This window comes from Mobula birostris, chromosome X (assembly GCF_030028105.1).
Source record: "Mobula birostris isolate sMobBir1 chromosome X, sMobBir1.hap1, whole genome shotgun sequence".
Lineage (NCBI taxonomy): Eukaryota > Metazoa > Chordata > Chondrichthyes > Myliobatiformes > Myliobatidae > Mobula > Mobula birostris.
The window spans coordinates 30,181,479-30,325,657 of NC_092402.1; the positions used below are offsets into that span (position 1 = coordinate 30,181,479).

At 40.3% G+C, this 144,179-nt stretch overlaps 3 protein-coding genes across 6 annotated transcripts in view; 1 reads left to right on the forward strand and 2 right to left on the reverse strand.

Moving 5' to 3' along the window:
* The first annotated feature begins 1,965 nt into the window (after nt 1–1,965).
* smarcd2 (SWI/SNF related BAF chromatin remodeling complex subunit D2) lies at nt 1,966–48,816 on the forward strand. 2 transcript variants are annotated; one of them, XM_072249015.1, is made up of 13 exons: nt 1,967–2,493; nt 6,641–6,825; nt 11,145–11,187; nt 12,470–12,592; nt 13,486–13,605; nt 17,922–18,017; nt 21,094–21,195; nt 22,174–22,335; nt 23,201–23,298; nt 24,409–24,544; nt 30,781–30,903; nt 37,575–37,676; nt 44,526–48,816. In XM_072249015.1, the coding sequence occupies exons 1-13, from the start codon at nt 2,323–2,325 to the stop codon at nt 44,577–44,579; spliced, it is 1,515 nt and encodes a 504-aa protein (XP_072105116.1). In that variant the 5' UTR covers nt 1,967–2,322; the 3' UTR covers nt 44,580–48,816. The 2 variants fall into 2 exon arrangements, with proteins under 2 accessions (XP_072105118.1, XP_072105116.1); XM_072249017.1 differs by lacking the exons at nt 23,201–23,298; nt 24,409–24,544 and having other exon boundaries at nt 1,966–2,493.
* Nucleotides 48,817–49,668: 852 nt separating this feature from the next.
* Nucleotides 49,669–86,987, reverse strand: psmc5 (proteasome 26S subunit, ATPase 5). Of its 2 annotated transcripts, none has more exons than XM_072249018.1 (13): nt 86,864–86,987; nt 80,221–80,303; nt 79,079–79,150; nt 77,654–77,723; nt 76,551–76,648; nt 74,910–74,966; nt 64,762–64,992; nt 60,414–60,540; nt 56,254–56,444; nt 55,478–55,576; nt 53,331–53,441; nt 51,074–51,160; nt 49,669–49,817 (listed from the first exon to the last, which is right to left on the reverse strand). In XM_072249018.1, the coding sequence occupies exons 2-13, from the start codon at nt 80,224–80,226 to the stop codon at nt 49,764–49,766; spliced, it is 1,203 nt and encodes a 400-aa protein (XP_072105119.1). In that variant the 5' UTR covers nt 80,227–80,303; nt 86,864–86,987; the 3' UTR covers nt 49,669–49,763. The 2 variants fall into 2 exon arrangements, with proteins under 2 accessions (XP_072105119.1, XP_072105120.1); XM_072249019.1 differs by lacking the exon at nt 86,864–86,987 and adding an exon at nt 83,778–83,856.
* Nucleotides 86,988–106,513: 19,526 nt separating this feature from the next.
* LOC140191546 (glucocorticoid-induced transcript 1 protein-like) overlaps nt 106,514–144,179 on the reverse strand; it is a 45,524-nt gene continuing 7,858 nt past the window's right edge. Inside the window, exons 2-8 of one of the 2 annotated variants that reach the window (XM_072249013.1) lie at nt 142,740–142,888; nt 125,325–125,414; nt 117,600–117,716; nt 116,669–116,812; nt 115,237–115,456; nt 112,453–112,573; nt 106,514–110,996 (exon numbers count right to left, since the gene is read on the reverse strand). In XM_072249013.1, the coding sequence (XP_072105114.1) occupies nt 110,636–110,996; nt 112,453–112,573; nt 115,237–115,456; nt 116,669–116,812; nt 117,600–117,716; nt 125,325–125,414; nt 142,740–142,888 (1,202 nt within the window). In that variant the 3' untranslated portion in view covers nt 106,514–110,635. The remainder of the gene's footprint in view (nt 110,997–112,452; nt 112,574–115,236; nt 115,457–116,668; nt 116,813–117,599; nt 117,717–125,324; nt 125,415–142,739; nt 142,889–144,179) is intronic. The other variant, XM_072249014.1, reaches the window with a different exon arrangement.

The following is a 144,179-nucleotide window of genomic DNA, read 5'->3' on the forward strand; positions in this document are numbered from 1 at the left end:
AATGACAGTGTTGCTCGCTGCACTGTTTGCAACAGTGACTTTTCTATTGCCCGTGGTGGGTTAAGACTGTAAAGACATGCTGAGGTGAGTTTAACAGGTGTCATTCGTTCATTAGCATAGCGAACGTTATTTAAACTAGCTGGCTAGCTGCTAAGGAGCTACTCTATTGCAGGCATCCCACCTCTCACAGAAGGGTGGGATGTCTGATTCATGCTCAAAACCTTTGCAAATGTTTATACCCAAGTTCTAATACTGGAGCATCACACTTCCAAAATGCAAAGAAACTTCAATTTTTCCCCATCAAAACACCTTTGTGTGATAATGGAATGTTTGTGTTTTTTCTTACAAAGACAATAGTCTAATTCCCTGACACAAGTCTGAGGAGGATTTATTTTACTCAAACTTAAAAGGCACAGTCAAAATTAAAAAGTACAAACAGAAATGTTTCGTTAGCCAAGTTTGTCAAATGGACTTTTTGTATCATAAAATAACAGGTTTGTGCAAATCTTTTGCAAGGAAGTTGTAGACAGTATCGACATTCACATGGGAACTGACTTACTGCAACACGTTATGTTCAAAGTCATCTGACTACATGAGAGTAATACTTAAAATTAAATGGCAGCTTGCAAGGAAACTGCAAACTGATAGAAAGGTACCTTCACTATTAGCTTGTTCCGGATGCTCACCAAGATTTGGTTTGTCACCTAAACCACCATAGATGTAGAGTGGAGAGCATCCCGATAGGCTGCATCACTGTCTGGTATGGCGGGGGGTGGGGGGGCTACTATACAGAACTGAAAGCAGCTACAGAAAGTTGAAAATTAGTCAGCTCCATCTTGGGTACTAGCCTCCACAGTATCCAAGATATCTTCAAGGAGCAGTGTCTCAAGAAAGGCAGCGTCCATTATTAAGGATCCTCAGCACCCAGGCATGCCCTTTTCTCACTGTTACCATCAGGTAGGAGATACAGAAGCCTGAAGGCACACACTCAGCGATTCAGGAACAGCGTCTTCCCCTCTGCCATTCAATTCCCAAATGGATATTGAGCCAATAAACATTAACTCACTTCTTCTTTGTATATTATTTGTTTGCACTATTTTTAATCTATTTTAAAAAATATAAATATACTCTAACTGAAATTGATTTACTTATTTATTTATTTCTATATTATCATGTATTGCATTGTGCTGCTGCTGCTAAGTTAACAAATTTCACGACATATGCTGGTGATAATAAACCTGATTCTAATCCACTCTGTGTGAAAAATATACACTTCAGATCTCCTTTAAATTTCTCTGCTCTCACATTAAACCTATTTCCTCTAGTTTTAAACTCCCCTACCGAAGGAATAAAAGAACAAAAACTTAAATTCACACAATGTATACACAACTTTCATGCGTGAAAAAAGTTAAGGACACCAGTATAAGATTGTAAATTGCCCCATGATTAGGCTGGAATTAAATCGGGGTATTGCTGGGCAGTGCAGTTGGAAGGGCCAGAAGGGACTATTCTCCGCTGTATCTTGATCAATCAATAAATTAATCAATTACTTGAAAGAGCCCCTCACATCTTAAAGCCACGGACAAGATCAAGATAAAAATGGTACAAACAAGCGAAAAGGTTGTGTCAATCGGGTGGACTTGTTGCATTATAAAATAACTGGGGTTCAGGGCATGGAAAGGTCTCTCTGTATCTTCTTAAATGCAAAAGACATTGCATAAAATTGTAAATGTATTGTTAGGCTTGGTGGCTTCCAAGGCAGAGCGTTCGGTCTGACAGCTGCAAAGCGCTTTTACCTGACGCAACGGGAGGGGGGATGTCTGTCGGCGGATCAGCACAGCCTTGACATCTGCTGGCTGAGTGCTCCTGCTCGCTAGAGACAGAGGGCGTACAGGCTGAGAGTTGCCTGTTAACCTGTTTGTGCAATCCCCACCCATCTGCCAAAACCACAAGAGTGGGCGGGGAGGCGGAGCACTTCGTAAACAAGTCTGGCAAAAACATTCTGATCTTTATCTTGAGACGCTGTTGGGTTGAGAAAATGTGTCAGTGCCAGTAGAACGAGGCTTATTGCTCTCCAGCAGATTCATGGGTAATGATGACACCAAACATTACCACCTTTGTGCCTGTTGCTGAATGTTGATTTTTTTTACCCCCCTTCTCCAAAGGGTAATATAGCCAACAGGATACTTGTGGAGCGAAATAAATTCTGAGACCCGGAGGCTTGTGGATATTGGTGGAGTGAAATGACAGCTGGACCAGAGGCAGTTAACAGATCTAAGTGAGATTAAGTCTTTTGTTTTATCTACATATACTTTGAAAAAAATGGCGACAAGAGTAGGCGGAGGATACCCCATGAACCCAGACAGCCCCATGAATCCAGCCCTCGGGGTGAACCCAATGAATTCCGTGGCGGGCCAAGGTGGTAGGATGCCACTTAATCTTCAGCAGCCATCTCCAGCCTTCCGCACGATGGGTCCCGGCGGCGCTTATCCCGTGAGTATCCCCCACCCCCTCCTACTTCAACTTCTGTAACTTTCCAACTTCTCTGTGTTCCTGTAATTTTTTATGCATTGATCGACTGGAAAATCGTCCCGACCCCAATACCCTGACGACAAAAGTATTAGAATTGACGATGTTAAGATATTTAATTAATTTGTATCCGAATGACGGCTGATTTAATGTTATAAGTTGTTTAAAATTAATACAGTATCATTTGCATCGTGTTTGAATTTGCATCTAACAGCTTTATTTTCGTTTTGGGAGGGGGTCTATTTGCTTTGCGCACGTGCAAGAAAAATGGGACGTATCCTAAAGTTGTTTTATTTTGGAAGTGTGTGTAGTCTCGCCCTCTCTCCCTGGGATTGACACAGGAGCCGAGCCCAGGGGAGGTCTCTCTGTGTTTATCGCTAGAATTAACCGAAACTCGGCCTAAAAGCCGCCCTCCGGTCCTGGTTACAGTGTGTGCCTTTCTTTTCCGCCTTTCTCCTTACTTCCGCGTTTGAGCGTCGCGTGTGAGGCTGGTTGACACTGCGAGCCCGGGCCAGTGTGGAGCTGCCGACCGCTGGCCCGCAAACTCTGGCGAGAGAGCAGAGACGCTCAGACTGCATTCCCAGCGCCCGACCTCTGCACCCACCGCCCGCGGGGGTCGTTAAAGCCGAAAGCCTCGGCTCCCCACGTGTCCTGCGTTACTGTATCCGGGAGAGGAGCACATGAGCGCTATCACATGCTTCATATTACTGGGTGGGAGTGATTCCAGTGGGGGTGGTTTATAGTGAGGTAGGATAAGACGGAAGTGGGTATAGGGGACATGGTCAGAGGGTGTGAGGGGGTTACGAGGCTGACTCATAGGGTCAGAATTTGGAGAAGAATTATGAGGTCAGAGGGTGAGATAATAATTGACTTAAAGTAGATGCTTTAGGGGCCAGAATTACACGGATAGAGGTTTTGGAGAAGAGATTAATTATATGAAAGGGGCAAGTTATAACAGCTGAATTATACCACACTGGGTTATAGGGGAGTGGAGTTGAAGCAGGTTTTCAGTGAGGAGTTAAATTTTAGGGATGGGGGAATTTATAGACGGGCATCCACAAATAAGCCCACCAAGTAACTATAGTTGAAGATGGATAGGTGACTTTAAAGGATCCCTGAACAGGGGGCCATGTAATGAAATTAACATTTAGGAGGCAGAAACTTATCTTGATTTCACATACAGGTCCCAACAAATGAAAATATTGCCCAATCCACAAACAATGGGAAAGCATTTGGTGAGGACAACTACCAGAGCTGTTCACACTTGTTCCTGAGTTAGCTGGATATATTCCTGTACCTTTTGGAAAAGGAATGATAACAGCTGAAATGGCCAGTAAAGATTGCAATTGTTGTGGTGTTAGGCTATTTGTTCTAAACACAATGTTGTGTAAAATTATGGTACGGTGTATATTGGAAACTCATTAACAACATTCTCAGAAAAGAGTGCAGATGCACAGACTAGATTTTTACTCTCCGAAACACAAAACAATATCCTAATAATAATAATGGAAAATGTAGAGTTTGAGAGGGCTTTTGACAGTATTGATTGGGCCTGCCTGTGGCACATTCTACAGGAATATAAAATTCCTGTCACAGTAAACAACATAATGAAAAGTTTCTGTCATATCTTTGTGTGTAAAGTTGATCACAGCTTTGAAAGTCAACAGGAGTGTCAGAATGTTCCTTGTCCGCAGCCCACTTCAATGTACCACTGACTGAGTAGTGCTCTGTAGGAACCCTTCTTGTCCATCAAAGACTAACTTTACAGATAAATGAGAATCATCGGGTTTATTATCACTGACACATGTCATGAAATTGTTTTGTGGCAACAGTACAGTGCGAGATATGAAAAATTACTATGTTACAATCAAATAGTGCAAATGAGGAATAGAGAGGTAGTGTTCATAGACTGTTCAGAAATCTGATGGCAGAGGGGGAAAAGTTGTTTCTCAAACATTGAGTGTGGGTCTTCAAGCTCCTGTACCTCCTCCCTGATTATAGTAATGAGAAAAGGTGTGACCCAGGTGGTCAGGGTCCTTAATGATTGATGCTGCCTTCCTGAGGCTCCGTCTTTTGAAGGTGTCTTCGTTAGCCGTTACATTGTAATTGTGTCACTGTGTTTGTGACTGTCAAACTAGTTAAATATTTCCAAGTCTACCCATCAAGCCTCCTTAAGACCTTATGTTTTTTGTATAAATTCTACTTCTTTTAAACTCCAAGGAGGACAAGCCTAAGCTGTTTAGTCTGTCTTGGTAAGACAGCTGTCCCATCCCAGGAATTAGCCTGGTGAGTCATTTGTGGACTGCTTTCAATGCTGCTATTTTTTTTGTAAGTGACAAAATCTGTGTAAAGTGTTCCAAGTATGGCCTGTCCAGCACTCTGTGCAACTACAACAGCACCTTAGTGTAAAGCAAAAAAAAGTGATGCTGGAATTCTAAAATAAAAAAAATAAGATGCTGGAAATACTGAACAGGTTAGGCTGCATCAATGAGAAGAGAAACCGATCTGAAACTTTAACTCTGTTTCTCTTCCCACAGATGCACCCTGACCTGCTGAGTATTTCCAGCATTTTCTGTTTTTGTTTAACAAAACCTCTGAACTCCTTTACATTATAGGCCAAAGTGCCTTTGTCGGAGTTGCCTGCTAACTTTGCGTATCAATGCAACCTTTGGGCCTTTTGAGGAAAATGTTTATAGATCAAGACCTCAGATCTGGAACAAAACTCATTGTTTATCTGGTAGCAGTGATTCTTGCCCTCCTATTTACAGTACTTCTGAGGCCAGCATTTTAATGCACTGAAAAAATATCAATGACTACTATGTAAAACATTCCAAACTGGTTATGTGCTTTCTTTGGGAATTGTTTCCATCACGGGACTAACAATAAGATGGAGCATTGAAAACGAGCAAAAATAAGGCAGCATGATGTGGATTGTGCTACAGATGCTGAGTTGAATTCTGGAGGGCATCTGGGGGAACCATTGAAACGGTGGAGGAACATCATCCCTATCCTAAAGAATAGATCAGCAACAGCTAGGAGCTGAATTAGGGAAGTTTAGGAAAATAGGGAAAGTAAAATACACCTACAAGGGAAGTGCATTATTGGGATAACGGAGTTATTAGAGAGTTAAGTTATCGGGATATGGGAACTATAAAGGAGTTGGGTTCAAGCAATAGAGGGTTTATAGGAGAGCTGAATTAGAAGGAGAGTGGAGTTTCAGAAGAAGTGAATTATAGGGAGGGAGAGGAGGCAACAGGAGATCAATTACAGGGATGGGAGTGGGGTGTCTACAGGAGAGAAGAATTAAAAGGGTAGGGGGTTTAGAATAGAGATGGATTTATAGAACTGATTATAGGGCACAAAGAGTTCTCTCTGTGTATGTGTGCTTTAGTTCTCTAAAATGTGTCCTTTATATCCCTCTATAGAAATTCTGATTGGGTATCAAACCAATGCCCTTTTTAATTCGGCTCTTGTAGCTACAATTTAAACTTGTATATAACTAGTGCCATAATTCTCATTTGGCAGTTGCTCAGTGACACAATAAATTTGCTGTAATATGTTCAATGTTCCTATCAAAGAGATTTCTTTTTTCTCAAAACTTTGGCTGGGGTATCAGAACTGGAGGTTATGGCTGGCTGCTGCTTTGGAGAACTGCACAGACTCAGTGAGATTCAAATTAAATGGATCTGTCCACTGCAGATGTAAGCATTTGGATGTCTTCAAGCTTCTTGCTTTTAAGCCTCGAGACTATTAATTAAGCATAGTTCACAATTGTAAGTAATGTGGAACTGCTGGGTGGCTGCCAGGAACTAAAACCAGGAAAAAGTATCAAAGGTACATTGTTGACCCTTAATAAAAACTTAATGTAAACCTACCCACATGGATCGGGTTTGATGCTCCAAATTTCCAGAGCTTGTTGATAATAGTTCTGACAGTGGTTTGTAAAGCCACTAGTTGATTAATTGTCAGAATAGGAAGAGTGTGAAGAGAGAAAGCTTTGCTTTCACTTTTATTAAACACATTGGTAAAGAAGCATTCTACTGGAGTTGGTATTTATTAATTTTTGACAGCTCATGTGTAGTTTCACTATTCCTTTCTCCTGCACCCTCAGCGCCCAGGGATGCCACTAGGATCTCGCATGGGAATGCCAGGAATGCAGATGGGCATGCCCTCTGGCCCATCCTTCATGGGGAGCACGGCCGTGCGACCAGGAATTCCGCAGCCGATGATGGACCCGTTTCGTAAGCGTATGCTCGCACAGCAGCCTCCACAGATGATGCAGAACCGAGGGAGAGGGTAAGATGCTGGCACAGGGGCATGGTCCCCACGTATGGAACACTAAACCTTTATTCAGTCCTTGCAGAGAAGGCTGCCAGATTTTCCAGTTGCCTTTTGAATTTACCTAGTGCCTCGATGAATCACACCTACCAAGAAGGTTTTAACTTCATTGCCATGTCTCTGCTAAGGTCTCTGATCTCAGAATTGGCTGCCACAATTGGCCTCAGCATTTATGAGTGAGGGAAGAGAAAACTGGCAACGATGTACATCCCTGACTTGTGTCCAGCAGTCCTTGCAGGATATACACATGTGGCATGAAGCCCTCTGGATCTACGTATCCTGCTGATACATAGTGTTAAGACTTGTATTCATTTAAACTACATATACTAGCACACAGTTAACTGAGGGAGCAACCCAGATACTTGAAACTCTGCTCATGGGAAGGGTCAGTGCCCGCAGAGGGAAAGGACAAAATTAATTTTTTTAAAAATGGTCAAGACAAAGAAAGCCTAAGCACTGAATAAGCGCCCCACCAAATCTAGAAGCAAAGGAGCAAGTTACTGTGATTTCCTTGGTGGGGGGGGGGGGGGGGTGTTTGCCAAACTTTTTCTCTGCCCAATGCACAAAGCTGACCATGTTCTTTTGCTGCATGCCTTGCCCTGCTAAGGGGGCTGTGCTGATGCTGAGTGAAAGGGTGAAAGGTGGACCATCACTGGTGATGATATTTGCTTGACTTAAAAAAAATTGTGGCCACAGGAAAAATGAAGGAGGTGTTTCCAGGACCATAAATAGCAAATCTACTATATATATATATACACTGGCATTTTGCTCGCTGTTATACATAGGAGTGGTACCCTAATCACCTTGTAAGAATTGTCCTAATGCAACTCTGTTGGAACCATTGTTTCTTCCACCAACTCCACCCCCCCCCCCCCAAATTTTGGGATTCTGCCATTCTGTGAGTGCTGTCTTCGTCAAGCAGTAGAAGATCTGCCATTGATGCAACTTGTAACTTGCTACTTGGTGAACCCAATGCTTCATCTTTGGAGAAGCTATCTACTGTGAGATCAATTTATGATGCCATTTTTCAGCAAATGTAGTGACGTAAGAAGTAAACGTCGATCTTGCAGGTTGGTTAATATGACCAATAGCCCACAATGTTATGCTAAATTAATTAAGCTAGAAAGTAAATGCTTAGATAAACTAATCCCTTCTACTATACAATGTCCATAGCCCTCCATTCTCCACACATTTATGTGCCTGTTTGAGAGACTCTTAAATGATTATCATATTTGTCTTTTCTATCATCCCCAGCTCGGCATTTCAGGTCCCTAAATTCTGCTTTTAAAAAGAAAACTTGCCCACACATGTACTTTGAACTTGTTCTCTTTAGTATATTATGACCCCGGTGAGAAAGATAGCAGCCATCTACTCTATCCATGCTTTTCCTAATCTTATAAACTTGTCCGGTCTCCTCATGGCTTCTGCAACAACAAAAACAACCCAGCGTCTCTGCTTAGCATATGCCCTCTTATCCAGGTAACGTTCTGGTGAACCTGTTCTGCACTCTTCCCAAAGCCTCCACATCTTTGATATAATAGAGTCATCGAAATTGAATGCTATTAATTCATTACTTAAGCCCATCGGTCCTAATGGGGCATAAGCTGCTGTTGGAAGCTAGCCAGAGTCCTCTGTGCTGAGCCAGTCTTTCAAGTCATCCCCACGTATAGCCATTCTTCTTGGTGTCAGCTTCAAGGTCGCATTGCCATGTGTTCACTTTCGTATATGGTCCCTACATTCCATGTTCCACTGGTTGTGGTCCTGGATGATAGAAGGATGATCAGACTTGTGGCTTCCATGGACTTGCAGCTTTCACCACACGACTTCATACGTCTTTTTGACGAAGAATCCTTCCTCACCCACGGATGAGGTCATTGGAGCTTCTGTTGGTGTTTCTGTAGCGCTGGGTGTTTATGGGATGGGGTTGCTAGACCCATGCCCAACCCTCCTCTTTTCGCAGCCAGGCTTGGAACCATCCTTGGCAGATAAAACCTATCTGCCATGGAATAAGTTACCAGCATTTTTTTATATACTATGATCAACTGAAGTATTTCTTTTATTTGTGTGGTTTCATATTTTTAAACAACCAGTTAACTCACAGCTTTCTTATTGTGCCTCTGTTCATTTTGCTATGAGATTGATCCCATTAGAATGTGCTATACCATACCCTGACATTGCAGGTTTGGAACTATTTTATTTATTGAGAAACAGTGTGAGCAGACCCTTCTGGTCTTTTGAGCCACGCCGCTCAGCAACCCCCAATTTAACCCTAGCCCAACCATAGGACTATTCACAATGACTATTTACCTATCAACCGGTACGTCTTTGGACTGTGGGAGGAAAGCGGAGCACTCGGAGGAAACCCACGCAGTCACTACTCACAGCCCTTTCTTGTGCTCAAAATTAGTCAGTAGATCTTTCTATGACTCTACGTAGAAATTGGAATCACCATTAAACTAGTGTATAAGTGGATTTTCAGTATAATTTTAAGGACTGAAAATAGAGGATAAGGAACCACATAACATAGGTGTGGCTAATACCATAAATTCTATCAAGCCTCTCCTTGTTAACCATAGAAACTACAGCACAGAAACAGGCCTTTTGGCCCTTCTTGGCTGTGCCGAACCATTTTCTGCCTAGTCCCACTGACCTGCACACAGACCATATCCCTCCATACACCTCCCATCCATGTATCTGTCCAATTTATTCTTAAATGTTAAAAAAGAACCCGCATTTACCACCTCGCCTGGCAGCTCATTCCACACTCCCACCACTCTCTGTGTGAAGAAGCCCCCCCCCCAATGTTCCCTTTAAACTTTTCCCCCCTCACCCTTAACCCATGTCCTCTGGTTTTTTTTCTCCCCTTGCCTCAGTGGAAAAAGCCTGCTTGCATTCACTCTATCTGTACCCATCATAATTTTATATACCTCTATCAAATCTCCCCTCATTCTTCTACGCTCCAGGGAATAAAGTCCTAACCTATTCAACCTTTCTCTGTAACTGAGTTTCTCAAGTCCCGGCAACATCCTTGTAAACCTTCTCTGCACTCTTTCAACCTTATTTATATCCTTCCTGCAATTTGGTGACCAAAACTGAACACAATACTCCAGATTCGGCCTCACCAATGCCTTATACAACCTCATCATAACATTCCAGCTCTTATACTCAAAACTTTGATTAATAAAGGCCAATGTACCAAAAGCTCTCTTTACGACCCTATCAACCCTATTAACATTAATATTTCATGTATGTTCAAATTACTAAAACAAAATTATAAAACGTGACACAGGGCATTAGTCTTGGAATGATTTTAAAGCTTGATTTTTTTTTTAAACGATCAATTCAGAGCTTGCTGGAAAGAAGCTAAATGTATTTTGCTAAATTGAAGTCCCCAACTGAGTATGAGTTGAACATAAACTTGTCCATTGGTTTTTATGGTAGTTGAACAGAGCTCCAGGTCAGTGGAGCCAAAAGCCTTACTGTGCAGGATATAAAGTGACCGATTACTTATAGAAAACCAAATCCATTGCTTTTGATGTGCTTCAAGTTAAAAGGGCCATTTCCAAATGGCCTAAATGGAAAAGGAAAATAGTTCTCTGGGTGGAAGCGAAGGGCTTCAGAAGCCACTGGTTGGAGCTTGGGCCAGTGCTGAATGCAGTTGGAGGACTAATTTTAAAGAGAAATTTAAAGATGGGGCTGTGGCGGTGGGGTGGGGGGTGAGGCAGATGAAGAGATTAGTGAATAAAATGCTCAAAGAGCTCCAGTAGGTTAGTGGGCTGACTGTTCTGTACTGGACTAGACTAGCATGGATGGGACACGTAACTGGTAAGGTTCTTGATTGCAGTCGATTGACTCTTGACAGAAAGCATAAAAGAAAACAAGGTATCATGATGTCCACCATGTCAAGCATCATGTTAACATGTAGGTTTGGATTTTCCATTTATGATTAACTATTGTTTCAGCAATAGGAAATGGGTAGAGAATGTTTCAACAAAATCTCCACCCACTTTTTAAACAGGACATAGTTTCCATGGGCAGAGCAGAGGAGTTGCTTGATAGTTCAAAGAATAGTGAGTTTTGCAACTGATCATAAAAATAAGCAAGAATAGCAGGTCCCTAATCTAAATTAATTATTTATGAACACACAAAAGTTTACGCAAATAAGGGCCCAGCATTACTTATAACCAACATGTGTTCATGTTAAGTTGATGTTTAAAGAGCATGCAGTTAATCTTCAATTAGTGTTGACATCTAACAACGTCCTTTATTACCTGCAGTGTGAAGAGACGAAAGATGGCTGACAAAATTCTACCACAAAGGGCAAGTGTTGATTTTTGTTGGCTTTTTTAGATTTGCTTCGTTATTGATAAGGGTGCAAAATGTTTAACCAGAAGAATGTTCTGTGCACCCCACAATCCCCAGCTTACAAATAGACTAACTGATCTCACTGCAAAGCATGTTCCAGCTTTCCAATTATTTCAGTGCCGACTGCTTGACAGTAATCCAACTGGGTCGTTCCGCATCCTGTATCATAATGGCCATGGGCTTGTACCACATTGGTTAATATTATGTATGCGCAGAGCAAAAATGGCAACGGAGTAGTATCATTAAACAGTTTTACTGAATCGTGTTAACCACGGTATACGCTGGCCAATTTACAGTGAGGGAGCAACGATCCGGGCTGCCAAGACACAAAAAATGAGCACTCAAAAGCCTGCGCAAAAAGAGAGGGCCTTCTGCACGTTGGAGGCCCAGTTGACTCACCGCGCAATCAATCGGCCGGATGCGCACTTGACATATTCTTGCAATTAATATTCCGTTAATATGCCTGGTGTCATTTACCTACCTAGGATTTTCTACTTTAAATTTTGAGAAATTAAATCTAAGTATGAAGTGCTTTATAGTTCTGCCTGTTTTTTTTTTCACTAAAGTTAACAAATGTCCCATAGTGATTGTGAAACTTAACTACCTATGGAAGCGATTTATACGGCCATTTGCCTTTTATAAACAGATACCTTTCCTAAAGAAAACAAGCCTGGGTTTTCTTCTGTATTTTCACCTCTCCTTCATCAACCAAAGGAAGTGCTCTTTCTGTATTCACCGCATCAAAGCCCTTTACAAATTTTAATTGTCTTTACTAAATCTACTCTTCATCTAATGTGTTTGAGTTGAAATAGTCTTCAGTATCTCATCCCCAGTCTCTGAATCTGCATTTTACATTGACTTTAGCATCTTTTCAATATGGAGCATGCTGATGTGATGTGATCTAATAGTTTTGTTCTATCATTACCTTTGTGTCTTTATTCAGAAATCTAAAATGCTATTGCTATTTGAAAGAATTATGGTTATGATCCCTACCTGAAGGTTGGAAGAAATGCAGTAAGATCATCAAGAAGTGTTTTAAGGATATCAAGTGAATATTGTAGAAAGTTTTCATGCATTCGCTTTTACATCTTGCTGAAATCAGACGTGACAGTGTAGTGTTGTGTGACTACAGCAAACTAAATGCTTCATGGACAACACAACAGAGGTTACTGTAGTAGAGTTCCTCCTTAGTAAGTCCAGAGCTGACTTGATGTTTTGTTACCTTTTTAATTTTCAGATCAGAGAGCTTGTTCCTGAATCCCAAGCTTATATGGATCTCTTAGCTTTTGAGCGCAAATTGGATCAAACTATTATGAGGAAACGCCTGGAGATTCAGGAGTCCATGAAAAAGCCCTTAATGGTACAACTTTCAGAAAGCACAATTAATGTATACCAGGGACTGGTGGGTTGGGGGTAGGGTTTGCATTTAAGCTATTTTCTTGTTATTTCATAGTCTGCAAAATGTCATTCTCTTTTCTAAAACCTCACTTTCCTTCATCAGTGTCCCTCAGTCATTCAATACCATTCAGTGAAACAGGCTACAAATCAAAGCCACAATCTTTCTGCTGGTCATTTTAACGCATTTAAGTGATGCTGGGTGGAAATCTTTCCACAAAATACAGTCTTTAAGACCAGTCTCCTTTCCATTGGGATTTGAACTTGGATAACCATTAAGGTTGAGGTTTGATGTTTGCCTCTTTTCTCCATGGTGTAAGAGGTTAGGTCTGCAGAGCTGCTCCTTGGATGGTGGATAGAAGGCCATCAAGTGGTTGCAACATCTTGCCTGGAAGTATTTAGCCAAAAGCATCCTGGTGTTTTGCAATTAATAATCAATCATGCCTAACATTTTCAGGAACATACGAATTAAATATCTCATACGAATTAATATTCAGATGACAAAGAACCTGATCCTGTTTTGAATTTAGTAATCAAAAATGAAGGTATAATTTATCATAAGATCTGACCTTATTCTGTTGTCAATTTTGTTAAAGGAACAAGCTTCTGTTTTAGAGGGGCATGTTATCTCCTGACTTGTGTGGCTCAGGTCATCTGGCAGTTCTGGATGACCTTTCAGCTGTATAGTGCATTCTTTTGGTCTCTGACTTGAAGGGTTAAGCAGTAACCTGCAAATGGAGGAGATTGAAAGAAAATATTTGAAGGCTGCACACTGGGATTAACTGATGAATGGATGCTGATACACAGGCGTCCCTGTATGGAAAGCCTATGAACTACTTGATATTTTCTTCATTTCAGCAAAAGCGCAAACTAAGGATCTACATCTCGAACACTTTCACCCCGGCCAAGTCTGAAGGTGAAGAGGGAGAAACAGTTGCATCGTGGGAGCTTCGTGTGGAAGGAAAACTACTTGATGATGTAAGTTGGATTTGGCATACCTTGTGTCCCTTTTATTTTATCTTTGGCAAAGGCAAACACAAGGCAGTGACAAAACAAATAAACTTGCTTCCGAAAAATATGAGGAATGATTACTTGAGAAGAGAGTTAGTGGAGAGAGTTGTACTATAGTACTCTTTTGTATCTAGGCATTCAAGGTTAATTAATATTTATAATGTTATTTGACGTACATAAATTAAAAACATAATGTGGCATGGTAGTGTAACACTTTGCAGTGGTTAATGCAACACTTTACAGTGTTGCTCACCCGCGTTCAGTTCCCATTGCTGTCTGTAAGGAGTTTGTACATTCTCCCCGTAATGACGTGGGCTTTCTCCGGGTGCTCCAGTTTCCTCCCACAGTCCAGAAATGTACAGGTTAGTAGGTTAATTGGTCACATGGGTGTAATTGTGTCTCATTGGGCCAGAAGGACCTGTTACTATGCTGTAACTCTGAATAATAATAAACCATAATATATGATCCAAGTGACACAAGTTAATGTGTCACAGAGATGGTATCAACAGTCTTATCAGAGGGAAGATAGATCTGCTGAGAGAATGTAAGGGATTATGCAGAATTTACAAACAGAAGTTGTTCTGGCCATTATTGTCTGTGCTGATCAAAATAACAGTACACACCCTTCTTCCACCTTCCTGCTCTGGGTCGCTGTTCTCAAATACACAGCCAAGGAATAATTAAGTGTGAGGGCTTTTGCCTCTCTTGTCTTTGCAAGCCATAAGCTCCAGACCCCATCCACCCTCTTGGTGAAAAAGTTATTCCACTAGCTGTTCAACCATTTACATTAACTCTGTCTTGTTTTTGATTCCACAACTTAGGAAAATTAGTTCTCTTTCCACAAACTGGGCCCCTCATAATTTTGTAAGTTGTCAGTAAAGACTCTTTGACAAAAAACAGCTATAGCTTAGATAAGCACATGAGAATGGAGGGATATTGACTATGTGCAGGCAGAAGGGGTGAGGCAGTATTAGCTTAAGTAGTTTGGCATGACATTGTGAGCCAACAGCCCAGTTTCTGTGCCGTACTGTTCTACATTTATCTGACTTTCTCTCACAGCTATAATTCTCAGTTTTGACCTTACAATTTATGGCCATTAGCAAATCTTCAAAAATCATACAATTAAATATGCAGTTTACTTGCGAAAAATGAGGGAAGTGCAAGACAGATATATCCCAAATAAGAAGTAATTTTCGAATGGAAGGAGGACACTACCATGGCTGACAAATCAAGTCAGAGCCAAAGTAAAAGCAAAAGAGGGCATACAAGGAAGCCAAAGCTAGTGGGAAGATAGAGGATTGGGAAGCTTTTAAAAACTTGCAGAAGGAAACCAGGAAGGTCATTAGGAAGGTAAGGAAAGTGCTCAGGAAGCTTAATGGTCTGAGTGTAGATAAATCTCCTGGAGCTGATGGAATGCACCCTCGGGTTCTGAAGGAAGTAGCTGGAGAGATTGCGGAGGCATTAACGATGATTTTCAAGAATCGATAGATTCTGGCATTGTACCGGATGACTGGAAAATTGCAAATGTTACACCACTATTTAAGAAGGGTGGGAGGCAGCAGAAAGGAAACTATAGACCTGCTAGCCTGACATCAATGGTTGGGAAGTTGTTGGAATCAATTGTTAGGGATGGGATTACAGAGTACCTGGAGGCACATGACAAGATAGGCATGGTTTCCTGAAAGGAAAATCCTACCTGACAAACCTACAGCAATTCTTTGAGGAAATTACAAGCAGGTAGACAAAGGAGATGCAGTAGACGTGGTGTATTTGGATTTTCAGAAGGCTTTTGACAAGGTGCCGCACGTGAGGCTGATTAGCAAGATAAGAGCCTATGAAATCACAGGGAAGTTACTAGCATGGGTGGAGCGTTGGCTGTTTGGCAGAAAACAGAGTGGGAATAAAGGGATCCTATTCTGGCTGGCTGCCAGTTACCAGTGGAGTCCCACAGGGGTTCGTGTTGGGACCGCTGCTTTTTACGATGTATGTCAATGATTTGGACTATGGAATTAATGGATTTGTGGCTAAATTTGCCGATGATACAAAGATAGGTGGAGGAGCAGGTAGTGCTGAGGAAACAGAGAGCCTGCAGAGGGACTTAGATAGTTTAGGGGAATGGGCAAAGAAGTGACAAATGAAATACAATGTTGGAAATTGTGTGGTCATGCACTTTGGTGGTAGAAATAAACGGGTAGACTACTATTTAGATGGAGAGAGAATTCAAAATGCAGAGATGCAAAGGGACTTGGGAGTCCTTGTGCAAGATATCCTAAAGGTTAATCTCCAGGTTGAGTCTGTTGTGAAGAAGGTGAATGCGATGTTGGCGTTCATTTCTAGAGGTATAGAATATAAGAGCAGGGATGTGATGTCGAGGCTCTGTAAGGCACTCGTGAGACCACGCTTGGAGTATTGTGTACAGTTTTGGGCTCCTTATTTTAGAAAGGATATACTGACATTGGAGAGTGTTCAGAGAAGATTCACGAGAATGATTCCAGGAATGAAAGGGTTACCATATGAAGAACATCTAGCAGCTCTTGGACTGTATTCCCTGGAGTTCAGGAGAATGAGGGGGGGATCTCATAGTAACATTCCGAATGTTAAAAGGCCTGAACTGATTAGATATGGCAAAGTTATTTCCCATGGTAGGGGATTCTCGGACAAGAGGGCATGACTTCAGGATTGAAGGACGTCCATTTAGAACTGAGATGGAGAGAAATTACTTTAGTCAGAGGATGGTAAATCTGTGGAATTTGTTGCCATGAGTGGCTCTGGAAGCCAAGTCATTGGGTGTATTTGAGGCAGAGATAGATAGGTTCTTGATTAGCCAGGGCATCAAAGGGTATGGGGAGAAGGCAGGGGAGTGTGGATGACTGGAAGAATTGGATCAGCCCATGATTGAATGGTGGAGCAGACTTGATGGGCCAATTAGCCTACTTCAGCTCTTATATCTTATGGTCTTTTTTAATGAGTTCTATTGGATTTTTTTTGTTTTTTGGCGCCTGTTGGGAGATGAATCTCAGGTCATATATAATATACATACTTTGATAATAAATGTACTTTGACCTTAGAGCATTTTAAAGAAATGCATAGAAATTTTAGCTTGGGTTGGTGGCTGGGGTCTGCACTGGCATTGTTGGAAGTGAGGCATATGGCCAAATAGATTGGCAGGTGTATGACTGGGATTTTTTTTTTCAGTGGAGGAGACAAATGACAGGACATGTGGGAATCTGGGCAGGGTTGGGGGCACAGTTAGCTGAGGATGAAGGCATCTGCTTATCTGGCAGGCATCCTTATCTGGGACTGCCCTGCTACAGCTATTCTGTTCCAGGTCTGTCCAAACACAGGTGTCCTCAAGACAACTTGATCCAAGTTCCCCAACAGTTCTCCAAAAGGAGTGCAACCCAGGAAATGACATCATCCGGTAGGTCCCTGATGCATATGTGTATGATGCCAAAGAATGTCTCTTCAATTTGTAGAGTGATGCAAAATGACCTGGAAGTGGAAAGTGTTCATTTGTACTTGAGTGATATGGCAGCAGAAACCACAATTTGCAATCAAGTGTCCTAAGAACATAATAAGAAATTAGAGGGAGAGTTCTACCTGGCCTGTTGATCTTGCTCAAACATTCAATAACAAAGTGCCTGATCTGGTCATGGACTCGGCTCCATCTACTTGCCTTGTCCCCATAACCTTTAATTCCCCTGCTATGCAAAATTCTATTAAACTGTGTTGAAAAATATGTTTACAGCTTCCCTGGGCAGCAGAGAATTCCATAGATTCACTATGCTCTAGGAAAAGCAGTTTTTCCTCATCTCCATTCTAAGTCTATTCCCCCGAATCATGAGGTTATGTCCCCTAGTTCTCGTCTCACTTACTAATGGAAACAACTTTCCTGCCTCTAGCTTAATCTACCCTTTTCATGATTTTGTTTTTCTATAAGATTCCCTGTCATTTTTCTGAATTTCACTGTGATGGACCTCCTCTGTACTGCCTTCAAAGCCACTATATCTTCCCTGCTCCTAAGCTCAATCCATCTAGCAATGAAGGTCGTCATTCCATTCGCCGCCTTGATAAACTGTTGCACCTATAAACCAACATCCTAGATATCTGGTGCAGTGCCAGGCAAGGTGCAAAAACAAGCAAAGTACCTGAATCCAATTAGTGCTGGTTCATCAAGAACGGTCTGTTGAAGCTTAGTAGCAGGTTTCATCACCTCCTGAGTAGTGGGCCCATTTATGAGGGGGAGTGCCTTTCACTGATTCTGCAATTACCTTTCTTTCCAGCCTGGAAAAGTGAAGAGGAAGTTTTCATCCTTTTTCAAGAGTTTAGTCATCGAATTGGATAAAGACCTTTACGGTCCAGACAATCACTTGGTGGAGGTAAGATGTGCTCAGTGATTATTGGGTTAAATTAAGAGGTCACTTTTATCCTTTTCAGTCACACAATAGGTTCCAATCCTATCAATTGGAAATTGTGTGCTGTCAAACAACAGTGAGCTATTTATGACCAACTAACTTCAAACTTAAACTTGCCCCTTGAGCAAGTAATAAGCTGAGGCATTCATCATAGCAATCAACATCAAAATAGGAAACCTGATACACCACATTGCCAGATAAACCATTTGTACACCAGGAATTATTTTTAATTCATCAGCAACTGCCTGTCTATTGTTCTGACATCTGCTGCATGTATTTTTTTTATATGCCCGCTTAACTTGACATATTTTTGAAAGTCCTGTTTGGTGACTTGCACCATATAGTTTTGCTCTGGTGATGCCAATCTGATTGCTGTGCACAGCCTGCAAAAGTGTTTTGAAGGCTTCTGCCTTAAGATGGTGGTTCTGAACTGCTGTGGGTTTTGGGAACTGCTGCAGGCTGCTGCTACCGTCCTGCTTTCTTTTGCCCCCATCAAAAGATCAAATATTCTTAAATTATTGTTGCACAGAAATACTGGCAGCCCCAGGCTCTGTAAAACCTATCTTAACACAGAGGATGTGGATCTGCTTTATGTTCCAACTGTAGCAGGGATTATAATAGCTACCCTGCAGTTTCCTGTATGACTAATACCAGTTCATTAGCAGGATGTTTTGGATTTTGGACTGTTGGATATCCTGTGTAGGCAAAATCTGCAGTATAAATTATAGTGTAGGAAAAAGACTATCAAATGCCACCAGCTCTGAAACCATTAACAGACTCCTGAGGTGATTTTTCTTTTGCAATGTCTTTTCAGGGGTAAATTCTGCCTTATCTACATACAGAAATAATCATTAGATGATGCATAACACTATTCCAGTGCTGTAACATCATTATATGTACACCATTCATTTGTTTCACTGCAGTAAGCTGTGCAGTGCAGATTGGTCCTACTGTGCCTCCAGTTCAGTGATCTTGTAGTTGTGCATAAACCCACCTGTGGTCTTGCCGGTCTCTTTTACTGTAACCTATTTCGGTGTAGGAATCCACCAGACCTCTTCCAAGGTCCTCACACCCTGTGAAATTATTAATCCTGTAGGTCACAGCTGTGATTTCAGCTAATTAAATCTTCTCCTTTGTGATTCTGAGTCACTTGTCTATCTGCCTTAATATGGAATTCAGGGGAGCAGAGGAGATATGTGAATCGTACATGAAAGTGAACAGACTTGAGAGTAAATGAAAATCAGAACAACTGCAGATGCAAAATAGAAATGCTAGGAATACTCATTAGGTCAGGAAGTATCTGTGGAAATTGGAATATTTAAATGTTCCCAGTCTAGGACCTTCCGTCAGTTGAGATCAGCCATTTTTTTCCTCAACAAATGGAATGAGCTCCAGGAGCTATGTGACAACTTCTGTTTCTTAGCTTTTTGCAAACCCCTCTTCAAGTTCCAATTTACTGACATGTTTGTTCTTTGCAATCATGGCTTTCTTGGCTCATAGCTGATTATAATTCCCTGTTATCTGGGCACTTTTTGTCTTAATGGGACCATAAAACAGTGCCTGTTATGCATGTTACAGGATAGTTAAAGTTAGTTTGTTACATTGAGTAACAGTTGCAAGAAAAAGTTTGTGAACTGTTTGCAATTACATGGTTTTCTGCATTACTCATAAAATGGGGTCTGATCTTCATCTAAGTCACAATAATAGACAAACGCAATCTGCCTAAACTAATAACACACAAACAATTGTACTACTTGTCAATAATGACTACACCATTTAAACAATCACAGTCCAGGTTCAAAAAAAAAAGTATGTGAACCTCTGGGTTAAGCCTTAGAAAAAGAGTTGTGGAGATGCATGAAGCTGGAAAAGGCTACGAAAGCATTTCTAAAAACCTGAGAGTTCATCAGTCCACAGTAAGAGAAATTGTCTGCAAATGGAGGAAATTCAGTACTGTTGGTACTCTTCCCTGGGAGTATACAAAGATCACACCAAAAGCACAACGTGCAATGCTGAAGGAGGTGAAAAAGAACCCAAGGATAACAGCAAACGACCTGCAGAAATCTCTAGAACTTGCTGAAGTTGAACTTTTTGGCAGAAATGCATATAGCTATGTTTGGAGAAAAAAGGGCACTGCACACCAACACCAAAATCTCATCCTAACTGTGAAGCATGGTGGGAAGAGCATCATGGTTTGGTGCTGCTTTGCTGCCTCAGGACCCGGACAGTTTGCATTTGTTGAGGGAACAATGAATTCAAAATTGTATCAAGACATTTTACAGGAGAATGTCAGGGTAGTGGTCCATCACCTGAAGCTTAATAGAAATTGGATGATGCAACAAGACAATGACCTGAAACACAAGTAAATCAACAATAGAATGGTTTAAAAAGAAGGAAATTTGTGTTTTGGAATGGCCAAGTCAGAGCCCAGACCTTACCCCAATGGAGATGCTGTGGCATGAACTGAAGAGGGCTGTTCATGCAAGGTATCCCAGAAATATTGATGAACTGAAACAGTTTCGTATGGAGGAATGGTCTAAAATTCCTCCTTGCTGTTGTGCAAGTCTAATCAGCAGCTAAAGGAAATGTTTGGTGGAGGTTATTGCTGCTAAAAAGAGGTTCTACTAGTTATTAAATACAAGGGTTCACATACTCTTTCCAGCCTGGACTGTAAATAAACGATGTGTTCAATAAAGAAATGAAAAGTACAACAGTTTGTGTGTTATTAGTTTAGGCAGATTGCATACGTCTATTATTATGACTTAGATTAAGATCAGATCACATTTTGAGTAATTGATGCAGAAAATCTTGTAAGTTCAAACTGTTCACAAACTTATTGCAACTGTAGCTCCGTCCCAGCCTTTGATCACATTGATCAGATTAGCTATAGGTAAGCTGGTGTGATTGAAGAGCTGGTATCTTGACCACACTCATGTCGCTAGTAACAGATCTGAAACAGTAGGAAATAGAGGGGAGAAGGTCATTTTATAAAACAATCTTTAGCATGAACATCTTGTAACATCAACTTCGTGGATTATAGTGGCACAGAATGCCCACCACCCAGGAGACGGATGGCTTTCAGGTGAAGAGACCAGGAGATGTGAATGTGAAGTGCACCCTGCTATTGATGCTGGATCACCAGGTAGGACTGGAACTGTTCAATAATGAATTGGGAATAAAGAGGCTTGTAGCAGCTTGTGATAATGCCACTGGTTTCTTTAGCAGATCATCTGTAATATTCTGTCTGGGGTGGGCATTGCTCACAAGGCCACACTTGTTACCTCTTAGTATTTTCTCTGAGGAAAATGGTGGTGAGTCTTGAACTGCTTCTGTGCATGGTTGCAGTTGTCAATGGCAAAATTGAGTAGCTTCATGTCATTTCAAGGAGCTAGTTAAGCAACCATGCTGCTGTGGTCTGAAGTCCAATGGAGGCTGGACCAGGTAAGGCCAGTATATTTCCCAGAGGGTCAGTCCAACATTGTGCCATTGTATTGGTTATTTTCTTGTTTTACCAATATCTAAATCTGAAATCATATTCTCATTATGTTGGGTTTAGTAGTCATTTGCTCTCACGAAATCAGTACAGTGCCGTATCCAAATTAATCAAAGTGCTAGTGGCGACTATAAAAGTAAAAGTTCTTTGCACCTGATATTCACTGAAAGCACTAATATAATTCCCAAATATGTAAAGAATTAGTTTTTAATCACATTAGGTAAACTGTTCGCTCCCTATCTGAACAAAAGTAGATATCGCACTAGAATTGAATCACACTTGGGAATTAGAGACAAAGAATTCAGTCACTTTAATATGAAGGATAAGGAATTTAAATTTTAAAAAAACAACATTGTGTTACCTGGATACAGAGAAATTGAAGAAACCTGAGAGCAACATTCCAACTGTCAAAACAGCTTTGGATTGTGTTACAGTTTGTAGTTCATAAGGCCCAGCTGCTGTAGTGTGTGGCATCCGTTTTGTCTTATGGACTATCCTGTACCTGAGATGAGAGGCTTTTCTAGGTGGCAGAAATTGTCTGCTACAACAGGCAAAAGTACCAATTACAGAATTGCATGTGTGAAACTGAACTTAATCAGTAACCTGTGACCGTATTTCCCACTTCAGCCCCCACAGTATAAGCTGGATGTCAGGTTGGCTCGTTTGTTGGGGGTCCACACTCAGACCCGGGCCAACATCATGCAGGCACTGTGGCTCTACATCAAGAAGAACAGGCTTCAGGATAACCACGAAAAGGAATACATCAACTGCAACCGCTACTTCAAGCAGGTAAAAGGCACTTCTGTCCCACAAAGTTGGAGTTCCTGTTTCTATAACGTTCAATAAAACTCCAATAAAGACACACTTGAGACTTCAGTTGGGCTGGACTAGCAGCTTTGCATTGGGTGTTCCTCATGTTTACCCAACATAATTTATTTTCACTTTTTTTGTAACATGTTACAGTGGTATAACTTTTCCAGTAAAGACAGTGTTTGAAGGGAATGGCAGATATCATCTGTGAATGTAAAGGGAGCACAGGAAGCAGAACTTGAAGTCAAGTTTCAGCTTGTTAAGTTGTGAAACATCCAAGATCTCTGACCACACCGGTTCTAGCCATAAACATTGTTCACGCACCCGACTCTGGCTCTAGTTGGAGTTTTTTTTTTCCTAAGTCCTGATACATTATTAAAACCAGAGCACCTGGAGGAAATCCAGGTGGTCACAGGGAGAATGTAAAAACTCCTTGCAGACTGTGGTGGAATTGGATGTGGGGCACTGGCGCTGTAATGCTGTTACCCCTAACTGCTCCGCCACCATGCCACTGCATGGTGATGTAGTGTTGTATTAGGTTAAATTAGACAGTTAGTTAATATAAAATAATTCTGAAATGTAGTTGTTAAATAGAAATTAATATAGGAGTCTGTTTCTGTTCCAACTGGAATCCCAGCTCAGTAATAATATGAGTAATTCGGATTAGTTTGTTGTCATAGCACCCGGGTGCAATGAAATTCCTGATCACATAAGGCTGATACAGTATTATCACAGTGCCTCAGTAGCTCAGTATTTTAAAAACCCTGAGATTAGCTAGGTGATCATCATGTAGTTGATGTCTCTTTATCATTATCTCCTCTGTTAACAGTGAATTTTCTCGTAGATATTTAACTGCATGCGGATGAAATTCACTGAAATTCCAATAAAACTGGCTAGTCTCCTACAGCATCCAGACCCCATCATTATCAACCACATGATTAGGTAAGAACTGTTGCCGTTCTGACTTTCAAAGCTGGGGTCTTGTGGAATACTTGGTTCATCAGTGAAGTGGTGATTTGAATATTTACGTCAGCAATGGAGTGTGCCTTCATTCATCAGTTGTTAACTGTGTTTCATTGACTTCTGAGATATATTTGCCAATTTGGTAAGAACTAGTTCCTAACACAGCAAAGAGACAGCTAGAGTAATACACTGCTGTTCCTGTCCTGGTCATATTAAAACTCTTCACAGCCAGTGAGTGCGTGACTGTAACTACTGGGAATGTGAAAGTTAACATTGGTTAGAGGAATTCACACGGGGGTGTGATAACAGCCAGACAGCAGGAATAAGGTTGATAACTTTAGCCTGGACACTGTGGATGACTGTGATGCTCCTCCTGAGAGTGGACAGATGGGGTTTAATGCCTTATTCAAAAAGACAGCTTTGGCAGTGTACAGTTCTCAGTACTGCACTGGTTATGCCAGCCAGAATGTGCAGCTCAAATGTCTGGAAGGGGTCTTGTACCAACAACCTAATGACACGAAGGGGAGAGGGGAATGGAACCGTCTCACTTGCAAGGATAAGAGACCTGTAAAGGATCAGTGACTGAACCTTGCCACAGGATGGGGGAATGTACTGATTGGCCAATTATGGTGGGGTTGAGGAATAAGTGTGTGAATGATTGGTGAATCACTGCAAGTTTTCTAGTTCTAGCTCCTTCACAATGGATGTGCTTGATTTTGCTTCAAACAATTCTTCATGAATATAATTCAGCTTTCCCACTGAATTGGATTAGAGCATTCTGCTACTGATGTGATTGCATACTGCTGGTACTGAAAGAGTGGCAACTATTTCCAATGGAAATCCACTTGGGGGACACATGTCAAACTTGCATGTGTAGCATAATCTACAGTTGGTGACTGGGTTGGTTAAGGCACACTCATCGACTGAGTACTGCAGTGAAATCTCTGTTTGGTACAAGGTAGTGACAGTGTAGGAAGTGAACAGGGATAACATGATGGGCTGTTCTCTGAGAGTAACTGGTTAAAATAGTGCAGGAACTGTATTAGTGACAAGGTGAAGTAATACAGTTCTATCTTACATAAACTACAGTGTGGATCCCAGTGATCAGAAGAAAACTGCTTGTTATGACATTGATGTTGAGGTTGATGACCCTCTGAAGAGTCAAATGAGCAACTTTCTTCTGTCAACAACCAATCAGCAGGAGATTGCAGTCTTGGATGTTAAGGTAAGCCACTGGGGCCAAAAAACGTCAGTCACTTGATTGACTGAGGTAAAGCTGCAGTTTCCTCCAAATACATCAAATGCTAATAAATCTGCAAGATGGAGTCTTGAGCATCATTGGCGATTGTGCTTGCATTTGGTACAAGAACCATTCTGGGACAAAAACACATTAGAAATCACTGGGTAAATTGACAATTAAGTTGTATAATTAAAGAGGCTGCAAGACCACCAGCATTTTAAGTCAGTGAATCTAGTGAAACAATGCAGGGATCTAGCAGTGATATTTCCATCTTAGATTTTAGCTGACCATGGCTATTAATTCTGTCACAGCACATAGGAGGATTACAAGCCAGCTTCACCCATTCTAAGTTGCCACTAGCTGGTGCTACCAATTAGTCACTTTGCCTGAAGGTGGATGATCCAGGGAACAGCCAAGCCTTTCAATTATGTTCAAAGACGCCAGTAGGAGTACCTATTGAAAACATTCTCTGATATACAAAATAATTTTTTTAAAAAGCTGGAAATGCATTAGCTGTGAGAAGAGAACAAGAATGTATGATTAATAACCTTCCAACAGAATCAGAAAAGTTGCCTTCAGTATGTAGTAAGTGGGGAGTAATTAAAAGGAAAAATCTGTACTAGAATAGATTTTTAACTGACTAAAGGTGAAAAGTAGTGACAAGACTGGCAAAGATTCAAGATTGAGAAAAACTATTGAACAGTTTGTATATCTAACTTCAGTAGGGCAAAAATGTTTGAGTGAATTTAACAATCCAAGACTAATTTGTCCAAAGTATCAGGATTTGGAAGTACTAGATAGTGCTTCAGAAATGTAATATTTTCTTAGCAAGGTTATTAGTATTACTAAAATAGGTTAGCACATGGAGAGAGCTCAATGGAATTTCAGAAACTATATAGCAAGTTTCAAAATGTTTTTTGGCATAGTGACAACAGGGATTTGTATTGCAGCTTTAATGTGGCTACCTGCCCTGATGCACTGCACAGGGACATTATCAAACGTTATGTAATTTGATACTAGGCTACATAGGGAAATAATCGGGGTAACTGGTCTATGAAGTAGAGAAGATAATTGTTGGGGCTTGTAGCTAACATTTCACAGCAACGTGGGTCATCTTGCTTACAGAAATTAGTAATGATTTTGAGAAATATGTAATAATGAATACTATATCCAAGGTGTGAAGCTATTAAAAGTGCAGTCACATGTACTGCTGAAGAAATTAGTCTCACTGTGATTATGGACACGATATGTTAAACGACAAAATAAACTTCACGAGGAAATCTGCAGATGCTGGAAATTCAAGCAACACACATCAAAGTTGCTGGTGAACGCAGCAGGCCAGGCAGCATCTCTAGGAAGAGGTACAGTCGACGTTTCGGGCCGAGACCCTTTGTCAGGACTAACTGAAGGAAGAGCTAGTAAGAGATTTGAGAGGGGGAGGGGGAGATCCAAAATGATAGGAGAAGACAGGAGGGGGAGGGATGGAGCCAAGAGCTGGACAGGTGATTGGCAAAAGGGATATGAGAGGATCATGGGACAGGAGGTCCGGGGAGAAGGAAAAGGGGGAGGGGGGGAACCCAGAGGATGGGCAAGGGGTATATTCAGAGGGACAGAGGGAGAAAAAGGAGAGAGAGAAAGAATGTGTGTATATAAATAAGTAACGGATGGGGTACGAGGGGAAGGTGGGACATTAGCGGAAGTTAGAGAAGTCAATGTTCATGCCATCAGGTTGGAGTCTACCCAGACGGAATTTAAGGTGTTGTTCCGCCAACCTGAGTGTGGCTTCATCTTTACAGTAGAGGAGGCCGTGGCCAGACATATCAGAATGGGACATGGAATTAAAATGTGTGGCCACTGGGAGATCCTGCTTTCTCTGGCGAACAGAGCTTTCTCAGAACTTTGAGTTCTCTCTCCATTTAAATAATAGTCTGCCCGTTTATTTCTTCTGCCAAAGTGCATAACCATACACTTTCCAACATTGTATTTCATTTGCCACTTCTTTGCCCATTCTTCCAATCTATCCAAGTCTCTCTGCAGACGCAAACACGAGGAATTCTGCAGATGCTGGAAATTCAAGCAACACACATCAAAGTTGCTGGTGAACGCAGCAGGCCAGGCAGCATCTCTAGGAAGAGGTACAGTCCACGTTTCAGGCCGAGACCCTTCATCAGGACTGACGAAGGGTCTCGGCCTGAAACGTGGACAGTACCTCTTCCTAGAGACTTTCTCTGCAGACCCTCTGTTTCCTCAGCACTACTGGCCCCTCCACCTATCTTCGTCTCGTCAGCAAACTTAGCCACAAAGCCATCTATTTCATAATCCAAATCGTTGATGTACAATGTAAAAAGAAGCAGCCCCAACACGGACCCCTGTGGAACACCACTGGTAACCAGCAGCCAACCAGAATAGGATCCCTTTATTCGCACTCTTTGTTTCCTGCCAATCAGCCAATGCTCTATCCACGTATGTAACTTCCCCGTTATTCCATGGGCTCTTATCTTGTTAAGTAGCCTCATGTGTGGCACCTTGTCAAAGGCCTTCTGAAAATCCAAATATACAACATCCACTGCATCTCCCTTATCTAGCCTACTGGTAATTTCCTCAAAAAAATTGTAATAGGTTTGTCAGGCAGGATTTTCCATGCTTTAAGGAATCCATGCGGAGTTCTGCCTATCTTGTCATATGCCTCCAGGTACTCCGTAACCTCATTCTTGACAATCGGCTCCAACAACTTCCCAACCACTGATGTCAAGCTAACAGGTCTATAATTCCCTTTTTGCTTCCTTGCCCCCTTCTTAAATAGCAGAGTGACATTTGCAATCTTCCACTCCCCCAGAACCATGCCAGAATCTATCGACTTTTGAAAGATCATCGTTAATGCCTCCACAATCTCCACAGCTACTTCCTTCAGAACACAAGGGTGCATTCCATCTGGTCCAGGTGATTTATCTACCTTTAGACTATTCAGCTTCCTGAGTACTTTCTCTGTCGTAATTGTGACTGCACACACTTCTCTTCCCTGCCACCCTTGAGTGTCCGGTATACTGCTGATGTCTTCCTCAGTGAAGACTGATGCAAAATACTCGTTCAGTTCCTCCACCATCTCCTTATCTCCCATTACAATTTCTCCAGCATCATTTTCTATTGGTCCAATATCTACTCTCACCTGTCTTTTACTCTTTATATACTTGAAAAAGCTTTTAGAATCCCAGCTTCCAACTCTTGATCTGCACCCCAGTAGGTCATGGCTCTTCAGAGTAGACATCCATATAACGTTTAAAATGTGTTGAGTTTTCCCGCTCTCAGTCAGTGTGTTCTAGGCTTCTGGCCTCTGGGTGACTAAACTATCCCCATCTACCTTCTGATTCTTCAAACAGTTACTTTAAATATATCCTTCCTGGTTTTTGACACCTCTGCCAACGGGAAAAGACTCCTTTCAGTTGACAATGTATGTAAAAGAAAATGAGGGATTTTTCTTTCTTTTTTTACAGCACAGGAATAGGCCCTTCAGTCTACAATGTTGTGCCAAACCAAATAAATTAGTAATCAAATGACCAACTAAACCAATTCCTTCCACCTACACAATGTCCATATCCTTCCATTTTCCTCACATTGATGTGCTTATCTAAATGTCTCTTAAAAGTCCCTAATGTATCTGCCTCTACCACCATACCAGGCTTGAAGTGCTGTTTCTCAATCAATCAATCATTCCTTATTAAATGGTTGTTCATTAATTTCTAATTTACTGGTGTCAGCAGGGGGAGTCTGTTGTGGCATATTAGTGTTTACATGTTCTTCAATATTTACCTCTTGATGTGCAATGATTGTCTTAAGGAATTAGTGCCAAATTTGATTCAGTAGATTTGAGGAGAATGTTTATAGAGACTAGAACCATCTCACATTAACATATTTTAATTGATTTATCAACAGCTATTTCAGTAGGTCTTTTTCTGCTACCAACAAATTGTCATTGTTATTTATTGGAAAATTAACCTGAAGTTTGGTATGTAGGGGCAGTTGTATGATGGGGAAAAGAGCTCAGTGTGGATTATTTTTCTTGAGATTTGCATTATTTTCATGTCAGGGGATTATGACAACCACGAGTTCACTGCGAGGTAGTGGCTGTGATTATCCCAGACTGTGCTGAGCCTGCTGTGAGAGGCTGAGTAATCTCTGTGATAAAAGCAGCAAATGATGGAATTAAACAGAAATAGGCATCAGCATCGACTAATGAAAAGATAAGCCGACATTTCCAGTGCAGACTTGCAAAACTCCCTCAAGGCTATATTTATTTTATTTAGAGATACAGTACAGTAACAGGCCCTTCCAAGCAAACGAGCCCTCATTGCTCAGTTACACTCGTGTCCAATTAACCTACTAACCTGTACATCTTTGAAATGTGGGAGGAAATCAGTAGCACCCAGAGTAAACTCACGCAGTCAGTGGGAGAAAATGCAAACTTACAGCAGCAGGAATTGAACACTGGTTGCTGGGGTCTGTAAACTGTTATTCTAATCGCTGCCTTCATTATCATTTTTCTTTCTATATAAATAAAGAATTCATACCCACTTGGAACTGCTCTTTACAAATAAGCACATTAGACTCTCATTAAATGGGCACGCACGTATCACTTAATGGTTAAATATAAAAGGCTTTTTCAAGAAAACTATTGTGTTTTTATATTATTGCTAGGTTTCCAGATAGGAAAATAATGACTCATAACCTCAGAATATTCTCCAATAGTTCTGGTTTTCCTACCCTATTGAGGGTTTGTTGAAGGAAGGGGGGGTCTGAATGTGTTTAGCTGTTAAACTTGAAGTGATAGCAGTTTGCAACACCTGCTGAAAGCAGAATCACTATTGCTGTTGCCTTTGCATGTCTCACCCTATATATCAAAGAGTGCCTGTCAGGAGCAGGAGGGCTGAACTTTGAAATAACATGTTGAAATGGATTAGAGAATCTAGTCATATCACCATCAAGAATTGAAGGCTGAAAACAAGTTTCATCTTTTGTACTTAAATGTTATTCCCAGTTCAGAGCTTAGCCAGAGGAAGATGGTAATGAGATAGATCAAGAAACAATGACTCAAATGAAAATTCTAAGCACAAGTAGAGTCACCCATCTTAAATTAACACATTGCACATGTATTATCGTGCTTCTAAGAATTACATTCTAAAGCCAATCACCTGGGTATGTTTGTTAATTACAAGGTGATACAAAAGAAATGTCGTGAACATACTTGCTAAGTCTTTTACAGAAAGCTTTTATATTGAAGGTTGTAAAAGTATGATATGCCATAATTATACTTTGCAACCTCCTCTACTCCCAATTATACCTCTTGCAGTACAGAAAAACAATTTGAGAAGTAAATGCGATAGTGATATTGGCATTTTGTAAAGTAAAGGCATCCATTAGTCTTGCGAGACCATGGATCTGCGCCTGGAAAGTCTTCACTCTCCAGGGTGCAGGCCTGGGCAAGGTTGTATGGAAGACCAGCAGTTGCCCATGCTGCAAGTCTCCCCTCTCCACGAGACCAGTGTTGTCCAGGGGAAGGGCATTAGGACCCATACAGCTTGTCACCAGTGTCGTCACAGAGCAATGTGTGATTAAGTGCCTTGCTCAAGGACACAACATGCTGCCTCGGCTGGGGCTCGAACTCACGACCTTCAGGTCACTAGTCCAATGCTTTAACCACTTGGCCACGTGCCCACACATTTGTACCTTACAGAATAATGATAAAGGTTTTACAATTCAGTGTTTATACTTGCACTTAACTTTGGCAACCATGTCATGGATGAATGATCTCTTGTCAATGGTGTTCTAAATGAAGGTCTTGTCCTGCCTGTGATACAAAGACCTGGGAAATAAAGTACAGCTTCACTCCTTTGCCGTGATCACTGCTCCATGATAATATAAATGTGCTCCAACACATTTGAAAGAATGAAAATTAGTGCTCTAAACCAACCAACCAACCAGTCTCTACAAGTACAGAAGGAGATTAATCGGAACTTTATGTAGAGATACCTATGCTCTGAGAAATATTTGGTTATTGCTATTTTAATGATCTTGTGCTGTAGCATGAGAAAAGCAAAATTAAAAATTACTGACCAGCACGCACACATTCTAAAATATTTCACTAATGTGTGATCAAATGTCTTAATGGATTCTGAAGATTCTGGACATTATTTGAAATGATAATTAGCCGATGTGTTACTTTCTAGATTCATGACACAATTGAATCTATCAATCAGTTGAAGATCCAACGTGACTTCATGCTAAGCTTCAGTAACCACCCACAGGAGTTTATTCAAGACTGGTTAAAGTCACAGTGTCGTGATTACAAGGTAATAATGCCAAGGGCAAGAATTATTTTCATTTTATACGTTGAGCTGTGACTTGTTAGGAGTCTGTGAAGAGATGACAACAGATAAGGCCAGTAGCTAAAACAATTACCAGAGTTTGCTGTTTCATTTCTGGCCATTTTTATGAACCCAGATTGCAAATTATGCGCAATTTGAAGACACAGGAAAAGTGACCAAAAAATGGGAAACAAAATAATCTATACTATACTAAGATTTAAATTGCATTATAATTCTTCTCTGTAAGAAACTACTGGCATAATTGACATATTACTATTTAACTATTTATGGTTCTATTACTATTTATTATTTATGGTGCAACTGTAATGAAAACCAATTTCCCCCTGGGATCAATAAAGTATGACTACGACTACTACTACTGCAACAACTACTACAGATACAGGAATCGCAAACAAAAAGACAAAACTGCTGGAGTAAAACAGCAGGTCAAGCAGCATCTGTGGAGACAGATGTTTGATGCTTTGGGTTGAGATGCTGCATCAAGGCAGTGCAGGGTCTTGACCAGAAATGTTGACTCCACAGATGTTTCCTGACACTGAGTTCAACTACACTTTGTTTTTCATAATAATTCTTCCAAGCATTACTGTACCTGAAGGATAGATTTTTGGGGTTAGATCATCTAAAGAATCAAAGTTTATAAGCATCATAGAGAAGTACAGCACTGAAAAGGGCTCTCTGGCCCATTTAGTCCATGCCGAACCATTTAAGCTGCCTACTCCCATTGTCCTGCACCGGGACCATAGCCCTCCATACCCCTCCCAACCAAACTTCTCAAATGTTGAACTTGAGCTGGTATGCACCACTTGTGCTGGCAGCTCATTCCACACTCTCACCACCCTCTGAGTGAAGAAGTTTCCCCTCCTGTTCCCCTTAAACTTCTCACCTTTCACTTTTAACCCATGACAGCTAGTTGCAATCCCACACAACCTCAGTGGAAAAAGCCTGCTTGCATTTACCCTATCTATACCTTCATAATTCTGTACGCCTCTGTCAAATCTCCCCTCAGCCTTCTACATTCCAAGGAATAAAGTCCTAACCTATTCAAAGGAATAAAGTCCTAACTTATTGAATCTTATAACTTGGGTCCTCCAGTCCAAGCAACATCCTTGTAAATTTTCTTTGTACTCTTTCAACCTTATTTAAATCTTTTCTGTAGGTAGGTGACCAAAACTGCACACAATACTCCAAATTAGGCTTCACCAACATCTTGTACAACATCAATATAACATCCCATTTTCTGTACACAATTTATGAAGGCCAATATGCCAAAAACTTTCTTTATGACCCTATCTACCTGTGCTGTCTCTTTCAATGAATTATGAACCTGAATTCCCAGAATAACTTAGTTCTACTGCACTCCTCAGTGCCCTACCATTCACTGTGCAAGACCTACCCTTGTTGGTCCTACCAAAGTACAACACCTTGCACTTGCCTGCATTAAACTCAATATGCCATTTTTCCAGCTGGTCCAGATCCCTCTGCAAGCAATGACAGTCTTCCTTGCAGTCCACAACAGCCCTAATCTTGGTATCATCCACAAATTTCCTGATCCAGTTAATCATATTATCATTTAGATCATTGATATAGATGGCAAACAACAATGGACCCAGTGCCAAACTCTGCGGCACACCATTAGTGACAGGCCTCCAGTCAGAGGGGCAACCATTTACTAGAATGCTCTGGCTTTTCCCACAAAGCCAATGTCTAATCCAGTCTATCTCATTTTGAATGCCAAGCGACTGAACCACCTTGATCAACCTCCCATGCTAGACTTTGTCTATTGCCTTGCTAAAGTCCATGTAGACAACATCCACTGCCTTAAAACTTTCCTGGTAACTTCCTCAAAAAACTCTTAAGATTGGTAGGGCATGTCTAACCACACACAAAGCCATGCTGACTATTCCTAATCAGTCGCTGTCTGTCCAAATATTCATATATCTGATCCCTTAGAATACCTTCCAATAACCTTCCTACTACTGATGTCAGGCTCACCAGTCTATAATTTCCTAGTTTATTTATAGAGCCTTTCTTAAACAGTGGAACAACATCAACTATCCCACAGTCCCCTGGTACCTCTCCTGTCACTAAGAATGATTTAAATATCTCTGCTACGGCCTCTGCAATTTCTGTAATTGCCTCCCACAGGGTCCAAGGGAACACCTCGTCAGGCCTAATCAACCTAATTTGCTTCAAGACAGCAAACATGCCCTCTTCTGTAATGTGTATAGGGCCCATGACCTTCCTGCTGCTTTGCCTCATTTCTATAGACTCTGTGTCTGTCTCCTGAGTACATACAGTCGCAAAAAAATCATCTGTTCACGGTTTTCCCCCATCTGTTTTGGCTCCACACATGGATTACTATTCTGATCTTCTAGAGGACCAATTTTGTCCCTTACAGTCCTTTTGCTCTTAACATATCTGTAGAATTCCTTAGGATTCTCCTTCACCTAGTCTGGTAGGGCAATCTCATGCTGTCTTTTAGCCCTCCTAATTTCTTTAGGTGTTCTCTTGCATTTCTTGTATTCCATAAGCACCTCATTTGCTATGCACCTTGATTTTTTTTTTCTTAACCAGGGTCTCAGTATTGCTTGAAAACCTGTGTTCCCTAAACCTGTTAGCTTTACCATTTATTCTGACAGGCACATACAAGTTTTGTACTCTCAAAATTTCACTTTTGAAGGCCTCCCACTTACCAAGTACACCTTTGTCAAAAAACAGTCTGTCCCAGTCCATACTTGCCAGATCTTTTCTGATCCCATCAAAATCGGCCTTTCTCCAATTTAGAATCTTAACCTGCAGATCAAACCTATCTTTTTGCATATTTACTTTGAAACTAATGGCATTATGACCACAAGATGCAAAGTGTTCCCCTACATATGTCTTTCACCTGCCCTGTCTCATTCCCTAATAGGAGATCCAGTATTGCACACTGTCACGTTGGGACTTCTGTGTACTGATTAAGGAAACTTTACTGAACACATTTGACAAACACTATCCCTTCTAGTCAGTATAGGAGTCCCAGTCAATATGTGGAAAGTTAAAATCACCTACTATAGAACCTTGTGTTTCTTGCAACAGTCTGCAATCTCTTTACAAATCTGTTCATCTAAATCACTTAAACTGCTGGTTGGTCTGTAATATAGCTCCATTAACGTAATCGTACCTTTCTTATTCCTTAGTTCCACCCATAAAGACTCAGTAGATGAGTTCTCCCATCTGTCCTGGCTGAGCACTGCCGTGACTAGTAACACCACCCCTTCCCCTTTAATCTGTCTACGACAACGGAATCTCAGAATATTGAGCTGCCAGTCTTGTCCATATATAACATATAACCATATAACAATTACAGCACGGAACCAAGACTCATTAATGACTACAATATCATTATTCATGTCTTGATTCATGCCCTGAGCTCATCCGCCTTTCATGCAATACTTGCATTGAAATACATGCAGCTCAGAACACTAGTTGCAATATGCTCACCCATTTGAGTCCTAACTTTGTCTAAGGTCTTAAGAACATCTTTCTCCACAACCTCTCCACCATCTGTTCTGGCACTCTGGTTCCCATCCCCTTGTAACTCTTAGTTTAAACCCCACTGTGCAGCATTAACAAACCTTCCCACTAGGATACTTGTCCCCCCTCCAGTTCAGATGCAAACCGTCCCTTTAGTACAGGTCCCACTTTCCCTGGAAGAGAGCCCAATGAACCAAAAATGTGAAGCCCTCCCTCCTACACCAACTCCTTAGCCATGTGCTAAACTATATAATCTTCTTAATTCTGGCCTCACCAGCACATGGCATGGGAAACAATCCTGAGATCACAACCCTGGAAGTCCTGCCCTTTAACTTGGCACCTAACTCCCTGAACTCCCTTTGCAGAACCTCGTCACTCATCCTACCCATGTCATTGGTACCTACATGGACCACAACCTCTTGCTGTTCATCCTCCCACTTAAGAATGCTGAGTACTCGATTCAAGATGTCCTAGACCCTGGCACCCAGGAGGCAACATGCCACATGGAAATCTCATTCTCGTCCACAGGACTTCTTTTATGTTCCTCTAACAAATTCCCTAACACCACAGCTTTTTTTTCCTCCTCCCCCCCCTCTCCTCCTCCCCCCCTCTCCTCCTCCCCCCCTCTCCTCCTCCCCCCCTCTCCTCCTCCCCCCCTCTCCTCCTCCCCCCCTCTCCTCCTCCCCCCCTCTCCTCCTCCCCCCCTCTCCTCCTCCCCCCCCTCTCCTCCTCCCCCCCCTCTCCTCCCCCGTCACAGAGCCAGAGACCTGACTGCTGTGACTTTCTCTGCTAGGTCATTCTCCTCCCACCACTGCCCCCCCTCCCAAAAACAATATCCAAAGTTGTTGAGGGGGGTGACCACAGGAGTATTCTGCACTGGCTCTTTAACCCCTTTCTGACTGTCATCCTGTTTCCTGTGTCCTGCATCTTGGGTGTCAGTTGCATGCTATATGTCCTGTCTGTCACTGCCTCAGGCTCTCAAATGATCCGGAGTTCATTCGGTTCCAGCTCCAACTTCTTAATGTGGAGTGTTAGAAGCTGCAGATGGATGCACTTCTTGCAGGTGAAGTTCTCTGGAACACTGGAGGATGCCTTCCCACATCCTACAAGAGGACCATTCAACTATCCTGCCCGGCATCCCTACTGTTCTAATTGTCCATATATAAAGAAGGAAACAATAATTAAACTGGGGAGAAAAAGTCTACCTACAGCTTTTTTGCCTTCTCTCACTCAAGCTTCTCCTCGCTGAAGCCTCAAAGCTAAAACCTCAAATAACCACTCTAGTGCTGTCTTCAACAATGGTTTCCCCTCAAATGTCTTTGACACTGAATTAGTTTAGATAATCTTGAAATACAAACATTTCAAATAACCTTGGAATGATTTTAAACTTGATCCAAACATTTCAACTTCTGCAGCTTTTTTATCTAAATGGTCTATTGAAACTTCCTCCTCTAGTACATACCTGTAGTGTTTCATTGCTATATTTTCCCAGAACTTTAAATCACTTTTACGTGCAAAAACTACTCACTTCATTTTGTATCTTTGAACATAATAAAACATCCCCAGGCATTTCACAAGCACTATCAAACAAAATGGCAAGCTGCAGAAGATATTGAGGGCTGATGACACAAGCACTGAGGCAGATTTTAAGACTTTCTTTGAAAAAAGGAACGAGGGAGACAGGGGAAGCGGTTCAGAAGGTATAGTTCAAAGTTGAGTTTATTGTCATATGACCAAGTGCAATGAAAAACTTGCAGCAGCATCACAGGCATGCTGTATTCTCAAGAAAAAAAACTAAGCAAATTATATACTTATTACAAAAATAACAGAAAATCCGAATTTGTAGTGCAGAGTGGTCATAGTGTTGCAATATGATGTGATTAGAGTTGTTCAGGTTGGGCCATGAACTGAATGATTAAAGGGAAGTAGCTGTTCTTGAACTTGGTGGTGTGGGACTTCAGGCTTCTGTACCTCCTGCCTAATGGTGGCTGTGAGAAGATAGTGTGGCTTGGATGATGGGGTTTGATGATAGATGTTGCTTTCATGAGGCAGCAGCAGCACCTGTGGATCCCGCAGGAGAGGGGTGGGAAGTGTGCTTCCCATGATGTATTGGGTTGAGTCCAGTATTCTGTAGCTTCTAGCATTCAAATTGCCATACCAGAGAGTGATGCAATCAGCCAGGATACTTTCAAGAGTACATCTCTAGAAGTGTTCGGTGACATGTTGAACCCTTTAACCTTCTGAGGAAGTAGTTTTGTACCTTCCTTGGGATTGCATCTATGTGCTGGGACCAGGACAGGTCATCTGGTATGTAAATGTCCAGGACTTTATAGCTGATGGTTTTATCCACTGCCAATCCCTCAGTGTAAACTGCCACATGTTCACCCTCCCTCTCCCTTCCTGAAGTCAACAATGAACTCTCCAGGTTTACTGATATAGAGTGAGTGATTGTTGTTGTGGCACTTCTCAAACAGGCATCCTGGTTGTGTTGGCAACAATGGGGCATATGTATGCAGCACTATTTTAGCAGAGGAATTAACCCCGTGTGTTTTGAACATCACCGTTACATCATGGAGCTAATATTATGGATGGAGTATTAACTAATTCAAGGTTTCCTTCCCAATAGGAACCTTGCACTTCAGTGAGGAATTTTGAAGCTGTTATCAAAAACTTCTTGGGCTTTTCTTTCTCCACAGGAGTTAGTTGTCCGTTTAATTCAATTTATTTTCAACATTATCTAGGTTGGAATTTTGGGAAGGAACTCCCATGTTCTCAGTAAACATACCTCAAAGTTGGAAAAAAAAAACAAAACAACCAGTCGCTTCTCATAATTCCTGCTCTGAGCAGATTATGGTACAAACTGGAAGACATTGAAAAACCTGTACACCATAAATTTCAAATATGGTGTATGTAAACTGGATTTGGGACTTGGGTTTGGGCCCACCAGAGGGAAGGGCACTTCAGTCCAGAACCTTGTTCAAATCTGAGAGGGCAAAAACAATATTTTAAGTATTGTATTTGCCCTCATAAACACAATTCCAGCTCAATCACACAGTAATAGTTTAAAATTTACGCTTGATCTATTAGTATTCTTTAATGTTCCTCTGTACCAAATGCAGATTATGACTGATGTCATTGGGAACCCAGAGGAAGAGAGAAGGGCTGAGTTTTACTATCAACCTTGGACACAGGAAGGAGTTGGAAGATTCATCTTTTCAAAGGTACAGCCAATAATTTTTGTACAACTGTCATTGCCTTTTTTTCTTCGTGGCACACAGTGAGGTTTAATACTTTTATGGTTACATTCGCTTTCCATTCCTTTCCATACATGGTACCTTAACTCATGGGTTCTGGTTTAATAGTAACTTTACAGTTCCATGAGTAAGATTTTACAAGCACTCAGGATCGCCAAAAAAAAAAAAGGCAAAAATAGACAATGGAGAGGAGAAAAGGTGAATATTGCTGTTGCAAATCTGAGATGACAGTGAAAGAAATTAGGACATTTTGCAGTTAGGCAGTTACTGAAGGATGAGAAAATGTATTAACATGATGGGACAAATATCTTTCTTCGTGAGAGGTCATCATAGATAGGAACCAAGCTCACTTGGCTCCTGTGAGGACCAGAATGCTAAATCTCCGGTCATGGTTCAGGTAGTCTTGAAAGTTAGGGAACAGCAATATTATAAAGAAAAAATGAGACCATGTAGCATGGGAACAGGCTTTTCGGCCCACAATGTTGTGCTGAACCAAATAAATTACTAATCAAATGGCCAACTAAACTAATCCCCTCTCTCTACACAATGTCCATATCTCTCTAAGCACATGAATGTGAGGAAAATATCTAAATGTCTCTTTAAAATTCCTAATGTACAGTATCTGCCTCTACCACCACCCCAAGCAGTGCATTCCAGGCACTCATCACTTTTTTTTAAATCAACAAACTTGCCTCTCACATCTCATTTGAAATTACTCCCCTCGCCTTCAATGCATGCCCTCTGGTATTAGACATTTCAACCCTGGGGGAAAGATACTCCCTGTCTACTCTATCTATGCCTCTCATAATCTTATAAACCTCAATCAGCTCTCCCCTCAGTCTCCACTGCTCCAGAGCAAACAACCCAGGTTTGTCCAACATATCATTATAGCACATCCTGGTAAACCTCTTCTGCACCTTCTTCAAAGCCTTGACATCCTTCCTACAATAGGGTGACCAGAATTGTATGCAATACTCCAGATGCAGCCTAATTAGTTTTATGAAGCTGCAACGTAACTTCCTGACTTTTGAACTCAATGTCTCAACTAATAAAGACTAATATATGCCATATGCCTTCTTAATCACCCTATCAACTTGTGTAGTCACTTTCAGCAAGCTATGAAATTGGACCCCAAGATCCCCCTCCTCATCAACACTGTTAGGGTCTTGCCCTTGACAGTGAATTGTCTGTTTACATTTGACCTACTTAGGTGCAATACTTCACATTTGGACGAGTTTAAACTCCATCTGCCACTTCTCTGCCCATATCTGCAACTGATCTATGTTGTCCGCAATCCACCAATCTTGATATCATCTGCAAATTTACTAACCCCCCCCCCATCTACATTTAATCCAGGTTATTGAAATACATCACAAACAACAGAGGTTACCACTAATCACAGTCCTCCAGCTAGAATTAGTCCCATTGACCACCAGCCTCTGTTTTCTATGTACATGCCATTTCTGAATCCAAATGGCCAATTCAGCATTGATCCCATGCATCTTAATTTGCATGAACCTCCCATGAGGAACCTTGTCAAACGCCTTACTAAAATTCATGTAATGACAGCCACATATTTACCTTCATTAATCGTCAAAAAACTCACTCAAGTTAGTAAGACACGACTTTCCTGCACAAAGCCATGCTGGCTGTCCCTAATTAGGCCATAGTTCTTAAAATGTTCATAAATCCTATCCCTAAAACTTCTGTCCAGAAACTTCCCTACCAGATGTGAGACTCACCAGTCTGTAGTTTCCAGGATTATCCCTGGTACCCTTCTTGAACAATGGAACAACATTAACTACTCATCACTCTTCCGGGACCTCGCCTATGGCTAGAGAGGAGACAGATATTAGTCAAGGCCCTTTGCATCCAAGCAAATGTTCCCTCTTTATCCTTGAGTGGTCCCACCCTCTTCAATAATCCAAGTCAGTTTCCTTGTCACACAAATACAATTGATATGTGGAAGGTGCCACCAGAGGGAGGTGGTGGAATTGGATATAATAACTATATTTAAAGATATCTAGACAAGGCATAACAGAATACAAAACTAATGCGGGCAAACAATGGTGTTAATGGGCAAGTATGATAAGGGCCGGCTTCTTTGCTGTACAACTCAATGACTTTGATTTATCATTTGCTTCTAATTTACCTGATTGGTTGCTCAAGCTAGAAATGCCCTGCTTACCCCATTCATAGCACTTGTATACCTGCCCCGATCTGAGTACAGTTACAATGATTATAGCATAAAATGAGATCCAAATATCATTGTCTATGTCTCACTTCCAAGCGCTCCCATGTACAGATCCAGCTTGCAAAGATGAGAAAGCCAGCTTTAAATACTACTCTGCATAATGCTTTTGTCCCTTTCCTTATTTCAAACGTAATGCTTCACTTTCTTTCTGAGGTTGTCCAGAAATGCAAACTTGGATAACTTTGGAGACGGTGATCACAATTCTATCTCCTTTACCATAGCATTGGAGAGGGATCGGCACAGACAAGTTAGGAAAGCGTTTAATTGGAGTAAGGGGAAATATGAAGCTAGCAGGCTGGAACTTGGAAGCATAAATTGGGAACAGATGTTCTCAAGGAAACCTACAGCAGAAATGTGGCAAATGTTCAGGGGATATTTGTGTGGAGTTCTGGATAGGTATGTTCCAATGAGACAGGGAAAGGATGGTAGGGTACAGGAACCATGGTGTACAAAGGCTGTTGTAAATCTAGTCAAGAAGAAAAGCCTACCAAGGTTCAAAAACTAGGTGATGATAGAGATCTAGAAGATTATAAGGCTAGCAGGAAGGAGTTTAAGAAAGAAATTAGGAGAGCCAGAAGGGGCCATGAGAAGACCTTGGCGGACAGGATTAAGGAAAACCACAAGGCATTCTACAAGTATGTGAAGATCAAGGGGATAAGATGTGAGAGAATAGGACCAATCAAGTGTGACAGTGGAAAAGTGTGTATGGAACCAGAGGAGATAGCAGAGGTACTTAATGAATAAAAGGCAAACAACAGGAATTCTGCAGATGCTGGAAATTCAAGCAACACACATCAAAGTTGCTGGTGAATGCAGCAGGCCAGGCAGCATCTCTAGGAAGAGGTACAGTCGACGTTTCAGGCCAAGACCCTTCGTCAGGACTAACTGAAGGAAGAGTTAGTAAGAGATTTGAAAGTGGGAGGGGGAGGGGGGAGATCCAAAATGATAGGAGAAGACAGGAGGGGGAGGGATGGAGCCAAGAGCTGGACAGGTGATTGGCAAAGGGGATATGAGAGGATCATGGGTCAGGAGGTCTGGGGAGAAAGACAAGGGGGAGGGGGGGACCCAGAGGATGGGCAAAGGGTATAGTGAGGGGGACAGAGGTAGAAAAAGGAGAGAGGGAAAAAGAATGTGTGTGTATAAATAACGGATGGGGTACGAGGGGGAGGTGGGGCATTAGCGGAAGTTAATGTTCATGCCATTAGGTTGGAATATAAGGTGTTGTTCCTCTAACCTGAGTGTGGCTTCATCTTTACAGTAGAGGAGGCCGTGGATAGATATGTCAGAATGGGAATGGGATGTGGAATTAAAATGTGTGGCCACTGGGAGATCCTGCTTTCTCTGGCGGACAGAGCGTAGGTGTTCAGCAAAGCAGTCTCCCAGTCTGCGTCGGGGTCTCGCCAATATATAAAAGGCCACATCAGGAGCACCGGACGCAGTATATCACCCCAGCCGACTCACAGGTGAAGTGTTGCCTCACCTGGAAGGACTGTCTGGGGCCCTGAATGGTGGTAAGGGAGGAAGTGTAAGGGCATGTGTAGCACTTGTTCCGTTTACAAGGATAAGTGCCAGGAGGGAGATCAGTGGGGAGGGATGGGGGGGACGAATGGACAAGGGAGTTGCGGGGGGGGGGGGGAGGGAAAGATGTGCTTAGTGGTGGGATCCCGTTGGAGGTGGCGGAAGTTACGGAGAATAATATGTTGGACCCAGAGGCTGGTGGGGTGGTAGGTGAGGACCAGGGGAACCCTATTCCTAGTGGAGTGGCGGGAGGATGGAGTGAGAGCAGATGTGCGTGAAATGGGGGAGATGCGTTTGAGAGCAGAGTTGATGGTGGAGGAAGGGAAGCCCCTTTCTTTAAAAAAGGAGGACATCTCCCTAGTCCTGGAATGAAAAGCCTCATCCTGAGAGCAGATGCGGCGGAGACGGAGGATTTTGCCTCAGTTTTCACTATGGAGAAAGATCTTGGCGATTGTAGTGATGACTTGTAGCGCATTGAAAAGCTTGAGCATATAGATATTAAGAAAGAGTATGTGCTGGAGCTTTTGAAAAGCATCAAGTTGGATAAGTCACCGAGACCAGACGAGATGTACCCCAGACTACTGCGGGAGGCGAGGGAGGAGATTGCTGAGCCTCTGGCGATGATCTTTGCATCAATGGGGACCGGAGAGGTTCCGGAGGATTGGAAGGTTGCGGATGTTGTTCCCTTATTCAAGAAAGGGAGTAGAGATAGCCCTGGAAATTATAGACCAGTGAGTCTTGCTTCAGTGTTTGGTAAGTTGATGGAGAAGATCTTTAGAGGAAGGATTTATGAATATTTGGAGAGACATAATATGATTAGGAATAGCCAGCATGGCTTTGTCAAAGGCAGGTCGGGCCTTACGAGCCTGAGTGAATTTTTTGAAGATGTGACTAAACACATTGATGGTAGAGCAGTAGATGTAGTGTATATGGATTTCAGCAAGGCATTTGATAAGGTACCCCATGAAGTAGGCATGGGATCCAAGGGGATATTGCTTTCTGGATCCAGAACTGGCTTGCCCACTGAAGGCAAAGAGTGGTTGTAGATGGGTCATATTCTGCATGGAGGTTGGTGACCAGTGGTGTGCCTCGGGGATCTGTTCTGGGATCCCTTCTCTTTGTGATTTTTATAAATTACCTGGATGAGGAAGTGGAGGGATGGGTTAGTAAATTTGCTGATGACACAAAGGTTGGGGTTGTTATGGATAGTGTAGAGGGCTGTCAGAGGTTACAGCAGGACATCGATAGGATGTAAAACTGGGCTGAGAAGTGGCAGATGGAGTTCAACCCAGTCAAGTGTGAGGTGGTTCATTTTGGTAGGTCAAATATGATGGCAGAATATAGTATTAATGGCAATACTCTTGGCAGTGTAGAGGATCAGAGGGATCTTGGGGTCAGAGTCCATAGGACATTCAAAGCTGCTGCGCAGGTTGACTCTGTGGTTAAGAAGGCATACGGTGTATTGGCCTTCATCAGTCTTGGGATTGAGTTTAGGAGCCAAGAGGTAATGTTGCAGCTATATAGGACCCTGGTCAGACCCCACTTGGAGTACTGTGCTCAGTTCTGGTCGCCTCACTACAGAAAGGATGTGGAAACCATAGAAAGGGTGCAGGGGAGATTTACAAGGATGCTGCCTGGATTGGGGAGCATGCCTTATGAGAATAGTTTGAGTAAACTCAGCCTTTTCTCCTTGGAGCAATGGAGGATGAGAGATGATCTGATAGAGGTGTATAAGATGATGAGAGGCATTGATCGTGTGGATAGTCAGAGGCTTTTTCCCAGGGCTGAAATGGCTAACACTAGAGGGCACAGTTTTAAGGTGCTTGGAAGTAGGTACAGAGGAGATGTCAGGGGTAAGTTTTTTTTCTTTCACATAGAGTGGTGAGTGTGTGGGATGGGCTGCTGGCAACGGTGGTGAAGGCAGATACGATAAGGTTGTTTAAGAGACTGCTGGATAAGTAGATGGAGCTTAGAAATATAAAGGGCTATGGATAACCCTAGGTAATTTCTAAGGTAAGGACATATTCGGCACAGCTTTGTGGTCCGAAGGGCCTGTATTGTGCTGTAGGCTTTGTGTTTCTAACTTTGTTGGTTTAGATGTAGTTAAGGTGCGGCTAGGTGTGGTAGTTTATTCAGTATGCAGTGAAGTGGAACCTGCTAATAAAGGCAGTGTCACTCCAAATTATTTTTTATGTGATTTTTGTGTGTGAACAGTAAGTATTGAGACCTTTATAGATGACCTTCATAAATTTGAGCCACAAAACCCCCAATTAGGAGTATCTGGGGACTGGATGCACTTCAGAGCTCACACTAATTTATTCCAGGAGTTTTTCCATTCAAGTCCATGAATCCAACTCTTTTATAAGAATAAAGCAGCCAGCTGTGCTATTGATTCCATTACTGGGAACCTGTTAATGACCTTAATATAGGCTCCTAGGGATGGAAAGAATGGGATGTCTACTAACTGTGCATTTCTTATGAAATGGCAGCTTGTTTGCTTATTAATGTTACAATATTCTCAGCAGTAAGTGTAACGCACAACCATGGTACTTTGCAGATGACCTGTTCAGTTAACAGGATATATGCTGTACTGTTATAAAGACCCAAGTTAATTCACTAACGCATCACAAGCACAATCACCTTTCAGTTTTTCTCCATTCATCCTGTTGGTAGTCATTCATCAAGATTTAGCTGTATGAAACTTGGTGGCAAAGAACTGGGAGTGGACAAGTTGCCCAGAACCATATTACCTAACTTATAAAATGGGGAAAATCCTTAAAGACACTAGGTTACAAGCGCAAAATGTTTATGTAATAACATCCCCAACTTCCCCCTCCATTATTTGGAAAAAGGTGTTCTTCTAGGGAATCAGACAGTGCAGGAAATGTGCCCAGACTGGTTTCTCATTGTCACAACTTCAAAGATTTTAGCTGGTATGGCAGGGGACAGATAGTTGAAGCAGCAACAAGAAAAAAAAAATCAACCAATGCAGTATCAAATCAGGCACACAGCATTAAAAATGTAATCTTTTTGTTTCTGTACAGGTTCAGCAGCGCAGACAAGAACTGGAACAAGTACTGGGAATACGTTTTACTTAGATGCCATAGTGCCTCCCTTCCAAAGAACTGGAGCTTAACACTCATAAGTGATAACTTGCACTGCTTTTTTGACATCTGAGAACAGCCTGGTTGAGTAACTAGCAAAGAAACCGCTCTTTACCAGGGACATTCTGGAACTATTTTTATAAAATTTTACCACTTACAAAAAGAAAAGATAAACAATATTTTAGTGCAAAATCCACTCCCTTTTCCTGCAGTGGTGATTCAGAGAGCTGCTACCACTGGCAGAAATAAATTTTTATGTACAACTATTGTTTACCAATTCAAGGATGGTTCACCCAATCTTTGATTACTTATAAACAGTTAATTTGTCTGAAAGTCCATAGTGCAAATCTGCCTTGAGGTTTATACATCTCTTACCGCTTTAAAAAAAATGCACAATCTAAGTGACTTGTAATGTAACCCCCTTCCAAAGTGAATACATAGTAAACCAAAAGAACAGGATCCCCTGGGATATTGAAGGGTGTTTTAGACCTAAAAGAACATGAGTTCTGGCTACAGCATCATAAGGATAAAAACCACATTTTGTTGTAAGGCTCATTGGCACTTGCAATCAATCATAGTTTTAATTAGTTATGCATAGAAATCTTGCATTCTAGGTGTATCAATGCAATTTGCACTTAAATTCGTTGTAATTTCTGGGTTACGGTGTTGTTTCCCCATTTAAAACATTTCAAAGTTTGAAGTTGGAGTTGGCAGAATACTTTGTTTTCTGAGTATTATGGGAACATACGATTGGACCAAGCACTGTCAGTCTCTGTAGAGTTCGAATCCTCTTGACTTTAATCAATTTGGCCTTTTGAAGGATAGATTAGCAAACTGGAATTGGATCTGAATATTATAGCTTCAAGCCAAGGTGACAACAGTTATGTTTGAGGGATTATTTCGATCTCTGGCCAAAGAGTATATGTATCCTATTACATGGACCACTGGTCTTATCAGATTAGTGATAAAGATGAACATTTACCCAGTTTGTCTCCCTGCAGTGCAGTGACAATCCAAACTGCATTGCTTTTCCTTGTACTTCAGTTTCTAGAGCTGTATGCTGTTGTGCCTTATTTGGTTAACTGGTTTCTTGCAAGGACATTTCTGTCAGTATGCTTCACAATGGTGTTACAATTAAAAAAGTAAGAATAGTTTGTGAAAATAGTTTGAATACAACCCAAAACACTGGTTGCAGAAGGGGAATAATGCAGGAGGATAAATTTGAGTTAGTAATATTAAATTAAATACTGGTGTGAATATTTTGAAGTCAAGGTAAACTGTATTTATTAGAATTGTCTGGGATACGTGGATTTTGGATAGTTTGAACCTTGCATAATTATCATTTAAACATGTTTTATCATTTGACTGTACTTCAAGACTTGCTTACTCTCTTGAAAAATTCCTGAAGGGATTTGTCATTCAGAGAATGCCATTCGTTCAAGCTAACAGAAAAGTTTCTTCTGAAATCAATGTTTGTGTGCACGTAGTTGATATCAAAATGATAATTAAGTTCAAAACAGTTACATAATGCCATGAGCTATTCTTAGGTTGTTTAAGTGTTTAATTATTTAAAACCACTGTTTTGTTGGTGTTCAAACTCAATTTTCTTGAAAAAGTCAAACCAGTGCAATTGGTTCTTTGAAATGACAATTTACGAGAATAGATTTTAAACCCAAGAAATGCTCGAGCATGCTGCCAGTGTCGGTGGAAGTGCAAACACTATAGTAACTGAATTGTAATGAACATTTAACTCTATTTTAGATTCTGCAACTCAATTTCAAATTCATGTCGTTTTATGCAAAGAATAATCAAAATAAAGTTGGTCATATCAGAGCCATATGGAAAATAATAGTTAAAATGCACTAACCAAAGCACAGAAGCTCAAATAATGGAGCACCTACTTTATTATAGAGAACCTGCAACGAAACATAGGTTCTATTCCCTGGTACAACTTAATACAACTCTGCAAAGAGGTGGGTCCAAATGATCTGAACAGGAATAATGAAGAATGTTCCATTAAAAATGGAATTAAGATCCAATTTTATATTTGTATTAATTTCATTAGTTTAATTTAGGGAAAAAATGTTGCTTTCCAATAGCGTTGCAGAGTTGCTTTTTGTAATAAAAAATGATTTCAGGAAGCTAAAGCTTAAGGGTACAGAGGTGAATATTTTAGAAATCGCATTTTTAATTAAAATTGCTAAGTGCAAATTTAAACATTTAATCTGAATTAGATTTTTGTAAAGCTTTAGCTCTAAAGGTTTACTGTGTGAGTGTGGAGTAGTTTAGCATGGGTTTTGAAGTACAAGGAAATTGCTTTTGTGAGATTGTGGTAACTTAGATGGTTATGTGATAAAGGCATTAGCTGTAGCAGGAGGCTTTGTCTCTTAAGTGTACCAGAATTACACAAACATAATTAATCATAATCTACACTTCACACATAGCCTATGACCCACATAAACCTCACAAACACTATTGGCTAATTTCATAGATAATAAACCTTCAAAGTACAGCTGGGTGTTTGGTCCATTGACTCCATGCAAACTCCTTGTAGAGCACTCCAGTCAGTCTCATTTCCCCATATCTCTGAAAGCTGAGCTTAAATTACTTGGACTGTTTCCATCTTTGGTGAAATTCAATATATTCAATAGGAACTTCCAGTAAAAGCATGCCTTATTTGCAAGTTCTGTGATATGGTTCCTTGGAACTATGTCCCAATGAGCAAAGTAATTATTTTCCGTAATAAACCTTTTCTGGGGACGTTCACACTATTCATTTCACCCTCACCAAATAACTTGGGCAATTTAAAAAGACAGGGCATGGCAGCTGCTGCTCTTTGGAGTACTGGTTCCTTCTTGGAACACACCCACCCACGTTCTTCTCTCTTCCCCCACCCCACCATCCTGCCAACTCAGATAATATCACTTACTTTCCCACCACCAAGGATACTAATTGAATCTATCACAGTACTTCAGAGTTTCAAACAGAAGCTATTATAAGCAGTAGTTCCTGCAACCCTGATTCAATGCTGAGCTCTGGTGCCACCTGTCTGGAGTTTGCATGTTCTCTCTGTGACCATGTGGGTCTCCCCATGTATTTTGGTTTCCTTCCACATCCTAAAGAAATGGCATGGTAGGTTAATTTGCCACTAAATTGCCCTTGGTGTGGTAGAATTGAGAACATTAATGAGAATGTGGGAAGAATAAAACGCAATTAGTGTAGGATCAGTGTAACTAGGTACTTGATGGTTGATGTGGGCTGAAGAGCCTGTTTCTATAACTAAGATTCAATATTTAATCAAACTAAAATTGAAATTATGTATGCTATTTTACCACTAAACTAGACATTTCATTAAGATCTTGTCAATCATTCAATAAAAGGTAGCCATATTGGTTAGTGTGACTGAATACAAAAAACCATTAGAAATTTTTCATCAAATTGGAATAGTGAGGTCTTCAACAGGCTTAATGTTGAAGTGCAGTTAATTGAATTACAGCACAAAAATTTGACACTGGGATCAATATTATATTCTCCACATTTCAATGTGGAAAAGGGTGATTAATGAGACATTCTTCCTGTTGTACATAACATGCAGCTGATTAGTGCAACAATTGTTAAGTGAAGCTTTAAGTGTCTATATTTACAGATCTTAAATATTTATATGCTTTTGTATTCAATGCAGTGGTATATAGGACCAAGGTACACACTATTTCTGCTGAGAATGCCTGTATTAATTAGGTACTGGGGTCAAGGTGAAATACTGATTCAGTTTAAAAATTGCAGCTTTGGAACTGGAGGTGGTTCAGCTGTGTTCCATTTTCCAAAGTTCTTCAAAGCAAATATGGTCAAAGTAGCCACATTCTGATGTTTCAACTGTCTTCTTATGCAGCAGTTTTAGGGAAGCACTAGTGGAACTCTAGTTGATGGATTGCACTCAGCAATTCAATGCTTGGGAGCTTTGTAGCCTTTAGTGGACAGCAGGTATAAAGAAATTACAGTACAGTGTTTTACTGGCTTATAGGAATTCAGTGTTCCAATGGCAAATATCAGGCTATTTTTTTAAAAACACTGCTCAGCAGATACAAAAAGATTAACCATATTTACGTTGTAGTTTGGTATTTATTCCATTTGGGAGAACATTTGTACCAGAACTAATGCGGATTACACCTGTACCAATTTGCTGTCGAAGTTTTGCGTAGAAAATAAAAAATAAAGATAGTAGTAAAATTAATTTGTTTATTTTTCATGTTTTAGGTGGTGGAGGGAGGGGGCAAGATGGCTGAATTGGGTAAAATGCACAATTCAGTTCTGCAAGGATTCTCCCACTATGACCAAGAAATGGTGCATCTGGTGGAATCCTGCCTCAGTGCCAGCAACTGGAACTGTCTTCACCTCTGATGCTTTGTGTGGAGTTTGCACATTCTGCCTGTAACCACATAGGTGTCTTCTGGTTCCCTTTCACATCCCAAAAATGTGCAGGTTGATCAGTTTAGTTGGCCCGCTGTAAATTACCTCTGGGCTGGCTGGTGGTGTAGTGGAATCAGCACTGGACTTAAAGGCAGATGGTCCCAGGTCCCACCCTGGGCAGCAGCAGCATCTGTGCAGAAGAAAGGCCTGGCAGTCTACTTCTGTATCTTGCCATGAAAACTCTATGGTCCATGAGGTCATGAAGAGTCAGACTCAACAACAAGAGATTACCTCTAACAAACAAGGAGCATGTGCATATGGTGATAAGAATGTTGGGGAAAATACAGCAGAATTAGTGTAAAAACTGGTGCTTCTCAGCAGGATCTTTAATGTACCAAACAGCCTCTTTCCATGTTGTATCTCCCACAACTCTAACCCATTTCTTGGTTTGATCAGTCAATAAATGCAAATAGCTTTACTCTAGCCAGATAGTTTTTTTTTGGATCATGAGCAAAGTTGGCGCAAGACCTCTGGGAATTACCAACTGCATTGTCTTGACAGATTAAACTAAGATTTTTAAAACATGCAAAAATACCTTTACCAGATTAACACTCGATGGAGTTCATGGAAAGAAGTATTTTCATATTTTACAGCTGCTAAATTAACCATCAACAAATTTCTAGTTTTATGGCATTTATTAAAGACAAATCTTGAATAACTTGACAGTTTCAAATAGCCAAGTCTCATATCAACCAGCTTCACTGCATGCAGTTACTTCCAAAGCTTTTTGATAGACATGTTCTTCTCGCTGTCCTTTTGCATTACCTGCAATGAAAGGATAATGCTGGTAAACAGGATTATTGCAAAGAGCAGTGAATAATTAAGTGACTGAAAGTTTAACAGAGATCCCTCAAGTGCCAAAAACAGACCAGAACAGTTGTTCTTTTATTGGAAATACCAACAGAAAAATGAGATTAGATGAAAGTTTTGGATCGCAAACACGAGGAATTCTGCAGATGCTGGAAATTCAAGCAACACACATCAAAGTTGCCGGTGAACAAGGCAGGCCAGGCAGCATCTCTAGAAAGAGGTACATTCGACATTTCAGGCAGAGACCAGGATCTATTTTGCTGAATAGGAACGTGGACACCAAGTTGCGACATGCCAGTAATCAAAGTCACCCTTTTATGTTAGAATGTGTGCCAGTCAGATTCCAAGGAAGTATCAGAAATATCTCCAGATCAGTTGCAGTGGCAAGTAAAAGACAGGAGTGTAATATCAAGTCAACACGCATGGAATGAAGCCAGTACAAATGAATGCAATGTACTGAAAAGCTGGAAAGCTCAAGTCACCATATAGAAAAATATGCAAATAGATTTAGAAAAGCAGAAAATAGATTATTCAATTAAATATGCTGCAGGAATGATGAACAGGCATTTTGAATTCCAGAAATATAGCCTGTACTTGCCCGCACATTTTTTAACTTTATAATTGAGCTCAATTTTACAAGTAGAAGAATAGCTGTAAAAGCGTATGAAAACTAAATAAGTCCATTTATACTGGTTTACCTAAAAGAACTAGTAAATGTGCACACAAAAACATGACTGGATAGAAAAGATTTGTGGCTTTTAAGTTACTCAGAGTTAGATATTGTGAACAATAACAATTTCTGGCTGGGATGGCAGTGAGATCAACTGAAAACATTTCAAAGAGGGGATGCTCAAAATTTATTTTAAATTGGGAGGATTTCTGAATCATACACTTTATAACAAGTTTTTTTTCCCTCAAAGAGAGATCAGGTTTTCAGGGAAAATAGGATACATCAGCAGATATATGCAGCCATAAGATTAGTTTGGGGCTCCTGTTCAATTAGGCTACAGTACAAATCATTAAGGTTTCGACTTCCTTTCACTGCCCTCCCCAAGCATGTTGCCACAATTCCAATATCCCATACCACACATTTGCAACTCAAATTATTTTGTGATTCTAAAGGGAACAAATGTGCAATGCGTTGTTTCATTCAACCAAAATTACAGAATTCTCAATTATATTTGATTGGTACAATCTTTACAGCATCTTACCTTGGCCACTGCCATTTCAAAGTCTTCTTGGGTAACGTGAACTCTCCTTTCTCTCAAGGCATACATACCAGCTTCTGTGCATACACCCTGCAAAATCAAAACATCTATATATTAAATGGATTCTTTCAGAAAAGTTTGATTAAGAAACACAAATTTTAACTGAGGCCTTGTTGATCTGTCATACTTAGCTACATGGCCAGTGGAGTACAGGCAAACAGCATATTTCCAATGCCAGTAATTTTTGCCCATCCCAAATAAGGCAGATAATAGGACACCCACTTTCACTAGTCAAATAAAAGAAACATGTTTGAATTTAAACAAAAAACGCTAGAGAATTTTACTTGCATAGAGAAATTTAATCAGCTTGTGCTGGCCAAGATTAAATTGAGGTGTATAAAATGATGAGACCAACAAGAATGACGTTCTTTTCGTTACCAGATAGATCAACAACCAAGGGCTAAAAATTTAGTAGACATCAGAAACCGCAGATGCGGGAATCTGGAGCAACAACCTGCCAGAGGAACTCAGTGGATCAAGCAACACCCAGGGGAGAAAAGAAATTGTCTTAGGTTTTGGGTAGAAACGCGACAATTCTTTTCCTCCCACAGAGGCTGCTTAGCCCAAATTCCTCCAGCACATTGATTGATGTTAAAGATTTAATGCAGAGTGGTTAGATAAGGATTTTAGGAAGGGAAAAATACCAATTACATTTAAAATACTTAAGTAACACACTTGATGTGCCTATAGGCTTCCAATTGAGAACTGGGATAGTAGCTTTAAACAGCTTTTTATCTAGCATGGTTACAATGTGTCAAAATGGCACAATACCACAATTTTTTTGGCATTTCTAAATTGACAAAAGATCAGATTGTTAAACAGAACAACTATTTTCACTTAAAATCAGTTTTACAGTTCACAATTACCTGCAGGTATGTTTGGAACAACAGAAATGTGCAAAGCATGTAAATGTTAATATCTTACTCAGCAGGTTTAACTGTTGTAAGGTTCAAAGTAAATTTATTATCAAAGTACATAGATGTCACCATATACAACCCTGAGATTTGTTTTCTTGAGGGCATACACAGTACATCCAAGGAACATAACAGAATCAGTGAAAGACCACACCCAACAGGAGGGGCAAACAATGTGCAAAAGACAACAAACTGTGTAAATACAAAAGGAAAAAAAAAATAAATAAGCAATAAATATCAAGAACATGAGATGAAGAGTCCTTGAAAGTGAGTCCATAAGCTGTGGGAACAGTTCAGTGATGGGGTGAGTGCAGTTATTCTCACTGGTTCAACAGCCTTATGGTTGAGGGGTAATAACTGATCCTGAACCTGGTGGTGTGCATCCTGAGGCTCCTGAACCTCCTTCCTGATGGCAGCAGTGAGAAGACAGTACGTCCTGGCTGGTGGGGGGACTGGATGATGGAGGAACACACATGAAATGCTTGAGGAACTCCGTAGTCCAGGCAGCAGCTATGGAAAAAAAGTACAGTCGACGTTTTGAACCGAGACCCTTTGGCAGGACTGGAGAAAAAAGCTGAGGAGTAGATCCAAGAGGAGGGAGGGGGAGGGAGAAACACAAGGTGATAGGTGAAATCAGGAGGGGGAGGGGTGTAGTAAAGAGCTGGGAAATTGATTGAAGAGACAAAGAGCTGGAGGAGGAGTCGTCCAATAGGAGAGAATAGAAGGCCATGGAAGAAAAAGGGGGGAAGAGCACCAGGAGTCAATGCGCAGGCAAGGAGATGAGTTGAGAGAGGGAAAAGGTGGCAGGGATTACCAGAAGTTCAAGAAATCAATATTCATGCCGTTAGGTTGGTGTTACCCTTTTCTTTCTTCCACAGCCTTCCGTTGTTTGCAATGTGACTCTCCCTTCTCGGCCCGAAACGTCGACTGTACTTTTCTCCATAGATGCTGCCTGGCCTGCTGAGTTCCTCCAGCATTTTGTGTGTGTTGCTTGAATTTCCAGCATCTGCAGATTATCTTTTGTTTGTGACTGGATGATGGATGCTGCTTTCCTGCAACAGAGCTCCATGTAGATGTCTTCAAATATGGGGAAGTCTTTACCTATGATGGACTGGGCTGCATCCACTACTTTTTGTAGGATTTTCCATCCAGGGCATTGGTATTTCCATACAAGGTGTGAAGAGACTATTATTGCATTTAATTCATTACACTACTTATATAGGTACAAAGGTACATTTTAAAGGAAGGCGTGGCACAGGAAGAATTAACCTTACTATAACATTCACCTTTACTTCTGCACCCGATGCTCCTGGCATTAATTCTGCAATCTTACGCAAATTGATGCCACGTGTTAAATTCATCTTTCGAGAATGTATCTTCAAAATGTCAAGACGGGCCTGAATGAAGGGAAGAGAGAAGGAAACAAAACAATTTTACCAAATAAAAGTAGCTCAAGCTGTGTTCTCTTAAAAAACATTCATGCTTAACTGATTCCTTTAGTAAGAGGAAATCTGTTGAATTGAATTTGTATTGCTCAAGTGAATATGGAAATAATTTTTAATAAAATTGAAATGCTGTAATGAACTGCAACTAGAACAAATATTAGCCTTTGATCAAATAATTCTAAAAAATAATCATAAGACTTCCATACACAAATCTCTTCATTTTCCAGTTATGGAATTCATAATTTTTCCTTGTTTGCTTTTGGTGTACTACCATGTTATCGGCCCAAAATCAAACCAGAAATGTGGTCACAGAATTTAATTTGAACAATAAATGAAAAATAAAAAGACAGATGGCTGTAAATATGGAATTAAAAAAACTAGAAATGCTGAAAGCACTCAGCAGGTCAGGCAGTATCCATGGAAGCAGAAATAGAGTTTATGTTTCAGCTCAAAGAGCCTTCAGTCTAATGAAGGGTGTTCAAGATGAAAGGTTAACCAGTTTATCTTTCTACAAATAGCACCAGACTTTTCTGAGCTACTATAATTTACAATCAATGTGCAAATCATGTCAAAACCATGTAACTATATATTGCAGCACATACAAAATGCTGGTGGAACTCAGCAGGTCAGGCAGCATCTATGGAAATGAATAAACAGTTGACATTTTAAGCAGAGACCCTTCATCAGGTCTGGAAAGCAAGAGGGAAGATGCCAGAATAAGGTGGTGTGGGTAAGGGAAAGGAGGACAAGCTGGAAGGTGATAGGTAAATCCAGGTTTGGTTGGAGGGGGGTGGGGGGGAGAAGCTGGGAAGTGATTGCTGCAAAAGGCAAAGGGCTGGAGAATTTGGTAGGAGAGTGGACCGTGGGGTGGGGTGGGGTGGGGTGGAAGAGAGAGACATCAAGGAGAGGTGATAGGCAGGTAGGAGGTAAAAGGCCAAGGCAGGGAATAAGAAGAAAGAAAAGGGGAGGGGAGAAACATTACTGAAAGAAGAAATCAGTGTTGATACCGTCAGGTTGGAGGCTACCTGGATGGAACATGAGGTGTCGCTCCTCCACTCTGAGAAGGCGGCCATGGACTGACATGCCAGAACAGGAATGGGGATAGGAACCAAAATGATTGGTCATTGGAAAGTTACGCTTTTTTGCGGATGGAGTGGAGGTGCTCCACTCCAAAGTGGTCCCCAAATTTACTTTGCATCTTTCTCTACATTAGTGGGACCCATCGGGAGCACTGGATACAAGCAACAACCCCAACAGATTCACAGGTAAAGTGCTGCCTCACCTGGAAGGACTGTTTGGGGCCCTGAATGGAGGTGTTATCCATTTCTGAACATAGACATTGAACTACCAATATTAATGAAAAAGGTGTTTTATCTTTCCAAAAAATATTCTCCCCAACCTGCTTCCATCTACCTATCACACACACAGTCAACCAACTGGGTCTCCCTCCCCCTCCCAGCTCCATCTGCTTATCATCTCTCTGTTATCTGGTTTCACTTCCCTTGCTCATCAGATTCCTGAAACACAGTCATGGTGAGTCTAAATATAAACTACAAGAACAGTACCTCATGTTTCACCTGGGTGGTCTAAAACCTAATGGCACGAACACTGAATTTTCCAATTTCAGATAACTTGCACTCCTTGCTCCTTTCTCTCTCCTGATCCAACTCTGTTCTTTCATCTTTTCAACATCCTCCATTTTCCCCCTTTCACCTCACCATAACTGTTTCTTTCTTCTCCTCCACTTAGTTCAACTTGGCATTATTCACACAAACCACCGACTCTATCCCCTCCCCCGTCAGCCTATCATCCCTTATCAGATTGTAAAAACTGCTTTCTCTCTTTCTCTCTATTTCCAAAGAATGTCACTGTATTATGATTAAATGCTGCAGGTGTAAGTCTAGAAATGCCATACTTATTGGATTTTTTCTGAACTGATCATCTTAAACAAAAGATCTTCCAACCACAGGATTTAATTTTCTACTCACCTCTTCATTTGGAGGAGGAAATTCTATTTTCCTGTCAATTCGTCCTGGTCGCAGTAATGCAGGATCCAGGATATCAATTCTGTTGGTTGCCATGATTACCTGTGCCAAACATGGAAACAGGTGAAAAGCTTGAATCACAGGTTATCAGAAATAATATAGTTTAAATTTTGATGAATAAACACTCCTTGGGCTTCCAGACGGATTCAAGTATCAATTATAATGGATGTTTCAATGACAAACTCTGCCATCTCCTTCAGGGATGATGCCTGGGCACATCTAGTCCAGCAGTATTTATAACCATGTAGTCTGTCCCTCCTGATTGGTTAGTCCTCATCCAATCAGGTTTCTGTTCTTCCACCTTGCTTACAATCAAATTCTAGTTCTTACTTACCAATGTAGCACTAGATCCTTTTTCAGTTTAAATTTTGTTCAGAATCTACACAAAGATTGTTTTTGTCTTTGTAAAGCAACAACACCAATCACATATTTATTCTACTTGCTCAATAGTCAACCAGTGAGTCCTGCTCTCATCTTCAAGACAATGCTGGGAATCACTGCTTAACCAGGACTCCAATATATGCACAAAGAAATGTACTTCTCTGAGTAACCAACCAAGGGCCGATGCACAGGAGACAGTCTGAGATACAATTTCAATTCTGTTGTACAGGAGGAAGAGACACTCACCTCTCTGTACCCTGCATAACACACTTGCAAACTGACATTTGCGACTTTCACACTGCCTTCCAACACTAATATTTGTCAAGATTAAACAGTACCTTAATATTCTTCGTGGCTTCAAACCCATCTAGTTGATTGAGAAGTTCCAACATTGTGCGCTGCACTTCACTGTCACCACCAGAGCCACCTTCCAACCGTGATGAACCAATAGAATCAATTTCATCCATGAAGATGATAGATGGAGCATGCTCCCTAGCCATCACAAAGAGCTCACGGACCATACGAGCACCTAGAAGAGTAATATAAAAAATGAAAATGTATTTTAATATCATTTGTTAATTATAGATGGATGGGAATGACAAATCCCTGGCTATTTAGCATTTATGTAGTGCCTTTCATAACCCAAGACTTTCCCAAGGCACTATGTAAACAATGGAAATCTTCTTCGAAAAGCTCACAAGTCAGGTGTCTGCTAATCAGGATGAACTGGCAGAAAAAGGTAATATTCTCCTCCAAAACAACTTTTTTGCAATATCTCAGAAGATAATGGAATAATTTGGTGCAGAATGATTCAGATAAAAAGCAGCTCAAGATATGAGCTGGATTCGACTTTCAATCAAGGTCCCAAACATCAGGAATCAATTAACTTGAGTTCCTGTTTTCAATCTTTATTCATTTACTAGTATGCAACCTTTATTGCTGAATACTGTTATTTCCTGCAGTAACCAAACTGGTTCCTTGGATAGCTGTGACACAGTCTACTGGAAATGTGTCAATATTGTCAAGGTGTTGCAGATATTTGGTGTCATTTGTACTAAATCCCTTCTGAGAAAAACTCCAATGCTGGGCTGCAACAGTGGTGTCAGTATCACTTATGTTAGAGGTCAGAACTCCTACTGTTGATTATAATCCAAAAAAATCCAATAGACGTACTGAAAACTGGATATCAGATTTTAAAAAAACAACTGGTCTATCACATGGCTTCTTTGTAGCACTGTTGAGCAAACTTGCAAGTGACCACTAAGTAGTGGGTTGAGGTCAATGCAAATATGCTTATGTACAAATCATCACTTTAAGAGTGGAAAGTGAAATATTTATGTAAAGAATCAATTTTCATCATAATATCTCAAATCGCTAGTGAGTTAATTAAAACTAGCTTCGGTCCTCTGTCCTGAATGCGATGTGTGCATTTGTGTGGAAGTAAGAATAGAAGACCGTAAGCTATAGGAGCATATCTCCACCATGTCATCATGGCTGATACAGTTTTCCTCTCAATCTCCTGCCTTCTTCCCTGCCCCCCCCCACCCCCCCAAATATCCTTTCATGCTCTGAACAATTAAGAATCTAACAACCTCTGCCTTAAATATACATGAAGACTTGGCCTCCACAGTAGCCTGTAGCAATGAATTCCACGGATCCATCACTGCCTGGCTAAAGAAATTCCTCCTCATCTCCATTCTAGAAGGAAACCCCTCTATTTTGAGGCCGTGTCCTCTGGTGACACTCTCACCATAGGAAACATCCTCTCCACATCCATGCTGTCAAGGCCTTTCACCATTAAGTTTCAATTAGATCACCCCTCATTCTTCTACATTCCAGTGAATAGAGGCCCAGAGCCATCAAACACTCTTTATATGACAAGCTGTTTAATTCTGGAATCATTTTCGTGAACTTCCTTTGAACCCTCCCCAGTTTCAGCACATCCTTCCTAAGGGGCCCAAAACTGCACACAATACTCCAAGTGAGGCCTCACCAGTGCTTTATAAAGTCTCAACATTACATTACCAGACATCCCACCCTGCAGGAACACATTTCAGGGAGGTAGCATCATCAATTTGCGGGAGACTCCCGGAACTTCCAGGAGAGGTGGGATGTCTGCAATAGAGTAGCTCCTTAGCAGCTAGCCAGCTGGTTTAAATAACGTTTGCTAAACTAATGAACGAATGATACCTGTTAAGCTCACCTCAATATGTCTTTTACAGTCTTAACCCACCACGGGCAATAGAAAAGTCACAGTTGCAAACACTGCAGCGAGTAACACTGTCATTATTTTTGACCCCTATTAGGCAGGGGTACACTTTAGTGTAGTCTGGGGTGATGTGCGTTTTATATTTTCTTCTTTTGGAACACTCTGCCACTCTGACTTTTTTTTGGAACTCTCTCGCTCTTGCGCTCTCTCTCGTGGTCGCTCTCACTCTCGCTCTCTCACGCTCTCAAAAAAATCAATTTCCGGGACATTGTATATAATTTGCAGGCATCAGGGAGCCACTATTAATTTGCGGAAGACTCCCGGAACTTCCAGGAGAGGTGGGATGTCTGCATTACATCCTTGCATTTGCCTTCCTCACCACCGATTCAACCTGCAAATTAACCTTTAGGGAATTCTGCAAAAGGACTCCCAAATTCCTTTGCGCCTCAGCTTTTTGTATTTTCTTTCCATTTAGAAAATAGACAACCCTTCCATTTTTTTTTACCAAAGTACATGACCATACACTTCCTGACACCGTGTTCCACCTGTCATTTCTTTGCCCATTCTCCTAATTTGTCCTTCAGTAGCCTCCCTATTTCCTCAAAACTACCTGCTCCTCCACCATCTTTGTATTACCTGCAAACGTAGCAACAAAGCTATCAATTCCATCATCCAAGTCATTAACATACAATGTAAAAAGAATCAATCTCAACAGACAAGGCTCTCTTTATTCCCACTCTTTGCCTCCTGCCGACCACCCACTGCTTTATCCATGCTAGAATCTCTCCTGTAACACCAAGACCTCATAAGCTTATTAAGCAGCCTCATGTGTGGCATCTTGTCAAAGGCCTTCTGAAAATCCAAGTACACAACATCAACCAGTTCTCCTTTGTCTATCCTGCTTGTTATTTCTTCAAAGAATTCCAACAGATTTGTCAGGCAAGATTTTCTCTTGAGGAAACCATGCTAACTGCGACATATTTTATCATGTGCCTCCGAGTACCTCAAAACCACGTTCCTTAACAATCAATTCCAACATCTTCCCAACCACTAAGGTCAGAATAACTGCTATACAATTTCTTTTCTTCTGCCTCTCTCCCTTCTTGAAGAGTGGAATGACATTTACAATTTTCCAGCCCTCCAGAACCATTCCAGAATCCAGTGATTCTTGAAAAATTATTACTAATGCCTCCACAATCTCTTCAACTGCCTCTTTCAGAATCCTGGGGTGTACACCATCTGGTCCAGGTGACTTATCTACCTTCAGACCTTTCAGTTTCCCAACAGCCTTCTCCCTAGTAATGGTAACTTCACAACACTTCATGGCCCCTGAGACCTGGAACTTCCACCATATTGCTAGTGCCTTCCACAGTGAAGACTGACACAAAATACTTATTCAGTTCATCCACCATTTTCTTGTCTCCCATTACTACCTCTCCAGCATAGTTTTCCAGCAATCTAATATCCACTCTTGCCTCTCTTTTATACTTTATGTATCTGAAGAAACTTGTTGTATATTCTTTAATATTGTTGGCCAGCTTACTTTGGTATTCCATCTTTACCTCCTTAATGACTTTCTTAGTTGCTTTCTGTTGGTATTTAAGTTTCTCAATCCCCTAACTTCCCACTAATTTTTGCTCGATTATATGGCCTCTCTTTGGCTTTTTTGTTGGCTTAGACTTCCCTTGTATCCATGGTTGTGTCGTCTTGCCATTAGAATACTTCTTTCTTTTTGGGATAAATAGTGCAAAGTAACTTGAATTTCTGCATTGTCATTTAAAGTCCCATGACAGAAAAAGACCATCTGCTTATGACTCAAGTTTGGTCCACATAAATACACATGGGCAAATAGTTTACACATGCCGTCAAGACTCACACGAAAAACATGCAAATTAATGAATTTCTATACAAATTCAGGGCTAAAAAAGTAGCTTAAAGAGCAGTCAGTAATAGAACATTGCCCACACTGGTAATGTTTTTACCATCTGGAGATCCTTACTATAGCATATCTGACAATTCGAAGATCTGCCAACACCCTTACAATGACATCACAAAGTAGGAAAAATGAAGAGAACAAGGGAAATAAAAAACAGAAGGTACACATAATATATGCAGCACAATTCATTTATGCCTGGCTCAAGATGAAATTGCTGTCACTCGAGTCAGGCTGTGGATTTGAAGTAGTTCCATATCTTGGGTACTTAAAGTGCTAGAAGAAGAGCAATATAGTCACATCATTGAAAGATGCCATTTTTCAAAGGAAATATTAAACACTCATCAAGCACATACCCTCGCCAATGAATTTCTGCACGAGTTCAGAGCCAGAAACACGGATGAAAGTGCAGTCAGTATGATGGGCCACTGCTCTTGCCAGCAGTGTCTTTCCTGTGCCTGGAGGTCCATACAGCAGCACACCCTACAACATAACAAACATACAGATAAATTCCAATGCCACAGTAAAAAAAAGTAATCTTTAAAAGATTTGCCTTCAACCAGAGATGTGAAGACTACACTGCTTAATTCACAAAATTTACCTTATGAAAAATAAACCATTTAACCGTATCCATAAAATTTTATAGAATAACATATTGTTGGATTCTAATGTTTAAATTCAAAGTTCTCTCAGAAAAGAGGCACAAAACTTGTTGCTTTACAATTGTTTCAATAAGCATTGATAGAACAAAGAAAAATTGAAACAGACAGTGATAAAGGACAACTAAGTGTAGGGACAGCCAAGAAGTAAGAGACTAAGATGCTAATTAAAATGCCACTGCCTTAAGTCAGTTGCACTTATACCCATAGATAAGGAAAATTCCATTCAAACGTGTAGATAAGAGCCAACCAATGAGATAGCCATTATGCAAATAATGCAGTACAAAAAAGCTTCCAGATCTTTCCAGAGTTATACTTTGTATAACCATTAGGGGCATATTAAACCTATATATACATACACCTACCACTGGGAAGCAAACTAAGCGGTTACTTGTTAATAATTATATAAAATAAGCAGATAATTGATGGTTAAACTGCAAAGAAACAATTAAGCAATCTAATCTAAGAATAGAACAGTCAGATCCAACAATACAAATTAGGAACAGGAATAAGCCACACAGGTCCTTGAGGTTGTTCCTCCATTTAATAAGAACACAGCTGATTAGAAAGTTATAGCAGCCCTTGCACATAAAAAAAGCAAACTTAAAGTAGAATGTACTTTTAAGTTGACAAAGTACTAAGAAAAGGATAAGTAACTCTGGACCAACATTATTTGTTCAAACAGCACAGAGAACAAGTCTGCTGCTAAGGCCACTGGTACCACAGATAGTATAGTTAAGCCACTTAACACCCAAGACTAAATTGCTAAAATGTGAGCTAGTAACGTTCATACACAGGAACTAGGGTAAGCTGTTGTTAACAATAATTAAATTACTATCACAGTAAACTTATTTGGTGTACCCAGCTTTCAATGGAGATCATTCACAGAAAACACAACACACTAAATTGTGCTTTTGCTGACGACTCTCTTTGGATTTCTGCACTCTTGCTGTGAAGTATGAAATTCCAGGAATCACAGACGGATTTGAACACTTGCTGGGAAGTTACAGCATCAGCTTGGGAAAGAAATCACCACTCAAATTCTGTGCCAAAATTCAGACCCAATACAGCATCCAAGACTTTACTGATTTCAAAGACTTAGAAGGCAAATTAAGTTGCTGTAGTTTCATGCTTATAATTATTTATGGTATCAGCTTATTAAATACTTCTTATTTGACAGATACTTCATTCATATTTCAATTACAATTTTTAAAAACTATCCCTCCTTCTACCAGCTGTCATAGTGGGTCAGGAATGTTTTGGGGACTGGGCCTCTTCACAGAACTCATGGGGCATAGACAGAGTCCAGGCCAGTGAGAAACTCAGGAAAGATGGTGGAACCTGCACATCCAGCCAAATAAATAGGGGTACATGTGGAAATTTCAGACTGCAGTTCAAACCAGCAATTGACTCAGACCCAATTTCCCTGCCAAAAGAATGTTGCCCTTCAAAATTTTTTGGAGGTCCATATATTTTAAAAACAGCTTACTTCACTTTAAGCAATGTATTTTTAAAGGGATAATTCTGTACATTTGAAGACAGAAAGTGAACATGCGCCACGTCGGATTAGGAAAATAAATACTGAAAAAAATTACGCAGAACTTAAGAATAGCAGGACTCTCTACAGAATGGCACCCTATCAAAAAGCTGGTAAGTCAGTCTTAAAACCAAGTTTAAGTTCAGACCCGCTGATGGCTTGTTTGTAGCCCATTTAGGAGAGAAGTGCTACTTCTCTTTTAGCTTTGCCTCCGTTGAACCAGTTTATTCAGTTTTAATAAACATGGCTCTTTGTAAAATGTCTAAATTAAATTTTAACTGATTTTATATTTCAATTCCCTCATGGGACTCCTCCTCCATGTAACCAGGCAATTAAAGGAAAACTTACTGGAATAGTAAGATTTTCAAAAGACTTCTGTTAAGGAAAATGTTTTTTTGGTAAAGCTTGTTTAAAAGTGGCAGAAAAGCTAGACATGACTGTATTGCAAGAGTCCAGCATTTCCATAAACAAAGTGGAATTGTACACCAAGTACTTGGATGTTATACAGATATGTTGCCAGCCAATATTTTTCACACCAGCTGGGTCCCTTGTGAAATAAAAATCTAAACTGCTTGTTAGCTGATTACAGATTACAAATCAGTAAACGCAAGTAGCAGACTTCAAAACTGAAGTTCTATAAACTAGGGTGATAGAAAAAATGTTTAGAGGCCTGAATATCCCCAATAAAAACATCCAGTTGATGATTCATAAGAAAAAAACCTCTGAAATTAATTATACTTCTGAAAGATTCAAAGTATGAAAAGAGAAAAAATGCTCTTCATATTAAGGCTCTAACTTTTCTAATTCCCTTATAGATTTTTCCAATGTTAAAATCCCCTTCCTTCCAAGGTACTGAATGTGAACAGTACTCAGCAAGACAAGTCGAATACTGCACCTCTGTAAAAGCAGAACCTATCAGTAAACATCATCTCCATAAGGCTGTTTAACCTCAAACAACAAAACAGCAATGCTGGTAGGGGAAGAAGGGGAAATTTGTAGCATTTCACCACTAGCTTAATTATAAATGTATTCAATAAATCAAAATGGAAGCCTTTGTGATAGAAATGCTGGTATGAGATTCAGCAGCAGAGTACCAAACATCAATGCTCAATACCATCATCCAAACTAAACAATGCACTTTTTGTTTGCATGCAGCTGAAATAATATGAAAAATTATAGGACTTTTTTTTTACAATAACCACATTTAGCATAGAAATAAAGCTTAACCAAAATGTTATATAACACTGTTTTTACAAGTTCATTGAGTTTGCTTGAAACCTTGTTAGTTTTTATTTTGCGTGGGGTGATGGACAGTTACAATTTTTCTTTCTTTCAGTCTGTTATACGTAAGTGTAACATGCTGCAAGGTTTCACTACTAGTGTAATGGTTTTCTCTGTAGCAGCAAAGTTTGGGTTATGACTAGAGATAACAGGGCTTTGGAATGTAGGGCTATCCAATGTGAGGGATATTGTTCTTCCTTGTGGGTCTGGGAGCAGGGATTTCGTGGTCTTTTGCCGGGGAGAGATGAGGAGAGAAGACGCGAATGGAAAGAGTTGGCAAACCACCGGACAGAGTGGAATTGGAGCAGAGGTCAGCGACATTCGGAGGTCGATGGTGGATGAATGGCCATATCAGTGAGCTCCAGCGCTGCGCTCACTGTTTCATGAGAATGGACCCTTTTCTTTTTTTGTTTCTTTATTAACCATATGGTCAAATTAAGAATTATAAAGCTCAATCGATAAATCACATACCGTTTGTTATTTTGTGATACTGATTTGTAACAGGGAACACATCGCACACCATCCGCCCAAACAAGATTTTTAAGTTTCGCCGGGACAAGAGCTGTCTTTTCCTAGGTTAAGCCGCCAGCCGAACTGAGAGTTACATAAGGATGAGAAACCCTCACCCTTTTCCTATCAACGTTCATATGACCACAAAACTTTTTTCCTCTCCCATCCAATTTGACCACCACATAAAGTGAATTATGAAACCATTTGTCAGAAATTTAACCTTTCATTCTTCCTCTTTTATGGTTTATTCTGGATTTACCCTACCAATATCAGGGCTTTTAATCATCTTTCTTAGATCCTACCATTATACTGTTAAACAGATCAAGTACGCAAGAATAGAAGCAGCCGAACAACTGGTTCAATTTAAATATACATCAAATTAGCCATGTTTGTAATAGAGATATCAAAGCAAGTTGTGACAATTTATAACAAAGTTAGTGGATGGCAAACTCAAACCATTTATTATTTTTTACTCCCCAACCAACATGAAGTCCGGTGAAAAATTAAGAAACATTGACCTATAAAGTTCAAGATTCCCTGACCATGAATTTACATAGGCAATAAAGTCAAACACTTTTCTTGATATCAGCTCCATCCGTTCTCAACCACATATTCACAAATTCATGTGCACTGATTGAGAGGTTACTTGTATTTCAAACAGGTATTAAAAAGGGAACAGGGAAAAAAGGCATAAGATAAAGAGAAATGTGCACTTGCCTTAGGCTGAGCAATGCCAAGAGCTTCAAACAGTTCAGGATGCTTCACTGGCAGTTCAATAACCTCTTTGATCTCCTTGATCTGTTTGTCTAAGCCACCAATCATTTCATAAGTAGAATCTGGAACTTTCTCAACCATCATGAGTGACACCAGGGGGTCCACTTTGTTAGGCAGTATTTTGTGAAGTGTGTAGCTATCATTCCTCAAAGCTACACGACAATTAGGAGTTACCTTTGAACATACAAGTTACAGCCAGTTAAAAGAAACTCCAGTTAATTCCTGGACAACAATAATCATGAAATAGTAAACAAGCTAAACGACACAATAAACCATCTGATACTGAAACAAAAGAAGAAAATTAAACAAATATCAGTTAGCCAACAACCTTCCAACATCTTATGACTATAGAAAAATATTAGACAGCTGGTCTCAAACTTGAACCTCCTTTACGTCTATTCCATCACAGTCACCAATGCAACCATTTAATTAGAACAGCTTAATGACACAGAAGCAGTATTGGATCATTCATGTTGAGTTGCAAAGTAGCAAGTCAAGCTTAGCTAATCTCAATACATGTCAGACTTTCAAAATACTGATTAAATCTAAATCAGTTTTGTAATTACAGAACTTAAATATCCTATATACAATTTTCATAACTAAGAGCTTGTGAGAACACCAGTTTAAAAACACAGCCCAATGTGTACTCTATCCACCTTTTAAACTTACATTTTCGCTTATCCTGGTTCTGAAACTACACAAAATAAATCACAAACAAGAGAAAATCTGCAGATGCTGGAAATCCTAGCAACACACACAAAATGCTGGAGGAACTCTGCAGGCCAGGCAGCAACTGTGGAAAAGAGTGAACAGTCAATGTTTCAGGTCGAGAACTTTCATTGGGCCAAGTTCCTCCAGCATTGTGTGTGTGTTGCTGAAATAAATTCAAACCTATCACCTTTACATGCAAAATAATGCTCAATAAAAGCAGTTCTGAACTACTGAAAGCAGTGCAATGAAAACTCATCAACAAGACAACAAAACTTGTATCAATACTCATGTAAATAAAACTAAACAATGATATCTCTGAGCATGTTCTGTGCATAGAATTCACAGAAGCACACACGACAAGCAGTGGTGTGAAAAATTCATCTACAAGCCAATTCTTGGTATAGGTATTAGCATATTGAAAAGCATGTAATTGACCATTTTAAAACATAATGACTTACAGCTCATACTCCATGACCATACTCTTGAGTTCATCTATTAGGCATTTGTATACACATTATTTAGAAACACAAGTTGTTTTTCTGAATATGAACTAATAATTTTTGTAGACCACTATTCTTTGTACCCCCTAAAACTCACCCAAGATTTTGCTTTAAAGGTAAGGCAGCCAAAGTATTTTAAAATAAAATTTCTAATGAGTTAAACAAAATATACAAACACGAGAAAATTTGCAGATGCTGGAAATTCAAGCAACACACACAAAATGCTGGTGGAACTTTTTTTTAAAAAGATAGATCATAAGCTCATGAAGTAGCTTGTAATCTCAATTACCTTCATTGAACTTAACAGAATTAATATTTTAAATCAATAATTGATCCTGATTTCAAGAGATCGCCAGGCAATACACCAGACTCATATATGCCATTAAACAGTTCAAAAAGAATATCAATGCCCAGATCTTCTAGGGCTTGTATCATTTCCACTAAAATTTCATCAGGTCCAGTGGCTTTACCATGTTTCATGCTTTTCATTGCTTTAGTTATTTCTTCTTTGGTAATAGGTGGGCCAGAATTAGGGTGTTTAATATTTGGGGCTTCCCTTCTATTATCCTCAAACAGCTACTCTATATACTGAATCCACCTCTCACATACTTTACCTGGATCTGTTAGTATGGATCTGTGTGCTGACCATATGCATCCTGTAGAGGTTTTCTTAATTCCAGTAAATTCCTTAATTTTCTTGTGCATTTCTTTGCTGTTGTTAATATGGCCTTCTACTTCATTGTATTTTTGATTCAGCCACTCTTCCTTTGCAATATTGCACAATTGTCTGTTCTGTCTGTCTAGCTCTCTGTATTGCACTTCATTATTCTTCACTAACCTTCTTTGTTCCATCAGGTCTAGAATTTATTGGGTTATCCACCCCTTGTTGGTGTGTTGGATTTCTTGTACTGGGATTATTTCCTCTGCTGATTGCTGTATAGCAATATATATATATATATATATATATATATCTATACATATAGCATATCTGTCCCAAATAGGTGTTGTCACGTTTTCATTGAGGTGTTCTGCTACAGCTGTGTTGAATTGTTGCTTAAGTATGCTATCATTTTTAAGTTCTCCCAACATATACTCCTTTCTCTTTTTTCCATGTTTCAGTTTCTTTAATTTTGTTTTAATGGTAGCTATTACTGGATGGTGATCTGAACCACAGTCTGCTCCTGGGGAAGCCTTAGAATTTGTGATACTATTTCTAAAGCGTTCATTGATGGTAATGAAATCTATTTGATTCCTTGTTCTATCTTCAGGGCTAATCCAAGTACACAATCTACATGGATGGTTTTTATACCAAGTATTGGTGATCACTTGGTTGTTTCTGACAAACCAATCAGTAAACCTTTCTCCATTTTCATTTTTCTCCCCGAATCCAAAGGGTCCTCTAATGTTATCAACCCTTTCCTGTCCAACTTTGGCATTAAAATCTCCCATAACTAGTTTTATATCCTGAGATTTACATTGCTCATAGCACTGTCGAGATCTTTATAAAACTTGTTGATATCCTCTCTATCCGCATCACTTGTTGGTGCGTAGGCTTGGATTATGCTAATGTTAAAAGGGTTACCCCTTAATTTAACTGAAAGCAGCCGATCGGATATCGTCCAATATCCCATAAGACATTTTGACCCTTGTTTGTTTAAAATAATTCCAACTCCATACATGTGCTGTTGACCTCCAGAATACATTATCAGAGAACTATTCTTAGTGAATTTGCCACTGTCGGTCCATCTAATTTCTGACAGGCCTAAGATATCAACTTCCAACCTTTTCATTTCATTTAATGTGTTGTCCAACTTTCCTTTCTGGTAAAGTGTACAGATGTTCCATTTTGTTACCCTTAGCCTTTCCCTATTGTTACAGTCTCTGGATGACGGTCTGGTCTCACCTGCAGCCCATGACTATCCCTACTGAGCGAGGTGTGGTTCTGTTGATTAGAATCAACCCCAATCACGCCGTTGTCTGGTTTCCTTCTTTTGTTTCTTTCCATGATTGACTGGGCAAAAATTTCAATAGTGATTTGCTGTTGCCTTCTGTTGCCGCAGTGCTCATCTAACTAGAGTATTTGACCTCCACTGGTGTTCCCAATTGGGAATCATACACCAGACCAGCGGTCCCCAGCCACTGGGCCACGAGGAAACGATACCAGTCAGCTGCACCTTTTCCTCATTCCCTGTCACGCACTGTTGAACTTGCACATAGGGTTGCCAACTGTCCCATATTTGCTGGGACATCCTGAATATTGGGCTAAATTGGTTTGTCCCGTATTTCCCCCGCTAAGGTAGAGCGTTCCTATGAAACTTTTCGTGCCGAAATGGCGTAAAGCGAAGAAGCAATTACCATTAATTTATATGGGAAAAATTTTTGAGCGTTCCCAGACCCAAAAAATAACCTAACAAATCATACCAAATAACACATAAAACTGAAAATAAATAACACTGACATATAGTAAAAGCAGGAATGATATGATAAATACACAGCCTATATAAAGTAGAAATAATGTATGTACAAGTATAGTCGGGAAGGTGAAGGGAAAACTGATTTGAGAGAGAAATAAAAAATCAGCATGTACGCGCATGCGCACATCACATGCGCACACAGGTGCCCGCGCAAGGCTTCGTGGTCATTGTAGTCTTTCATGGGGTAAAGTGTCCCTGGATTTGACTGCTACTTTTGTCCCTTATTTGGGAGTGAGAAAGTTGGCAACACTAACTGTAAAAGACATGTTGAGGTGAGTTTAACCCTACTTGAACACCCCCCACCCCCCGGTCGGCCGGTCCACAAGAATATTGTCAATATTAAACTGGTCCGTGGTGCAAAAAAGGTTGGAGACCCCTGCACTAGACGTCACCCAACCTTTGCTGTTGTTGTACAAAGACAATCCTCCACCAAAGCTTGCCTGCTGCTGGAGACTTCAGTGTACCATTGGTCTGGTTATTTTTCTGGCGCCAAACATTCACCATAGACAGAGCTCCTTCAGCGAGACAGGGTATACCCGGACCCAAGCCCTACGTGAAGGCAGAGTTGTCTTGGGTGGTAGAAGTTATATGATTGCCACTGGCATTTCCTGATATTTAGTCAGGACCCAACCACCCCATACATCCCTAACCACCCCATACACCCAGAACAATCAGTCTTATGAGTCACATAATAAAGAATTGTTCTGAGTCAAATTAAAAACAAGGCCAGAAACGTCTAAACTGCAATAGGGTTTTTTTGAGGATAGAGGAACTAGGAATGCAATTTTCATACTACGAATGCTTGCAGAAAGGGCGACTGAATATCAAAATGATGTCTTTTTACGTTTTATTGATTTCACTAAAGCATTCGACAAAGTGCAGCATGAAAAATTATTTCAAATTCTCGCTAAACTAAACATTGACGGAAGGACCAACAACTGCTTCAAAATTCATATTGGAACCAAACAGCGGCAGTAAAAATTGATGATAATATAAGCAGTTGGACTAAAATCCAAACAGGAGTTAGACAGGGATGCGTTGCCTCACCGGAATTATTTAATATCTATAGTGAAATGATTCTCAGAGAAATAGAAGACCTAGACGAGATAAAAATTGGAGGTGTTAACATCAACAATATATGTAAGATATGCAGATGATACCACCCTAATAGCAAGTGCTGCAGAAGTCCTACAAATCCTCCTAGACAAAGTAGTACAAACAAGTGCAGACTTTGGTCTAACCATCAACTGTAAAGAAAAACAAATGTATGGTAATATCAAAACAGCAGGATACTCCCAACTGCCAATTGTACTTTGGTAACCAAGAGATTGAACAAAAGACCAGCTTTAATTACCTTGGTAGCTTTATATCACAAGATGCTAGAAGGAAAGTAGAAATAAAAAGAAGAATTGCCATTGCCAAAACCAATTTCCAAAAAATGAAACCCATTTTTACCAACAGACGCATTTCTATGACAACAAGGCTTAGGGTACTAAAATGTTACATCTGGTCAATCTTGCTGTATGCTTCCAAAACATGGACTATAACACCAGAACTCCAAAGAAACTCAGAAGCAACAGAAATGTAGTTTCTTAGAAGAATGCTGAAAATATCATATAGAGATAGGATAACTAAATGAGACAGTACTCTAGCGTGCCCATACAAAAAGATCTTTAATGAGAACTTAAATGAGAGGAAACTTAAATTCAGAAAGGGAGAAATAGAATGCCTGGGAAACATGGAAGAGGAAGGCAAAGAAGAAAATATACGGACACCGTGAAAGAACTAACAGATCTAAGTGGGTGAGATATCATTGACGCTGCGTGGGATCGTTCAATGTGGAAAGCCATGATCGCCCAAGCGTGTAACGCGCAAGGCACATGAAGAAGAATTGATCTTGCATGACGATTCTTTTTACATTACATGTCAATGATTTAGATGACAGAATTGATGGTTTTGTTGCAAAGTTTGCAGATGATATGAAGGTAGGCAGAGGGACAGGTAGCTTTGAGGAAATAGGCTACAAAAGGACTTGGACAGATTAGGTGAATGGGCAAAAAAGTGCCAGATGAAATAATGTTAGTAAGTGTATGGTCATGTACATTGGTAGAAGAAAGGACAGATTATTTTCTATAAATGGATAGAAACTACAAAAAAAAACTGAGGCACAAAGGGATTTGGGAGTCCTTGTGCAGGATTCTCTAAAGGTCAGTTTGCAGGTTTGAGTCTGTGGTGAGGACAGCAAATGCAATGTTAGCATTCATTTCAAGAGGTCTAGAATATACTGTAAAAGCAAGGATGTAATGTTGAGACTTTATAAAGCACTGTGAGGCCTCATTGGAGTATTGTGAGCAGTTTTAGGCCCCTTATCTTAGAAAGAATATTCTGAAACTGGAGAGGGTTCAAAGAAGTGTACGCACTCTAAGGTTTCACTGCCAATGGCCTCTCTGTAAGGTTTCACTGCCAATGGCCTTTCTGTAAGGTTTCACTGCCAAGGTAATGGTTTCTCTGTAGCAGCAATGTTTGAGTTATGATTAGAGGTAACAGGGGCTTTGGAATGTATACTAGTCAATGAGAGGCATGTTGTTTGTTCTTGTGGGTCTGGGAACAGGGATTAGTCTTTTGTCAGCGAAAAATGAAGAGAAAAGAAACAAATGGAAAGAATTGGTAGACCACTGGACGCAGTGGAGTCGGAGCAAGGGTCCGAGGGCCAGCGACACGCGGAGGAGGTCAATGAGGGATGAAGGGATGATTCCGTGAGCTCCAACATGCACTTTAGACTGTTTCATTAAAATGGGCCTTTTCTTTTTATTTTCTTTACTAACCCTTTAGTCAGATTAAGATTTATAAAGTTCAATTGTTTAATTGCATACGGTGTACTGTCCGATATCTTGTAGTTCAGATTTGCAACTGGGCAACACATCATGCAGCATCCACACAAACGAGATTGCTCAGTTGGCTAGGCCAGAGGCTGTCTTACCCTAGACAAACATATGCTGGCCAAACCTGAGGGTTACAATTGTGGGGGTATCGATCGGGATTGATTCCGTTGGATGCTGCATGATTGCCCTGAGCATTGAACCAGTGGGTTGTGTGTTTAAGTCTGTGCTAGTATGGATGCTGGCGGGGTGGAGCACTGGTATGGCTCCATGAGCTTACTAGTAAGTAATGCATGCGTGTTGAGTGGGGTGGATATTCGTACCCCGGATGAATTGTTAATTCAATTTTTGAGTACGGTTAAAGCTGTTGGCAAAATTCAGAGGTTTGATAAAATGGTGGGCTCAGACCTTGTTTTAGTTCAGACTAGTGCTGATGTAACTGCAGTGGAACTGCCAGCGTCTATTGATGCTCCAGGTGAGGCAGGGCCACAACCTATCCATACTGTCAGGGAGGAGGAGAGTGTAGCGGAGCGATCCAAGTCACAAGTCCAGCTTCCCGTAGCTGGGGGCAGAGACTTCAAAGACAGGGTTCTATCGTTTCTGAGGAGTGAGGAGAAGGAGTGGTCAGATTTGGAATGTTTAATTTATTCCCCGTCCCCCAGTGAAAACTGGGAATTCCGAGATAGTAATCCGCCATTATCTCTCTGGCGGATAAATGGAAAAATACCCAGGTTCAAAGTCCCTGCTACAGTAGATACCGCCTATTCTCTGGAATAACGCTCACCCCTGAAGGAGAAGAGGAGTCTGAGACGTGGGCGGAGCAGACCTCTCAGTTGTTAGATGAGTGGTAGTGCCCTGATGACATAAAGCAACAGAGATTGGTTGAAAGTTTGAGTGGGCGGGCCACTGATGTAGTGAGAGCTGTGAAAACATGCCAACTCTTAGCTAGCATTGCTGATTACCTGGGCGCATTCGAGAGTGCCTTCGGTACAACAGGGAGCTCACTGGAGCTCATGGTGGGGTTTAAGAACATGCGTCAGGAATAGGGGGAGAAGCTTTACGCTTACATTTTTCGGCTAGAGAGGCAACTAAATTGCTTGCGGCCCAGAGGGGTCATTCAGGTGGCTGAGGTGGATCAGTTAAGAATGCACTAGATTGCCAAGGGCACCCAGTCCCAGGACCCGATTTCTTGGAGACTCCGAAAGTTTCGTAAGACACGCGCCCCCCCCCCCCCTTTTTTTGTTGAGCTCATCAGAGAGGTTTAATCGGACCTTGCTAGACATGCTTGGGACCTTGGAGATCAGCAAGAAGAGCAGGTGGAGTCAACATATTGGACATCTGGTTCATAGTTACAACTGTTCTCCAAATGAAGCTACTGGGTACTCGCCATATTATCTGATGTTTGGGTGTCAGGTAAGGTTGCCCATTGACCTTTGTTTTGGGACTGATGAGGGTGACTTACCACCAAAGACTTATCTGAAGTATGTGTTTGACATGAGAAGAGAGCGGAAAAGGGCTTATGAATTAGCTGGGCTCATGGCTGCCAGGCAGAATCAAGGAAGTAAGCGGAGGTATGATCAAAAGGTGAGGTTCTCCCAACTCCTGCTGGGAGTCCAGATCCTCATACGGAATTTGGAGCTACCTGGGAAGCACAAGTTGGCTGACCGCTGGGCGGCTAAGCCCTATGCAGTGGAGAGTCAAATGCCAAACCTACCAGCTTTCCGGATGAAACCAGAGGATGGGAATGGGCCTGTCAAGATTCTCCACTGGAACTACTTGCTGCCCCTGGGACAAGAGGTGCAGGTAGGCCCAGAGCCCAACTTGGAGACTACACCTAGTACGAGGACTCTGAGGAAACACAGGGCGACTGCAGGGCCCACAGCAGGAGAGGTTAGGCTGGTCCCCACTCGAGAGGGATACTGATTCGGAGGATGAGGACTTGGATGTGTGGTATATGCTGCGTTTCGCTAACTCGCCATTGATTGAGGAAGAGACTCCCAGCTCTTCTCCCGCTAAGTCAGGTGAAGTGGGGGGGGGGGCCTATCTGTGGGCAGCCTGGGTTGCAGAGGAGCTTGGCCACAGGACAGAGGGGTCCGAGTTGAAGGTGGGCACGAGTGATAGGTCGGGGGAGGCCTCGCTAGGTAGACTGAAAGTATCTCCAGTAGTGTCTGAATCTGAAAAGTTGAGTGAGGGGGTATGCAAGTCTCAGAAAATTAGGAAACCATCGAATAGGCTGACCTACGTAGCACTGGGGAAACAGTGTGACCCCTACCGCATTGGGGAGCCACGTCACTGCCTTTTACACTTAGATTGGACTTTGTGTTTTGCAGGAAGGGTTGGTGAATTATCTCAATATCATAAGGACATGACTAAATTTGGTGGGGGAAAGATGTAATGATCTGTAAGGTTTCACTGCTAATGTAATGGCCTCTCTGTAATGTTCCACTGCTGAGGTAATGGTTTCTCTGTAGCAGCAATGTTTGAGTTATAACTAGAGATAAAAGGGGCCTTGGAATGTATGCTAGCCAATGAGGGCCATGTTGTTCTTTCTTGTGGGTCTGGGAGCAGGGGTTTCATGGTCTTTTGTCGGTGGGAGATGAACAGAGAAAACGTGAAAGAGTTGGTAGACCACCGAACGGAGTGGACTCAGAGCGAGAGTCCAAGAGTCAGCAACGCTCAGAGAAGGTCAATGGGGGAAGAAGGCGATTCCATGAGCTCCAACGTGCACTTTAGACTGTTTCATTAAAATGGGCCCTTTTTTTTATTTTCTTTTCTAACCCTACAGTCAGATTAAGATTTATAAAATTCAATCATTTAATTGCATATGGTGTACTGATATTTTGCAGTTCAGATTGTAACTGGGTAACCCATCACACAGCATCCACACAAACAAGATTCCTCAGTTTGGCTGGGCCAGAGGTTGTCTTACCCTAAACAAACGCATGCTGGCCAAACCTCAGGGTTACAGAAGGTTCACAAAAATGATTCCAGGATCGAAAGGCTTGTCATATGAAGAGCTTTTGGTGGTTCTGGGCCAGTATTCACTAGAGTTCAGAAGGAATAGGGGTGACCCACTGAAACTTACCGAATGTTGAAAGGCCTCATTACAGTAGTTGCGGAGATGTTTCCAATAATGAGGGCATCTTAGACCAGAGGGGACAACCTCAGAATAGAGGGGCGTCCTTTTAGAACGGAGACAAGGAGAAATTCCTTTAGCCAAAGGGTGGTGAACCTGTGGAATTTGTTGCCACAGACAGCTGTGGAGGCTGAGTCTTTAACACAGAGGTTGATAGATTCTTGATTCATCAGGGCATGAGGGGTTGGGGGGGTGGAGGTGAAGAGAAAGAGAAAGAGAAAGAGAAAGAGAGGAGGCAGGAGATTGGGGCTGAGAGGAAAAATGGATCAGCCATAATCAAAGGCCTAATACTGCTCCTATATCTTATGGTCTTATCCAAACAGATGCTTAGATTTGACATTTAATTCCAAGAAAAACACAGAAATAACTATTGTCAAAATACCAAACTTACATCATTAATGTCAATGTTTTTGTCAACATCCACAACAAATTTTCCTTCTGGATGAACCTGAAGAGAAAAACAAGATTCAAGGTTAAAATCAGTATAAAGCAAAACGTATACACATTTCTATCTTCTTCATAAGTAGTTAAGATGAAAAGATGTGATAAGCATTTAAAACAATGAACAGTAGAATAAGGTAAGACATTGTCCAATTTTAACTCATTCTTGGTAGATATTAACATCTGGCAAGTGCAAACTAAAATCTGTACACTTCATAACGCAGCAAGCTATAGCTCCAACAATGGAATGGGTGTATGATTTAAACAATCCGATGAAAATAAAATCTTTAATAATCAAATATATATTCTATACACTGCATGCAACTTAAAATATAATATGAATATTACATTTGAGATGGTTTCACATGATGATTACATACCCACCATCAGTTCCTATCCATTCTAGTTATTTCAAAGTTGAAATATTTGATTAAACAACCAAATGTAATTTACTATGGCCACCAATCCTTCAGACAGACTTTTTTTTTTGTTTTTTGTTAAGGTCTTATCTTCAGATCAAGGGCATTACATTCCACTCCCCAACATGTTCAGGCTGACCACAATGAGTGTTGAGAAAGAAACTAGAGCACAGGAAGCTGAGGTGCATCAACCGTTATATGACAACCCACTGCCATCAGACACAGCTGCAAAAAGAATGGGCAATGAAGTCAACCACAATATAGCAAAGACATAATACTACCACAGGAATAAATGAAGCTAGGATGTATCTTGATATTCCACAGTAAAAGGCAGGCGTACACAAGGTATGTTAGGCAACCATCATTCTGGCTAATACTGTAAAATGGATTGTGCACCATATATTTCTGGAATTAAGCAGGTTTCAATGTTTCAGATTCAAGGGCAAACAACATTCAATGGGAAATTAAAGTTAAGGCATGCATTAGAGAAAATAGCAACATCCTTCCAAATTATGCAAGTTCACATTGGTCTTGAAACTTAGAATATCCTGCCATGAAATCTACTGGAAATATCTGTTCTATTATAAAAAAAACAATTTAAAAATTCAGCTTTTTAAAAAGTTAATTCTGACCTTAATCTCTCTCCCTTCATTTGCTCTCTCACAGTTTAATGTTTTGCAACTGAGAAAAACTACAAAAGTTGCAACATTACTTTTTCCTCTATTATTAGCTGGAAAGCAGCTGGAGCAGAAGAAAAATACCCCACTAGCAGGGCTTCTTTTGAATGCCACACATATTCAAACTGCACAATTTAAATTAAATGCACAAGTATATAACATGTCCATCTTTTCCACACTCTCCATTCACTAATGTTATTGAAGATACTGAGGGAAAAAAAATGCCAATCTATGAATTTAACGATGTGAAATATCAATTTTTGAATTTAAACTCCATCCTTAATTTGGGCATTAAAGTGTCATGCAGCAGCCTAGCACGCTCAGTAGCTTTCGATAATTGCAAGTCCAATGGATCATACACATGATGAATGCCAGTTTCTGAAACAGAATATTCTGCAGAGGCAACTGAGAATTCAATTTTTCAGCATTGATTTTATCAAATTCCTGATGAATAAAATTTAATACCCCATTTTGCAAATGAAACTGCAAAATTACCTTGACAAGCACTTTCTTCTTGTCCATAGCTCTAACCACCTCTCCAACATACGATCCCTGTTCCTGTAACAACTGTAGCTCCTCTCGCAGCATGCGCACTACAAAAAACGTTTAAGAATTACACAAGTTCAAAGTTCAGTAATTGTGCAAAATTTCAGATTAAATTCATTTTGTAGGTTCATACAATCAGAATCAAGTTTATTGTCATGGTCTTATATTAATTTTTTTTGCAGAAATACAGAACAAAAACAAAATTACTATAAATTACAAAATAATAGTACAAAAAAAGAATTAATGAGGCGGCATTATTGGGTTCATGGACTGTTCAGAAATCTGATAAAGGAGGGGAAGCAGCTGTTCCCAAATCATCAGTTGAGTGTCTTCAGGCTGCTGTACCACCTCCCTGACCATAGCAAAATATAATATTTCCACAGAATAAAAATATTAACATTGTTTCTTAAATTCAAATAAATCATGGCTACTTTACATCACATAGGCCTCTCAAAAATGTCAGTCTCTTCACAAACTAAGTTTAGTATTTTATTCTGAACTCCTTCCATGTGAATTCTGCTGATTAATTATAGTACAAATCTACTGTTCACATTGTTTACTTGCTGTTCTAGCTTAATAACTATTCCAGCTTAATAACAAAATACTGGGCTAAAATAAACCTCACAATAATTACTAAAATTAACTTATCAAATCAAAGTCCATAACATTGTCTGCATTTCCTTTAACATATCACAACCACATGCTATACAAAATGGAACTGTGTGGGTGGATTTGAAATTGAATCAAAATTCAGTGGAAAGAGGCCAATAGGTGAGCAATACCACATGAACTTCAATTGCATTTACCATTTACAAACAGTTGGTGTCTCTAGAACAACTTGTATCTTGCTGTATTTGTTGCAAGAACCACTGCAAATGCTATACAATGGACAGAACTGCAACATATTAAGAAAGTCCTTTGCAGCACTGATAGCCAAATGATCCAGAACTCAGATACAAAAGAATCTGCACTGATGAGATGGAGCGTAACATACATTCAAGTCACTGAAACAGCACCACAGTGAATATTGTTCTTATAGCGATTTTAATTACCTTTGGCATTAAGTTCATTTCTTTGAGCCTGCAGACGTCGGAGATTCTGGCTCTTATCGTTAACAATGAGCTTTGAGTGAAAGGTAGAAAGAAGGAATATTACAACTTTGAAATGATACTGATTCACATGCTAAACTGGATGCCAGTGAACAAGTTCAAAAACTGTTTATTAGAAATATTCCACCATTGATAATTTGTAAAGAACAAATACATAGCTGCCAACAGTACCTAAGGATAACATCTTCATCATTAAGTAATTTCCCAGGAACCTTCCCACTTTAATTAATCCATAGTATATTACAAAATGAACAGGCAACAATAATTACAGAAAATAACAGAACAATAAATTCATAAGGTGATTTCATGATTTGGCTACTAATTACTGTTGCTCACAATGATGCTCACAACAATGCATATTCCAAGCAACACACATCAAAGTTGCTGGTGAACGCAGCAGGCCAAGCAGCATCTCTAGGAAGAGGTGCAGTCGATGTTTCAGGCCGAGACCCTTCGTCAGGACTAACTGAAAGAAGAGCTAGTAAGAGATTTGAAAGTTGGAGGGGGAGTGGGAGATCCAAAATGATAGGAGAAGACAGGAGGGGGAGGGATGGAGCCAAGAGCTGGACAGGTGATTGGCAAAGGGGATATGAGAGGATCATGGGACAGGAGGTCCGGGGAGAAGGAAAAGGGGGAGGGGGGGAAAACCCAGAGGATGGGCAAGGGGTATAGTGAGAGGGACAGAGGGAGAAAAAGGAGAGAGAGAAAGAATGTGTGTATATAAATAAATAACGGATGGGGTACGAGGGGGAGGTGGGACATTAGCGGAAGTTAGAGAAGTCAATGTTCATGCCATCAGGTTGGAGGCAATCACCTGTCCAGCTCTTGGCTCCATCCCTCCTCCTCCTATCTTCTCCTATCATTTTGGATCTCCCCCTCCCACTTTCAAATCTCTTACTATCTCTTCTTTCAGTTAGTCCTGACGAAGGGTCTCGGCCTGAAACGTCGACTGCACCTCTTCCTACAGATGCTGCTTGGCCTGCTGCGTTCACCAGCAACTTTGATGTGTGTTGCTTGAATTTCCAGCACCTGCAGAATTCCTGTTGAATGCACATTCCAATGTACCTTTACTGACTGAAACAGTAAATAAATTTCTGCACATGCTATACAGGTCTCTGAAAATCAGCAGTACTGACAATAGGGATACTACACTTTTGAAGGCCATTACAAATACAATTTCTTTTTCTTTTGATAATTACTGCTTCTTTTCCTTTTCTATAATATGTCACACCATTGAAGGAAAATTATATAGTTTGCACCTCAATTATTTTTAAGTAAAAAGCTACTTTGTTGCTCCCAGATCTTGCAAATAATATATTTTAAATTACTTCTCTCTTCTAACTTCATGCTAGTTATATCATAAGTCACCTGAAGTTCTTCTATCTTTGATAGGTAATATTGGCGTAGGCCTGTCCCTCCTTTTCCTTCTTCCACATCCATCTAAAATCAAAGTATATATATATTAGCGAAAGCTTTGGAAATAAAAATATATGCAACAGCAAGAAAGATTCCACAAGATACTGTTAGACGTGAGGGTGCTCCAAAAAAGATTTCAGAGTTCTTTATATTAAAGCATAGATTAAATATATTCCTGGGATTTGCAAGCCTGATTGAAATTACATGCACTTTATTAAAACAATTCAAAAGCATTTTGCACAGAGTAAACAAAAACTTTTGCTTTCTAGACTAAATAGCACAGACTACTTTGGCATAGAACTTTTATTGACAGGAATTCAAAGTAAGTGCAAAAAAGCTACAAATGTGCACATTCATCTCGTAGCTCTGTCCAATATTTAAACAGAGCTAATATTACAAAAAAAAATTTCAGTTCTGCCTTCAAACTTCAGACAACAAAGGCAGAATAGTAGCAATTCCTTGAAGGAAAAACTGAAAGACCAACTATGTTCCTGTATCTGTTTCTACTTTTCTTCCTAATCATTAGCGTCTTCTTTCAAACATCAAATCTGGACTTAATCAGTCTCTGAGCTGTTCTAAATCAAAAAGTGCAAAGTTCAAAACTTATTGTGTGCACATTTTAAAAAACTGCAGAGAAAAGTTTGAACAAGGTCCCTAACTAATAATGTACTCTTAGAAGTATGATTAACTGCAAAGAGTATGATCAATTGCAATATAAATATAGCTCGAAATTCCCAAAGATCTAACATTTAGATCACTACAGCATCAGCTTCCCGTCTTCCAATTACAACTTAAGATTGAATTTGAAGGACCGCTAATTGCACTGATATTGAATGACTACCATCCTCAGTTTTCCAAGTTAATAATGAAAACAGCACACCTTCAGGGAATTGAAAGTACATAATTAATTGCCACAATATGTGTGGAACAGGCTCATTCCAATCCAACAATAAAAGCCATATTCTAGGATTGATGAACTACATAGAAAAGATAATCCATTTAAGGGCAAAAGGGTAATAAAGGGAAGTGCATGCTCAACTGCAGTAAAAGCTCAGATTTACAAATGAAAGCAAATATTTTAGATTAAATCTTACCCTCATGGTGCTGGAGACTGATGAATATCCAGGAAAACAATTTTCTACACAATTACAAATATATCAAGTCAGCAAAATAATATCTGGAAATAACAAAGGAAAAAATAATTGTTACTGACTTTCACCATTACAATCACATCACTAAAGAAAGAAAATCAGAACATAAATATGACAGCACAATCAAATGCACAGGGCCTAATGTGTGAAAATGAAGGACCCAGCTCAGACAGCACTGAATGGCTCTGTGGAGCTTTCAGAGGCATTTTTGTGTTAAACGGTGCTGTATGAACTGAAATAGCTTTAGCTACAACTAAATACATAAAATAGTTATCCCTGCCATTGAGCTTAAATGTGCATGGGCCAAAATGGATAATTAGTTTTAATTTGCAGCTAAATCCCACAACGCCGCGTAACCACAAAAGACAGTACACAGGTGGAATACAAAACGGCTTTACAAGTCATGAGAGAATAACTTTTCCTCCTCTATACCATCCATCTAATGGATTGCATCAAATTTAAACACCCGCCTCAAGATGTATTTAATTGCATTCAGGTGCTGATATTCTCTATCCCCAGGCAGTCAGTATCAAACAAAGTACGACTAACATTCTGAAATAACCTTCAGAAACTGTGCTAGGAATTCTGAGGAACTGTCAAAAGCTGTAGCAAGTTCCCGCAGACCATTAGCTTAGAACATGGAATTCAAAATCTATGGGTAATAAAACAGATCAACCCATCCAGCAGCAGAATTATCAATTCACATAATTCCTCAAAGCACTGATAAATGTATATTACTTTATATTAGATCCAGTGCAATACATTCATCTAAGTCAATAAGTGCATAGTTAAGAGGAAAGTCAATGGTTATCAAAATAAATCAGGTAATAATCCAAATAGATAATATTATTCAAACCAAAGCTTAATTATATCTCCATGGAAAATTTTCAAAACAGTTCTCCCAATAGCTCCATATCAAAGTTCAAAGTAAAATTATCAAAGTACATATGTCACCATATACAACCATGAGATTCATTTTCTTACAGGTATACAGTAAATCCAAAAAAACGCAACATAGTTTGTGAGAACAGTTCAGTGATGGGGTGAGAGAAGTTATCTCCTCTGGTTCAAGAGTTTGGTGGTTGAGAGGTAATAACTATTTCTGAATCTAGTGGTGTGGGTTTTAGATCTATCAAAGTAAAGCCAGGTTATTTCAGCAGATTGTCATATGGCTCTTAAGGCAAATTAGTCAGTTCATAGTTAAAGAATCTAACACTGTTCACTGACCAAGCTACCTTTTAAATACTGGACAGAAACAAGGACTGCAATGATAAACTCTAACAAAAGCATATTCAAGAAAGAATTAAGAAAAATAAATCTGACACTGTACAGATGAGCTGTTAATGAATATGACTATTAATGTATATGACTATACTGGTCCAAAACAAACTATTCCATTTGTTTATCAGCCCACTAGTTTGGGAAATTTCAGACAAATTTCCATTTGAATTAGTGACTGACCAGATTATTAGTTCCCAGAAACTGTTTCAGATATTCTTGCTAGAATATTTGCTATACTGAGGATGCACAAACAAAATGGACTGTGTTACAGTTCTAAAGGCTACTGTAAAACCATGCTACTTCTGGAGCCACTACAAAAAGTAATAACGTCTGGACAATATTACGAGGAAATTAACTCAGAAAGACAGGAAGTACGTAATCAGGGAATGGATGTTATTTCACCAGTATCTTTCTTGGTATAATTACCTTCAAGGGATTTATTAACAAAATGATTCACAGATTATCAATGTAATTTAAGGAAAGCCATATACCATTCTTTAATTAATTCATTTTTGGGGATCTAACCATCAGTGGCATGGTTAGCATTTGTTGCCCATCTCCAGTTATCCTCAAGAAGGAAGTGGTAAGCTGCTATGAGCTGCTGTAATCCACCTGAAGATATTCCCACAATGCTGCTGACATTGGAACTCCAAGAATTAGATCACCAATAAAGGAACAGTGATAGTTTTCCATACTAAGAGAGTGGGAAACTAGAGGTGCCCACTGAGGCTGTTGCCCACTTGCCTTGTACTTGATAGTTTGAGAGGAGCAGTTAAGCGTGCAACTGCAATGCATTTTGTTGATGGTACGCATTGTTCATTATGGTCAATGGAATAGCAATCAAACAGATCCTTGGACAACCTCGAAACTTGCTGGGAGTTGCACTCAGTTAGGCAAACAGCAAACTTTCCATCTTAGTCTTTACTTGTGCCACACATAGAATGTAAAACAGTAGAGGATCAGGCCCTTCAGCCCACAATGTTGTGCCGATCCAATTAGATTAGTAATTAAATAGCCAATTTAACTTAATCCCCTCTGTCTTCACAATGTCCATATCTTTACATTTTCCTCACATTCATGTGCCTATCTAGAGGTCTCTAATGTATCTGCATCTACCACTACTCCAGGCATCCACCACTACCAAGCAAAAATATTGCCCCTCACATCTCCTTTGAAATTACCCCCCACACCTTAAATGCATGTCCCTCTGTCCAATCCACCTATGCCTCTCATAATCTTATAAACTTCTTTCAGATCTCCACTCAGCCTCTGCCACACTAGAGAAAACAACCCAAACAGCAGAAATCCCAGTACAGATCCCTGCAGAACCCCACTAATCACAGACCTCCAGCTAGAGTAAGTCCCTTTGACCACAACCGTCCTTCTACGGGTAAGCTAGTCCTGAATCCAAACAGCCATTCACCATGGATCCCATGCATCCTAACCTTCCGGAAAGATGAAGAAAATGCTTTGGCAAGTCACTTGGCATAGGCTAACCAAGTGATGTTTCTAGTCATTGGTGATCCCCTAGGCTATTGATAGTGGGATTCCCAACAACAGTAATATTGCTGAATATCATGGGTGGGTGTGAAAGGTGGTCATTGACTGGCACGATTATGGTGATTTTTTTCTTATTGCTCAAGTCTTTCACAGGGCCTGGCCACCTTACTTATAACCATATTTTACCACTTCTGGCAAAATATGGTTACAAATGTCACATTGTCAACACTCATATTCTGGGCCATGTTTCTATAGAGAATGGAGATTTTCTTAGAAAGTTCCTCCTTCAGTTTGTAGATTAATTGTTCACTGCTATTCACAACCAGACTATATGGCAGTGTATGGTGGAACAGACATTAAGTTGTCATTCAAGCAGTGTAAAGTTTGAACTCTTAACCTAGAGTCACAAGATCAAATCCTGGGAAATTTAAATTCAAATAATTAAATAAATAAACCTAGAAAGGGACAGGCTTTGTAGTGGTAATCATGAAAGTACTGAGTTAAACTAAAAATCCATTTGGTTCACTAATGTCCTCCATTGAAATCTGCCACCCTTTTCTCATTTGACAACTGAAACTCCAGCCACCAAATTTGACACTCATCTCCAGGGGCACTAGGGAATGGGCAATAAGTGCTGGGATAATCTATGATGTCCACATCCCACAACTTAATGAAAGCAAGAACGCAACATTTTGTTTTGGTTTATCAACACTGCTTACTATGAATGTATTCCAACATCGCAGTTTCACCAAGTTGACTTCTCATTTTTTTTGTTAAGGTATCTCTGACGCAGTTCTCCATCTGCCCTTGGCACTGGTCATTGAACTATTATTCCATAAGAGCATAAGACATAAGAGCAAAATTAGGCCATTCAAATCATTGAGTCTGCTCCATCATTGCATCATGGCTGATCCATTTCTCTTTCAACCCCATTCTCCTGCCTTCTCCCCATAACCTTTCACACCCTGACTAATCAAGAACTATCAACCTCCACCTTAAATGCATCTAGTGACAAGGGAACAAGGGAAGTAACAATTCCAGTTCCCCTCCACCACCACCCTCCTGCTTCTGACGGAACTGGTCCTCACTGTCAATTTCTACTTTGGCTCCTCCCACTTTCTCTAAACTCATTCTCCAATACATCATTCTCTGCAACGGGATCCTACCACCAAACACATCTTTATCTTCCCCGACTTCCTGCTTTCCGCAACGATTGCTCCCTCCATGATTTGGTTGTCCATTCATCACTCACTACTAATCTCCCTCCTAGTACGTATCCCTACAAGCAAAAGAAATGCTACATCTGCCCATTCACCTCCATTTAAGGCCTCAAATAGTCCTTCTAGTGAGGTAGCAGGTCATCAACTGTATCTGGTGCTTCTGATGCAGTGTTCTCTACATTGGTGAGACCTGACATAGATTGAGGGACCGCTTTGTCGAGCATCTCCACTCTATCCACCGAAAGCCGAATATCCCACAGACAACCACTTTAATTGCTATCCCCATTCCAACATGTCAGTCCACAGCCTCCTCTTCTGCCAGGATGAGGCCACTCTCAGGGTGGAGGAGCAACATCTCACATTCCATCCGAGTCATCTCAAACCTGATAGCATGAATATTGATTTCACCTTCTGATAATTTTTTCTCCTCTCCTATTCTTCTATTCTATTCCTCACTCTGGCTTCTTACCTTTTCTCCTCACCTGCCTATCAACCCCCCCCCCCCCGCCAGTGCACTTCTTTCCCTTTCTCCTAGGTCCACTCCGATCAGATTCTTTCTTCTCCAGCCTTTTGTCTTTTCGACCCACCACCTCCCAGCTTCTGACTTCATTCCCCCTCCCCCACCCACCTGGCTTAACCTATCACCTTTTAGTTTGTCATTCTTCCTCTGCCCCCACCTTCTTATTCTGGCATTTCCCCCCTTGCATTCCAGTCCTGTTAAAGGGTTTTGGCCCAAAATGTCAACAGTTTATTCATTTCTATAGATGCTTCCTTACCTGCTGAGTTCTTCCAGCATTTTGTGTGTGTTGCTCTGGATTTCGAGCATCTGCAGAATCTCTTGTGTTTATGAAGTAACAATTGTCATGAATACAAAACTCTCGAACTGTCCTTTATTGCATGCTAAAGTGACAGACGAAATCCAGTTTCTTTAGCAAAGCAACAACCAAATTCTCTTGACAAGTCTACCATTGGACTAATATTTCCACTGAGTATATTCAATTTTTTCCCTTTCTATTTGTTTCCTTTTGCCAAAGTCATCTGGTTATCTTAATTTTCCTCTAGGCTCTGCTCTGTTCTTAATCCAAAAGGCTTTGCACCATATTCAATGTTTTGCTGTTATGTTGGTACAATTTTAACACTTGATCTTTATTTACTGTATACATGGTATAGTGCCCAAACAATACAGTACAGCTAGATTGGATATGGAGACAATGCTTCCCATAGTGGGTGAATTTAGAACCAGAGGGCAGAGTCTCAGAACAGAGGGATGCCCATTTAGAACAGAGATGAGAAGGAATTTCTTTCGTCAGAGGGTGAAATTCATTGCCACAGATGGCTGGGGAGGTCAAGTCATTGCGTATATTTAAAGCAGAGGTTGATAGGTTCTTGATTAGTAAGGGTGTCAAAGGTTATGGGGAGAAGGCAGGAGATTGGAGTTGAGAAAGATAATGAATCAGCCATGATGGAATGGCAGCGCAGACTTGACTAATGACCGCAATAAAATTAATCTCAGGATCCTATATGGTGACAGATTATACACATTGACAATGTATTTACTTTGAAGTTCAGACTGAAGAAAAAGTGGTGATATAATGGTCAGCACTCTGCAAGGTAGCAGTGTATTCATAGGAAACTTGATTTCATGGCTGAATATAATGGATCCAAATTCCACCAATGAATATGTTCCCACAGTGGGGACACTGGAGGCAGTACCATTGAAAATTCTACTCGAGGCTACAGCAACCCAATCATTTTCTCATTGTATATCAGTGTCACCTCAGTATTGGATTATATACAAGTTTAACTAGCTCTAGCTCAGTTTGCCAATCCCAAATCCTCAGGCACACTTGTGGACATCCACAGACACAACATTATGCACCCAAAGCAGGTGGCCCATCATGAAAAGCAAAAAGATATTAAACGAGAAATTGGTACATTATTGTGACATGTATCGCGATGCCGTGGAAAACTTTGCTATTCATACAGACTATTTCATTTCAACACTGCTGAACATTAAACTGTGCATTAGTTATATCACAAGAAAGCGGTGATAAGAGAACGAATACAAAAAAAGATTTTCAAGGGCCCTGGAGTTTAGCGATGAGGAAGAGTTAATTGTATTGGCGTTCCTTGTAGCATAATTTACAAAACTAAACAGATCAGGTAGGAGAAATTATAAACTTCAAAGCATTAACATTTGTGACAGCGTAAAGAGAGATTAGAGCGGCCCTGGTCGGCAGTTGAGCCCGGGGACCAACCCATTTATTTGGTTCTGCTGCAACCCGGTCACCACATCGTAGGCCTTCGCCTACAGCCAATTACATCGGCCAGGGTCTACAAGAGCCCGTCACAACCCACCACTCGATATAAGGCCTAGTCATCCAGGCCTCGGGCTCCAAGTGCAAGTCATGGCCAGTGAAACCCTGTCGGCAAACACACGCCCGACTTCCTCCGTTCCGTTTTCCCTCTTCCCCTTCCCTTACTTCCATCCCCCACACCTCCGCTCTCCCCACCCTCCGTTTCCCAACCGCCGATATTTTCCTCCCGATCCATCCCCGGATTCATAAACAGCACCATCAACTCACCGAAACCGGCACCACCGACCAGCGTGCGTCTTAAAGCGAGGCCGGCCCAAGTGGTGCGTCTTAAAGCGAGGCCGACCCAAGTGGTGCGTCTTAAAGCGAGGCCGGCCCAAGTGGTGCGTCTTAAAGCGAGACCGGCCCAAGTGGTGCGTCTTAAAGCGAGGCCGGCCCAAGTGGGGTGCGTCTTAAAGCGAGGCCGGCCCAAGTGGTGCGTCTTAAAGCGAGGCCGGCCCAAGTGGTGCGTCTTAAAGCGAGGCCGGCCCAAGTGGTGCATCTTAAAGCGAGACCTGCCCGACCCTCGCGTCTTAAAGCGAATCAATAAGACGAATTGGTGGGGAACTCAGCGGCTCAGATAACATCTGTGGAAAGAAATGGAAAGTTGATGTTTCAGGTCAAGGCCCTCCATAGACCAAAAGAATAGGGGGAGATAGTATAAAGAGTGAGGGGAGTGGTGAAGCAAGAGCTAGCAGGCAATAGGTCGATTCAGGTGATGACGAGTTGGTTGGTAGATGGAGTAAAGTAGAAGATGGAAGGGTGAAAGTCACAGCAGAGGCTGGATGGTGATTAGTGGAGACACCAAAGAGCTGCTGGTGATGGAATCTGATAAGAAAGGAAGGTGAAGAGTGGAACCATATAAGGTAGGTGATTTGGCATACAGGATCAGTGGGATGAGGCATGGGGGATGTGGGATGAGGCATGGGGGATGGGGGATGGGAGGAAGGGTGTGTGTGAACCTGGGTAGATCAGAAGAGAGAAAAGGGAAAAAGATATGAAGCAGTTTACCTCAAATTAGAAAATGCAATGTTAATGCTGTTCAATTGTACATCACACAGGCAGAATATGATAACTAGCCTAGTTGTACATCTCAAAGTGAGACTTGTTTATGACACAGGTCCTCTCCAGCTGATAAATTCCACTCTTGTGTACACTTCATAAACACCGATGAGTATTTGTGAGCTGTTGTGGAGCTCCAGGCAGCTTCTGCCAGGTGGGAATAGAATGTAACATTTCCATGTGCTTTGTTTGTTCTTCACCAGTAGTGTTCAGCAGGGACCTGTTCTGGGACTCCTGCTGTTTATAATTTTTATAAGTAATTTGGGTGGGGAAGTGGAAGGGTGGATGAGTAAATTTGCAGATGACACAAAGATTGGTGGTGTTGTGTGGAAGTTTGTTATAGGGTACAAAGGGACAATGATAAGATGCAGACCTGGACAGAGAAGTGGCAGAGATGGAGTTTAGTCTGAAAAAGTGTGCAGTGATACATTTTAGAAAGTCAAACTTGAAGGCAGAGATAGCAGGACTCTTAGTAGTGTGGAGAAACAGAGGGATCTCGGGGTACACGTCCATAGATCCCTCAAGGTTACCACAAAAATTGATAAGATCATAAGACATAAGAGCAGAATTAGGTCATTTAGCCCGTCAAGTCTACTCTACCATTCCATCCTGACTGATTTATCATCCCCCTCAACCCCATTCTCCTGCCTTCTCCCCATATCCTTTGACACCCTGACTAATCAAGAACCTATCAACCTCCACTTTAAATATACCCATGACTTGCCCTTCACAGGCATTGAATTTCACAGATTCACCACCCTCTGATTAAAGTAATTCTCCCTCATCTCTGTTCTAAGGGGATGTCCTTCTATTCTTAGGCTGTTCCCTCTGGTCCTAGACTCCCCCTCTATAGGAAACATCCTCTCCAAATCCACACTATTAAGGCCTTTAAATATTCGATAGGTTTCAATGAGATCACCCCTCCTTCTAAACTCCAGCAAATACAGGCTTAGAGCCACCAAACGATCTTCATATGTTAACTCTTTCATTCCCAGCATCATTCTCATGATCCTCCTCTGGATCTTCTATAATGCAGAACACATAACTTTAAGATAAGGGGCCCAAAACTGCTCACAATCTTCCAAGTGTGGTCTGACCAATGCCTTATAAAGTCTCTCAGCTTTTGATAGGGGTTAAGGCCACATATGGTGTGCTGGCCTTCATTAGTGAGGGGACTGAGTTCAAGAGCCACAAGGTAATGTTGCAGTTCTATAAAACTCTGGTTAGACCACATGTGGAGTATTGTGCTCTGCTCTGGTCATCTAATTATAGAAGATATGTGAAAACATTAGAGAGGGTGCAAGGGTGCACAAGAGTTTTACCAGGATGCAGCCTGGATTAGACAGCATGCCTTATGAGGAATGGTTGAGTGAGCTAGGGCTTTTCTCTTTGAAGTGGAGGAGGATGAGATTTGACTTGATGAGAGGATATTAGAGAAAAGAATAGGGAGGATGTCAGAGGTGGTGTTTTCACCACAGAGTGGTGGGTGCGTGGAATACGCTGCCAGGGGCAGTGGTAAACATTAGGGACATTTAAAGGACTCTTTGATAGACACGTGGATGAAATAAAAAATAGAGAACAATGTGGGAGGGAAGCACTAGATTGATCTTGGAGTAGGTTGAAAGGTCGGCACAAAATTGTGCAGGGAAGGAACTGTACTGTGCTGTACTGTTCTATGTTCATTCAAATCACTCATTCATTGAGACAGTGAGGCTGGCTGTCAGCCATTTCTTCCTACGTCTGCTTGCCCTCCTATCAACAGTGGTTTCTACGATCAACTCCCAGACATTTTTTGTTCCTTTCTAATGTACAAAGAGTTTAGGTTGCAAACAGTTCTCACAAGCTGGACCCTGTTGACCAAGATGTCCCATTTGCCAGCATTTGTCTCGTAACCTAAAACTTTACAATTTATGTAACTATACAAGTGCCTCAACCACTTACTCTGGCAGCGTATTCTACACTAAGACCAAGAGGATAACTAGGGAGTAGATAGGACCACACAACAATAAAGGAGGGAATATGTGCTTGGAGACAGAGGATGTGGGCAAAATCCTAAATGAGTTCTTTGAATCGGTATTTACCTAGGAGGACGTAGAGGATAGGGAGATCAGTGTGGAGCATCCCAATTTGCTTGGGCATTTCAAGATAAAGGAGATTGTGTGGGGTCATGTAAAGAATATTAAGATGAATAAGTCCCCAGGTTACTTTGAGAAGCAAGAGAGGAGATTGCTGGGGCCTTGACCAACATCTTTGTGTCCTCGCTAGCCACGGGTGAGGGCCAGGAGGACTGGCAAGTAGAATCTGAATCTGAATCAGAATCAGTTTTATTATCACTGATACATTTTGTGAAACTTGTTGCTTTTGTGGTGACTGTACAGCGCAAGACAAAAATTACTATTAAGTTAAAATAAAAACTACAATAAACAGTGCAAAAGAGAAATAATGAGATAGTCCCCATGGACCATTCAGAAATCTGATGGCAGAGTTAAAGGAAAGCATCCAGTCCAGACAGAGTACCTGGCTGAGTAATAAAGACCTGTGCTGACCAACTAGCTGGTGTATTCACAGATATCTTCAACCTCCCACTCCAGCAATGTGCATTACCCAAATGCTTCAAGCAGGTTTCAATCATACCAGTGCCCAAGAAGAGCGTGGTAAGCTGCCTCAATGACCATCGCCCAGTGATGAACTGTTTTGAGAGGCTGGTGTTGAAGCATGTCAGCTCCTGTCTGAATGATGACTTGGATCCGCTCCAATTTACCAACCAAAGCAACTGGACTACAGCAGATGTTATCTTGTTGGCTCTTCTCACAACCCTGGAACATCTGGACAGTAAAGGTACAAACATTAGGATGCTTTTCACCGATGACAGCTTAGTATTTAAACCCCATCATCCCTCAAAGCTCATCAGTAAACTACAAGACGTGGGCCTCAATACCCCCTTGTGCAATTGGATCCTGGATTTCTTCACTTGCAGACTCCAGTCAGTTCAGATTGGTAAAAACATCGCCTCCACAATCACCATCAGCACAGGAGCACTGCAGAGATGTGTACTTAGCCCCCTGCTCTACTCACTCCACACCTATGAATGTGTGGCCAAGTTTGCTGATGACACCACTATTGTGGTCTGTATCTGCATACAGGAGGGAGATTGAAAACTTGGCTGAGTGGTGTAATAATAACAACCTCTCACTCGATGTCAATAAGAGCAAGGAACTGATTGTAGATTTCAGGAGAAGGAAACCAGAGGTCCATGAGTCAGCAATCAGAGGATCAGAGGTGGAGAAGGTCAGTAACTTTAAATTCCTGGTTGTCCCAATCTCAGAAGACCTGTCCTGAAATCATTATGTAAATATAGTTGTGAAGAAAGCATGACAGTGCCTCTAATTCCTCAGGAGAATGCTGAGGTTCAACATGTCATCAAAATCCTTGGCAAACCTCTACAGATGTGTGGTGGAAAGTATGCTGACTGATACATTAAGGCTTGATATGGGAACACCAAACTTTGAGTGGAAAATCCTACAAAAGGTAGTGAATTTGGCCCAGTACATCATGGGTAAAAACCCCCCCTCAACCATTGAGAACATCTACATGAAAAGTCTCCATAGAAAAGGATCCATCAAAGATCCTCACCACCCAGGCCATGCTCTTTTCTCACTGCTGCCATCAGGTAGAAGGTACAAGTACCTCAGGACTAGCACCACCAGGTTTAAGAACAGTTACTACCCCTCAATCATCTTATACAAAAGGGGATAGCTGCACTCACTTAAGGACTCTTGTCTTGTTATTTCATTCTCATTATTTATATCTGCATTTGCAGTTTGTTGTCCATTGATCCTGTTTATAGGTATGCCCGCAGAAAAAGAATTTCATTGTTGTATGTGGTGACATGTATGTACTCTGATAATAAACTTTAATTTGAACTTTGAAGAAACTGTTCTTAAAACATTGAGTGGAGGCTCCTGTACCTCCTCCCTGACCATAGAAATAGAGGGCATGTCCCAGATGGTGAGGGTCTTTAATGATGGATGCCACCATTTTATTCACTGCCTTTTGAAGATGTCCTGGATGGTGGGAGGCTTGTGCCTGTGATGGATCTGGCTGAGTTTACAACCTTCTGCCGCCTCATGCGATCCCGTGCGTTGGAGCTTCCATACCAGGCTGTGATGCAACCAGTCAGAATAGTCTCCACAGGACACCTGTAGAAATTTGTTAGAGTCTTTGGTAACATACCAAATCTCCTCAATCCTAACGAAGTAATGTAGCTCCATTATTCAAGGGAAACAGGGATAATCCTGGAAATAATAGATCAGTGAATTTTACATCAGTAGTACGGAAGTCACTGGAAACGATTCTTGGGGAGAGGATTTATGAACAAATGGAAAACCATGGTCTAGTTAGGAATAGTCAGCCCAGCTTTATACAAGGCAAGTCGCATCTTATTAACCTGAGTTTTTCACAGAAGTGACAATGGTAATTGATGAAGGTAAAGCTCTCAATGCCAGCTACCTGGATTTTAGTAAGGCTTTGGACAAGGTCTCTCATGGGAGGCTCATCCAAAGGAGCATCATGCATGGGATCCACAGTGAATCAGCTGTTTAGATTTATAATTGGTTTAAAGGGTAATGGTATTCTGGCTGGGAGGTTCCACAAAGATCCATACTGGGACCTTACCTGTTTGCGATATATACATACAGTATAAATGACCTGGAAGAAAAGATAGATGAGAGAGAATCTGCAGATGCTGGAAATCCAAACAATGCTGGAGGAACTCAGCAGGCCACGCAGCATCTATGGAAAAAGTGAACAATCAATGTTTCGAGCCGAGACCCTTATTTTAATGGGTGACTACCACTTTAATTCAACTGCCCATTCCGACACACCAGTCCATAGCCTCTTCTACTACCGCAATGAGGTCACACTCTGGTTAGAGGAGCAACATCTTGTATTCCAACTGGGTAGCCTCCAACCTGAAGATCAATTTATTCAACTTCCAGTACTGGCCACTTTTCCTCTTCCCCTTCCCCCCCCCCCCCCCCCCACTTCACATATCCCCATTCCCCTCTCTTATCTCCCTCTGGTGCTCGTCCCTACTTTTCTTTCTTCCACTGCCTCCTGTTCCCTCTCATCCCCTTCTACAGCCCTGCATCTCTTTTACCAATCAACTTCCAAACTCACCCCTTCTGGATTCACCTACCACTTTCAAGTGGCTGTTCGATAGGTACATGACTGTGCAGAAAATAGAAGGGATTAGTTTAGAAATGCAAACATGAGGAAATCTGCAGATGCTGGAATTTCAAGCAACACACATCAAAGTTGCTGGTGAACGCAGCAGGTCAGACAGCATCTCCAGGAAGAGGTACAGTTGACGTTTTGGGCCGAGACCCTTCGTCAGAACTAACTGAAGGAAGAGCTAGTAAGAGATTTGAAAGTGGGAGGGGGAGATCCGAAATGATAGGAGAAGACAGGAGGGGGAGGGATGGAGCCAAGAGCTGGACAGGTGATTGGCAAAAGGGATATGAGAGGATCATGGGACAGGAGGCCCAGGGAGAAGGGGTAGGGAGCCCAGAGGATGGGCAAGGGGTATAGTCAGAGGGACGGAGGGAGAAAAAGGAGAGAGAGAGAAAGAAAAAAAGTGTGTATATAAATAAATAATGGATGGGGTACGAGGGGGAGCTGGGGAATTAGTGGAAGTTAGAGAAGTCGATGTTCATGCCATCAGGTTGGAGGCTACCCAGATGGAATACAAGGTGTTGTTCCTCCAACCTAAGTGTGGCTTCATCTTTACAGTAGAGGAGGCCATGGATAGACATATCAGAATGGGAATAGGGCGTGGAATTAAAATATGTGGCCACTGAGAGATCCCGCTTTCTCTGGCGGACAGAGCGTAGGTGTTCAGCGAAACGACCTCCCGGTCTGCGTCAGGTCTCGCCAATATATAGAAGGTCACATCCGGAGAACCGGACACAGTATATCACCCCAGCCGACTCACAAGTGAAGTGTCGCCTCACCTGGAAGGACTGTCTGGGGCCCTGAATGGTAGTGAGGGAGGAAGTGTAAGGGCATGTGTAGCACTTGTTCCGCTTACAAGGATAAGTGCCAGGAGGGAGATTGGTGGGGAGGGATGGGGGTGATGAATGGACAAGGGAGTCGCGTAGGGAGCAATCCCTGCAGAAAGCAGAGAGGGGGGAGATGGAAAGATGTGCTTAATGGTGGGATCCTGTTGGAGGTAGGAAAGTTACAGAGAATAATATGTTGGACCCGGAGGCAGGTGGGGTGGTAGGTGAGGACAAGGGGAACCAATGTTGGACCCAGAGGGTACTGGGGTGGCAGGAGGATGGAGTGAGAGCAGATGTGCGTGAAATAAGGGAGATGCGTTTGAGAGCAGAGTTGATGGTGGAGGAAGGGAAGCCCCTTTCTTGAGTGAGGTTGGAATGGGAACAAGGTGTGGTGAAGTCAAGATGGATGATGTCCCGTTGGCAGTTAGCAATAAAGAGATCCAGAGCAGGCAGAAGACCAGAGCAGGGTGTCCATGAAGAGGACAGGAGAAGGGGTCATCGGTGGGGGTGGGAGAGTCCTTGCCGAAGAAGTAGACTCGAAGACAGAGCCAATGGAAGGAGAGTTCCGCGTCATGGCGAACACGGAACTCGCTGAGGTGTGGGCGAAGGGGGACAAAGGTGAGGCCCTTTCTGAGGATAGAGCGCTCTGCCTCAGAGAGTTGAAGGTCGGAGGGGATGATGAAGACCTGGCACGTATGAGAAGTGGGATCAGAGGGTGGAAGGGGAGGGAGGCTGGTGGTGTCAGTGGAGAGGGGAGGGTTGGGGTGAGAGGAAGAAGGAGGCTCTGAGGGCCCAGGAGCTGATGGTGGGATTTGAGGGAGATGGGCTTTTCATTCCAGGATGAAGGAGATGTCCTCCTATTTAAAGAAAGGGGCTTCCCTTCCTCCACCATCAACTCTGTTCTCAATCGCATCTCCCCCATTTCACGCACATCTGCTCTCACTCCATCCTCCCGCCACCCCACTAGGAATAGAGTTCCCTTATCTTCACCTACCACCCCACCAGCCTCCGGGTCCAACATATAATTCTCCGTAACTTCCGCCACCTCCAACGGGATCCCACCACTAAGCACATCTTTCCCTCCCCCCCCCCTCCACTTTCCACAGGGATCGCTCCCTACACGACTCCCTTATCCATTCATTCCACCCCCATCCCTCCCCACTGATCTCCCTCCTGGCACTTAACTTTGTAAGCGGAATAAGTGCTACACGTGCCCTTAAACTTCCTTCCTCACCACCATTCGGGGCCCTAGACAGTCCTTCCAGGTGAGGCGACACTTCACCTGTGAGTCGGCTGGGGTGTTATACTGCGTCCGGTGCTCCCGATGCGGCCTTCTATATATTGGCGAGACCCGACGCAGACTGGGAGACCATTTCGCTGAACACCTACACTCTGTCCGCCAGAGAAAGCAGGATCTCCCAGTGGCCACACATTTTACTTCTAAGTCCCATTCACATTCTGATATGTCTATACAAGGCCTCCTCTACTGTCAAGAAGAAGCCACACTCAGGTTGGAGGAACAACACCTTATATTCCCTCTGGGTAGCCTCCAACCTGATGGCATGAACATTGACTTCCCTAACTTCCGCTAATGCCCCACCTCCCCCTCGTACCCCATCCGTTATTTATTTATATACACACATTCTTTTTCTCTCTCTCCTTTTTCTCCCTCTGTCCCTCTCACTATACCCTTTGCCCATCCTCTGGGCTTCCCCCCTCCCCCTTTTCTTTCTCCCTAGGCCTCCTGTCTCATGATCCTCTCATATCCCTTTTGCCAATCACCTGTCCAGCTCTTGGCTCCATCCCTCCCCCTCCTGTCTTCTCCTATCATTTTGGATCTCCCCCTCCCCCCCCCACTTTCAAATCTCTTACTAGCTCTTCCTTCAGTTAGTCCTGACGAAGGGTCTCGGCCTGAAACATCGACTGCACCTCTTCCTAGAGACGCTGCCTGGCCTGCTGCGTTCACCAGCAACTTTTGTGTATTGCAAGGGATTAGTTTAGTTGGGCATTTGACTACTAATTTGTTTGGGTTATTCCTCTCTCACTTACCTATGCCCTGTTGACTATCAGTAAATCATCGGGGGGGGGGGGGGGCGGTTGGAATGTCGGTTGGGTGATTAGAAAGTTTGTAGACAGCACAAAAGTTGTCAGAGTTTTGAGTAGTGAGAAGGCTGTTAAAAAGTACAGAATACTACAAATCAGATGGAAATATGAGCAGGGAAATGGCTAATGGAGTTTATTCCAGGCAAGTGCAAAGTGCAATACTATCACAAAGTCAGGTGTAAGAAAGGAAGACCTTTGAGCATTGATATACAGCATAGACTTGGGCTATGTCAATAAGTGAATAGAATGGTAAAGATGTACAGCATAATTGCTTTTGTCAGTCTAGTTACTCGGTATAAAGCTCAGGAAGTTATGCTGCAGCTGTCTAAAACTGATTAGACCATATTTGGAGTATTGTGTGCAGTTCTGCTTACAATACAGGAACTATGTGAAGGCTTTGGAGAAAGTGCAAAACAGCTACATCAGAATGTTGCCTAGCAACATCAGAATATTGTCTATAAAGAAACATTGGCCAACACTACATCCCCAATCTTGGTGTCATCTGCAAATTTGCTGATCCAGTTGACCACATTATCATCCAGATCATTGATATAGATGACAAACAACAGACTCAGCACCAATAGTCAAAGGCCTCTAATCAGAGAGGCAACCATCTACTGCCACTCTCTGGTTTCTCCCACAAAATCATGTCTAATCTGATTTATACTACCTCATCTTGAACGCTGACATATGCAAGTAATATTAAACCTGATTCTGAACATCCTCATTAGCAAAATAGTTTCACAGGGCCAGGAATTGAATATTCATTGAATGATAACTGGGAGCAAAAAAAAACAGAATGTTGCACAAACTCAGAGGCCAGGTAGACCATTGGAAAGCAAACTGGAAAGCAAAATAGTTAATATTGCAGGTCAGGAATGAAGAAGTTTTCAACACAAAACATTTTCATAAAGACAAACTGCTAATGCTACTTTGCCATCCGAGTTTCTTCAGCATCTGTTATTTAAAAATTGAAGCATCTGCAGTTATTTTACTGCAATCTGAGAATCTTCATGCTATTTTATTTGGGGGAGGATAGTAAAGCAAGCCTTCACTGGCATATTATTAGTATTGCTGTCTCCTAGAAAAGTGTAATTTTGGCTGGAAAACTTCTGCATGTATACCTTTGACCCTTGAAGCCTGAAAGCAAGCTTTTGTTTCAGGACTTAAAAATGTTTAGTTTTCGTGGGCAGGGAGGAAGAAGTCAAGTGTGCAGACACCATGGCTAAATTGAGATTCTACCAGCAGGAGTATTATAGTAACTCAATTTCAAAATTCAAATACCAGGTTAGACTTTTGGCTAACAAGAGTGGCTAACCTTTACGTATTTTAGTGGAAAATAAAAACTACTTCAAAAAACATAAGCTAAAGCAAAACCAATGCTTATTGGAATATTTCTTATGATTTAGTAAAATGAGATCAGTGAGTAAAACCAACAAAACATTTCACACTTCAAAATCTAAGCAAAAAATGCACAAATTGTTTATGTTGATATACTCAAGGTAACTGGTGGTTGGGTGCATGTCAATTTGATCATTTTATCACTCCAGTTCCACAACCACCACTTGCAACTTAGGAATAGTATGAGCAGTACCTTCATTTACCAATATATTTTCATGTGAATTTGTTTCTCACTGCAGCAACCCTTTTAGTTAAAGGAATCAGAATCAGATTTGTTATCACCGGCACGTGACATGAAATTTGTTAATTTAGCAGCAGCAGTTCAATGTAATACACAATATAGAAAAATCAAGATAAGTAAACCAATTACAGTATACATATATTGAATAGATTAAAAATCATGCAAAAAACAATATATATTAAGAAAGTGAGGTAGTGTCCATGGGTTCAATGCCCATTTAGGAATCGGATGGCAGAGGGGAAGAAGCTGTTCCTGAATTGCTGAGTGTGTGCCTGTATCTGTACACTGTATCTCCTAACAGTGAGAAAAGGGCATGCCCTGGGTGCTGGAGGTCCTCAATAATGGATGCTGCTTTTCTGAGACACCGCTCATTGAAGATATCCTGGGTACTTTGTAGGCTAGTGCCCAAGATGGAGCTGACTAGATGTACAACCTTCTGCAGCTTCTTTTGGTCCTGTGCAGTAGCCCCTCCATACCAGACAGTGATGCAGCCTGTCAGAATGCACTCCACAGTACAACTATAGAAGTTTTCGAGTGTATTTGTTGATATGCCAAATCTCTTCAAACTCCTAATGAAGTATAGTCGCTGTCTTGCCTTCTTTATAACTGCATCAATATGTTGGGACCAGGTTAGATCCTCAGAGATCTTGACACCCAGGAACTTGAAACTGCTCACTCTCTCCACTTCTGATCCCCCTATGAGGATTGGTATGTGTTCCTTCATCTTACCCTTCCTGAAGTCCACAATCAGCTCTTTCATCTTACTGATGTCGAGTGCCAGGTTGTTGCTGCAACACCACTCCACTAGTTGGCATATCTCACTCCTGTACAGCCTCTCTTCAGCACCTGAGATTCTACCAACAATAGCTGTATCATCAGCAAATTTATAGATGGTATTTGAGCTATGTCTAGCCACACAGTCATGTGTATATAGAGAGAGTAGAGCAGTGGGCTAAGCACACACACCCAAGGTGCCCCAGTGTTGATTGTTAGGAAGTTGATTATCTGAAGTAGAGCTACAAACAACAGTTTGTCAACACTATTATGTGCAAAATCAAGATTTACACCAGGGGAAGGAGTTTTTAAATTAGATAAAAATTTCTAATCTACTGAAAACTGCTGCTGCAACATAGGAGTCTGCTATTGAGCTTCTGAGCCTTTGATGGACAGCTTTTATGGACTCTACACACTGTCCTTACACATCTGGAGAAGTATGCTTAAGTGAGAATGCTGTTCTTGGACCGCAGTTCAGCATTCAACACCATAATTCCATCCAGGCTTGACAGGAAGCTCAGAGACCTCGGCCTTGACCCTGCCTTGTGCAGCTGGATCCTGGACTTCCTGTCAGATCACTGGCAAGTGGTAAGAGTGGGCTCATTCACCTCCACCCCTCTGACTCTCAACACAGGAGCCCCTCAGGGTTGTGCACTAATCCCCTCCTTTACTCCCTCTATACCCATGACTGTGTCACCCACAGCTCTAATCTGCTAATTAAATTTGCCCACGACACTACATTGATTGGCCTTATCTCAAACAATGAGGTGGCCTACAGGGAAGAAGTCATTTCTCGGACACAGTGGTGTCAAGAAAACAACCTCTCCCTCAATGTTGCAAAAACAAAGGAGCTGGTTGTAGATTACAGGAGGGATGGAGACGGGCTGGTTCCTATTGACATCAATGGATCTGGGGTTGAGAGGGTAAACAGCTTTAAGCTCTTCAGCATCCACATCATCGAGTACCTCACGTGGTCTGTACACACCAGCTGTGTGGTGAAAAAGGCACAACAGCACCTCTTTCACCTCGGACAGTTGAAGTAGTTTGGTATGGGCCCCCACATCCTAAGAACGTTCTATAGGGGCACGATGGAGAGCATCTTGGCTGGCTGCATCACTGCCTGGTATGGGAACTGTATCTCCCTTAATCACAGGACTCTGCAGAATGGTGCTGACAGCCCAGCACATCTGTAGATGTGAACTTCCCATGATTCAGGACACTTACAAAGACAGGTGTGAAAAAATGGCCTGTAGGATCACTGGGGACCCGAGTCACCCCAACCACAATCTATTCCATCTACTACCATCCAGGAAACAGTACCACAGCATAAAAGCAAGGACCAGCAGGCTTCAGGACAGCTTCTTCCACCAGGCCATCAGACTAATTAACTTGCACTGATTTGAGTGTATTTCTATGTTACATTGACTGTTTTATTATAAATTACTATGATTGCACATTTAGACAGGTAACGCTAAGATTTTTACTCCTCGTGTCTGTGAAGAATATAAGAAATAAAGTCAATTCAAAATAACTGTAGCAGTATTTCCTTCGTTCTTGGAAATCAAATTGAAAACTACTTCAACATTTTTTGTTTAAGTAGCTGACTTATTTCAGGCAAAAAGGACCAGGCATCTAAGACTCTCATTCTAACTAGTAGAGGCAGCAACACTATCCTCAAAGGCCCACTATTTAACATTTTTCAGTTGGAGAAGATGTTAACTAAAATTGGCATAAGCCACCATCACCTCTACTACAAAATTGTTACTTTTTCCCACATCTGCTCAGGAACTCAAGTACACATTTTGCAAGGCAAGGCCATCTGCCTAGGGCAGAGGTTCTCAACCTCCCCCCTTGGTTATTGATATGGGTCTATGGCATAAAAAGGGTTGGGAACCCCCGGCCTAAAAGTACCAAGTAGTTGGTAACTATTTCATCACTACTGACACTTGGTTGAGTTACATTTTTGTAACTTTGCAGCACAAAAACAAAAATCTCATTGAAGGACAATGAAAATTTGTAACCATGGAAATATTAGGTTATGTTGTGAATAAACCAAGAAAATCAAAAAGGGCCACTTTTCAACATAATTGTATAAGGGCTAAGAGTGTTGTAAAAGCAAGCCTGAAAGCTTTGTGTGTCAATGCAAGGAGCATTCCTAACAAGGTGGATGAATTAAAAGTGCAGATTGTTATTAATGAATATGATATAGTTGGGATCACAGAGACATGGCTCCAAGGTGACCAAAAATGGGAGCTCAACATTCAGGGATATTCAATATTCAGGAGGGATAGACATGAAGGAAGGGGAGGTGGGGTGGCGTTGCTGGTTAAAGAAGAGAATAACGCAATAGCAAGGAAGGACATAAGCCGGGAAGATGTGGAATCGATATGGGTAGAGCTGCGTAACACTAAGGGGCAGAAAACGCTGGTGGGAGTTGTGTACAGGCCACCTAACAGTAGTAGTGAGGTTGGGGATGGTATTAAACAGGAAATTAGAAATGTGTGCAATAAAGGAACAGCAGTTATAATGGGTGACTTCAATCTACATATAGATTGGGTGAACCAAATTGGTAAGGGTGCTGAGGAAGAGGATTTCTTGGAATGCATGCGGGATGGTTTTTTGAACCAACATGTCGAGGAACCAACCAGAGAGCAGGCTATTCTGGACTGGGTTTTGAGCAATGAGGAAGGGTTAATTAGCAATTTTGTCATGAGAGGCCTCTTGGGTAAGAGTGACCATAATATGGTGGAATTCTTCATTAAGATGGAGAGTGACATAGTTAATTCAGAAACAAAGGTTCTGAACTTAAAGAAGGGTAACTTTGAAGGTATGAGACGTGAATTAGCTAAGATAGACTGGCAAATGACACTTAAAGGGTTGACGATGGATATGCAATGGCAAGCATTTAAAGATCACATGGATGAACTACAACAATTGTTCATCCCAGTTTGGCAAAAGAATAAATCAAGGAAGGTAGTGCACCCATAGCTGACAAGGGAAATTAGGGATAGTATCAATTCCAAAGAAGAAGCATACAAATTAGCCAGAAAAAGTGGCTCACCTGAGGACTGGGAGAAATTCAGAGTCCAGCAGAGGAGGACAAAGGGCTTAATTAGGAAGGGGAAAAAAGATTATGAGAGAGAACTGGCAGGGAACATAAAAACTTACTGTAAAAGCTTTTATAGATATGTGAAAAGAAAAAGATTGGTTAAGACAAATGTAGGTCCCCTACACACAGAAACAGGTGAATTGATTATGGGGAGCAAGGACATGGCAGACCAATTGAATAACTACTTTATTTATGTCCTCCTTAGTGAAGACAGAACCAATCTTCCGGAAATAGTAGGGGACAGAGGGTCCAGTGAGATGGAGGAACTTGTTAGTAGGGAAGTGGTGTTAGGTAAATTGAAGGAATTAAAGGCAGATAAATCTCCAGGGCCAGATGGTCTGCATCCCAGAGTGCTTAAGGAAGTAGCCCAAGAAATAGTGGATGCATTAGTGATAATTTTTCAAAACTCTTTAGATTCTGGACTAGTTTCTGAGGATTGGAGGGTGGCTAATGTAACCCCACTTTTTAAAAAAGGAGGGAGAGACAAACCGTGGAATTATAGACTGGTTAGCCTAACATGGGTGGTGAGGAAAATACTAGAGTCAGTTATCAAAGATGTGATAACAGCACATTTGGAAAGCGGTGAAATCATCAGACAAAGTCAGCATGGATTTGTGAAAGGAAAATCATGTCTGAAGAATCTCATAGAATTTTTTGAGGATGCAACTAGTAGAGTGAATAGGGGAGAACCAGTGGATGTGGTATATTTGGATTTTCAAAAGGCTTTTGGCAAGGTCCCACACAGGAGATTAGTGTGCAAACTTAAAGCACACGGTATTGGGGGTATGGTATTGATGTGGATAGAGAATTGGTTGGCAGACAGGAAGCAAAGAGTGGGAATAAACGGGACCTTTTCAGAATGGCAGGCAGTGACTAGTGGGGTACCGCAAGGCTCAGTGCTGGGACCCCAGTTGTTTACAATATATATTAATGACTTAGATGAGGGAATTAAATACAGCATCTCCAAGTTTGCGGATAACACGAAGCTGGGCAGCAGTGTTAGCTGTGAGGAGGATGCAGGGTGATTTGGATAGGTTAGGTGAGTGGGCAAATTCATGGCAGATGCAATTTAATGTGGATAAATGTGAAGTTATCCACTTTGGTGGCAAAAACAGGAAAACAGATTATTATCTGGTGGCCGATTAGGAAAAGGGGAGGTGCAACAAGACCTGGGTGTCATTATACACCAGTCATTGAAAGTGGGCATGCAGGTACAGCAGGCGGTGAAAAAGGCAAATGGTATGCTGGCATTCATAGCGAGAGGATTCGAGTACAGGAGCAGGGAGGTACTACTGCAGTTGTACAAGGCCTTGGTGGTACCACACCTGGAGTATTGTGTGCAGTTTTGGTCCCCTAATCTGAGGAAAGACATCCTTGCCACAGGGATCAGTGCTGGGTCCATTGTTATTTGTCATCTATATCAATGATCTGGATGATAATGGGTAAATTGGATCAGCAAATTTGCTGATGATATAAAGATTGGAAGTGTAGTAGACAGTGAGGAAGATTTTCAGAGCCTACCAGAAAATGGGCTGAAAAATGGCAGATGGAGTTTAATACAGACAAATGAGAGGTATTGAACGTTGGAAGGACAAACCAAGGTAGAACATACAGGGTAAATGGTAAGGCACTGAGGAGTGCAGTAGAACAGAGGGATCTGGGAATACAGATACAAAATTCCCTAAAAGTGGCATCACAGGTAGATAGGGTCGTAAAGAGACCTTTTGGTACATTGGCCTTTATTAATCAAAGTATTGAGTATAAGAGCTGGAATGTTATGATGAGGTTGTATAAGGCATTGGTGAGGCCGAAGCTGGAGTATTGTGTTCAGTTTTGGTCACCAAATTACAGGAAGGATATAAATAAGGTTGAAAGAGTGCAGAGAAGGTTTACAAGGATGCTGCCGGGACTTGAGAAACTCAGTTACAGAGAAAGGTTGAATAGGTTAGGACTTTATTCCCTGGAGTGTAGAAGAATGAGGGGAGATTTGATAGAGGTATATAAAATTATGATGGGTATAGATAGAGTGAATGCAAGCAGGCTTTTTCCACTGAGGCAAGGGGAGAAAAAAAAACCAGAGGACATGGGTTAAGGGTGAGGGGGGGTTAAAGGGAACATTGGGGGGGGGGCTTCTTTACACAGAGTGGTGGGAGTATGGAATGAGCTGCCAGACAAGGTGGTAAATGCAGGTTCTTTTTTAACATTTAAGAATAAATTGGACAGATACATGGATGGGAGGTGTATGGAGGGATATGGTCCGTGTGCAGGTCAGGGGGACTAGGCAGAAAATGGTTCGGCACAGCCAAGAAGGGCCAAAAGGCCTGTTTCTGTGCTGTAGTTTCTATGGTTCTATAGAGGGAGTACAAAGAAGGTTCACCAGATTGATTCCTGGGATGGCAGGACTTTCATATGATGAAAGACTGGATCGACTAGGCTTATACTCGTTGGAATTTAGAAGATTGAGGGGGGATCTTATTGAAACATATAAAATCCTAAAGGGATTGGACAGGCTAGATGCAGGAAGATTGTTCCTGATGTTGGGGAAGTACAGAACGAGGGGTCACAGTTTGAGGATAAAGGGGAAGCCTTTTAGGACCAAGATGAGGAAAAACTTCTTCACACACAGAGTGATGAATCTGTGGAATTCTCTGCCACAGGAAACAGTTGAGGCCAGTTCATTGGCTACATTTAAGAGGGAGTTAGATATGGCCCTTGTGGCTAAAGGGATCAGGGGGTATGGAGGGAAGGCTGGTATAGGGTTCTGAGTTGGATGATCAGCCATGATCATACTGAATGGCGGTGCAATCTCGAAGGACCGAATGGCCTACTCCTGCACCTATTTTCTATGTTTCTAAATATGACCTGCGATTTCTTTTTCCCCCAACTGAGGTACATTCAGAAATGAACTTCCACTAAAACTACAAAGTGCCAATAATCCTCAAGCCTTGGGTGGTGCTGAACTGGTATATGTCCGAGATCATTGTATTTTACTCCCAAAAATAGACATCTGCTCTCAGGATGAGGCTTTTCATTCCAGGACGAGGGAGATGTCCTCTTTTAAAGAAAGGGGCTTCCCTTCCTCCCCCATTTCACGCACATCTGCTCTCACTCCATCCTCCCACCACCCTAGGAATAGGGTTCCCCTGGTCCTCACCTATCACCCCACCAGCCTCCGGGTCCAACATATAATTCTCCGTAACTTCCGCCACCTCCAACGGGATCCCACCACTAAGCACATCTTTCCCTCCTGCACCCCCCCCCCGCCGCTTTCCGCAGGGATCGTTCCCTACGCGACTCCCTTGTCCATTCATCCCCCCCACCCCCCATCTCTCTCCACTGATCTCGCTCCTGGCACTTATCCTTGTAAGTGGAACAAGTGCTACACGTGTCCTTACACTTCCTCCCTTACCACCATTCATTGCCCCAGTCGTTCCAGGTGAGGCAACACTTCACCTGTGAGTCAGCTGGGGTGATATACTGCGTCTGGTGCTCTCGATGTGGCCTTCTATATATTGGGAAGGCCCGACGCAGACTGGGAGATTGTTTCACTGAACACCTACGCTCTGTCCGCCAGAGAAAGCAGGATTTCTCAGGGGCCACAGATTTTAATTCCACGTCCCATTCTGATATGTCTATCCATGGCCTCCTCTACTGTAAAGATGAAGCCACACTGAGGTTGGAGGAACAACACCTTATATTCCCTCTGGGTAGCCTCCAACCTGATGGCATGAACATTGACTTCTCAAACTTCTGCTAATGCCCCACCTCCCCCTCATACCCCATCTGTTATTTATATACACATTCTTTCTCTCTCCTTCTCCCTCTGACTATACCCCTTGCCCATCCTCTGGGTCCCCCCCCCTCCTTTTCTTTCTTCCCAGACCTCCTGTCCCATGATCCTCTCATACCCCTTTTGCCATTCACCTGTCCAGCTCACGAATCCATCCCTCCCCCTCCTGTCTGCTCCTATCACTTTGGATCTCCCCCTCCCCCTCTCAAATCTCTTACTAACTCTTCCTTCAGTTAGTCCTGACGAAGGGTCTTGGCCTGAAACGTTGACTGTACCTCTTCTTAGGAATGCTGCCTGGCCTGCTGCGTTCACCAGCAACTTTGATGTGTGTTGCCCATATTTCATCTTTTTTAAAAATGTAGAACCTGGTGAGTTTAAAGGAAACATGAGAAATGGTACCCTGACAAGTTAAGGGAGGGAGCACAAGAAACAGCTCACAATTGAGTCCAACACTGAACTTGGGACTTCTGAATAATTGAATAGCAGATCAAGAGTTTTACTGTAGCTCATGTTTAGGAAAAGAAAGCAGATATTGAGAACAGGTTGGGGTAGAAAGAAAATGGATACTTACATCCATAAAATCCTCCCCAAAATATGGCCAGACCACATTCATGCAGAATGTATGTATGTGTTTGTATATATAAATATATATATTCCCCCCCCCCCAGATATTTGGTGCTCAAGATAAACATCTTTGGGAACTTGGCAGTCATCCTGAAGCCATTCCAGAGCTGATGCTAGGTCAATTTTCATTAATGTCCACTTTCTAGTCACTCAGAATGTTCAAATAAATTGAAAGCATAAAAATCTAACATCTAAAGTCTTCATACCTCAAAGAAAATACTTTGAAACAGTGGTAGCAGGAGAATGACAAGCAAATGGATGGACGGCACAACAGAAACAGAAAAGTCAGCACAACATGGAGAATTTTAGATCACCCTCAAGTCCGTATAGTCAAAATGTACAGCATGTGAAGTAATCGATCTTTCCTCCCTTCAACAGAATGATAGGCTTGCCATGATGAAAACCCACAAGCTTGGTCAGAGGCTGCTACTTATGGCTCAGTGACAAGTTTTGTTCAATAACATTTCAGCAAAATGCTGGACTCTTTTTTTTAAAAAAAAAAGTTCATATGCACAATAAATGTGAAATGTGGTTGATTGCACAAAAGGTTGGTGAGATCAGATAAACATGTTAAAGTCTATGATTTGAGAAAAACCAAGAAAAGCTGGACTGTTTTGCTTCTATGTACATACAGATAGTCATTAATACATGTGGAATGTTGATATTACCAGAAGGAAATAAATCAACTGAAGAGTTACACCAAAGTTCATCATCTCCTTTATGCACAACACAAAGGTGTCTGCAGTGAAAATTAACGCTTTTATTGGTATTTTCTGAAACTCAAACTATTAAAAACACACAAATCCACAAACTAAACACAGCTCGTGGTGTACATTTGTCCAACCTTAACGTTCCAAAACATGTATACAATTTATAACCAAATCTTCAATAGTGTCTATAAAAACAACTCTACAAAGATATGCTTTCAGGCCAATTCAATTATTTAAATATAAATCTGGTGTTTCATTAACTAACTTGGCCAGCAATTTCCTTTACTCATAACATTCATGTGATATTATTTTCAGTTAGCATAGATTTTTCTGATCAACAAATACACTACAAAAGTAAACAATACAATCAGAATTCTTCAGATACCCTTATAGTTTCTGAATGTGAATGGACAGTTAATGTTTAATGGGGGGGGTGGGGGTGAAGAGAGAAGAGTCTGATAGTGTTTTGATGACAAATGAATGGTTAAGCTTCAATGTCAGGCTTTAAACTTCATCTTGTTTCACTCAAATTTACTATTTACAAAGATCATACAGACAATTGCTTTGAAAATTTCCACTGCTTGATTCCCTTGGAAAGAACATGTTATAAACATGTAGAGAATTGCAAAGTTTTCTCTTTTCTGAGGCAACACAGCAAGTGGTGCTGGATTCTCTTTTTTGTAAATTAACAAACACATGGCAGTGTAAACTAAATCAAAAGCAAGTTTTAATCTTAAATTCAACAAGAGGGAGGGAAAGAAGTTTTGTACATATCTGTAGCTGTTAAGACCTGCCCATGTAACTGTTACAGTACTGCATTTCTACCGCTAGATGGTGTTGGTTAACAAAAGGCAACAGCACTTTTAAATCAGGTTCCCCAAAGTCATTAATTGTCCAAATCCCAGTCGCTACCACGTGTACAATTCAATACTCAAATTTTCACTCAGCCAGATCTAAAGTCTCACTTTACTACATATTAAGAGTTGGGAGTCTCACTACCAATCCATTCCACAAACCAAAAAAAAAAGGCAGGGTGGGGAACAAGGGATACTTGCATTTATGGAGATGGTATCACAATACTGACTGCAGTACAAGTGGGAGGCAGAATAGAAAGCAAAATGTTGTTTCTGGATAGATGTGTTATTAAAGTAGGGAGCCCTGGAAATGAGCCTTGTTTCTTGATCATCCTGGAGTTCCTTAGATAGCAGCACAAAGCCAAACTTTCATTACAAAGATTAGAACAATCCAAGGTAGCAGCCCACCAACAAAAGTGATGAGCACTAAATACTGACCTTTCCAAAGCACTCATCTCTTCAAAAGGAATTAAAACATATATTAGGCTCCACATAGCTACCAGAATTTGTTTAGAGATGGTTGTTACTTTGCTGAATCCAAGCTTCGCCTGTGGCAAAACACCAAACTATTTTCTGACCACTTCAGAAGGCATACCAATCCTACCTCCCAATTATTACCAAGAATACAGTTTGAAATCTGTTAAAACCAGTTTTCTTTGCAGATGTTACTTTTTGTACAATACAAAACACACAAAGCTACATTATAGAATTAAATGGGACAACGTGTAGACCAAACTACATTTAAGAGTTACAAATATTTTACTTTGGCCTGTATAGATTTCAGAGCCAAGTATATCTAAAGCCAATTTTCAAATGAAACTAAAAATAAAATGGCAATCCAGATATTTGGTTCACTGCAAAGATTGTCAATTATAAGAATTGAATTACATTTCACACCCTCACTATTAATAAACTGGCAAGTACTTTAAAATGGTACAAAATGCATTCTAGAATTAAAATTGGGAATGAGAAAAGTGGATTGTGGTGGCAGAAAGACATGGTGAGAAATATAGGATTAAGTACTAAGATTTGCCAGAGCTATAGTCCAACTACAAATTTAGTAATTGCACTACATTATCCAGGGTATCAAGCTTCTTTCAAAGCAGTTTTGAAGATCACTAATTGTAGACCAATATGATATAACCTACAGCTTAATTGTAGAGATGGAAAAGGCATGATACAGCAAAAAATTACATCAAAACCTAAAATGCTAGCACATAGTACATGCCCATAACAATAGTTTTAAGAAATAAATTTTAAACTTGTTCCAGAGAAAAAAAAAATTCCACACTATCTTTTAAATTTGAGACATCAAGATAAAAGTTGAAATGACGGTGCTATTTTCTTCACAGGCTATGTATCCAAATATACCTGTAAATTAAACTGGAATGCAGAGGAATTAATTTTTTTTAAAAAAATCTATACACTTTGCTTTTAAGCTAGAGGCTTCAAATAGTTATTTTTAATACCCAAGTTGGAACTTAATGAAGCTAGCCCTTTAGATGGGTACATTGTTTAAATAAATACAAAAAAAAACATTTGTATATTTAAGCCCAGATTTATATTAGAAATTAAAAATACAATTCAGTATAAAAAGCATTTGAAACAGTGACAATGAGAAAGTAAAAAGATAAATACAAATTGCTGTTAGACATAACAGGTGCAAATAGACCTTGTGCTCATTGCTTGTTCCCTCTTTGCTTGTTCCCTCTTTGTCTCCCCCATCTAAGAACCAAACTTTATTATGGTGCAACCAAATTGTTGAATTAAGCCATTCTCTCTCCCTCCCCCCACCCCACCACAATCTCTGATTGTAAAGGGTGGCACAGAACTTTTTTTTGTTTTCATTTCAAAAGTATTAAACACTTTAGTACAGAAATTTTAAATGATTCAAAAAGTCAATAGAAATTGAGTGCAGAATAATTTGAGAAGTAACTGAACTTCTCAATGGTTGCATTTAGAATTGCTAACCAAGGGGGAAAAATACTTTCTACCGGTGTAGGCAAACTCCAGATTATGGTGTTAATTTGCTTGGAATAAAATGGAGAAACTTGTGATATTGAAAAAAAAATGGACAGCAAGTGTATTCCATTGTGTAAACACAATGTTCAATACATTACAAAACACTTGTGCACTGTATCAAGACACTTAATTGTATTGCTATCTCATTGCACAGGTTAGGATCAGTATAACCTCAATGTCAATTCTTTATTTTGAAACTGAGTATGAACTCGATTTTTAATTTGCTTAATCTATTTTTAATTCAATTCTCTATTTGTTACCCAGATTGACTTAAAATTTTGATTTTTAAATACCTTCCTTCTCCTTTGCAGCAAAATAATTTGTGGAAATTACAATTTTGTTCAGTATTGAACAAACAGAAATTTCATTTCCCAAGTGGCATCTCCATTAATGGGCTTAAGCCACATCATTATACTTTTACCTACAGAAAGAATAAAGGAGATCAAACACCATTTAATTCGTTTTTGCAGCCGAGTTTTTTAAAAAAGTGTCTGATTGACAGGAAGTGTACTTGCTGCTAGAGTACACCAGTATTTCATTCTGCTCAACTTGTCTGTGCATCAATTCTGCTCCAACTATATTCTACAGCCTTTAAATCAACAGCAGTTACACAAGTCACCTTTCATTGCTCTACACTGCTTAAAAATGCAAAACGAACACGTTTCATAAAGTAAACAGCAAGAAAAGTTATTTGAGAAAAAAGTTCCAATGTGCATTCTTCAATGTATAAACAATTTTATTTTCAAAATACTGTAGCAATCTTGAACACCAGGTATGAGACAAGGTTAAAAGCTGACTGAAAGTACTCCAGCAAAATTACTAGATAGTGGCAGGTCAGAATGGTGTCATGTCTTTATATTTTACTTCAGTTTAAGCTTGTTTTTAAACTTTGACTGCACTTCCAACATTTCCACTCAGGCCAAGAAAATGTACTATTGTAATTAAAAAGATGCAGGAAAGACTAGAAGGCATCTCCAAAATTTGTTACCATGGACTCAAACATTTATGTATATATGCTAAGAATTTGGATTCACACAAGCAGATGTTTGGTGCCAAGTTAATGAATTAAATGCTCAGCATAAATATTTACAAATCTCAATAATTTTACAATTATTGGCCTGTTAACATACGAAACAAACCTGTAGTCAGGTAACAATGCATCAACAGCTAAGACGGCCACAATCTATAGTACTCATCACAAATTTGTTAATTGTGAAGTTCCAGTCAGCTGTTAACTTTTGCAGATTTACCAGTTCAAATTATTAATGAGCTCTGAAAAAAGGCACTTTCTTCTGTCTGAGCAAGTTTCCAAGGATCAAACTGTAGAGGTTGTTCCTTAGAAAGCTCAGCAAAGTCTGTGGTCCCTGAATTCTCCAATGGCTGCTGGAATGAGACCTGAGTTGTAGACTGGCAAGAAGTCAAAGTGCTCGAAGATACCCCAGTATTTGGGGGGGGCGATGAAACAGATGCTGGTAAGTGCCTCAATATCAAGTCAACATTAGGTAAGAGAGGCTTAAGAATATGGACTGGGCAGAAGGCAGATCCGGTAGGATTGAAATTAACTTTGTTTTTATCTGGACACGAGTATAGCAGGGCCTGCTCGAAGGAAACAGCCCTGGGGAGAAAGAAAATAATCCACAATCATTTCATTGGAAAAAAGTATTTTTAAACCAGACAGTACTACTGAGTTTTTGTAATAAAACCTGTTGATAACTGACACATCAACATTATAAACTTGGAAAATAAATTAGAATTTTATCTGGGATTTTTAAAAGTTTGCCTTTGGATTTTGTTTTAAAAATGAATTACAACTGGATGGCTGCAAATTTCTGTATTATAGTGAATTTAGAGTTTGCTCCCAAACCCCCTCTGCCTTACATATTCACTGTTTTACCAAGTTGTCATTTTGTCTGTGCATTTTACTCAAATCCACTCCCAAAACACTGTGCATGTTGTTTCCCAGCTTGTACTGCTTTACTATAATATTATAATTAATTCAAGAACTGGTTTCAGTTTATCAGATGACTTCAAATGCATTGCCTTTCAAGTAAAAATTCCCATAAGCTTTGATTCAACACATTTAGGAATACTCAACATGCATATCACTTCTTCTGATTTTGAACACCATACAATCTACTCAGAGGACAAGGTATAAAACTGAATAGTGTGCAAACAGGTCTTAACAGAACTAATTCAGCCTTTCAAATCTAGCTCAGTAAAAGATGCAGTCACAGTGACCGTTTTGCTACAATGTGCACCTTGTTATAGTCTGGAATTCAATCAGCCTACTGTTCTATGTACTCCGCACATTGGATTTTATTTTGTTCATTCATGTTCCATTGAAATATTAATTCTTATAAGCCAGACTGAGGAGTATAATAATCATCAAAATGGTTGATTTTCTTTTTAAATGCCACAGCCTAATTTTTTAAAAAAAGCATCACACGAGAGAAAACCCAACACTAGTAGGCCAATTAGCACGTGGCTGTCAATATTGAATAGAAAGCCCTCAGCTTTTCATCTTGGCCTAGATTTCATTCTTTTGCCAACTCCACTTAACTAACATAATGAAGGCTCCATCCTAGCTTCACTGTGAAAATTAGGCAAACACTAGTGAGAAAGGAGAGATCATTCAAAATTTTTTTATGCCTCAAAATAGGTCATGCTGGCTTCAGCCCTTGCATGGCTAGAGTAGCCTCATTTGTCAAACTTGTCTGAACCAGGAGAGAAAAATGTTTTTAAGAGTGACAAAGCTATATCTATATATAATTAATAGGGAAAGAGTCCAGAAATCTACATTTGTTACTTCATAAAACTAATAGAACCAAGGGCTGAAACACCACCAATGGCAAAACAGGGATATGCTATTAGTCATTAATTTGAGAGCAAACTGATTCATAACAGATGTATGCTACAAGCCAAACAGTCAACTGATAGCAATACTGTGGAAAGTTTGAGTACAGATTGCCTTCAGTTTAGTTGAAATAACAACCAAGTTATTACAACATACACACATATCCTTCTATGAAAGAGAATGCACTGAATTGTTTGGATGCAAATCGTTTACTTACGGGGTTTCTTCAAATGCAGTCACCCGCTCACAACCTTCTGGAGGCTCCCGTTTGAACATGTAGCTGTGGTTTGGTTTGGGAGAGGAAGCATATTTCAGGAGAGGAGAGTTCGTGCCACTATCTATTTGAAAGAACAGTGGAAAAACTGTGAGCAATATTACAAACTGGTTATGGGAAACTTATAAATGCATTTTTTACATAATTAATAACTGGCAAGATTCCCTAAAGGTTAACTTGCAAATGGCAAGGCAGGCAAATGTGATATTAGCATTCATTTTGAGAGCACTAGAATATAAAAGCAAGGATGTAATGCTGAAGCTTTACAAGGCATTGGTCAGATGGCACTTGGAGTGTTGAGACTTAAATATGAAAAAAATATGCTGACATTGGAGAGGTTGCAGAGGAGGTTCACAAGAACTATTCCAGGAACGAAAGTGTTAACATGTGAGGAGTGTCTGATGGCTCTGGGCCTGTGCTCACTGGAGTTTAGGAGGATAGTGGGGTGGGAAGTCTCATTGAAACCTATCGAATACTGGAAGGCTTAGATAGAATGGGTGTGGAGTGGATGTTTCTGATAGTTTGGGGGGGGGGGGGAAGAGGGAGGAGGGAGAGGAGGAAGAGGAGTCGAGGACCAGATGGCATAGCTTCAGAATAGAAGGATGTCCATTTAGAACAGAGATGAGGATGAATTTTTTTAGCGAGAGGTTAGTGAATCTGTGGAGTTCATAGCCAGAGGGCTGTGAAGTCCATATCACTGGATACATTTAAAAGTGGAGGTTGATAGGTTCTTGATTAATATTGGCATCAAAGGTTACATAGAAACAGAAAGCCTACAGCACAATACAGGCCCTTCGGCCCACAATGTTGTGCCAAACATGTCCTTACCTTAGAAATTACCTAGGGTTACCCATAGCCCTCTATTTTTCTAAGCTCCATCTACCTATCCAGGAGCCTCTTAAAAGATTCTATCGTATCCGCCTCCACCACCACCATCACCCCATTCCACGCACTCACCACTGTGTAAAAAAAAAACTTACTCGACATCTCCTCTGCACCTACTTCCAAGCACCTTAAAACTGTGCCCCCTCGTGCTAGCCATTTCAGCCCTGGGAAAAAGCCTCTGACTATCCACACAATCAATGCCTCTCACCATTCTATATATCTCTAACAGGTTACCTCTCGTCCTCTGTCACTCCAAGGAGAAAAGGCCAAATTCACTCAATGTATTCTCGTAAGGCATGCTTCCCCAATCCAGGCAGCATCCTTGTAAATCTCCTCTGCACCCTTTCTATGGTTTCCACATCCTTCCTGTAGTGAGGCGACCAGAACTGAGCACAGTACTCCAAGTGGGGTCTGACCAGGGTCCTACATAGCTGCAACATTACCTCTCGGCTCCTAAACTCAATCCCAAGACTGATGAAGGCCAATACACCATATGCCCTCTTAACCAGAGTCAACCTGTGCAGCAGCTTTGAATGTCCTATGGACTCTGACCCCAAGATCCCTCTGATCCTCCACACTGCCAAGAGTCTTACCATTAATACTATATTCTGCCATCATATTTGACCTACCAAAATGAACCACCTCACACTTATCTGGGTTGAACTCCATCTGCCACTTCTCAGCTCAGTTTTGCATCCTATCAATGCCCTCCACACTATCCACAACACCCCCAACCTTTGTGTCATCAGCGAATTTACTAACCCATCCCTCCACTTCCTCATCCAGATCATTTATAAAAATCACAAAGAGTAGGGGTCCCTGAGGCACACCACTGGTCACCAACCTCTAGGCAAAATGTTACAGGGAGAGGCAGAAGAATGGGGTTTGAGGGATAATAAATTAGCTATGATGAAATGGCAGAGCAGACTCAATAGGCCAAATGGCCTAATTCTGCTCCGATATCTTACGGTCTCATTTACCCTTATAAAAGTAACATTAAAAACAATTAGGTGCCTATAATGCAAAGAAAGTTTTGGTACCACCACAAAAAAGAACAACTTTTAAAGGCATTCTGGAAGATTAAAAGTACTCATTCATACTGGGATAAAAATAAAATGAATTTAATAACAAGGGAAATGTTATAATTCTACAGTGGACAATCCCATTCATCTCATTTCTGTACTCCAGCAATTTAATTTTTTTCATTCATCCTCATCAACTCCCCTCAATTATTTTTGCTATTAACATATATGACAAGCAGTATTTGACTATAAGCAACAGTACATCTTTGGGAAGGGTCAATACTCAAACGATTGCTGGAGTTAAATTCATTCACCAACTTTTTCCAAAGTGGGAAGTAAAGGCATCCGTTAGTCTTATGAGACCATGGATCTGCGCCTGGAAAGTCTTCTCTCCAGGGTGCAGGCCTGGGCAAGGTTGTATGGAAGACCAGCAGTTGCCCATGCTGCAAGTCTCCCCTCTCCACGACACCAATGTTGTCCAAGGGAAGGGCATTAGGACCCATACAGCTTGGCACCAGTGTCGTCACACAGCAATGTGTGACTAAGTGCCTTGCTCAAGAACACAACACATTCCCTCTGCTGGGGCTCGAACTCACGACCAATGCCTTAACCACTTGGCCACATGCCCACACAATGCTTGCCCACACTTTGTTATAGGACTTAATAATCCTAATTTTCTGGTACATACTATGAAAATTTAAGATGAAAATTTGTTTCAATGATACACAAGTCAGTGGCGGAAGAGAAAGAGAAAAAATTAAGTTGCATCTTACTACAAACTATGCAAACTGGAAAACCTCAATGTTGCCCAAGATCTTACCTTTATCACGAATAAAAAATGATAAGTCTTCGATAATACAAGCACCTTCTTCTTGGGTTCCATTTGGATATGAAGGAGATGGGGATGGGGACGGATATAGAGAGGGACTACTATAGCCACTGGTCTGTTCAAGAGGTACAGGAGAGAGGTCATTCTGAGAAATGCTGCTATATTGCTGGGAAGGGAAGGGTGCCCTATGCCCATCTGGTGCATCCATAATCTACAAGATAGAAGCAAGAAAGAGGATAAGAGAATAATAAGAGTTAGGAAAATCCAAATCACAAAATTATTTGAATACAATAAACCATTGTTTCACAGATAATTGCTGACTAAAAATGTTTTAACAAACCTTAAACATAAAACACAAGACCAATAGTGCTCATGATACCTTGATGAAAACAAAGCATAATGTACGTAGTCTCAGGATAGGTAAATTCCTCTCTACAAGTAAAGCCATCAAAAACAGACCATTTAAGAATGGTTCACTTGTCCAAAGCTGCAAGATCCTCCCAGAAAAAGTGCTTCCCTCATCCATCCCTGAAAACCAGCTTGGTGGACACAGACACACAGCTGAAGATTCCAAACAACTGCCATGAGAAACTGCAGCAAGGCAGAGATGTATTTGTTGGTATAAAGGCTTTACCTGATACCTGGCTTTGAAGTAGATTATCTGAAGGACTACTGGTATCAAAGACAATATTTTCTCCTTAACCATTTCAGAAATGATTTAACTACTCAAATTAATGTATAGCTCTTGTGAAGAGAAAATACCAGCTGCAGGTACTTAAGTTTGAAAAAGTTGGGCACAAAAGAATGCTCAGCTGCACCAATATTACATTTAATTATTAACTGACCAAATATTAACCTGTAAATCTCTAATATCAACCAGTTGAATTTTCATTAAATGCCAATTAATCTTTTTCATAGCTGAAAGCATTCTGGCAGCCCAGTTGCTGTTGCAATAGAAACTGTACAAATTTGTTCATTAGGTGCCATGTTGTATGACATGGGCAATCATGGTCTCATGACCATGATTGTTCTCAGTAAATTTTCCTGCAAAAACGGTTTACCATTGCCTTCTTCTAGCAAGTGTCTTTACAAGATGGGTGACCCCTGCAATTATCACTCTTCAGAGTGTGCCTGTCTGGCGTCAGTGGTTCCATAACCAGGACTTGTGATATGCACCAGTTGCTCACATGACCATCCACCCCCTCCCCCCCCCCCCCCCCCCCCGGCTTCATGTGATCCTGATCGTGGGTCTAAGCAGGTGCTACACTTTGCCCAAGGGTGACCTGCAGGCTAATGGGTCATGATTTATGAATTCTGCAAGGACTAATTTCTGAAACCCAAATGGTTACAACATGAGGATCACCTATATGCAAGTTTAAAAACACAATTTATTCAAGTGATGGCTTATTACAAAAACACATACCCTCAGTAATTCTTTATCTCCAGGCTCCTTTATAAACATCCCTTCAATTTCCTGATTTATTGCTTCCAAGCTGTTCCTAAGTCGTGGAATTAACTTTGTGAAAGCAAGATTGGCTGGCAAAATCGGTACAAACTTGGAAGTTCCCTTTTAAAGATATATCAATGTTATTAAAAAAAGCAATAAAATTTGATGGAAGGTTTATAGTTTTAAATGCACATGGCAATAAAATGTTTAGTTTTTCTTCAAATATATTCTATACCACTAATCTAAAATCCTTAGGCAAATTAACAAAAACCTGTGGAAATTTTTAATGAACAATTTTAACTTACAAAATTGGCAAATTTGATTTTTTTTACAAAATATTGTCATACCAGCTTTAAGATTGTGTAGTACATTTCATGCCAAATACAAACAATTCCTCCAGATTTTAAATATTCACTCAACCACTGAGATATTCAAAATAATCCATAATACCATAGGAAAATATTTCAATACATAATTGATAAATATTGTTTTCCAAATTCAGCAAAATATTGCACTTAAAACTCAAAATGAAATTCTTACAGAGTGATATGGAAACGCAAAGTTACTGCAGAGAAAGTATAAAAATGAGGCACATCAGTGCACGTCTCCCTTGTGCAGTGCTTAGATTACCCAACACACCAATGCCCTGCCCAAAAAAAAGCAATCTATTTTAGTATTCAAAATACAAAATTTGGCAAAAACACATTGTTTGCTCTACTATAGGTCTTTCAAGATGTTAGCAGATCAGTATGAACTAAACTCAAGTCAAACTCAAGGCATAGAGCCACTCAGCATCCATGGAGATTCAGAACATCAATGTTAGACTAGATTACATTTAAAATGTACTGCCATGCTAAACCACAATGATATGAACAAAGTCCATCCATGACAAGGAACTGCATCTTACTTGCTGTACCAAACCCATAGCAGTATGATCTCCATGCAGAGGTGACTGACGTTCTTTGTCCTTGCTGTGCCGCTTGCTGAGTTTGGTGCGTTGAAGTTGCTGTCTGAGCTTTGCAATCTGGTTAGATGTCATAAAGGAAATTATTAGAATGCTTCATTACAAAGGAACGCAAGAAAGAAGGGAATTAGGGCAGAAGGTCAGCTATAACCTTATGGGGAAAAAAAAGAGCTTCAAGGAATTTAATGATTTAGTGTGTTCATACTGTATTACAAGTACCTTAATATCATTTAAAAATTAAAAATTCCAAAGTTCAAGTGATAAAAAGGTAAAGATCTTAACAGTCATTATTGGCAAAATGCCACAGGTTTCATGGTTATTTTACCTTGAAGCAACTATATAATTATTGAAACATTTCAGGTTCAAGAACAGTTACTACCCCTCAATCAGACGCTTGAATAAAGGGGACAGCCACACTCACTCGCCCCATCATTCAAGTGTTCCAACACCAACGATCTCACTTTAAAGGACTATCACATTATCTCAGATTCTCATTATTTATTGCTATTTACAGTGCCTGCAAAAGTGTTCATCCCCCTCCCCCAGAAGCTTTCATGTTTTATTGTTTTACAACATTGAATCACAGTGGATTTAATTTAGCTTTTTTGACACCAATCAACAGAAAAAGACTCTCGTATCAAAGTGAAAACAGATCTTGACAAAGTGATCTAAATCTAAGTCAGAGGGGAGGAGAAGATGGCGGCGCGATGCAGCGCGCGCGGCCGCTCCAAAATGATATCGTATTTGTAAGTAGGGGCCATGCACAATCCTGATTTGATGGAGACAGACGTGAGAAGCACGGAGGAACATCTGGAGAAACTTCTGAAATGCCTGCTTTGCTGCCGTTGCTACTGTGTAATTGAGAATCTCTGGAGGGGAAGGCCCCAAATCCTCGGCTTTGCCTATTGCCTGTTGCTGGGGTCGAAGCACTCGGCAGAGATGGTGCTTGGTGTCGGAGGCTTGAAGTTTTCGGACTGACTCAAGAGTCAGCTGTGGTCGGGTGCTTCCAGGATGCTGCATCGGCAAGTTTGCGGCGCTGGAAGCTCATGGCAGGAAGAGAGTTTCTCTTCCTTCTACCGTCTGCGTGAGATGATGGGACTTTCGAGAGACTTTGAGACTTTTTTTTTAACCGTGCCATGGTCTGCTCTTTATCAAATTACAGTATTGCTTTGCACTGTTGTAACTATACGTTATAATTATGTGGTTTTTTGGTCAGTTTTTTTTAAAGTCTTGGTTTGTGTTGTGTTTCTGCGATATCATTCTGGAGGAACATTGTTTCATTTCTTAATGCATGCATTACTAAATGACAATAAAAGAGGACTGTGTGTCCTCATAATCCAAATCTAAAATCTAAATTAATTACAAATATAAAACACAAAATAATTGACTGCATAAGTATTCACCCCCTTTAATATGACACACCAAATCATCACTGGTACCGCCAACTGGTTTTAGAAGTCACATATGGAGATTACCATTTGCAGTCAAGGTGTTTCAGTGATTGTAGTAATAATATACCTGAATCTGGAGGGTCCAACTGCTGATGAGCCAGTATCCTGGCAAAAATTACACCATGAAGACAAAAGAACACTCCAAGCAACTCCGTGAAAAGGTTATTGTAAAGCACAAGTCCGGAGATGGATACAGGAAAATTTCCAAGTCATTGAATATCCCTTGGAGTACAGTTCAGTCAATCAACAAGAAATTGAAAGAATATGGCACAGCTGTGTATCTGCCTAGAGCTCAAAAACTGAGTGACCAAGCAAGGAAGCTAATGAGGGAGGCCATCAAGAGACCTATGACAACTCTGGAAGAGTTACAAACTTCAGTGGCTGAGATGGAAGAGACTGCGCACACAACAACTGTTGCTCGGGTGCTTCACCACTTGCAGCCGCACTGGAGTGTGGCAAAGAAAAAGCCACTGTTGAAAAAAACTCACATGAAATCTCAGCTAGAGTTTGCCAGAAGCGGGTGGGAAGACTGAATTCAGCAGGAAGGTTCTATGGTCTGATGAAACCAAAACTGAGCTTTTTGACCATCAGTCTAAATGCTATGTACGTCAAAACACACCATCTGTACCATGAAGCATGGTAGTAGTTGCATCACGCTGTGGGGATATTTCACTGCAGCAGGCCCTGGAAGGCTTGTGAAGATAGAGGGTAAAATAAATACAGGAAAATCCTGGAGGAAAACAGGATGCAGTCTGCAAGAGCATTACAGCTTGGGAGAAGACAATGATCCCAAGCATGAAACCAAAGCTACACAGGAATGGCTTAAAAACAAAGTTAATGCCCTGGAGTGGTCAAGTCAGAGTCCAGACCTGAATCCAATTGAGAATTTACGGATGAAATTGAAAAGGGCTGTTCACTCCCGATACCCGTGTGATCTTGCAGAGCTTGAGCAGTCATACTCACTGTGGCTTACCCCTTCTCCAGCTGCAGGCTCCATTAAATCCTCTGCTCTCCAGGAACTGGACCAGAACAGAGTCACTACTATTTACTTTGAAGCTAGACAAAATTATAGGTCTCAAAATACTACAATTCTCTGTGGCGAGGCCTCAACTGGCATGTCACAGAATGCATATTTTGATTGGTGATAAAGCAGTTATGGGCAAATACAAGACAAATTCCCTATATTACAACAGCAACTATATTTCACAACCTTAATCACAGCCTCTGTATAGCAAGTCTGACTATTTTACACAACAATGAACTTTTTAAGATTCTTTATTGTGTATTCATATTTAAGTTTTTCTTGTGAATGTTGTTCCTCTAATGCTACCTGCCTATGGTACTACTTCAAGCAAGTTTTTCATCACACCAACGCTTACACGTATCTTTGCAATTGTCAATAAACTTGACCATGACTTTGAAATATACTTCTTCACCTCCGAAGAGCTTGTGACGTCTTCAGGTTGTAAGAGGCACCATAAAAACGTATGTTCATTCTAATAAAGTTCTGTCAATTAGGCAGTCAGAGTCATAGAAAACTACAGCACAGAAACAGGCCCTTCGGCCCATCTAGTCTGTGCTGAACTATTAACCTGTCTAGTTGCATCGACCTGCACCCAAACCATAGCTCTCCATACCCTTCTCATCCATGTACCTACAATGCCTACAAAAAGTATTCACCCCTGGCCCTCTGAAAGTTTTCATGTTTTATTATTTTACAATATTGAATCAGTGGATTTAATTTGGCTTTTTACACTGATCAACAGAAAAAGACTCTTTTGTGTCAAAATGAAAACTGATCTCTACAGAGTGATCTAAATTACAAATATAAAACAAAATAATTGATTGCATAAGTACTCATCCCTAATATGAAGCACCAAATCATCACTTATGCAGCCAATTGATTTTTAGAAGTCACACATTTAGTTAAAAGGAGTTCTATTTTTGGACAACTGTATGCAGTCAGGGGGTTTCAATTGATTGTAGTAAAAATACACCTGGATCTGGAAGGTCCAACTACTGGCGAGTCTGCAACCTGGCAAAAACTACACCATAAAGACAAAAGAACACTCCAAGCAACTCCGTGAAAAGGTTATTGTAAAGCACAAGTCAGGAGATGGATACAAGAAAATTTCCACGTCACTCAATGTCCCTTGGAGTACAGTTAAGTCAATCATTCAGAAATAGAAAGAACATGGCACAGCTGTAAATCTGCCTCGAGCAGGCAGTCCTCAAAAACTGAGTGACCCTGCAAGAAGGGGACTAGTGAGGGAGGCCACCAAGAGACCCATGACAACTCTGGAAGAGTTACAAGCTTCAGTGACTCAGATGGGAGAGACTACGCACACAACAACTGTTGCCCGGGTGCTTCACAGTCGCAGCTTTATGGGAGAGTGGCAAAGAGAAAACCACTGTTGGAAAACAACTCACACACGAAATCTTGACTAGAGTTTTTTAGTGGGAAACTCTGAAGTCAGCTGGGAAAAGGTTTTACGGTCCAATGAAACCAAATTTGAGCTATTTGGACAGACTAAATACTGTTACTGCACATCATCAAAAAACACCAATCCCTCTTGAAGCATGTGACGGCTGCATCATGCTGTGGGGATGCCTCACTGCAGCACACCCTGGAAAGCCTGTGAAGGTAGAGGGTAAAATGAATGCAGCAAAATACACAGAAATCCTGGAGGAAAACCTAACCCAGTTTGCAAGAGAACTGTGACTTGAGGGATTTGTTTTCCAGCAAGACAATGACCCCAAGCATAAAGCCAAACCTACACAGGAAGCCTTAAAGACAACAAGGTTAATGCCCTGGAGTGGCCAAGTCAGAGTCCAAACCTCAATCCAATTGAGAATGTGTGGCTGGACTTGAAAAGGGCTGTTCACTCAATCCCCATGCAATCTGATGGAGCTGGCAGTTTTGTAAAGAATGGGGAAAAATTGCAGTGTCCAGATGTGCAAAGCTGATAGAGGCCTATGCATACAGACTCAAGACTGTAATTGCTGCCAAAGGTGCATCTTCTAAATACTAGCTAGAAGGGGTGAATACTTATGCAATTGTTTTGTGTTTTATATTTGTAATTAATTTAGATCACTAGGTAGAGATCTGCTTTCACCTTGACACGAAAGTCTTTTTCTGTTGATCAGTATCAAAAAAAGCCAAATTAAATCCACTGTGATTCAATGTTGTAAAACAATAAAACTTCCCGGTTGGGGGTGGGTTTGAATACTTTTGATAGGCACTATTTCTATTTGCAGTTTGTGTTTGCAACACTCTGGTTGATATTTCATTGATCCTGTTACTATTCTATAGATCTGCTGAGTATGCCCACAAGAAAATGAATCTCAGGGTTGTATCTGGTGACATATGTACTTTGATAATAAAATTTACTTTGAGTTTTAAGAGAATTTTTCAGTTAAAGTAAAATCCGTGTAAGATTGACAAGTTATTACAAAACATGCTGTACTTTGTTATTCCCCTTTATATTCAATATTTAGTTTAAACTGTTTCCATCTAACACTAATGACAAATGCTCCTGCTTTGAAAGTTTTGCTCATATGCAAAGAGGTACTTCATAAAAGGTAATGGCAAACAGCAACTTAAAGGTGAATGAGGCACATTCCAAATCTATTAAAAAGATCTAATGGAATAAATCACATTAATATTAGAGGATGAGCTATGAAGGGTAGTGAAAGTGTAGAATTGGGAATATTTTTGCAGTGAGCCAACTTTAAATCTTAACTTGAGTGTCCTTTCTCAAAGGCCCTAGGGAATGCCACTCAACCTTCTTTCCATTTCAACTTTGAAATTACAATTCCAGGCAGTAGAGCGACACAGCATAGGTTTAGACTTCACTAAGAGCTTATTTCCATAGACCACAATAGTTTGCTTATGCTCATGACAATCAGTAATGAAAGACCACAAATGGTTTTCAGTAATTGAAGCCAGAAATTAAAATCAGCTGCATTTAGCTGCATTCATATACAGATTCCTGTATATCATACTTCAATGGAGCTCAGGATGTACTAAAGTGCACTGAAGCCAATGATGTACTCATAAAATAGTTGCTGTAAGAGTGTGATGAAAAGACTTGCATTCTCACAACCAATATTAAGTGACTACATAATGATTTAATGATTTCAATTAAGGGTTCAATTGATAAATTATACCACAGAATTCCTGAGCTTATTTCCAAGTTAGGGATTTCATAATTCCACTCAAGACAAACATGTTTCAGATGGAGTTGGTATTCAACTGTGGGTAATGGCTCCATACTCCATTCAAGTGTCAGCTCCAGTTATTGGCTTATGTTTCTAAACTGAACCTTAATCCCACAATAATATGACTGAAAAGCCAGAGTGGCATCACAAAGCCAAGGCTCTGATTTTGATTTTTGTACAAGTACAAACTTGCCATCTGCAACAGGAAGGAATTTGAATTTTATACTCAAGTATTGGTACAAGCATTTGGTTATTCTTCCTTGCTAGGAGTCCAAAACCCATAATAGATTTGCAATAATATTAATACTGGGAGAATTTGACAAAACCTGGATCATCACAAAAATATTTAGCGCACAAACTAGAATACAGGCAAGGATTCTTTTGGCTTTTGAAAATATGGCAAAGCAATATTTTAAAGTCCATTTCCTTTCAAAAAAAAATGTTGACCATCTTCATATTCTAAATGCACATTAGACAATTCCCAAATGGTGCATCTTTCCTCCACAACTGAATTTCAAAAGGTAGCTGGTTTATCCAAAGCATTATAATATTGCAGATACCAATTCAATTGGTGCAACTCAGGGATATGTGGTTAGCCCACTGCTCTACTCTCTCTAAACTCACGACTGTGTGGCTAGGCACAGCTCAAATGCCACCTACAAATTTGCTGATGATACAGCTATTGTTGGTATAATTTCAGCTGGTGACAAGGTGGCGTACAGGAGCGAGATAAATCAGCTGGTTGAGTGGTGTTGCAGCAGCAACAACCTTGCACTCAATGTCAGCAAGACCAAAGAACTGATGGTGGACTTCAGAAAGGGTAAGACAAGAGAACATACACCAGTCTTCAGAGGGTCAGCAGTAGAGAGAGAGAACAATTTCAAGTTCCTGGGTGTCAACATCTGAGGATCTACCCTGGACCCAACATATCCATGCAGCTATAAAGAAGGCACAACAGTTTGAAGAGATTCAGTAAGTCACCAAAGACACTCGCAATTGTCTACAGATGTACCATGGACAGCATGAAACTCTTCTGACAGGGATAGAGCTACTGCCCAGGATCAAAATAAGCTGCAGAAAATTGCAAATTCAGTCAGCTCCATCATGGACACTAGCCTCTTCATCATGCAATACATCCTCAAGGAGCAATGCCTCAAAAAGGCAGCATCCATCATTAAGGACCCTCATCACCCTGAATATGTCCACTTCTCATTGCTACCATCAGATAGGTGGTACAAGAGCCTGAAGGCATGCTCAGTGATTCAGGGATAGCTTCTTCCCCTCTGCCATCAGATTTCTGAATGGACATTAAACCCATGAACACTACCTCACTATTTTCTCTTTTTGCACTACTTATTTTATATTACAGTATATACACAATTTACAGTTATGTATTGCAATGTACTGCAGCCGCATTACAAATTTCATGACATATGCCAGTGATATTGAACCTGATTCAGTCATCAGGCTACCCATCTAGGACAGAGCTTGCATTTTTGCCCATTTTGCAAAATTAACTGAACCTGGAAATCCTGTTCATTTCACACAATCATACAGAACAGCCAACTACTTGATGACATTAAGCTAGCTCTGAAAAAACTAATAGCTCATTCTGAAGTTTCCCCATTTTCACTATCTATTCATTTTCCTTATAAAATATGAATAAATTAGTTTCCACACTGGTTTAAAAAATGTGCCTCAATCTTTATCTTCCAATTACTTAACCTCCCAAAAGAATTTCACCTCCTTTACTCATTTCACAAACCTCTGACACCCATACGGAAACTCCACTTCAGACTATGTGCAAAGGAGAGCCCACTAGTTTCCCCACAAAGCTGAAATTTCTTTTACCTGCTACAATCTTTTATCTGTGATTTGCTCTGCAATTTCTCACAGGCCATCTGTCTCAAATTAAGTTAGGTGCTGTACAACATGTAGGTGGATAAAGGCATTTAACCAGGGTTCCACAGTATATTTGCTTTAGCATATGCATTACCTCTTTCAGCTGATCTGCACTACCCCATGATGCAGAACGTTTGTGAGAGTTCTTCCTTTTCAGTCCTATCTCATGCCAAGTACTAGGAGTCTGTAAACACAAATAGCCCTTATTTAAAACAAAAGAAAAGTATTACTTTTTTTCCAAATTTAGTTTTTTTTGCAACAGTTCTATGAAGCAAAAAAATGTTTAGTATTTGTTGCAGAAGCAACAATATACATGCAACACTATTATTTTGATCTTAAGAGGGGAAATAGAATCAAGTGTTTAAGCTAAATTTTGTGAACTTCTGCATTAACTTTTAATAGCAATTTGTAACTTTCCACCCCCTAATAACCTGGAGATTAGTGATAAACCAGCAGGAAATAAACTAGAAAGTTGGTTTGTCCAATTGAAAGACTATTTAAAAGATTAAAAATTAACATTTTTGCAAGCACAGGTTGTATCTTGGATAAATGTTGAATTTCTAAATGATGGCTACATCGTATGGTAGCTAGAACAGAGGCTATCTCTATAATTATCAAACTGCAATCTACTGGGTGATCAGAGATTGTTACATGTCATATTTACTCACATCTCAGATCCCCAACATAATTCTTAATTGTTGAAGATTTTAGCATGAAGATCTATGGCAAGCCTGGCAAAGGCAAGCGTAATAAAAGATGGGCACTATTCTTTTAGCTGCAAATAGATATTTCTGATTGAACAATTTATTTTTACTGTACTTTTACATTAATTCATGCTGCAAAAGGCTTCTTAGCAAGAAATGAAGTAATATGAAGTCCTGCAAATATGCAGGGGACAAAATTAGTATCCAAGCAGAAGCGCAAAATCCAAGGCCAGAAGCAGCTCAGCTTTATGTGCTTAACTGAGTGGAATGAACAATCAATTCAATTTTTCCTTTATAGAAAAGGAATTTTACCATAGGCTCTCATAACCACTATGACATGGACAATGAAATCTAGAAAGGCTTCACTGTTTTAAGAGAGAAAGAACTGCAATATTAGTTATGATTCTGCAGTAACTTTGGACTTGCTTTCAGTTTCCTCTGCCATTTTGTGCACTTTTGTAATAAGATTGGTATGAAGTAGAAAAACTGACAGAACTAAAGCAAGGATTGTGGTTTGTAACATTTAAGAGTTATACAGTACACAGATGAGAAAACCCTTTAAATTTGCATTTCTGGCGATTCCACGTTCATCAAAACATAACCTAAAATGAAATAAAATTGCATTGCTGCAGTTTATTATGATTTAGACTGCCAGAGGGAACAGGAGGCTGAAATTAAAAGTGAATTTGAATAATAATGAATTACAGAATGCCAAGTATTTTTGCTAGCATGTTTAATTCATTTAATTATTCAAAAAAATTTGAATGAACATTTAAAAGTCTCCAAAAGAACTCCTTGAAAAATGCATGTAGTATGTCTGGTTCAGAGTTTGAACCTGGAGGATAATTCTGTGTTTGACCACTGCAGAGATCAACCAAAATGACCAGGAAAATGGAATTCAACAACAGCTGATCCACATGAAGATCATGAAAGGCCAGTACTGCAAACATTTTGGTACTGACCTCCAAGGCGAAATATAAACACTTGACATAATCATTGTTAGCTCAGAAAATCTTTTTTCATATAATTACAATTCCATTCAAATATACTGTATAGTCAATTTCAGATAATTTATTAAGTTTGCAAAATATTATTAGTATTGGACTACATTACCTTGTCCAAGGCTGATTCACTCACCCAAGTTTTGTAGTAGAATCCTGAAGCTTCGACTAGAAGGCAGCATTGTTAGCCTACATTTCTTTACAGCTTGTGTGTACACTAGACTCGACAGATTTTCACACCTTACAAATTTATATAACATTCAGTCACTAGTTCAGTGTCTCTTTGATATCTCATTAATGTGGTGGAATGTTCAAAATTATCAATAAACCATCTTTTTGCTGTGAAAAGTAGGGTCGATTATGTTCACACCCATTTTGAACATTTGCTCAGAAATGATATTTACACATGTTAGACTTGAACATTCCATAATGGAGTCATGGAAAATTTCTAAACAGAAAGGTAAAGGAAGGATGTACACAGGCCACAAAGTATCCTCAATAGCATAGATAACAGTTTTAGGTTAAAAAACATACACCCTCAAGTGTGGCAAATATTATATTGAGATGAAAAACTAAGACCGTGTTATGAATGGCAGCTTTGAAAAGTGAAGTCAAAGTCAGAATAGCAGTCAATTCCTGTGCAAAATACTTTACAGATACACAAATATTTAAACTGGAAAAAAGTGAAGTTTAGTCATTTTAGTTCTGCCACCTTTGATTTTGAACAACTAACATCAATACATCAAAGCACAAGGCCTTGTTTCTTAAGTTATAGCTTTTGTTTCTACTCCAAATCAGATCCAAGACAACAGAAAACACGAGCAAAGTCACTATCAAAAACAGTCCATCCCACACAGGAATAAAAAAGCTTCAACATGGCCTACCACCAGATTATCTACAACTGACATCAGAAAATTCACAAGACCTTTAGCTGGAAGAAGATGGCGCCAGAGAACAACACTACCAAAGGCAACATTCTCAAGAGGGTTATAGTTCTAGCTGCTCTTTTTAGTTACTACTTTTGGGCTATTTTGAATCAGGGCGGCCTGCAGATAACAAACACTGAGCTGAACTGAACTATGCCCAAGGAAGGCGAGAAGGGAAAAGGGAAGAAACTCTTGGATTTCCCAGCACAGTCAAACCAACTTTGTTCCTCCAGTGTCCCCACTGCAGAAAATGGACAGTTTTTGGAAACATTTTCTCATGAGATGCATAATGATTCATGCACTACTGAAATGAAGCCATATGCCAAATTGACAGAACCCTTTCATGCTCATTATGATGTTTAGGCCCTCAAGAGTTGCATCTATAGGCTGGGCATCCCCAAGCTAACCAAGTATCCCATTTCTAGCTCTATTGTGATACCAATCTAGATTTCCTCTTGAATTATTTGCCTCAAATCCTTGTGAAAGGAAATTCCACGTTCGTTAAAGGAAGGTTTCTACAAAATTATCCAAAGAATTTTGACAGGTGTCATACTTATATAGCTTCCAATTCTGGTCTCCCTCTCCAAGTAGAAATGTTTCCCCACACATCCAAAGTAGAGAACAACTTCAATAGTATAAACGATTGTCAAGCTCCTTTTCACATAATGTCACATTCAGTTCAAATTCCTAATAGAAGAAACATCTGCTCACTGACAATCAACATTGGCACATGTCAAGGATGCATGCTTAGCCTACTGCTTTACTCTCTACACCCATGACTGTGGCATTTACACTGTGCCTAGTCATCTATAAATTTGCCAATGACAACTATTGTTGGCAGAATCTCAGATGGTGAGGAGGTGCCGTACATGAGTGAGACTGGTTGCGTGGTGTCACAGCAACAACCTTGCACTCAACACCAGTTGTTGTTCCTTTCCACATCTTGTGGTGCATCAGACAGCAACTTTTAGCATTTTTTGTGTTGTTGTTTCTTTTTAAAAAAAGTGGCAGAGTCCCCAGCACGGATTGAAAGCATTTAAGGAACCGACCAGATTCAAACCCAGGACCACTCACTTTGAAGTCCAGTGCAGATGCCTCTACATCACTGACCGGCTACGTTACTTTATACTTTACTGTTGCCAAACAATTGATACTAGAGTGTACAATCATCACAGCAATATTGGATTCTGCGCTTCGCGCTCCCTGGAGTACAAATCAATATTAAAAATTTAAATTATAAATCATAGATAGAAAATAGAAAAGGGAAAGTAAGGTAGTGCAAAGAAAAACCGACGGGCAGGTCCGGATATTTGGAGGGTACGGCCCAGATCCGGGTCAGGATCCGTTCAGCAGTCTTATCACAGTTGGAAAGAAGCTGTTCCCAAATCTGGCCGTACGAGTCTTCAAGCTCCTGAGCCTTCTCTCGGAGGGAAGAGGGCCGAAAAGTGTGTTGGCTGGGTGGGTCGTGTCCTTGATTATCCTGGCAACACTGCTCCGACAGCGTGCAGTGTAAAGTGAGTCCAAGGACGGAAGATTGGTTTGTGTGATGTGCTGGGCTGTGTTCACAATCTTGTGCAGCTTCTTTCGGTCTTGGACAGGACAACTTCCATACCAGGTTGTGATGGCTACTCAGTGTCAGTAAGACCAAGGAATTGATTGCAGACTTCAGCAAAGGGAAGCTGAGGGAATACACACCAGTCCTCAATGAGTGATCAGCAGTAGAAAGGGTGAGCAGTTTCAAGTTCCGGGGAGTCAATAGCTGAGGATCTATCCTGGGCTCACCATATTGATACAATTACAAAGGAAGTCTAACAGCAGCTATATTTCATTGGAGTTCCAGGAGACTTGGCACGTCACCAAAGACACTCGCAGATTTTTACAGATGTACAGTGGAGAGCATCCTAACTGACTGCATCACCATCTGGTATGGAGAGGCCACTGCACAAAATCAGCAAAAAGCTGCAGGAAGTTGTCAACTCAGCCAGCTCCATCATGGAAACTAGCCTCCCTAGCATCGAGGATACCTTCAAGTGGAGATGCCTCAAAAAGGCATCATCCATCATTCAGGACTTCAATCACCCAGGATATGCCCCCTTTTCATTACTACCATTGAGGAGCGGCTACAGGAGCCCAAAGATACACATTCAATGTTTCAGGAACAGCTTCTCCTTTGCCATTATATTTCTGAATGGATAATGAAATCCATGTACACTACCCCGTTTTTTCTTTTTTGCATATTTTTTTTAAAAATGCATACATTGCTTTAGTTTTTATTTTTATGCATTGCAATATACTGCAGCCACAAATTAACAAATTTTGCGACATATACCAGTGATATTAAACCCGATTCTGAAAGCTATTGCCAGGTTATCACTCTAGAGATTTTCTTTTTGCAGCTTTCAATGCCAATTTTAACTGTTCACTGTATTCCAAGAGAAGCTTAACATAAAAGAAACTTGGTTAGAATGCAAGTTTTTTTAATTAAAATTCTAATTAATCTCTTATTTATGGTTTTGTATCTGTACTCACACATCCATTTCTTACCAAACCTCATTTAAATACTTTCCATGGAGTGTACCCAGAACATAACATCTCCAATTGAAATCAATTTCCACACAAATACAGCTGTGTCAAATGCAATCTCAAGCAAATGAATGTTGGGGACTTCCATCATTCCAGCTTGACACAAACTACATGTTGCCTTGTTTATATCACAAGAAGCCTTATACTTGAAGCCTGCCAACATATGCTCAAGAATGTGTAATATTCCCATCTTGATTTGCACATTAAAAATTTGAACACTTTGAACAAAAATTTCAGACAAACCAAGGCAAATGACCAGGACTTACAGACCTAACAGATCTAACTTAATGAGTCAATTGTAGGTCGATGATTTTCTAGAGTGAAAAAAGAATTCAAAGTCCTTTTGGCATAACTGAAATGATCTCAAAGACCATGTACCCAGCAAATGTTACCATCTTTCTAAACCTACAAGCTTGTGATTATTGTGCTTCAACAGTTGAAAAATGTTTTGAGTTCTACCCTTCTGAGTAATAAGCATTGGAATTGGACGTCTATTGCAATTTGCTTTTAAATTTTAACCACATATTATGCCTACAATAGCACAGAAGTTGGACATCTTACAAATGAATGAGTCATCGCCTGACACCCCAAAGTCATTCCAGTCCACATGGCGGAGATCATGAGATAGAATATTCTTCATATTCCTAACAAATACAGCTCAAATACAAAAACAAATTACCAGAACTCGAAAAGCAGCTTCCTGCACTATCAGTAGATGTAAACATTTACTCCCTCCACCACTGGTGCAGAAACTGCAGTATGCCATCGACAAAAAGTACTGCAGTTATGTGGCAAGGCAACTACACCCCCTCACATGAAGAAATATTTACAGCTATTTGGCTGCCCTTGAGGTATTGTACATCACACCACTTGTGGAACAAAAATTACAGAACATCTGACAAGTTTTTCGGTTGAAAACAGGGGCTCCCAATTCCCCTCTCTTTCAAGGCCATAGACTCCTACCATTAACCGAGGTGTCCATGGGGCCCAGGTTGGGAACTCCTGGACTAAAAGAAACAGTTTAATTACTTTACTTTCCCACTATTATCAGTTTAGGGTCTGGGAATATTTTAAAGCAATGACAATTTATGAGAAAGTAAAAAAAATTGTCAAATGCAGAACTATTATACCTAATTTTTCTATTAATGTGCAAATAGAAACATCTTTATTGCAATATTGCATTTCATAATTTTTCATTATTTCAGAACTGCCTGCAAGAGCAAAAAGTACACAAACCACAGAAAAGTCCCAACTTTGAAGGATGTGGGCAATAAGTAGAGCTTGCCTATATTTAAAAATCAACATTGGTTAAATAGGCCATTTAACAGTCACCTCTTGATGTGCCCTGATAATGCATAGTAACACAAGTCAGCACAAAAGCTAATTTTGTATTATTTTGCAATGCGAGCAATCTCTTCAAAAATAGTAACAGCCAGTTCAGACGTTGGGAGGTTTTTTTCTCCCTGCAGGCAACAATGTGCTGAAGACACAAACTCACTTTAGGTTATCTTAATCTTATTGGTTTACCAGAAAGCAAAGGCATTAATAATTAAAACGGATCAGCTTGTATGACAACACCTGTTGTGCAACAGTCTTCCACTTTAACCTGCACTTCCAAAAAAAAAAAGGGAGGCAGTATGGAGAAACTAGTGGAATCTTTAAAACACACCAATCACATCTGCGGACTCAGTTGCAATTTTAAACTCTGGTTCATATAGTTCGCTACCATAGGAACAGGGAAGAAAGAGTATGCTGTGCCATTTTTGACAGACAGGTCAAAAGACCTCTTGCTTAGCCAATTTCAGTTATCCAAATTTTTCTTATACAAGTAGGTCTCATTACCTTTGTGTTCACCCAGCCCAATACTGTTCATGGTATAATTCCCTTTGGTACATCACACATTGTAAATGGAGAGGCTGAAGTGACCCACAGATGCAACTTTGCAAACACTATAATGCTGAAGGAATACAGTGAATTATGTGAAGCAAGCCGAGACAAACTGATGCAACAAAATACTCAGCATCAAGAATTCATGGATAATTTGAAGTTGCATTTGGCACAAGTGCTCGACTTGCTATGATAAACACTAGCAAATTTACATTTACTGAAATATTTCAGTGAGGATTCTTTAGTTATACCCTGTTGAAGATTGCCATGAAAAGGAACCCAAAAGAATATTAAGTAAGTGACTGCATTATCATGATAGGATATCAGGATTGAGTTCAACCAAAAAAATATTTAGAAATAATTAGCAATTGTATAGATAGCAGAGATATTAAAAGATGGTCATAAGTTTGGTTAGAACTTAAAACAAAGTAAATTTTAGCTAGTACAGGTACTATATTTTCACAATTATAATTCCAAATTATGATGTTTAAGAGGTAGCTGTGATTTTAATTGAACTTTCTTGTTTCTGGTGCCCAGGTTTTTCAGCTAATTCATTGTGGAAGATTAAGGAAAATGTACACCAATAAAAAATTTATTTCTGCATATATTGTTAAAATTGGGGTACCAGCTATAATGGGGTGGGGGGGGTGAAAGAACATCTAAATTAGGCTCATTTCTTTTGATACTGTTGAACTTTGGGTTAATTAAGTTTATATTGTTTTTAAAATGGGAATTGTTACAGATGGAAAACAAGTTAGCCAAAGTTGGAGAATTTGACATTATCTGGAAGGCTTCAATGTGCCTCAAAAGAAAAACAAACAGTTATTCCTCAGCTTGAGTTAACCTTGCTGCAAAGGTGCAGGAGACCACAAAGAGATAGGTCAGTGAGGGAGTGGGATGGAGAATTAAAGTGGCAGGCAAACGGAAGCTCTGGGTGGCTCCTGCTGACTGAACGCAATTGCTTTGCAAAGCAATCACTCAACCAGCATTTGGTTTTTCCAGTGGAAGAGAGCACATTGTGAACACTGAATGCAATGCAAGTGAATTGCTGCTTCACTTAGAGAAACTCAGGGCCTTAGGAAGATGAAAAGGATGTAGTTATGATAAGCATTGCCTCCCCTGCAGTAGCATGGGAATGCAGTGTACCACAAAGCATTTTGTTTTGCAGAGTACCTCATCAAGGATTCAAGATAAACAGTTCTAATGAAAAGCAATGAAATACAAGTGGAACAAATACTCATTCCATTTCCTTGCTCAAATTCAGTATCAAGTTTTATTACAGTACTGGCATTGGCCTTCCTTTGTTCAACTTTAGCAAATTAAAACTAAAATGAATTTCATTTTCCAAGCCTTGGGTGGGACATCAATAATTTTAAAAAGTCTGAGACTCCACAAATGCACTCTGCAACAACAAAAAAAAACTTGCAACCTGGTAGAGTGCTTGTCCTATACATATCTTTCTAAACTTTCCACAGTAGACAAGAACAATATAACAAAATAGTCTTAATACATCTGTGTGCTAGAAAAGCACATCACATCAAATTGTTGCTACCATGGACAAACAGATGAAGTTTCTCCAGATTGAGAAAATCATCTGTCAAACAATGATCTTGAAAGCTTTGGTCTAGCTTCTGCCCGCTTCCTTTCCAGTCTCAGCCCAAAATGCCGACTGATTTACTTCTCTCCAAAGTAGCTGCCTGACTTGCTAATCCTCCAACATTTTGTGTTGCTCAAGATTTCCAACAACTCCAGCATCTCCTGTGATCATGAAAGCAAGACTGACCAGACAAAGTTTCCAATTCCTCCAAGAGTGCACAATCTGGCTAATTTTATGAAATTTAAATTGTGGTGGATTAGAATTGGAGTAAAGCAAAAAACACTACTACTACTTTTGCTTTGGCCCAAATGTAGTAAATATCTGTTGAAATTAAAACTTACTTGATCAAAAGTCAAAATACTGGAAAAGTAGCAACCTTTTTTCTAAACTTAAAAAAAGGGCTCTGGTTTAAAACCCAAAAGGATTCAGTTTACCTTTTAAGAATACAATTCCATACCACATTAAAAATAGTGACTAGAGCAGACAGGAGTCTGAATGCTCACACAAGATAAACTGAAAATGCTATCAATGACCAATTAACCCACCAACATTTCAAGATAAATCAAAGGACTTTGGACTGTGGGAGGAAACCCACGTGGTTATGGGGAGCACATATAAACTCCTTACAGGCAGCAGCGGGAATTGAACCCAAGTGGCTAGTACTGTAAAACGTCATGGTAACCACTGTGCTACCGTGCTACCCCAAAGTTATATACCACAGAATGAAAATATTTGATGCCTCAGTGACAAAAACAATTCAGAAATGTATTGAACAGTTCTCAAGCAATAGTGTATTTGCACTTCAGCATTAATAAGTAGAATGATGGAATACAAAAATGTAGAGTGCTCATCTCAATTACTAATTCCAAACCCAGCTAAACAAAACCCATTTCACAAGCAGCTTTAAGAAAATAATATAACAAGTGACAGGTCACAAATAACTAAAAACAAATCAGAAATAAACATAGCTAATTGAATTAGACATGGAATGGTAATTAAGTAGTGTTCATCCCTTACTGAGATTTCAAAATGTTCTTCCATCCATGGACTGTGACACTATTTGCACAAGAAATGAAACATCAGGACATCCTGTTTTGTTACTAGTTCAAGAAGTGTTCTAAATAAACCAATTAAGCTTGAAGTGCTAATGCAAGAATTAAATTAGAACAGCATGGTACAAGGATTGCAAGTAATTTTGCAGAGAAATTTCTTAGTTGGACTACTTGACAATAACAGCACCAAGTTATGAGCCACTCCAAATGAAATTCGATTCATGTTGACCTGTGTTATCGCAAACACAATGAGCATCCTCATGCTTCATCCTGGCTGAGTGGTAGGCCACTTTGACTTCCACTGTGGCTGAGGACCTACTGCATCTTGCTAATAAAGAAAAAAAAAGGCCAGATATCCAAATTTGAGTGGTCCTGCATTAAAACAGCAGAATCTGTGGCAACTGGATATTTATGGATCAACAGTCAACCAAGTGGGCAGATATTCATGCACATGTACACTACATGCATGGAAGATGTGTTTGAAAGTTGTTTGCATGTTGCAAACGTTTTGCAATCTATCCTCTTTAAAAAAAAAATCACAGAACAAATTTTTTGGCAATACTTCATCACACAAAAATAAGACAGTTGTGTTTCAGGGTTGATTTATGCCAAGTCTAGCCCCAATTTTGTCAGTAGCCTAGATGAATAACCCACGTTTAAATTTGTAGACAAACTTAGGAATAAATACTGCACCTCAAACTAATTTTTTTTACCATTGATTTTTCAGAAATTAAATCATTTAATTAACTCATTCACCTCTCATTTTGGAAAAATGCATACAAGAATTCACAATGGATTATGTAATTATATTAAATGCAAACGATTCATGCTTGAAAATGTATTGCAGTTTTAAGTCCTGACTGAACATATCAGTTGCTCACAAATTAATACAAGATGATTTTAAGATGGCCATGGGCTATTAGGAAGAAATGCTGACAACCAAGGGGCATGAAGAGGAGGACTCTTATGCACAGCAGCCTTGAAACAATACAACAGAAAAAGGTTATGATTATCTAAGCTTTTGTTTTGAATTGGAAAACCAATTAGTTAGGAGAGCAAGGCTGTTGGATGTAGGAGTGAGAAAAATGAGAATCCAGTGGCTTGGAATTGTGATCTGGGCAGAGAAGCACTAATTGATGTGGAAAATCACTAATTTCACCAAAATAGATGAAATAGCAAAATTTAAAAGATTAAATTACAAATATAACACTGCCATAAAAACCATATTGGTTTACTTTACTGATGCAATTCAAGAAAACCAATCTCCTATTCTTAGTGCAAACACGAGGAATTCTGCAGATGCTGGAAATTCAAGCAACACACAAAGTTGCTGGTGAACGCAGCAGGCCAGGCAGCAACTTTGATGTGTGTTGCTCCTATGAATAGACTAAATGGGTATGAACCCATATCACATGAATAAGTTTTAAAAAATGTGAGTAACTTATTTTCCTCATTGAATAAGCCATTTATCAATCTACTTCTGATTTATGATTTAACACCAAGAAGAATTTAATCTGTTCTTCAAAGCATCTCAATCACAGCTCTGCAACACGTGGCACAGAATGATACAGCATGGAGGCCTATTAAAATACTCATCATTGCCAGTAAAGGAGCAACTTCGTTACAAAATCTGCTTTCAATTTCTTAGACAATCTCTCAAAACAGTTTCCCCATCTTAATACAACTTGCATAGAAGGCAAAAATGATTTTGCCAATTATAACCATGCCAAGTAAAAAATTTGACGACTAAAATGCTTACATCCACTGGTACTTCCATAAAGTTTTCTTCTTCTGCATCTCAGTTTCCTTTGAGAGCTGGAGATTTGTACTTGTCTTGGCAAATGCTTACATAACATCAATGAGGCAGCCATTATCTTTTGCTTTCTCAAAGCTCAGGGAAGAGAAATCTTGATCTGGCTTTGGTTAGAAGAACACAAGCTTTCCAAAGCTTGTGCAGAATGCACAACACTAAACCATTCATTAATCAGTAGAGGGAAAGTGGAGTGCACTCAAAATGCATTTCAGACAATATGAATCAATATAATATTACCTAGAAATTTTACTATACAAGTGTTAGGAACTCTGCAAGTGTTGATATCAAATCAAGCAGTATATAATAACTCCAAAGAAAAATATACCAGACTCCATTACATTCTACTCAATGTCACAAGTCAAGTCATTGACATAGCTGATAAAAAAAACATTCAAGACCAAGGTTACTCAAGAATAAATATGCAAGTATTCACAAATGAAAAAAAGGATGGCCTGGAAGATGTTGGAAGACAAGCTAGATAAAAAGCATACAAAAGAAGCTATACTTATGAAACATTAAACTGATTTCTCAAGAATCATACACAAATGGGAAGAGGCTTCCTTAAAATGTGTTTGAAATTAAAGTTTTTGTTGAATACAACTTTATTTCTAAGTTTCAGCCATCTCAGTAGAGTGCATTTGTTAACACACAAATGCCAATTCTTGTACAGTTGATGGAAACTGAAGATTAGAAATAAATTCCTATACACACTATGACAAAACATTAGGAAAATAAACAGATTAAGTTTCGTCAACAAGCTGTATTCTGGAAGGCTTATGATGCTGTATTACAGAAGTCATTACCCACTGAAAGTAATCAGAATGTGAATTTTTAGACAAATAGATTGCATCATGTGAAGTCTTAAATTAACCAAAGAAATTTGTACACTCTACGAGAGCCTTTGAAAGAGATTATCTTTACTTGTCACATGTCTATCAAATACTGAAATACAGTGAAACGCATGGCTTGCATTAAAGACCAACATAATTGGAATATGTGCTGGGGGCAACCTGCAAGTGTCACCATGCTTCAAGCACCAAAAAAGCATACCCACAACTTACTAGCCATAACCTGCACGTCTTTGGAATGTGGGAGAAAACTGCAGCAGCTGGAAGAAATCCACACGGTCATGGGAAGACATGCCATTGTTTATAAAGAATTTGCACGAATTGAACTCCAACTGCTGGTGCTATAAGCATTACACTAACCACTATGCTACTGTGCCACCCTGAAGGGGTTCTGTTAACCATTCTAGCATTATTTTTAACCAAACAATATTTCCAATGATATTGGAGTTATAGTAAGTAGATCCATGAATGTGGTGTCCTACCAATGATTCTATCATTTTAGACCAGATCATTTCAGAACACAGAACATTACATTACAGCACTTTTGCCCATGACTTTGTGACAACCTTTTAATCTACTCCAAGATCAACTTAACTCAACCCTCCTACATAACCCTTTGTTTTACCATTATCCCCGTGTCTATTAAAGAGTTTCTTAAAATGCCCCTTGTGTATCTGCCTCTTCTACCACACCTGGCAAGGCATTTCATGCACCCACCACTCTGCAAAGAACTTACCTCTGACGTCCCTCCATACTTTCCTCCAATCACCTTAAAATTATGCCCCTTTGTATTAGCCATTTCCACCCTGGGGTAAAAAAAAGTTGCTGGTTATCCACTTGAACTATGCTTCTGATCATCTTGTACAACTCTGTCAAGTCACCTCTAATTCTCCTTCGCTCTAAAGAGAAGCTGGAGCTTATTCAACCTATTTTGATAAGATATGCCCTCTAGTTCAGACAGCATCTTGGGAAATCCCCTCTGTGCCATCTCTAAAGCGTTCACATCCTTCCTATTATGAGGTGACCAGAACTGAACACAATATTCCAAGTATGGTCTAACCAGAGTTTTACAGAGCTGCAACATTATCTCGCTGGTTTTGAACTCAATCCTAGTTTCAGAATAATGGAGAACTGGATTATTTGGAGCATGCAAACAATGCAGTACACAGCTATATGCAGTCTCTCAACCCTGAGACCAACACCTTTATTCATCTGTATGTCATAGCAGAGTGATTCAAGATGTACTGAGCCTTCTCCTGGTGTGTGAATTGAAACGTGGAATTTCCACCAAATTGTCTCACTTCCAATATAGATGTTAAAAGGGAAAGTGTTTTTTTTAATATATAAAGTAGAGTGAAAAAAATAGAATAGGTGGAAGAGTAAAAGTTAAATTAAAAATATCAAAGGCAAAACAAGCACAACAGGATGACAAACCAAGCACAAGTATGCTCAATCACCTAAGATTGTTTCACACTTGTGTTAATGAGATCTACACTCACTTCAGGGCAACATTTGTCAGCAAGCAATTATATAATAATTGGTAGCCCTACTGTCCACACCTAAGGAATTTAGTCTCTCCCATATGTAAACTTTTGGCTCAATACCAATGACCATTCATTCAATGTAAACACATCTTGCTAGGTTTTCTTGTAGTTGCATTTTAAAGCAGCATCCAGGAAATGCTCCACTACTGCCACCTCATTAATGTAAATTAGAAGTTGGATATGCATTTCACTATAGCAGAAATCATTGAATTAACTCTTTACAAGTGATGAGGGGTAGTGAAACACACACAAAATGCTGGAGGAACTCAGTGGGCCAGATATAATATAAAAAGCCACTAATGGCAAGCAAATGGGAAGCAAGAAAAAGGTGGTAACAGGAGAAGGAAAGATAAGCCATATAGTAATGGAGACCCAAGGAGCTAAAACTGTGAAGAAAAGCAGAGCAGTTGGTATGGGATAGGATTCTGAATTTTAAGTCACACTTAAAGCAGCATCAAAATCAAGGTGAGATGCCGGCCATTTTGGAGTAGTTGCATCCGGAAGCATGCAAGAAAATTCCAGTAAGATTCTTGGAATATTTTGTTCTGTTTCTAAACTTTTATGAAGTTTAATGAACAAGAACCAATATCTTAATATTCTTTATTTACAAAGGAAATAGTTTAACCATTGGGCTACTATAAAAAAAAATTCATACCATTGAAATTCCTATATGAATGATTCCCTTAACAGCATGAAAGCCTTACTTCTTTCTGATTATTGGGTACAGAAGATATTTTAAAAATCCTTAATTTGATAAGGCTAAAGAAAACTGAATTTGATTATATTCAGCTATGCACTGAATTGTACAAATTCAAACACCTAGACAACATTGAGAAGATGTGCACAAGACTGTTGTAAATTAGAATGTGCAGATTACAAGCATCAAATCCAAAACTGATTCCTTCACACAAGTTTGAGGTATCGTTATTTCAAAGCTCAGGAGGGTTAGTAAATTCGAACATTATGTGTTCACCTTTGGAATCTAGCTTCGAATCCAGTCAGCTGAAGTAAAAAAAGTATGACAGCTTTTACAAAGCTTCTAAGCAAGTAGCCTCAACCAAGTTCCTAGAGGTCACAAGCATACAGTGCAAAAGGGCTCATAATTCAGCACTAAGCTGACAGCTTCAGTCCAAAGACAAAGATAGCTGGTGTGGGAAATTGAAACTCACTGTTAGCAACTGTTCTCTTCTGAACATGGCTGAAGCACATTTGGCAGAGCTTGAGGCAGACATCAAATGCAAAAGTGGAAAGCAGTTCACCCACCAGCATGAGACTTACTCATATCGATAAGCATGAAATTTATATAGAACAGATGCAAATGGAAAAACTTTGAATCTTAGGATACAGATCCCAGCAGTGCACCCACCCCCATGAAAAGAAATGAACATGCAGAGTCCAATCTAACAGGGTTCACAGCATTTCACCTTCCTTCATAAATGTACAATTTTTGCTGAAGCAAGGAGATGGAGATCTCATTGGTTCTAAAGAGAACCAATGTTGAACTTGCTCCACACCCTGACCCACCTTCTTCTTAACACCAGCCTCCCAAATTAATGAGTATCCTATTTGAATAGAACTAAAGAAATTTTAAGCATAGATCGCAAAATTCTTGGGGGAGAAACTAAACTAAATGAATGGAAAAAAAAATCTCAAAATGGTGACATCAAGTCATTAGCAAAATAAAGGATTTAAGGAACATCAAGAAGCAGTTCCCTAATCAATCTGTCAACAGTAGGATACTCAAACAAATAAAAAATGTAACTGCATGTTAAAGCACCATTCACCAAACACCCAGCACTACAACATGCTTAATTTCTCTCCACCCACTGTCACCACCCAAAGAAAGTTCATTGCTTTGCCATTTCCTTTGCAGAGGTACAATACAGGAACTTAAGCAGCAGTTAGCTTCAACAATTGGGAAGAAAAATTAAAAATACACCAGGGACAATGTACTGAGTTTTTCTAGTCACAAACTTACCTGGAAATATGGCGCAAGTTAAAAGTAAGCATTACTAGGCAAGAGAAAGCTCCTTAAACACTCAAGTAGTAGCATAAAGCAGCATTAAATGTCACTGCAAAATTTTAGAAAACCTACAAAATCAGTCCAAGAAAAAAAAATGTAGGGGTGTGTGGGGGGGGGGGGGGGGGCGGGGAGAAGAGAAAAGAGAGAGGAGAAAAGCAGCAAAACATTACCAGAAAGGAATAGTGTTATTCACTATCCTCTGAGGGGGAGAAAATAAATAAATTGAAGACAGGTTGGGGGCATTTCATTGCTGTGATCTTCAACTGCCAGGTACAGGGACAGAATATGAAAAATTATACTTTGATTTTATGATATTGATGATTTATCAGATAACTACCAGACATTTAAATTGATCAAAAATGGTTCATTTGGGCAGCCTTAATTTCCAGGTGACCCAACGCAAAGAACCCAATTAGGTTTCATTCTCCAGCACCCCTCTCAATAGTAATTGAAATTTTTATTTTCTTCATTTGCAAGTAAACAGGAAATCAAAATGCTAGTTTGGCACTCAAATATCTAAATAACCAAAGGCAAGACATAATGAAGTATCATGTTCAGAAATCATGCATAATAGACCTCCACAATAAAGTAGAAAATCCAAGAAAAAATGTTTCAATGTTCCTAAATGAAAAGCAAACTGGTCTTTTGCAAATCAACCACAGAATCTTGAAACAGATAGGATACCACAATGGTGGATCTGTTCCACCATTTACCTCAATCTTTATTCGGGATATCATATAATAAAATTCATCCTAGAATGGGGTCAGAGACCCAAAGGTTCTTCAGTATAGTATACAAATTTCTTTGGTTAATTCAAGACTTTTTTTTTTTTACATTAGGTAATCTACTTATCTGATAGCCGCATTCTGGTGACTTTACTGATAACAGCTGTGCATTTGTTGGACACGAACATATTGAACAGCGAAGTTCAGCACAAACATCTAGAGAACAGCTTCAAACTAGTCACAAAGGCAACTTAAAATATTAACACATTTTAAATACATTGTCATTAGACTTTTCAGATCCCATCTTCACGATACATCAGTGGTAAATTTGACATTTTGTTATCTGGTTTCTACAGCCAAGTAATTGCGCACAAAATGGAAATAGCATTAACAGCAATACAAAAATCATTCCCATTTGACATCTGCCCACTAGAATGCTATATATCTCCAATGAATTTTTGGAATATTGCTGGAAAACTATTCATTCCAGCAATATTCCAAAATCCATTTAGATTCAGTTTAACCCTTTTAAAGTTACCCTCCCCGCTCCACAGCCCACAGAGAATAAAATAAATCCGATCTAGTATTTCAAGATCAGGAACCAGATTGTACACTATCAAGTGAACTGTTCTTGAATTTAGAACAGAAAGCAATGCTAAACTTCACTTCCTATAGAAGCATTTCAAATCCACATTTGATTATGTTGTGTTTTTTTTTAAAAAGTCATCGTACATTCAGATATTGCTTAAAGACTAGCCAAAAGATGCATTTAAGACATTAGCCATTATGTCTTTTTATTAAAATACCTGTGTAGCTTTCTCATTCTCCAATGATATAGAATGCATATCTGCATCACGAGGCCATTGTCCTACCAGGTAAGGTCCAATTATGGTGTCAAGAGAGGAGGTGCGGCGTATGCAAGATAGTGTCTTCTGAGGTTTGGGCTTTTCAATAGCTAAAAGGGGAAAAAAAAAGAAACATTTCCATCAAAATAACAGAACAATCATTACACAAAAGGAAGTCATTCAACAATTATACTCTAGCTCCTTGAAGAGTAACTATTCAGTCTCATTCCCCCACAATTATTTCACCCCCCCCCCCCCCCACCAAGTGCCCGTACAATGCAATTCCATTTTGACAGGCTTGATTACTTTCATTGTCCAGGTTGTTTCCAGCATCACACCCACACAAATCTGCCACCACCCACCCCTTTTTGCCCATCACTTCAGATTTGCAGACCCTGATTCTGAGCCATTCATTCATGGGAAACCCCAATAAATAGTTATTCCAAATAAACATCTCCTTCCACTTTATGGTCATACAACCACCAATCCTTCATAGCTGCATTACGTTTTAAAAACGTTATGTGGATGACTATGCAATGGATATATGAATGGTCAGTTTATTCCACAACTCAGGCTTTAAGTCAACATCATAGGCAAAGTCCATGTACAACTTACTCCAATAGATTTTAGACAGCCCCAATTCCCGTGGAAAAGGTAATAATGCAAAAGCACTCAAAATTCATCAAAGGAATGCAGAATATTACAGGTAGATAGCAAAGTAATCTTGAGAGATGCAGGATGAAGTCAAACACATTTACTTTGCAGCAAGTTGTGGCGAATCCAGAAATTAAACAAAGGCTTGTGTTCAAAGTCAATTTCCACGGTACAACAAAAATTCACTTTAAAAATCTAGTTATTTAGCAAAACTAAGAAAAATAGCTCATTATTAATATACTCCACATATTAGCATTTACACTCAGTGGCCACTTTATTAGGCACCCTGCTCCTAATGCAAATATCTAATCAACCAATCATCTGATAGCAATGCAAACATGCAGGAATGGTCAAGAGGTTCATTTGTTCAGACCAAACATGTGAATGGGGAAGAAATGTGATTTAAGTGACTGTGGAATGATTACTGGTGCCAGAGAGGGCGGTTTAAATAACTTAGAAACTGCTGATTTTCTGTTGTGCGCAAAAATACCAGTCTTGAGTTTATAAGGAAAGATACAAAAAAAAATCCAGTGACTGGCAGTTCTGTGGGCAAAAACACCTGTAACTGAGAGGTCAGTGGAGAATGGCCAGACTGGTTCATGCTGACAGAAAGGTAACAGCAACTCAACCATTCATTACAACAGTGGTGTGTAGAAGAGCATCTCTGAACACAACCTGTCAAACCTTGAAGTGGATGGGCTACAGCAGCAGAAAACCACAAACATACATTCCTTGTAGGACAGTTAC

Excerpts from the sequence above, each read along its gene's own strand:
- psmc5 (XM_072249018.1), bottom strand. Across the intron at positions 56,445-60,413 it reads GCAGAAATTCATTGGCGAGG|GTGCTCGTATGGTCCGTGAG; the intron begins GTATGTGCTTGA and ends TTACTCTTCTAG. Across the intron at positions 51,161-53,330 it reads CATCGGGTGCAGAAGTAAAG|GGTGTATGCACAGAAGCTGG; the intron begins GTGAATGTTATA and ends TTGATTTTGCAG.
- smarcd2 (XM_072249015.1), top strand. The coding sequence starts at position 2,323 with ATGGCGACAAGAGTAGGCGGAGGATACCCCATGAACCCAGACAGCCCC. Across the intron at positions 18,018-21,093 it reads CAGACAATCACTTGGTGGAG|TGGCACAGAATGCCCACCAC; the intron begins GTAAGATGTGCT and ends CGTGGATTATAG. Across the intron at positions 21,196-22,173 it reads TATTGATGCTGGATCACCAG|CCCCCACAGTATAAGCTGGA; the intron begins GTAGGACTGGAA and ends TTCCCACTTCAG.